The 122150-nt window shown below is 34.1% G+C and overlaps 2 protein-coding genes, 1 long non-coding RNA gene and 1 pseudogene across 6 annotated transcripts; 3 read left to right on the top strand and 1 right to left on the bottom strand.

Moving 5' to 3' along the window:
* The first annotated feature begins 23902 nt into the window (after positions 1 to 23902).
* Positions 23903 to 100059, top strand: LOC113783026 (MADS-box protein SOC1-like). Of its 4 annotated transcripts, XM_027329037.1 has the most exons (9): positions 23903 to 23935; positions 24111 to 24344; positions 30890 to 30956; positions 32047 to 32055; positions 33396 to 33457; positions 33580 to 33679; positions 80893 to 80934; positions 81065 to 81106; positions 81369 to 81760. In XM_027329037.1, exons 2-9 carry the CDS (start codon positions 24163 to 24165, stop codon positions 81471 to 81473), a joined length of 609 nt encoding a protein of 202 aa, XP_027184838.1. In that variant the 5' UTR covers positions 23903 to 23935; positions 24111 to 24162; the 3' UTR covers positions 81474 to 81760. The 4 variants fall into 4 exon arrangements, with proteins under 4 accessions (XP_027184838.1, XP_027184837.1, XP_027184835.1 ...); XM_027329036.1 differs by lacking the exons at positions 23903 to 23935; positions 24111 to 24344; positions 30890 to 30956; ... (1 more) ...; positions 33396 to 33457; positions 33580 to 33679 and adding exons at positions 70567 to 70694; positions 70873 to 71103; positions 79718 to 79799; positions 80523 to 80584; positions 80707 to 80806; XM_027329034.1 differs by lacking the exons at positions 23903 to 23935; positions 24111 to 24344; positions 30890 to 30956; ... (4 more) ...; positions 81065 to 81106; positions 81369 to 81760 and adding exons at positions 94770 to 94943; positions 95113 to 95346; positions 97946 to 98027; ... (3 more) ...; positions 99308 to 99349; positions 99773 to 100059.
* On the top strand, positions 50902 to 52993 carry LOC113783028. The gene is made up of 2 exons (XR_003469879.1): positions 50902 to 52403; positions 52519 to 52993. It is a non-coding gene; the product is annotated as an uncharacterized LOC113783028 (long non-coding RNA).
* On the top strand, positions 84295 to 90321 carry LOC113783027 (annotated as a pseudogene).
* An 8060-nt stretch (positions 100060 to 108119) lies between the features above and the next one.
* On the bottom strand, positions 108120 to 109809 carry LOC113782120 (putative UPF0481 protein At3g02645). The gene is made up of 2 exons (XM_027328031.1): positions 109105 to 109809; positions 108120 to 108992 (listed from the first exon to the last, which is right to left on the bottom strand). Exons 1-2 carry the CDS (start codon positions 109807 to 109809, stop codon positions 108120 to 108122), a joined length of 1578 nt encoding a protein of 525 aa, XP_027183832.1.
* Positions 109810 to 122150: the final 12341 nt, after the last annotated feature.

The following is a 122150-nucleotide window of genomic DNA, read 5'->3' as shown; positions in this document are numbered from 1 at the left end:
AAAAAAAAAAAAAAATGAATGATGATGAAAAAAATGAATGAAAAATCCATTTGAAAACGCTAGTGTAAAGTATCTCAAAAATCTTTTGATTCATTGTTTCTAATACATTTTATCTCAAAAGATAGAAAGAGAAAAGTGTTTATATATTTGAAAGTGTATTCTTTAGATATTTTTATTTTCTCACATGTATTATATTGGAGAAAAAAAATTTCAAACATTTGAATAATAAAGTTTTTATTTAGACAATTATTGTTTTGGATATACTCATTCTTTATTTGCTCATTGGGAGATTTCATGATGAATCCTAAGAAATAAGGCTAAATTGAAATTTTTTGATCTCTTGTTTGAAATTCATGAGTGTATGTCCAATTCTCAAAATTCTTTGCATACACTAGATTTGTGGTCTAAACTATTCAATGAGAGCAGTCGAAAATAAAGAGGGGTCATTCAAATTTGATAGTTTGCAATAGAATATCAACCCCGACACTTTTCTTTTTCATTTTTTGTCCACTTCTATTGAACCTCCAAAGTCAGTCACCTTGGTTGACTAGCTTCAAAGTGAGATAATTTTTACCGTGAAATGTTCACTGTGTCTAACCAGATTCAATTCACATCTGAGTAAAAGCAAAAATGTTCATTATTTCTTATTTGTTTTGAAAATTTGGAATGATACTTTAGGCTTTTCGTTTCTATATCTATACAGATTTTATCAATTGTTCTCCCATTTGAACCTTTCAAAAGTACAATTTCATTTCAAATAAGAGCCTTAGTGATCATAATTTTACACGTCAAAAGGAAATGGATTTTCTCAACGGGCTATTCTTTACTTTGGTTGTCATGAGAAATAAGAATGATGCTTTGGCCATCGTTTCTACCATCTAAACACTTTTATCCTTTGCATCCTCATTTGAGCCTAAATTGGTGGTTCGTTTCAAAAGCACTTATGCACCCCCACACTGGGGAAGGAGATTTCAAAAAGAAAAAAAAAAGAAGAAGAAAGGAGAAAATGCTACAAGTTGGGGGAATTTGACTCTAACATTGATAGTTGGTCTTCAATATCAAAAAGAAAGAGGGGCCATCTACACTCCAAATTAGGGAGTTTTCAATTTTATCATTGACATTGGGATATCAATATTGGTAAAAAAAAAGAAAAATTAATTAATTAAAAAAGAAAAGAAAAAGAGAGAAAAGAAAAATGTGAAAAAATGAAAAAATGATGAAAGAAAAAAAAAAGAAAAGAAAGAAAATACGAAGACATCCAATGCTGCATTCCCCTTAGTGATTGTTGAAGAAAAAAGAGGATTGATAAGAAAAAGGGAGTCAAAAGGGGGTCCCGGATTTTAAATCCAAAACTGGGGCAATTTTTGTGAAAGAAGGCGATCTTAAGTGCGTTGTCCTTGAAAATTCTATTTTTTTTAGCTATCATTGTTAAGCCACATTACAAGCTCATAAAGTCCATTGCTGACTTATCTTTCATGACAATTTGAAGTGAAGATTTCGCCTTTAAGGAATTTACCAATTACTCATGATCATTAGGCCATAACTTGTTTCCATATGTTTAACTATCGTTTCTACCCATACATTACAAGCCCATAGAGCTTATATGTTAACTGAATTTTCTTAAGAAATAAGGGTGATAAGCTATTTGCTTTCACCAAGATGTGATACTGAATGTGTTGGATACAATTTGGGCACAAAAAAAAAAAAAGACAGATCCTGACATACCATCTCCCTGAGTCACCTCAAAATCATGAGTAATACCCATTTGATTGGTCCTAAAAGATGAGCCAACGAGAAGAGGACCCTTTTCCCTCGATATCGATCCCAAAAAGAGGAAGAGATCTTTTGTAATTTGGTTTTGTTTTGAGAGATTTATCATGGAGCTTTCTACATGGCATTTAAAGTTTTTTGTGGAAAAATGCATTTTTTCTATTATACATCAACTCACATTGCATGTTAGTTTTTTAAATTTTGGAAGACACAGTTTTCTTGTTTTGTCCGAATAAATGGAGAATCACTCGAATAAAATTTTAGAATAGACCCAAATTGGGGCAAAATTTTTTGTAATATATCTGTGAGATTTTGTCAAATAGGTTCAAATTGAGGTAAAATTTTTAATACATTTGTAGGGTATGTCCAAGGTCAAGTATATTTCTCAAATCTTGATAAGTCAACACTTTGCATGAATGTTAATTGTTATATCATTACTCAAAAAAAAACAAAAAAAAAAATTTTGAAAATTGAAAAATTCAAGTGCTTTGAAAAATTCTCCTTATGCAGGTGTTTATGGTTGAGATCGAGGAAAAAGTGCAATTCAACTTGCAAATTTGGAGATTAGTCACGAATAAAAATGGAGCAATAATGCTACATTGCAAAGTAGAGGATCGGCTATTTGCTCAAAAGGAGTACATACTTTAGCAGCCAACTTGAAAAAAAAAAAGAGAAAAGAAAAGGGGAATGAGAAAAAAAAAGAGAGAATAGTAAAAAAATGAAAAGGAGAAAAAAAATGAAAAGAAAAAAAAAGAAAAAAACGAAAAAAGAGAGAAAAAGAAAAAAAAAAAAGAGGATTAAAAAAAAAAAGAAAAAGAAAAAGAGTTTTTCCTTCGATTTTGCAAATTTTGCAATTGAACTCTGGGAGCATTTCATTGGAGATTACATTTCTAAGTTGGGGCAACACCTTGTCCTCTTATGCTGAAATGGAAGTGGTAATACATGCCAAAACCGAGATCCCGTCCTTGCACATTTTGACAAAGACTCAGGCAGAAGAAATCAAATGGATTAAGAAGCACAATGAGTTGCTGTCTCTGATTGATGAAAAAGAAGTTGAATGTTTGTCATGGACAATGCTATCATCAAAGGATGGTTCGTTAGTTATGACAAGAAAGACAAATCTCGCTTATTTGAAGTGAGGGATAAGGTTTTGAAGTAAATTCTTCCGATTCAAGAGGAGGTTAAAGAAAAATTTGCTCCAACTTGGCAAGGGCCATTTATTGTTCAAAGAGTGCTATCCGGAGGAACATCCATTCTCACAGAACTGGATGGACAGGTCTTTCCTCTGCCAATCAATCCAGACATGTGTAATAAATTCTTTATCTGATTATGTGATTTTTCTTTTGAAATACCATCTATGGCGGATCAAAGGCGAGCTTTCTTCTTTTCTCTTTGAACATCTCACTCCTAGTTTTCCCCATTGAACCTCTAGAATAATTTAACCCTTCATTTGATAGCCCTCCTAAAGATTGCAAACCCCATCCTGGGGTAAATTTTTATCTCCCATTTGTCAGAAAAAAAAAAGAAAAAGAAAAAAAAGATTCAAAAGCTAAACTGGGGCAATTTTTCAGTTTTAATACCCTCATACTGGAGCAAATATTGATAGAACGTGATCTTAGGGGTTTGAAACCTCTTTGAAGATTTTGCTTTCAAGCCTTAACATTTCTTCCACACCCCACCTGACCCCATCATAAAAATCATAAAGTCTCGACCTCCGCTTTAGTGGTATTTCTAATAAAAATCACTTAATCAAATGGCAATTGATGTCAATACACCTTCACTATTTTTACATGGGAAGGGTTGTCGCGCTGATGCCATCCTTTCTTTAAATACATTTCTGAGTTGATAAATGTCGAAAACCTGAAAGGGTGTCTTCAAAAGAATGAAAAAAAAAAGAGAGAAAAAAGGGATTGAAAAGAAAAAAAAAAGAAAAAAGGGAAGGATGAAAAAGAAAAAAAAGAAGAAGAAGAAAATGAAAACAAAATAAAATAAAAATGTGTGACCTTTGTGAAAATCCGAAAGGTTAAGGTCATCAAGGTGAGATTTTGGAGCACAAGAGAATCATGAACGAAAAGCGGGTTGCTGACACTTGAGATAGTTGCCATTCATTCAAATCTGGTCATTAGAAAAGTTGATTTGTGGTACAAAGTGAGGTATGGCTGACTGATGCTAGAAAATTGAGAAGATTCAAAATAAGCTGCAGCACAACTCTTGAGGAGCAATTTTGACATCGAAAGATCATGCTTACATGGTTCTCAGGGCCAAAAGGAGCACAAGGAATCACATGGTATTGGTATCATATGATCACTCTTTTTGCTTTTTCAAAAGCATGAAAAATGTGGCCTTCGTTAAACATGATTTACACTGGGGCAAATATCAAAAGAAGTGAGCTCCAATTTTGGTAATACATTCTAAATCGGCTTGGTGAAAAAAAAAGAGAGAGTTTTTTAAAGTCGAGAAGATAGTGACATATGTATGTACCTCTCAGATCTCTTGAGGGGAGAGTTGTTATTGGTATTCTTCAAGTTTTAAAATTCGTCACTTTTGATTTTTTTCAAAAAAAAAAAAAAAAAAAAAAAAAAAAAAAAAAAAGAAAAAAAAGGGGTGTTTCTTTCATTCCTTCTAAAGTTTGAAAAAGAAAAAAAAAGAAAAAAAAGATTGCAAATCCACCAACTTGAGCAACATGCATTTTAATCTTTCAGTTTGATAGTATTGGACTTGTGTTTTCATTTCTTTCAGTATTTCATTGAATCCGGGTCTATCCCACCAATCTGTTATTTAAAAAAAAAAAAATCAAAAAATCAAAAAAATCAAAAAATCAAAAAAATCAAAAAATAAAAAAAATTTCAATTAAAAAAAAAATCAAAAAAGTCAGAAGATCAATTTAATTTCCTGTTGGTGAGTCTCAGCGTCCACCGCGCACCCTTCTATCTCCCCTTCTTGACAATTTAATTTCCTGTTGGAGCGTAATCGCGTCCCTCCGCGCATCAATTTAAATTCCTGTTGGTGAGTCTCAGCGTCCACCGCGCACCCTTCTATCTCCCCTTCTTGACAGATCAGAAGAATCAATTTAAATTCCTGTTGGTGAGTCTCAGCGTCCACCGCGCACCCTTCTATCTCCCCTTCTTGACAATTTAATTCCTGTTGGAGCCGCGTCCCTCCGTCAATAAATTCCTGTTGGTGAGTCTCAGCGTCCACCGCGCACCCTTCTATCTCCCCTTCTTGACAATTTAATTTCCTGTTGGAGCGTAATCGCGTCCCTCCGCGCATCAATTTAAATTCCTGTTGGTGAGTCTCAGCGTCCACCGCGCACCCTTCTATCTCCCCTTCTTGACAGATCAGAAGAATCAATTTAAATTCCTGTTGGTGAGTCTCAGCGTCCACCGCGTACCCTTCTATCTCCCCTTCTTGACAAATTTAAATTCCTGTTGGAGCGTAATCGCGTCCCTCCGCGCATCAATTTAAATTCCTGTTGGTGAGTCTCAGCGTCCACCGCGCACCCTTCTATCTCCCCTTCTTGACAATTTAATTTCCTGTTGGAGCGTAATCGCGTCCCTCCGCGCATCAATTTAAATTCCTGTTGGTGAGTCTCAGCGTCCACCGCGCACCCTTCTATCTCCCCTTCTTGACAGATCAGAAGAATCAATTTAAATTCCTGTTGGTGAGTCTCAGCGTCCACCGCGCACCCTTCTATCTCCCCTTCTTGACAATTTAATTTCCTGTTGGAGCGTAATCGCGTCCCTCCGCGCATCAATTTAAATTCCTGTTGGTGAGTCTCAGCGTCCACCGCGCACCCTTCTATCTCCCCTTCTTGACAGATCAGAAGAATCAATTTAAATTCCTGTTGGTGAGTCTCAGCGTCCACCGCGCACCCTTCTATCTCCCCTTCTTGACAATTTAATTTCCTGTTGGAGCGTAATCGCGTCCCTCCGCGCATCAATTTAAATTCCTGTTGGTGAGTCTCAGCGTCCACCGCGCACCCTTCTATCTCCCCTTCTTGACAGATCAGAAGAATCAATTTAAATTTTCTGTTGGAGCGTAATCGCGTCCCTCCGCGCATCTTTTTCTAAAAGACAAATTTAATTTTCTGTTGGAGCGTAACCGCGTCCCTCCGCGCATCTTTTTCTAATTATGACAAGTTACTTTTCTTGACTGTTTTGATTAATAATTGTGCTATCTCATTCATTTTGTGTTTCATGTTTAGAAGTTCTAAGAGTTCAGACTTTTGCGACTTTGCAAAGATCACAGTTGGTCAATGCACTTGTTTCATTGTGGTTCACTTGCATTCGAACTACGTTTGACCTGATTCCCATGGTGGGATACGTAGGCAACTCTACATGGGTTCGGTCACATTTTCTGCAATGTTATTGCATCATTTTGTCCAATAATTTCAGCCAAGTGTTAGCTTGTTTATTTTAGCTCAGGTACAGCTAGAAGAGACAGGTAATCAATTTGGTGTCTACGTCTTTGTCTTGAGTTTCTTTGAAACTCTAGACAAAGAGGGGTAAGCTGTAGACACCAAATTTTTGTCAATTTTTAATATTTTCTCAAGATTTTTCTATTTAATGAATTATTTATTTTCTAGCATTTTAATGTGCATTTTTCTCATTTTTGCAGGTTTGCATTTAAAAAAAAAGGAAAAAAAAGAAAAAGAAAAACAAACAAAAAAAACAACAAAAAAAACAACAAAACAACAAAAAAGAAAATTAAAAAAAATCATCATAATCAGTTTCTCTACCAAAACCCCTATTAACCCATTCCACACTCAATTGCCATGCACCTTTCTTTTCATTGGCAGAAGCCATCATTTTTGGGCAATCCAACACACACATCACTTGGCTAAAGTCCCTCTACAAGTCCCTCTCGGTTCTCTGCTCTCTAGACAGAGAGACAAGAAGAAAAAAAAAGCACTCTATCTCCCTCACTCTCTCGGCTCTCTCTTGGAAGTCAGAGACAAGAAAAAAAACTCCACTCTCACTCCCCAACTCTCTCCCTCTCTCGCAGACCGAAAAGAAGAAGGAAAAAAAAAGAAGAAAAAAACTACTTCCTCAATCTAGTCTCTCGGCTCTCACAAACGGAGGACAAGAAACAAAAACAGAGACAAGGAAAAAAGAAGGGAGGCTCTCGGCTCTCTCTCTTGGCTCTCAACCGAAAAAAGAAAGAAAGGCATCAGAAAAACTTCAGCCAAGGCAATTCCACTTTCATTGAGGTATTTTCCAGTTTTTTTTTTAAGCATATTAGATGCATTGTGATTTTAATTTATCTTGCTTTTGCTGGTTTTTATTGTTGTTGTTGTGTTGCTGAAAATTGGGAAATGGCATGAACTAGATTGAGGAAAAGGAAATGTTTTTTATGCATGCATGTTAACCGTTTGAAAAAATACCAAAATGAAAAGAAAGAATCTTAGGGGACTGTTTTGATTTATTTTAGTCCTTTTATGTTGTTTTCTTGTCAAATAAAATCATAGTTGTATTGTAGAGGTTGTAAGGAGTATTGTAGTATAAATTTTTGTGATTTTTAGTGGTGATTATAGTGATTTTAAAAATGAAAAACTGGGCTGTTTTTTTTGCATTTTGACCACTTTTGGGTCATCTTTTGTAAAAACTAACTGCGGAAATGAAATCTACGCGAAAAATGGAGTGGGGAGGTGTATTTTTGAGAAATTTTGATGACCGGAGAGGTCGCCGGCGGTGGCGGCGGCGCCACCGGCGGCCGCCAGCTGAAACTTCTTCAGCTGGCCGAAGAAGCAGAGAAAGAAACGATTGGGGAAGGAAGAAAAGAAAGGAAAGAAAGAAAGAAGAAAAAAGAAAAGAAATTCGGCTGATGTTTTTTTTTTCTGATGGGCCAAGAGTTAGTTTTGGTTGGTTTTTGGGAATGGGTTTTGTTTTATTTTTTTGGGTTTCGGTTGGGTTAGAAGGTTAGAGCCCATGCAATGTTTTTGTTAGGCTTGAGTGATAAAAAGATGGGCTAGCCTGCTCGTTTGGCTTGGACTTTTGGCTGGGCTTAGGTAGTGTTCGGCCCAAAGAAATAAAATGATGGCCCGATGGCCTTTCCTTGCCCAAATCAGAAACCGAAATTTGCACTTTAGCCCTGATCTCTGGAGTAGTTTCACTTCGGCCCAGAACATTTTAATTTCCTTTCATCTAGGTCCTTAATTTAATTTCACTTTGGTCCCTAAAATTTATCTTTCATTTAATTTTGACCCCTAAACTTTGAAAATATATAATTTTTGTCCCCAAAAGTTTTTCAATTTTTGCAATTCAGTCCCTGATGAATTTTGACTCTCTTTATTATGATTGTTTCTTTTCTTTAATAGCAAATTATGCTACTTTTGAATATACTTAACTTGTAATTTTTAGATTTGCTTAAATTTCTTTACGTCTGACATATTAGTGTGAATTTAGTACTTGTATTATTATTTTCTTTTTCAATTAAATTGGTGCCATGATCCTTTTGTTCATTGTGAGTATAATTAGGACAATTTGACTCCATTTAGTCACCACTTCAAACGGGAGGTACTCCTATTTTATTATTTCAATGTCAATTACGTGCTCTTATGTGTTCCTATGTGTTTATATTTTTATATGCTTTATTTATGTGATTTAAATATTCATTCAAATTTTCTTATATATGTTTTAGTTAATTTTTACAATGATTCAAGAGGCATTTAAATACCTCAAAAATGTAATAGATAGGATAATTAGATTTGTTTTATTATATTTTTCCCTTCTAGATTGTAGTTAGGCGCTCCCCGATGTAATAGATAGGTTGCGTGTTTATGTGGTTTATGTGTTATGTGTTTTATCCGCTTTTCTTAGGATTTTGGCATCTAGATATTATGTTTACGTGTTATGTGCTACGTGCTCTTATGTGTTTATTTGTTTTAATTTATGTTTTATTTGTTTCACTATGAATTGTTAATGCATGACGTCACCACACTAGTCCAACGCTAGTTGTGGTTTCTCCCTCCGCTTACTTGCTAGTCCAACGCTAGTAAGGACTTTTAGAAATGGGCTAGTCCAACGCTAGACCCTTTAGGTCGTCTTGCGCTAGATTCATCTTTGTGTGATATTCACTACATTTTCATGCATATTTTCATTTTTAGGATCTTTTCTTATTTGCATGATATTCCTTATTATATTACCCCCTACCCTCTATAGGTGCTAATCATGTCATTTAGAATTGCATCTCATTTAGACTAGTTCATTTGCTTGTTCATGTTAGGATAATTATTTTTCAAACATGGAAAATGGGTGATTATAACTCTATAGTTTAAATACCCCATTAATCCTTGTATATAAAAATTATGTCACGAGTCTTTGTCTCCCGCACCCTTTATGTTGCATTCCCTTTTCTTTGATCACTTATATATATGTATATAACTTAATTTCTTTTCTTTTATTTTAATTTCATCATTTGCATACTCGTGACACTTTCAAGGAATCATTTTGGCCTTCGCAATTAATGCGATTGGTTCAATTAAACCCTTGAATGAACATTTTGTCCCTTTCGATATTTTTTTTAATTTAGATTTGCATACATATAGGAAACATCCAAATATGATAAAATTAAGGGTTAGATTAGGAAAATTTTGACTAAATCTCGCAACTAGCTTAGACTAGGTTGAAAGGGTGCCTTAGGTTTGAGTCAATTAAACCTTTGCCTTCCCTTTCTTCAACCGTGACTCCCGAACCTATTTTCTCTTGTTTTCAAAGACCTGGAGTTGTCAAAAAGGGTTTTGATTTATTTTATTTTTGTCAAAAAATATTTTTTGGGTGACTTGGTACACCAAAACTCCATACCAAGTGGCGACTCCTATTTTTTTCTTAAAAACCCTTTTAGACTAAATTTTGGACCCAAATTGTCGCATTTTTTTTAAGTCCCATTTTAGGTCCCTTTTAACTTGTTTTAAAATAAGATCACATCTTTTCTAAACCACCTTTATTTTATTTTTCTCGCGAAAAATGGGGCGCGACACCCCTCATGCCCTGGTGGCAGAGTTCTACACAGCTCATGGCTGGAATGTTCCTCGGCTCAAGGAGTGGGTGCCAAACTTTGTGGTGCAGCGGATCACTAGCATTCCTTTCTTCCTTGAACAGGACGATGCCATGGTTTGGGTACCATCACACAACGGTGATTTCTCTGTGGCTTTCGCATGGGAGGATATCCGTCAAAGACGTCATACATCGTGGATTGATCGCTATGTATGGGGGCCGATCGTGCCCTTACGAGTTTCCTTTTTTGCATGGCGTCTAGTGCGCCATTGGATCCCTCTTGACAGTGTGCGCAGAGTAAGGGGGTCACATTATGTTCCAGGTGTAGTTGTTGCCGCCGGGCTCATGAGACTGTCATTCACTTGTTCCTGTACTGCATTGTGATTAGGACGGTGTGGGACCACTTTCTCAAAGTGTTCGGTCTTCTCCCGTTTACCGTGCACAGGGTGCCTGCTATGTTGTCCCATTGGTTCTTCTCTCACTCCAAAGTGTCAAAAACACATGTGCGGGTCCTGGTCCCTTTGTTGGTTCTCTGGTTTATTTGGAAGAGCAGAAACTCAGCAAGATTTGAAGCAGCTTCGGCCAATCCGGCCCAAGTGATCTTCCGGATCGAGTAGTTTTTGGATCAGATGGGTACGTCTCATGCATTCTCTAGGACCTTCTTTGCAGGTGATCGGGACTGTCCATGGGCAAGGTTTGGAGGCCCCTTTAGGCGGGATAAAGATGTTGCCCCCGTTGCTTGGAAAAAGTCACCACCGGGGTGGCTCAAGCTTAACACTGATGCCAGTGTCCTACACGGCAGGGCATCTGGGGGAGGGGTCCTGCGTGACCACTGTGGGAAGGTGTGTTTCGCCTATTATAAGGAGTTCGGAGAGTTAGATATGTTGGAAGCGGAGACGCAATCACTCCTGCATGGTCTCCAGTTATGTGCAGATCGCGAGGTGAGGGCGTTGACGGTAGAGTCAGACTCAAAGGCGCTTGTTCAACTAGTTTGCTCGGATATGGGGTCCAAGTGACCGGTGTATATCGTACTGCGAGAAATCAGACATTTGGTCCAGCGGATGGGTGCATCCCTTCACCATGTCTTTCGTGAGGCCAATTCGGTGGCGGATGCATTGGCTTCTCTGCAATTGGGAGGGTAGCGCGTCTACGTCTCAGACGCGGCCCTGCCTCTCAGGGTCAGAGGAGAGGCTCTTCTGGATCGTCACGGAGTACCTCAGCTTCGTGAGGTGCTCATTTAGGGTTTGATTGGCTATGCCCTCGCTTACTCCAGTCTTTGTTCTATTTTTTATTCTTGTAACTCTCCCGTTTGTGAATAAAATTTAAGGTTGGCTACCCTCCCCCATTGGGGTTTCGCCAAAAAAAAAGGGCCCTAAATGTAATAGTTAGGCTTTTATTTGCATTTATTTGCTTGTGTGTTTACGTGTTTACTCGCTTTCATTAAGGTTTTGCATCTAAAAATTATGCTTATGTGTTATGTGCTTTATGTGCATTATGTGTGTAATTGTTTTAATTATACTTTATATGATTTATTTAGTTATAATAAATGCATGACGTCACCGCACTAGTCCAACGCTAGTTGTGGCTTTTCTTCTCGATTTCTCACTAGCCAATGTTTGTGAAGACTTGTAGAAATGGGTTAGTCCAATACTAGATCCTCCAGGCTGTCTCGCGATAGTATCACATTTTTTGAGTGACATTTATCGCATTTCATACATGTTTTTTATTTTTAGGGTCTTTTCTCATATTGCATGATATTTTCTCTGTATATTATCTCCCTTACCCCTATGTGCGCGAAACATGTCATTTAGACTTGCATTTCATTTAGGAAATAGAAATAGGTTAGTCCATTTGTTTGATTAGGTTAGGAGAGTCACCCTTCAAATATGGAAAATGAACAAGTGTGGCTTCTTAGCCTTAGCACTCTCTTGTCCCTCTCTATAAGAAGGAAAAATTGAAGTCATGAATTTAAGTCTTCTGTGAGAATTCGAAAGTTTATATGTACACTTTGAACTTATTTCATTTAATCTGTTGTTAGAAATAGTATGTGTAACAAATGAATGGTTAAATTAAATCCATAATTGAATTCCTATAAAATTGAAAATTGAGGTTGAATTTTAGATTTAGTAAAATGATGAAATAATGTTAAAGACTAAATTAACCTAGAGTACAGGAATAATAATGAGAATTTAGGAAATATTCTAGAATGATACAGAAAAATTTTACGAATTAAATAAATATATGATGTGCATATCGTAAATTGTGATTAATTGCGAATGTTACTAGACACGTATTATACACTAGAAATTTAACAAGTACATGTCTAATGAGGTTTTCTTAAAGTTAAATGTGTCAAAACCAATGTAAGAAAATTTTCCCGAAAATACGAATGAAGTAGGAGTTCATACATGAAATCATAAAATTTAGGCCTTAGAGAGTAATTAAACTACAACTAAAAGACCAAACTAACCTTAAAAGTCTAGACTAATTACCATGCGGCCATCACACAAATTATCAGAATTTAGAAACCAACCAAGAGAAAGGAATACATTTCATTGAACCGAATGCTAACTGCTAAATTCCAAGTGGTGGGAGGTTAGGATTTAACTGAGATTGGAGCGGTGAGTTGAGACAGCTGCCAGGAAGGGAATGCATCACCAAATTGCTAAATAAGCCGTGACAGATAGAGAGCAGCTTAAAAGAAACAAAAACTGGGCGGTGGCCGAAAGGAAACAATCTGATCTCCTTAATCAATAAGGCCGAGAGAAAACCAGAAGAATATAACTACTTATTACTTTGCTTATTATTACCATGAGATAAACCAGAGAGAGAGCCGAGGGAGTTGAGAAGAAAAGTTGTCTTCCTATCTTGTTTTTCTTCCTAAAGCAGACTCGAGTGAGGAAAAAGAAAGTGCAAGCTCCACTATCAGCTAACTAAGAAACTATACCAACGAAGGCAAAAGGGAACAGGGAGGTCGAGTGAGGAGTTGGAATAGCAATCGAAGCAGTCTGCAACATTTAAACCTATGAGGAAGAGGTAAATGCTATAACCACTTTCTGTTTAGTTGGTTTAATCCATTAAACATGAGCTATATATGTTGAGTTAGCTAAGAAATTAGTTCTGGTGCGAGAAACGTATGCAGAAATTATGAAATTGCAGCAACTAGAAGTTGTAACTGTTTTAATATCTTAGGATGATAACGTTGAGAATCTACCATAACCTTTTGCTTATTTGGCACAAATGAGTATATATACAAGCTGCATGTTAGTTTTAGCAAGGCATAATGAGTTTTAACAGAGGAGAAATCTGATAAAGGAGAAAAAGATGAGAACTGGACAGAAATGGAGGGAACCGAGAGTTGTTGAGTTGTAGCCCATAAACAAAGAAAATTTTCTGTAAAAACCTCTTAGTTATTCAGTACACTTGAATATTAAGGTTGCATGTTGGATTGTAGCTAAGAAAAGCTAAGTTTGGTTGAAGGAAATAGTTGGAAGTTTCTGCTATGCTGGCCGAAGGAGGAAAGATAGAAATGTCCAAGTTTCTTTATATATTTTGGTTCTAAACTCCTACGTTGAAGCTTAGTTCTTTGCATAATATTTTAGTTTCGGCATGCATGTTAGATTTGGGTATGAAATGAAGTAGTTAATGGAGGAATTTCTTGCTAAAAGATTGATTGCTGTCCGAAGCTTTCTATCAAGGCCGAGAGAGAGAGAGAGTTAAACCTTTGATCAGTTTTTCCTTCAAACTCCTCTCTGTAAACTTTCACATCTGATATCTAAAGTTACTCGGTAGTTTAATACTTGTATTTGGCATGATGAGCTGGAGTTAAAACTGAAGGAGTTATGGTAAAAATGTTGCATATTAAACTGCGGCACTGCTGGAAGTTTTAGTTGTCCAATGTCTTAGCTGATGTCAGATTGTTATGCGTGGCTGTTGGGTTGAGTAATCTGTTGAAACTAGATGCTCTTCGTCTTGGTTTATGCTGGACTGAATGTACTTTAAATATTTAGAGCTTTAAGCAAGTGAAAGAATAGCGTTTTTGCCGAAAGCTTGAAGTAACGTTACTAGTTTTGGTTGCTGTCCAAGAAATGGAACAGATTGTGCTTCTGATCGACCCATTTTGGCCTTGAAAACGTGACAACTAGGTATCGATGTTTTCATAAGAAATGTAGGTTTATATTTTAGCTTCGAAACACTATAAAATTTGCCTCAATCCGATAAGTGTAGCTCTAGTTATGATCGAAATACCAGAGGATGGCAAAGCTGCCTTTCTCGTTGCCTTTCATTTTGTTTCCGAATGCACTTGCTAAGATGCTAGCCGTGAGGAACTAGTTTTAACCAGCATTTCTTCTAATTTCCAACCTGTAAGCTTTCATAAATGATAGCTACAATTGTTCTGAGAATTAACGACTATACCTAGTTCCATAAGTAGAGTTAAACTAAGACGATTGAGTGAAAAACTCACGATAGTTATATACGTAAAGTGGCCTCTAATTATTTAATATTGTCTTCACAAATATTTTAAAGGCTATAAAATTTGAGAGGCTAGTGTAGTGAAATAAAATTTAAAGTGCACACAACTTAGACCTTGGCTTGTTAAAAGGAGAACCAATAGAGTATCTATAAGCCATAATTAATATTGGATTAAGAAAGTATATTGGTTTGAACGGTTATACAAGTTTATAAACTTGAAGATAGGTTTGTTTCATGGATTAAAAATAATAAAGTCAATAAGTTTCGAAAATAAAAGAATGAATAAATATGAAGAATGTTAAATTTGTATTTCAAGGTCAAACTTGATTTTAATAGTTTAAATAATAATGTAAGAATGATAAATGATCATCTACAGATTATATAGTTACATTGAAATTATTAACTTGTCCCAGGAAATAGCTGTGAGCCAGGAAACAAACCCGACGCTCGAGAGTAAATTATTTGGATAATTAGTGAGTGTTCCTTGTTTGTTATATTTCCCTTGACTACATGGCTTATTGTGAATATTTGATAATGTGTTAAGTGCTCTCAATGATTGCCAAAAGAGTTTTCTAGGCGAGTGTGTACTTTATCGCACTCGACATAAATGATTGTGACATTTTCAATGATTGAACGATTGAAACGTTACTTGTGCATGAATGTAAGCCTTTTGGCTGAACTGGGCCCTGCCCTTCGTTACCGATCGACTCAAGCCAGAAGCGGACTCGGTCGGGCGATATGGTGACCCTGGGTGAATGTTTGGTATACTCGAGTATTACCTTGAAGTCTGGTGGAGTCTGGCCAACGTCCAGGAGGGGGTGAATGAAATGAATGAACGAATGTCAATGCGAATGAGGGGTTTTACTTACAAAAATGTATTTTCAAATGATTGGAAGAATAAGGGAATGAAAGGAGAATGAATGAATGAACGAATGGCTCCTCGTGAGCACGTATCCTTTTAATGAATGTATTATTGCTTTATACTGTAAATGTTACTTGAATTATTGGTTATCTATGGTTAATGTATTGAGTTCATTGTTTGATTATGTGATTGGAATCTCACTGAACTTTTAGCTCATCCCTTTAGTTTTGTTTTCCTTAGCAGGGGAAGGCAAGCAAGGACGAGAGTTCTGTATAGACTAGTTTAGTTTAGATCTTTGAATTTTGTAATGGTTCTCGCCCTAGCGTTGGCAAGGGCTGGATGTACGAAGAATTGAGAACCTTTGTACTCTTGAATTTGTACTCCCTTTCGAGATAGAAATGCATATAAGTTTCACGTTAAGTTTTGGATTTCGGACTTGCTTTATTTCAATTTTTTTTTGTGGTTTTATTTCGGATTTGCTTGAAGTATGACTGAGTCCCGGCGAGAGTTGGGCAGGCGGTCCGCCGAATCCTTTGGTTCGCCTTAGGGGGAGGTGGGGCTGTCACATCTTCCGTACTCATTATGTTGCATTCCTCTCCTTTAGGTCACGTATATTTATATATTATAATTCTTCTTTTTCTTTGAGTCTCATCTTTGCATATTCGTGACTTCTTCTAAGAATCATTCTTGGGCATCACAATTAATGTGATTTGCACTAGTTAAACTTTGAAGAGATATTTCGAACCTCCCGATATCCATTAGGTCTAGGTTTGCATCCATATAGTAACATTCAAATGTGATAAGTTTTATAGGTTAAATTAAGAAAAATTTCGACTAAATCACGCAACTAGCTTTGGTTAGGTTGAAAGGGTGCCTTAGATCAAATCTTTATCTTCTCTTTCTTCAATCGTGACTCTTGAACTCTTTTTCTTGTTTTTTGAAAACCTGGAGTCGTCTAAAAAGGGTTTTGTTTATTTTTTTATTAAAAAACATATTTTTGGGTGACTTGGTACACCTTAATTTAATACCAAGTGGCGACTCCTATTTTTTTTAAAAACCCTTTTTAGACTATTATTTTGAGTCAAAATCGTCGCACTTTTTACGTTCCATTTTAGGCCCTCTTTTTCTTTTATTTTTCAAAGGCTCATTTTTCCATTCGCTCAAAATTGATCAAAAATTCATTTTTTATAACTCATAATTTTTATTTCAAAAAATGGGCCACAACAGACAGTACTGAGATAAGGTGGGAATGGGGGAGAAAGTGGAAATGGTTAGGGAGAATGGTGGTAGAAGACCGATATGGACATATGTTTTGAGTATTTTGGAGTGTATTTTTTTATAAAATTTAGGATATTTTAACAAGTTCCTATCTAAAGTTGAAAAAAAATTTTTGTTTAAAACAAACATGCATAAAATATGGGTGCCAAACGGATCCTACATTTTTAAATTATGGATATAGACCTAATTAATGCATGATAGTTTCTTTTGTTTACTTCTTTGATCCAAATCATATTTCCCATGTTTCTTTTCTTTCCCTTTCCTATCACATTTAATCCAAACAAGATGAATGGAATCCATTTTCTTCTACTTTTATTTCCTTTTTTTTTCTTCTAGAGTCATCTCCTTTTTTTTTTCTTGCCTTTCCTTCAATTCAAACAATGCCTAGATCAAGACCTCATTAATAACCTTAAATGTACATCTTTATTAGTTTTACCCTAAATCTCAACTTTTGATTTTATCGCTACAAACTAACTTTTGTACAATTGCCACTTTATCTTGATATGCATTTGACTTTGCTTACCATATGGCATACTCAATTTTCCCTTCTCCTTGTCTGAGTGCCATTTTGTCTTGAAAGACTTTCAAACTTTCCTTCATAAGTAAGTATATCGTTCATAAGTCAGCACGGAATCTTGCACACTTTGAAGGGCAGTGCCTATGTAGGTAGACCATTTGTGATTGTATCCTGGCAGATGTAGTGGGGGTATTTTGTGGGAGGTATGCGGGAAGTTTGTTGGGTTTGGATCCTGGTATGCATTCTATTCCAGTATTTCTGGATAAAGGCCTCGGTATTCCCATAGGTTGGTTCATTCGGAGTTCCCAGCCCAGGGGAGTTGTAAGCTAAATACGGATGGCTGCTCACTAGGCAACCCGGGAGTTAGTGGCGGGGGTGGTGTACTCAGGGATTCATCTAGTGCATTATTGTTTGGGTTTTCTATTCCATTTGGGGACCTGACATGTCTCCAAGCTGAGGTCAAATCGCTACTTTTTAGGGTGCAGCAATGTCTTCTTCAGGGCTTGTCACGGATACAGGTAGAGGTGGACTCTCTTGTGTTAGTAAACATCCTGCTAAATAAATCGAGGTGCCCGTGGTTAATTCGGTTGGAGCTAGATACGTTATTGGCAATACAGGGTTTGGAATAGACAGTGGGGCATTGTTATCGCGAGGCAAATCATGGGCGGATGGTTTAGCCAAGGTGGGGGCACAGTCTGAGGATATTGTCATGTATACATCACAGTCGGATTTACCAAGATTGGCAAGGGGGACCTTGGGTGTTTAGATAGATCACAGACCCCCGTCATACGCATTAGAGCTGTTCGCAAATAAAGGCTTTTGTAATTTTGCTTTGTGGTCATTAATAATATAAGGGGGGTGGCGCCCCTCCCCGCATATGGGGTTAGCCGAATAAAAAAAAATCGTTTATTCATTCTTTAGGCACTGTTTGGATTGAAAGAAAAGGAAGGAAATAAAAGAAAAGGACTCTAATGGAAAAGAAAAGAAATGAGAATAGAGAAAACTAAAGTCCATCCATCTTATTTAGATTACAGAGAAAAGGAAAAGAAACTACCATGCATTAGTTACATTTTTATTAATAATTTATAAGTCTAATTTATGAGCACATAATAGGTTTTTTTAGAAAATTTTAAAATTTTTACTAATCTTAGTATCATTTCTCTCTATTTTCAGCCACTTTTGAATGGAAAGTAGGCAGACAAAAAATAAATAAATAAATCTTATCACTCTCTTTTCATCCTTGTCCTTTTTTTTTTCTCTTCAAAAATCAATTCAAATATCAAGAACCTTATCCCTCCATTTTCTTTTGTTTCCTTTCTCTCCCATTCTTTGAAAACAAACAATGCCTAAATCCCAATCTTAAAAAAATGCTGAATTTTCACGATTGAGATTTTGAAAAATATACCAATACATTATCCCCTAAATATAGACCTAACTAACAATACCAATGTGCTACTTCTCAGAGTAGAAAAAATTTGCACCATAGGAAATGCAAATGGTAAAGAAAAGTCACGGTCATAGATGATAAAAATAATTTCAAGAACCTCCCCTGAAGCTTTCGATGATTTCATTGACCTCTTCTAAGATTTGGAAAATGACACTTATCTCCCCTAGCAAAATAAGAGGTCCATTTGCTGACATCACCTAGCATGAAATTACTCATGTACCCCAACACATTATCTGAGATTAGAAACTAAAATTTTAGAATTAAGTAATTATGGCACAAATCAACTAATTAACGGAATTATCTCTTAATAGTATGAACAATAATATGGAAGATACAAAATGGTGCCATTTTGCTACACCAATTGGCGCCATTTTGTGATTGACAGGATTTGACATGACCATATTACAATCGTATACAAGAAAGGCTTGGATAGAACAAAAGAAGCACAAAGAAAAGAAATAGAAAAACAAGTCTATTCTTGAGGATTTTTCCCCCTTGGTTTAGCAACTAAAAAGATGGCCTTTGTATTAGAGTAATTTCGTGGAAGTGGTTCAGAAACGAGGTAGAAGAAAGACAAAATTGGATTTTTTTCTGTGCTAAATCACAAAAGGCATACCCTAAGTCAAGTAAACAATCTCTACTGTTCTCAGTTTAATATTCAAAAGCTATAATGTTAGTTGAAAATCATGAAACTTTTAAGACAATCGTGACTGAAATACACCTTGACTGATAATTATTTGCAACAGATAATTGTTTTTACTAATACACCTTGACTGGAATGTATAAGGGGCATTTGTGAAATAAAATTTCATCTCTCTCCTAAAAGTCATTTTTTTAATCATACTCTTTCATGAATGAACTGATTTTGTTATCAAACCATAAATCTCAAAAGAGGTTAGTGTAATTTTCCAAACCTCAAGAGAGGTTAGTGAAATTATCAGAAATATCGGGAGAGTTTTCTAAATTTATCCCTTGATAATAATATGACCTAGGCCTAGACTGCAGCTAGAAGGGTACATGAGCACGTGACATCGTGTGAACGATGCTGAGTGACACAAATTGTATGGACGGACAATGACATCTTGCTAAGTTGTACGGACAAACATCATCTTCCTGGGGAGGGGCGGCACTAAGTTTACATGCATTCACAGCAAATTAATGCGCAAAAGTTTGACAACCGACTAGGATGTGAATCTCTCCATGTAAAATGTTATCGTTTTCACCCAACAAAAAAAAAAGAGACCAGGACGTGATTCTCAACCTTCCATCCTTAAGTGCACTGTAGATACCCTTTTTAGGTAATATCGTTTAGGTTAGGGCAAAAAACCTGGGCGGCCATTAAACTTTTCTCAAGATCTTGTTTTGGCCATCGAATTATTTTTTGTTAATAATTGACCACTAAACTACTTAATCAGTGAACCCGTGCCCATTTCGTCAATAATGGCTCTTAATTTCTGAAATTAGCATTCCACGTGTCAAACTACAGGGGTAATTTTGTCCGTCAATCCACTGACCGTTTACTTACAATCTCTGAAAATTATAAAAGAGGACGCAGAGATAACAAGGAAAGAGGGATGGAAAACCTTTCTGCAGATTCCGTCAGCCACTTTTGTTCTGACAAAATCAGCGGAAACAATTGTTCCGCTCGACAAACAGAGTTCATAGAGATGTATAGGCCTTAAGGGACTAGGTCCAAGAACCAGAATTAGCCGCTCAACTTGTGGAATCTGAGGGACCAAGAGCTAAAGAGCAGTCTTGAAATTAGAGACAGAGTTGATTAGTTTTTTCAGTCTTCTGATACCCTACTTCACCTCTCTCTTTCTGGAAACGTGCTTTCTCCTTAAGGCTGCCTTCATCTCAGCTTGTGAAGCTAGTACTATTTCCTGGTATTCCATAATTAAATTTTTAAAAAAAACATCGTTGGGTTTTCAGAGGAAAATCAATAATGACAAGCATAAAAGTAGGGCTCTACTCACCAAATCCTTGTACTCCTTCTGCAATTCGTCAAATTCGAGGCTAATATCCTGCAAAATACTATGGAGAGAAAGTAAAAACGAATGCATTAGCTGGGGATTGCATAATTTGAAAAAAAAATTTTGGCAGAATCTTGAACTGTCAACGGGAAAGGGGGAAAAAAGAAAAAGAAAAAAAAGAGCAGATAAGGCTAGTGTGCAAACGAAGGGATTTGATGGTGCATATAGAGGACGAAGGCGAGAATGTCGGTGACGACATGGAAAATGACGGAGCTGTTGAGGGAGTCTGATGCTGTGTCGATGTCGGTAAACTCTGAAGTGTTATCTCTGCGTCCTCTTTTAGCTCCTAAAGTGCAGACCACAAATCTTCTTGCTGGGTTCCAATTTGTCCATGAGGTCTTCACCGTTGCTGTTAATCCGCAGGAGCATCTAGGTATGGGTTTAGGAGAGCGTCTCGACATTCTTTGGCTTCTTCGATTTCTCACACAGAATTTAGGGCTGGAAATTGAGTCCATATTTTTTCCTCCACAAGACCAGACACTTCAGTTGGCTTCCATCGCTTTTTTTCTTTCCAGTTGATGCCATTAATGTAAGTAAACGGTCAGTGGATTGACAGACAAAATTGCCCCTGTGGTTTGCCACGTGGAATGCTAATTTCAGAAATTAAGAGCCATTACTGACGAAATGGGCATGGGTTCACTGATTAAGTAGTTTAGTGGTCAATTATTGACAAAAAATAGTTCGATGGCTAAAACATGATCTTGAGAAAAGTTTAATGGCCGCCCAGGTTTTTTGTCCTTTAGTTTATCCAAGAGAGAAGGAAAACAAGCACTAACTGATTTTTCATGTTCAGGAGCAGTTACAAATTCGTCCTGTTCAAACCAACATTCAGAGAATACTCATCGCACACTTGATTAGGTTGGCCTTGTTTTCATCTTGTTTTAGTAATGGCATAATAGAAATCTCTAGACGTTACTCCTTATCTTTGTTTTTAAACTCGGACCGGACCGACCGGTCCAACCGGTTGAACCGAAAACCGGCCATTTGTCGGGTCCGAGTTAATTCTAAAAATCGAAAAATTAAAAACTCGGTCAAACCAGATCAAAAACAGGGTTTGACCCGGTTGGACCGGAAAAATAAGAATCGAGTCACTTTTTTTTTTTTTTTTTACTTTTTTTGAAAGGTCAAAATATTTTTAATATTATGTTTTGCCCCCTAGGTTGTTAAAAATTATTAATATATCTTAAATATTTCATACTTTATAAATGTTGTCTTAAAGTTTAGTGTTATTTTTCAATTAAGTCCTTAATTTTAATTCTAAACTTATTAATGCTCATTAAATAATATAAATTGCTACTTGATTGTTCTAATTTCTTTATATTTTCTTGTTAAATACATCTGAAACATCAAATATATATGAATATACCTTTATTAATATTAACATGTTATTAGATATTTTACATATAATATTTTAATTTTAAAATAATTTTTATTTATGACGTCATCCGGTTCAATTCCGATCGAACCCGGTTGAACCCATTAACCCCTGACCCCTGAGTTCGACCCAGTCGATACCCGGTCCGGTTCTGAAAACATAGCTCCTTATGAGGCAAAAGAGTAGTGTTGTCTTTGTGGGTCTACCCAACTTTGCTTCTGCTTCTAGTAATTCTATAAGAAAGTTGAACATGTTTTAAAGGAATCAAGGCCTCCTCAGTTGATTGTTTAGTTCAGTCTAATTATTGAAATTCTTGCAACATTGAGCATAAATTCGTACAACTTTGATGTAATGATGAACTAAGTGTAAGAGTTAACAAAATTTGTGTTTATATTATCATTTTATATCAAATATTGTGTGAATTAAACAAAAGTTTAATTGGAGAGACCCCAAATTTATTTTAAAGCTGGTTTAACAAAAGTTGAACAAAGTTCAACTAGATGGAACTAAACAAAAGTTCAACTAAAGAGACCCAAAATTTTGATAAAATTACTTAGCAATGTAAAATACCATGTTGGACCCAAAAAAGATATTTGGTTAAATTAAATATAACTTTGGGATCTGATGCATCCTTATACCACTAATCCAACTTTTACGCGCAAAACTCCCATTTTTTAAAGCACACTCTAAATCACTTTTTCAGTTAGTTTAACACTTCATGCAAGTTTTAAATGACTTAAATATGTGATCTAGCCCTTCATAACAAATCAAAAAAGTAATAATTATATAAAATGAAGGGTTGAGTTCTTTGATCTTCTCATTTCTTGCCAAACCTCAACAGGCATCTTTTGCCTTGCTACTTGAACCCTACAAAAAACAAACATTACAAACACACTTAAAAGCATATAGTAAACATGAAAATACACTAAAATGAAATAAACTAATACAAACAATTTATCACCAATAATGTCATGAGTTTATTTTATGCTTGTTATCATGAGTTTATATGCAAGGATTTCGAGATTGTCATTGTGTGAGTCTAGCATTTTGCTTTTGAAAAACTTAATTTCTTATAAATTGGAGTTTATCATGCCAAACTTTCTTTAAATTCATGGAGTGTATTGTTCTTAGTTTGTTTGTGTAAGTTATGTGATTGGTGTGATTAATGAATGTGAAAATCTTCTTATAATGTTTTGCTTAGTTCTAGTTTTTGCTAGGTATAAGTAATACGTTTTTCTTTCATATTAGTAAAAGAAAGTGATATGATTGTTGATCATGCAAAAACTACTGCAGTGTTTTGTAGTACTTAGTAACTAAGGGTTTTCATAAAAAAATGTCTGTTTTTGTATAAAATAGTACTAGAATTAAGAGTATGCAAAGTAGTGAGAATTTGTGACTTGATCTGAGTAATGACAGACATTCATCTATCAATGTTTGCTTTTGCATCAAAAGATAAGTTCACTACTTGAGTAAAACTTAATAAGAACTACAAAAAGAAGAAATGAATGAAGAGAAAGAAAAGGTGCAATTAATGTGTGAGGGCTTTCATATTAATTGTCCTTGTTTGTATAAATTTTAAGAGGTGGTTACCAGTTTAGCTTTTATATTTATTGATTATGCTAATTATATAGCTAGCATGATTAAATTAGAAATGATGCATGATATTGAGACTTGACCAAATGATGGTACGATAGGTTTTTTTTTTTTTTTTTTTTGTAACCATTATCTTTCTAGAGCAATTTCTATATAAACTTTCAACAATTTCACTGACACTTGAACACTATGAATAACAATATCCTTTTCTAAAGTTCATCAGTTTCCACTTGTCGTTGTACAGATATTTTTTTAACAAAAACAGTAAATTTTATGTTGTACAAATATTATTCTCCATTGTTTCTTTTTTGGGAGGGTCTCTTTCGGGCTCGTCGTACCAAAAGAAGAAAAGGAATAAAGTTTTTGGACCTAGCTAGTCTTTCCTTAATCGCTTATGCGTTGCACAGTATATTCTATTATTGAAATTGAGACTTAAAGGGGAAAAAAGAATATAAAGACTTTGAGGATTATCATTTCTCTGTACATCTTGCCTGAATAATGTATCTTTAGGGTTTCTACTAGTGTCTTTCGTACCCAATATTTTCCAGCTTTTCCCACCTACCATCTTGCAGATCTGAGGCTTCCCAGAAAAGGTTTTGTCTGGTTTTCCATTTTTGGGGTCAATCAATTCCATTCCCACCCGGTTCTTTCTGTTTTTGGAAACTTTTTTTTTGTTCATGAGGTTATATTAGTTTTTTAATTCTTGATTAAATGCATTTTGGTTGTTTGTACTTCGACCCTTCATGGAGTCACTGATTTCTCTTTCAGGGTTGTTGGTGGATTTGATTTTGCACCTTGTTTGTTATCTAAAATCGTAAGAATGGTGAGAGGGAAAACTCAGATTAAGAGGATAGAAAATTCAACTAGTAGACAAGTGACATTCTCAAAGAGGAGAAAGGGACTTCTCAAGAAGGCCTTTGAGCTATCAGTTCTTTGTGATGCGGAAGTTGCACTGATCGTTTTCTCCCCCAGCGGGAAGCTTTTTGAGTTCTCAAGTTCCAGGTACATTAACCATCAACATTTGCACATGATCTGCTCATATTCTCCATCTATCTCTCTTTTTTGTTATTAATTTTTCTCCCTTTGATCAAAATGGTATCATCTTCATCAAATTTTATGTCCGCTTTTACAACGGATTGACCATAGATCATTCCAAGTATTTTCTGAAGTTTTTATCAAAGCCAAGGGATCAGAGATCCCTTATCTTGTTTTATATCCGTTTCTATGAAATCAATTTTTACCAATAAATGCAGCTTTTAATGAGTTTGACTTAAGCTATTTTTCCCCTCTTTGCATCTGTAGTATCTACTTCCACTCCTTTAATGGGATTTAGATATTATTAAGTCCGGAGGCGGAAATACTAGATCCTTAGAAGCACGCAAAAATTAGATAGACAAAATACACATAACGACAGAAACCAATGTCATCAATAGTTGCAATTCTGCAGCATTTTTTTACATGATATTGTAAGCCAAGTTGTCAATTAAAATCAGTAGCATGAGATATTCTCCTAGGGCAAAACTTATGAGACACGGCATTTTCATCCCAACAACCGCTTTTCGTAGTAGTTCTTAGAGTACATCGTGTAAATAGAGTACAAGGGGTTGTACTATAATACTTGTTTTTCTACAACGAAAGTAAAAGTTTTAGTCTATCTGGAATGCAAGTGGAAGTGGTATCATGTCAATAATGAATCCAGTAAGAAGCTGTCGAGCTTTTGTACTTGTTCTTGAAACAGTCCAACCTCGCCAGCCTATATGCATTAGTACTACGAGGAAGTGGACCTTCTTATCTCCTAAAAGTTAGCTTTTTTATTGTTCAAGTTGATTAAGAGTGTGTCTCGTAATGTTTACGATCATGTACAGACACATAATTTGCCCGCAAATGCTGGCATATTAATCAGTGTACAAGAAAGAAGAATTTTTATTTTGGCCTACAGCAAAGAAGATTATTAACATTACTGATGCATTTTAAAGAGATCAGTTAACATAATCTGAGGGCAATGGATGTATGACCATATACCAAGTTATATATATGTTGGTTAGCCAGAATCTAGTGAATAAAGCCAACCGTGGTGATGTATCATTAAACCCTGAAATATTAACTTCATAAAACTATAAAATGATGCCATATCTCGAGAAATTCTAAGTTTCCATCTTAGTTGCTATAAGAGCAGAACAAATAGAAAATTATTTCTTATTTAGATTCTGCGTTGAAACAATGCGAATAGTGTACTTTGATCTCAAGAAGACAACAACAAAATAAATCCTCTTAGACCACTTATATTGGATGTAGGGATAGTAATCTTCTATCATATTGGCCTTTTTTACTTCATTTCTAATGACATTATAGATTCTCAAGCTAAATAAGAATATTACGCATATTTCATCACACTATGAACAACTATGAATAGTAGTGCTTCGAAGCCTATGGACCAAGAAGATGAAATACAAAACTACTTAGGCCAAAGACCTTGGAAGCATATATATTAATTGAACATTGAGTCATCATCCAGGATTTTAGAGTGTATAGTAGATGCCAAAGTGATAAGCCAAATTATAATACCTTATTTATTTCTTACAACCAAACTTTGTAGTCATGACTCAGGATCTCTGGGTCAAAGTGTTGAAAAGTACCAAATTGTGGAATCTAAGAGTTACGGGTTCTCTCAAGTTCACTTTTGTTTGATTCATTAGTACTACATAAAACTAAATACGTGGTAGTGAACCTTTAATTTCAAATATCCATGAATCCTAAAATACATCACCAGTGGTGATCATCACTTCCCAATAATGGCACTATTTCTTAAGTATTGTGCCGCCCATGATATACATCATTTCTCAAAGTTTTCAGGTCATTTCTCAATTTTAACTTAGTGCATATATATATATATATATGTATACATATGCGAGGGCATTTTTGTCCATGAAATATGAGTTGTCCAGCATCACTTGAGAGACACATAGCAATAAGGATACTGAGCAGTATTAATGGTGAAAACAATGGTTCTCTCAAGGTGGAAGATAATCAAATAATTTAGACATCTATGGAAATTATTGGCTTCTTCTATCTTCTTTTTGTGTAGCAAAGGTCACATCACATATGCACATTATGAAACTTTTAGCTTTCTAGCTAGGCCAAATTTGACCATCCTAGTGTAAGCTTAACGTTGACACATTTGAAGCACGTGGTGGAATGATGAGACTCCCCCGAACATTCAAGATTTAGAGAATGCATTCTTGTTATTGGATTCATGGTTTAGAGCAATGCATAGCATCTTAGAATGTCAAGGGGGGTAGTAATACTCATATTTTGAAGCTTTGCATCCTAAATTCCTTAATTAACATGTTATGTTATATTTAACTTTAAGTTCCAATGAATTGCATAATTTCGATGAAGACGACGATATGGCAGCATCATTTGACGTAATTCAGGATCCAAGACTTTTCTATAATTAGTTGCCATTGGCTTAATTTTTCTACAAAAAGGACCTATTTCATGGTTTTATTATTGGCTCGCTTTCAACTTTGAGAAGGAAATAACGGTTATTTTATAGTTAAAAGACTAACTTGATGGAAGAAAATTTTACAGGACGCAATTTTTTGACAAATATTTAACCTTTCAGAAGGGAAATGGCTGGAATTTAGAGGCATAAATGAACTGCAAACCCTTATTTTGAATCAAGGAAAAAGGTATTAATCACTAATTCATATTTGGTTCCCCAATATTGGTCTAATCCAGTTCTTTAAATGTTATATATGATAAATTTGGGCATCTTGCTTCGAATATTGAATATAGGAGTAAATATTGAATACTTGATTACATACGTAGGGAGTGTTTTTTGAAATTTCTATAAGTTTTGAAGGGTTAAAGATTTCTCATTGACTCATAATTTAAAGCAATTTGATGTAAATTATATATAACAACAGTTACTTCGAATCTTTTTTTTTTTTCGCTTGAAGTTCATACCAACACTAATTTGGACATATTAGGTCAACATGATGGTCATGTGTTAAGGACTAGTGCCTTCCTGTGCTACAGTACCAGAGTTGGCATACTTTGAGCTAAGTCTCCTTATAGGATGTGTCCAATCTCTGTCAATAATAGAATTTTTAGTTGTTTTACACTATAACTTTACACAACATGGAAATATCTCACCTATAAAACAACACACAGAAATACCTCATTCATGTACTGCATAACGTGGAAGGCCTTTATCTCACGCAACTTTGAGTTACTTATGCCTAGTTTAGAGCGTAGGAAAGAAAAGAAGTAAGGAAAAAAGGGGGGAAAAAAAAGAAAAGACAAAGAATTACTTTTTTTTTTCGTATACTGTTCCGGCGTAGCAGAGGATAAAGGCAAGGAGCAAAATTATTAATACATGTAATTCACACATTTACTCTCAAATTTAAACTTATAGGTTCTTGTACTGATGATAAATGTGACAATTTCTGGGTTTTCAGCTAATGGCCTTTTCTTAATTTTTTTTCTATTTCTCTTTACTTTGATGAGAAGTTTGGGTAAATAACCTCATCCATCCTTCAAGTTTAACTCGTGACTCTATTTTGTCTCTCGAGTTTAAATAGAACCTATTATATTTCTGAAATTATATATTGGGTTTTGAAAGGTGCCTAAGTAAAATTCTATCCAAAATCAACTTAATAGATGCCAATCAAGTGAGAGACTTGCTATATCTCCAAAGGCATTGATAAAAATTATAAAAGCCTAAACCTATACCTTCAGACTAAGTAAATAAAAGGGAAAGGCACTTGCCATCTATAGCATTATCAGGGCAAAATTTTACACTCAACTTCATTGTTTCTAATTTTGTATATATGTGTGCATACAAACACAGACATATATACATATATGTATATATGTATATCTATGTGTGTGTATGTATATATATATACACACACACATATATATATGCATGTATGTATGTATATGTATATATATATATACATGCATTTGTATGTGTGTGTATGTATATATGTATACATACAAATATACATAGATACATAGATACATATATATATATATATATATATATAAGTAGAGAGAGAGAGAGAGATAGAGAAAGAGAGAGGGAGATCAAAAGATCAAATGGCAGGAGCTAGAGATCAGATGGAGAGGGAAGATGAGTGAAATGATTTGCAAGAATGGTTTTAAGTTTTTCGATTGACGTGAGCGAATGATTAAGGGTCTCGATTATCAAATTTTGCCCCAATAATGCAAGAGGTGGCAGGATTCATTCCCTTCCATATACTTGGTTTATTGTGATCAACTTAGGGTTCCAAATCTAGATTTCTAACTTTTTCCATTTGTTGCCCATAGAGAACTCGTGTTTCTTTCGAGATTATTGTCCATCATGCCAATTTGGGCGAAGTGTGTTTTATGGGCCTTTTGAGACCTAATTCATAAGGCAAAAGACACAGTAGGTTCTTTATGAACTTGAGTGATGAAATAAGAAGATGAGCCAATGGTGAAGGAAGGATGAAATCATTTACCCTATAAATTAAATTTTCTTTTAGGTTTAACCATTCCATTTCTCTCTCTCTTTCCCATGCATTGATATATTTTTTTGTTTTTTCTTCTCTCCATCTCATTTCATCCCAAACGAATGTAAAGACTTCGAGACCCGTTTATCTTGCAATGGGGTATTGAGAGTTGAGACAATTGGGTTCTACGGCATGGGCATATCTACATATTGTCAATGTGCCGCTACTAGGCTAAAAAAATGAATAATAAATATGATATTTTAAAAAAAAAAGTTTGATTTCACATTAGTAATTTGTTAACGTGGCCGTACTGATCAAAGAAAAATTATTAATTTAGATATTAAATTTTAGAAGAATTTATCTATCTTCTATTCACTAATTCGCAGAAGGTCAATATGTACGTGTGTTTAATGACAAGAACTTTTAATAAAATAACATGTATAAGCCATATGTTTAATAACCACAACAACTAAAACCATTGTTTTAAGGGGTTATAAGGTAACAAAAAACTCTAGTGATTTAACGAGTTCATTAGACACTGGTGAATTTTATTTGTGAACCTTTAAGAAATTTATTTGGCTCTGCCACTGTAAATATAGGGTGGCTGTTTTTGCTTTACTGGTTTCAACTACTCACTTGGTATTAATGAAGAAATCTACTGCCAAATGTCAACCTAAGGACTGAAATAGAGGACTAGTTAGCCTTACCTGTAAGGTATGTGCATTTGAGGGAGACGGGCAGAAGTAAGTTTCTTGAGAAAAGTTCATAGATCTCTCAGAGAATTGATAACAAGAAAAATAAACAAAATCTGGGGATGAAAAAATCTCGTTTAGAATCTCTAGATCCATTAGAGGACTGACACAATATCCGGAATCAGGATGAGAAATTTTATTTTAAAATTATTTCCCTGAATAATGGACCGTTGATTAATTTAATTGCATTAGTGTGATTTTTAACCAAATTTGCTCCTTCCATCAATAGCATATTTCCTGTTACCTGTTGTCCAGTTAAACAGCAATACAAACTGGAAGAGGAATGAGTTTCCATGCTTAAGAACATGTTAGTTTTTAACACTGTTCAGCAGAATTTGCCAGTTGAAATCCTCTATTCAGATGGTGAAGGATCCTCTCAGCTTAAATTAAATGAAAGACTAGATCTGATTCACCTCCCCAATTTAGTTGAGCTTAACATCATAGATACTCAGCTTTAATTCTCTGTTATGTTAAAAAAAATGTAAGATTCGAATAAAACTGCATCAAGTGAAATATAATATATACTTTAATAAATTTTCACTAAATTAGAACATATATTTATTCGTGCAATTTTGTATAATGTGGTTTTTATTTTTAATAATGAAGTAAGAAGGCTTGATAAATGTCTTTACTGCACTTTGTCTAGGTGGGTTGTGATTTTCACATAGAGTTTTGTAGATGTTTCAATACATTCAACAAAGCTACTAATATATCGTATTATTTTCAACTTTGAATAAGCTATGAATAGTAAGATAACACATTGAAATAACTTGAAATTTAAACTAAAAACCATAATTAGATCATTTTAAGTAATCCTATGGAAGCCTTAAAAGGTAAAATGAATGTAAATACACATGTATTGGTGTTAAGGAAAAATTTGTGATACCTTGAAGGCACCAAAAACATGAGTGACAAATTTTGTTATGCTAGTAATATGTTTTGTTAAGTAACTATAGTAAGTTTTCTCCTAGTTATGATGAAATTAGGTTTTTTGGATGATAAGTGGGTACATCTTGTCATTCACAACGAGACTTGCCAGTTGCACACCGCAACTTCCTATCGTTTGAACAAAATTTGACATTCATTTCTTGTTAGGCACCATAACATTTTCCCCGTGTTAAGTATATGTGCATGCACATTTAGATCTTGAATTCATAAGCTTTGGGTCTTGCCGAATGGAAACTGAATCAAACCATTGATTGCCCTTTTGTCATTACATAAATTTCTGTTGACGTAATTTAGTATTTGCAACTTGTACCTTTGACCTCATGGTGGTTCCTTCAAATGATTTTAGTGCCACAAGTACAACAGAGCGCTACCGGAAGTGTATCAAGAATCTCCGTCCAAGCAAGCAAATGGATGTAGAACATTTACAGTCAGAAACTGATCTGCATACTCCGGTAAATCTTGTTTCATTATGAGTTGCTACTGCAGTTGCTAGTAAACCTATAGCTGTAACTGTTTTTCCCTTGCGTTGTTTCCTAGAGAATGATCATCCAAGCAGTAGCAGCTGTGTCTTTTTATGCTTCTGGATTTAAGTCGATCGGTATCTTTAATTATGTTCATGGAAAATGTTTCGTATTGGGAAACATCTTCTTCATTTTTTACCCCCTCGACTGGATATATGTTCTTTTTGCATGTCCTTTTCACTAAAGAGTTAATTTCTTGTGTGGCTGTGCTTTATGTGTTTACCATTTGTGTGATTTTTCTCTTGTTTTGTTTTTAGTGAAGAATGTCATCTAGTTGAGTTTTATGCACCATTTTCACAAGTGGAATTACCTTTTGAATTATTTGAATAGCGGGTATTAAGGTTCAATTGTGTCCTGGTACCAAATATTAGTTGTATGAAAGCCTATGAATTGCCAAAAACTTGATAATGTTCTACTCTACGCTTTAAATTTTAATTTAATTCCCTCGTTCACTGCATATATATAGGTCATGGCTCGTAATACAAGAGAGCTGGAATCGATCCCACGAGGATCACTTCCAACTGCTAAGTTTCTTAACTCACTCTATTATCTAAACTAATCAAGAATTTTAACTAAATAAAATAACCATAATGCTAAAACAATGCAAGGAAAATTAACAACTTGAAGAAACTTAACTAAACACAAATGTCCTAGGATATATAATCCACTAAATGTACCTAATTATGGATGAAATAGTCAATTATCACTAATGTTCTTGTCTTGCTAAGGATACACTTTATTCAAATCGTCGGAACTTGCTCTCGCTAATGAATCGAATTTAGCCAACATTATAGTTTCCCAACTCTCGTCATGAAATCTAAAGTGAAGACTTAATTTAGTTCTAGAAATACCAAAAACATCCACTTAAATGCACCACTACTTTCGTGTGCCTACTCCTTATATTCTACCTATTCCATTTTGATTATTGTCAACTATTCTCATAGATTAAAACAACTATCAAGACTTGTAAATGGTGATCAAGGATTCACAAGTGTTAAAGCAAGAATAGATGAACTAACAAGTACAAAATATAGTAATAATCACTTTATTCAATCATAATCAAGGCTCAAATAGGTTTATCTATCCCTAGAACAAGAAGATTTAACTAAACATAGTAAATTTAACAACAAAGTTCATATCTTCAATGTAACTAAGCATCAATGAAACAATAAAGAAAGTGAAGAGAAAGAAATACTTATTCAAGTAAAGAAACAAGATCTTCAAGTTTCATCATCTTCATTGCCATAAAAAATACATTATTATATCAAGAGTTCTTAAAGTTCTTCAAAGGAAATAAGAACTTGATCTAAAAGTACACTAAAAACTAAGCTAGAGAGGAAAGAGAAGGAAAATTCTACTTTTTGCCAAGAGCTAATATTCTCTCTCAATAATGTGTTTCTTCCTTGTTAAGAGTCAAGAAAAGAAGCTCTTAGATTCCCCATAAGTTGATACAAGTTATCCCTTTTTGTCTTGTCAATGATGGAGAAAGAAACAAAAGTCATGCAAGTTAGCAACTTGCAACTTACCCACTTAACGCCTGGGTGCGGTTGGGGTGGCGCTGTACTCCAGGCGCAGGGGATTAGTCGGGCCGCCTTCGGGTCTTGACCCGGACACCCCTGTGTTGACAAAAAAAAAAAAAAAAAGCAACTTGCAACTTGCAGCCGTCATGAATCCCACGAGTCCCAGAGATTATGCAAAACATGTGATTCTTTGCTAAATGGATATTCTGCCTATAATCCCTTGCAGAATCCACAGAGTAACCCTCGAGATTTTCTCTCTCTCTTTCTTTTCTTAAAGAAATATCCTTAAATCGCATCACCTACTTTAGACATTGTTGTGACTTTTTCAAGTTTCTAATTCTTGCTTTGTTAGATCACCATTTTGCTTCCAATTGAGTTTGATCATTTTACCTACAAAAATAAAGAGATTTTGCAAGTAAAATGACAAAATCACAACTAATTCATCTATCAATTTAAAATGCAAATTAAAGACAAAAATGAAAATCTTATACCAATTAATCTTACAAATAGACTCAAAAACAATAGGAAACACATTCAAAAAGATCACAAATTTAGCCATTATCACGTTCAAAGTCCAAAATAAGCATTTTCTTGGCATTCACCTTCTTGATTTCTCGGAATGGCAGTCAAGATCCTTCTGAACTATTATTGAATAGCCGTAATGTCTTACATTCACTTGATTTCTTGATTCTGAGAATCTCATTCAAGATCATGGATCAGTGCCAACTGATTCTTTGCCTTAAAGATCTTGCCCACGGATTTATTCTGCTAAATCTTTTGATCCTTGCTGAGCATACTCTTATTTGTGCAGCATTTTGAAGAAGAGGTTGCAATCCTGAGGAAAAAAATTGAGCTTCTTGAAGAAACTAAACGGTGGTGTCCTAACATTGGCACATTTGTTCAAGTTTTAAGCAGAACTCATCCTTATCGTATAACAACATGGATTTCTTACAGTTTTTGGTGATTTAAAACATAATAATTTTTGTATGTAGCAGAAAGTTCTTGGGAGATGGTTTAGATTCCTCCTCCATTGATGAGTTGGAACAAATAGAACATCAGTTGGAGAAAAGTTTAAGAATCATTAGGTCAAGAAAGGTACGTTTTGCGATAGACATCTCTACAATTACATGATCAGAATGTAGAATTTGATGGTCAAAATCGAAGTTCAATTCTTTTGCAGATCCTATTCTCTTGCGAGGAAATAAATCAGCTGAAAGAAGAGGTAAAATACGCATTTGAAGCTTCAGGAGTTGCTTATTCTTTCATTCACATTTTAGTCCGAAATAAAGTTTATGCATTTCATGTTAATTGGCATGGCTAATATTCTTTGCATATCTTGTCAAATTCAGGAGAAAATTCTTAGGAGGGAAAATGCGGAATTACGGGAAAAGGTAAGTCACTCTTGTTACTCATAACGTTATTAATTTATATATACCTAGAATGACCACAAATAAAAAGTCTATTCCAACTTTATGATGTTGGATAGGTATGGACGCTGGAAGTCAGTATATCGATTCAATTTTTTTTTTTTTTTAACAAAATAACCAAATTCTTTGAAAGGAACTCCAATGTAAGGGAAAACTTGAAAAAAAAAAAGTATTAGATAAGGTCTGAAACTACAAACATTTATTTCAAATTCACATATTGTATAAGTTCTAATGTTAACAATAATGTAATCAATGTTGAGGATTTAAGCTGATGGGCTATAAGATTTATCACCCCCCAGAAGTATTACTACCATTAATGTTTAGTTTGCATATGCCAAAGCTATTTATTGGTAATTTATATTTTTTTGAAAAATGAATTTGCAGTACGAAGAGCGACAGTTGGAACTATCGATTGGTCAACAATTCTTATCACTAGAACAAGGAAAAGAGGTAGAAACGCAGCTGTTTATCGGACTTCCTGATAGTTAAAATGTCAAAAAAAAAAAAGAAAAAAATAAACAATATATCAATCTACGTGACTTTGTATAATTTGTTTTCTTTACTTCTTTTGTTGTATAGATCCAACTTTCAGGTATTTTTAGGGACATATATAATGCTTGGATAATGAGCAGTAGGAAGTATCTAATATCGTCCTTTTTGATTATTAAATCCTATTGGCCTACTGCCTTATTATGCCGTCTTATTTTATAGAATTACCGTTAAAATGATGCAAAAGGTTGGATGCATATTTTACTGGCATTAGATGTTGATAGGGTCACTGGCAGATAAAAAGAAAAAGGGCGATAAGATAAATTGCTTTATATTTACTTAAGATGTCAAAATTATATCCTTCTAAAAATTAGATTTTACCCATAAGCCTTTTACAAATATGCAAGGGTACCTCAAATATATATTTAAAAAAAAAACAGGGATGAACATTTGTATCTAAAACCTGTAATTTTTGGTATCATTCTTAACTTTTAGGCATTGTTTGTTTTGAGGGGATGAGACAGAAAGGAAATGAAGCGATAAAGTTTTTGATATTTGATTGAATTTTGAGAAGGGAGAGAAAGGGAAAGAAAGGGATCATTCTCGTTATTTTTTATGAGCCTCTTTTCCATCCAAACCTGCACAAAAATGAAGTGAAAAGAAATTAAGATGAATGAGAATTTAAAATTTTCCTAGAATACCTATATGTTTATAAATTATATTTGAAAATTATGGATAGAAATGTAACAAATGCATGATAGCTTCTTTACTTTCCTTTCCTTCCTTAATCCAAATAATATTTTCAATATTTCCATTTTTTTTCTTTCGTATCTAATCCAAACAAGATGGATAGAATCCACTTCACTTTACTCTTCTTTCATTTCTTTTCTATTAGAGTTCACTCCTTTCCTTTTCTTCCCTTTCCTTCAATCTAAATGGTGCCTTAGATCAAGAACTTTTCAACAACCTCAAATGTACATCCTTATTAATTTTACCCCCAAAACTCAACTTTTGATTTTACCACTACAGACTAACCATCATACAATTGCTACTTTGTTTTGAAATACATTTATCTTTTCTCAGTATATGTGACGTGCGCGGGGTATACATATAATATTAAGCTCATCCCAATCAAGTTTTACATTTATAAATTCCTAAATACCCCACACGCGATTTATCGCAAGTATACGAATCGTGAGCGAGTATAGGGTATTAAGGGTCGATCCCACAGGGAAGAATGCAATTACCGATGTTTTCAAACTCCTTTATTATTTAGACTATCATAAATATAGAAGTAATAAAAATAACACTAGAAAGCTCCTAGAGATATGAAATTCCTTACTGCTCTTGCAAATGAGATTACCGGTTAAGTGAATACTATTATCTTGGCTAGTTATGGCGTAATTTCCTATTGTATGTGAAACCTACTCTCGTAGTGAATCAACTATACTTGTAATTAAGTCATACCTACTCTCGTGGTTATAAATTAATTACAAGTTCATTTCTTCTATGAAATTACATGAAACAAGTCACTAAAACCACAAAGATGCACCTCTACTTTCGTGAGTGTACTCCCTAGGTTTATCACTTCTTTGCACTAGTGTTAAATTCCAATTTTCATTGCAAATTTAATACCTTTAGATAATCACAATTAATGGCCAGTTAATTATGATTAGAAAATCAAAAGTGATAAATAACTTGCTCAAAATAATATCACCAAATAACCAAGTAAAGATCATAAACAAGATGTAGAAAGTTCATCCATACTCTAGGCATAAACTTTAACTAAACATGATAAAAACAAACACCAAACTTGTATTTTAGTTAAACATGAATTCAAATACAAAAGAGAAAGTGATAGGAGAGAAGTCACCCTTGTCACTTGAGCTGCAAACTCTCCATCTTTGCTCCTCCAATCTTCCTCCAAATCTAACTACAAATACAAGAAGGATAAACTACTCTACCTATACTATACTAATGAACTAAGAAAAACTAGTGAATACTACATTTTTGGTGAGTTTTCCTAGCCTTGCAAAGTTATTTTGAATCCTGCAAGTCCATGGCTATATATAGATGAATGCAGTCAGGAAATGAGGCTTGAAACATCCCTTTTACAGCTGCTAATTGGTTGTCATACGTTCATCCATAGCTGTAAATTGTTGAAGGAGAAAACAGGTTGTACCAGCAGCTATTTCTGACCAGAATCTGGCTACTTCAACTGCTATTTTCTCTATGATGACGGCTGAATTAGCTCTTGCACAAAACATAGCAGTTGTAGTCCATTGAAATAGCTGTCCAATGCCTCAAGAATCATCCAATTTGGAGCTGTCTAGACCGAGATATGATAAAAATACCACTGACTGGTCAATTCCGCGTTTTCAGCTCTCAGCAGCAGACTTTGACTTCTGTATTTTGACATTTTGACTAGGAAAACAGCCGAATTGGACTTTGATGTCTTCACACCAAATGTAGATATATCTCTTAGCTTCAAAATGGTACCAAGATCACCTTGATCCGATCTGTGTAACTCCAGATATAGTCAAAATACGAAAATGTGTCTGAATTGTCAAAGCTGACTTTTTCTTGATTCAAATTGCATTTTTCCTTTTACACTTCATATTTTATTTTCACCATTTTAATCCATCTTCAATCATCCAAATATTTTCTCAATGCACTTCATTTGATGATTGAATCATTAAACCTACAAAATATGAAGTTTTTACCATAAAAATCAATAGAAATGCAATTTTCATACTTTAACCACAAAATGCATATTTTCACTAGAATCTTAGTTAATTATTTATAAAACTAAATAAAACACACCAAAACTAATTAATAAAGCACACTAAAAATACGTAAAATATACTCTTATCAAATACCCCCACACTTGAACCATTGCTTGTCCTCAAGCAATAAGAAATACAAACCAACAATAATCCAAAATTTGAAAATAAACATATGTAGCATTTCAACTTCATTTCCTCAAAACAGAGTAAATAACCATTATGTAATTATTCAATTAAATTCAAGTACTCATAATATCAAGTAAAGGAGAGCCAATTATACCACCATTATAACAAATTCAAGTCAATTTCTCATCCTTAACCAATTTCATACGCAAGTAACTCATATGGCCAATAATATGCTTTCTAAACCCATGATCATCTTCTTATTTAACTTAAGGAGGGATTTATTTATATAATATAGCTAAATATTACTTAAGTTGTGAAAGTATCTTTTTACGCGAGGATCGACATTTTTAGATGAAGATCACCGGTTACTCAACACTTCACATACTCAAGTTGCTTTGCATACTCTTAATTCAAGTACCGTTTTACGCGAAAGTCGACATTTTTAGATGAAGACACCCGGTTACTAAGTACAAGAATCATTGGAGTAGAATAAATCTTTTTTTTTTCTTCTTTTTTTTTTCATTTATTTATTTTTTTTTTAAAGTAAAGATAATAACATTCCCTCGAAAGCATAATCATGAGAAGAGTATTGCAATTATTGACCATATTTATCACTTAACTTATAAAATCCAATAAAGAGAAGAAATTTCATCAAATATGCAAAAAAAATATAGGCATAATTTTCTCCACTTTAAAAGATATACTTTCCTACAAATGCAAAAATTATAATCACATAATAGTCATTTCCAAGTTAAATGAGAAAAGAAGTTTCCAAATCACATATATTTATCTCAAATGTAGAAGGAATTTGAACTACTAATGGTATGAAACTTGTTACCCCTTGGATAAAATCGAAAAAATTTAAAAATTGTTGAGGCAAGTTTGCAATTTTGGACAAGATTTTAGAAAAATTTTGAATTTTAACACAAGCCCAATATTTGCAACTAATAATTCAATCACATACAATGTATATAATCTCAATTCTCCCCCCACACTTAACATACACATTGTCCTCAATGTGTAAAAAGGAAAATCAAGATAAAGAAAAGTAATACTCCCCTATTGTTGCGATTGAATATGAAGCTTCAAAATCCATTGTCCGTGTATCTCCAACGCTTCATGAGTTTCATTGGATAACCATTAGTGATGTAATCCTAAAAAAAAAATGAGAAGCAAAAGTGATAACAAAGGTTTAATAAACAAAATGATGATCCGTAACTTCAATCCTTTGTTTTCGTGATGTACCTAAAAAAAATACACAATAAGCAACTCAAGGTACAAGAAAATATATATGAGGAAAAGAAGAAAAAAGAGAATCAAGGAATCTGCATTTTTTTTTTGCTCCGAAAACGCGACTCATCAAAACGCGCCACCAAGCCGCGTTTTATGAAGTCGCGTTTCTTCACATATCTTGCAGGATCGAAAACGCGACTATGCTTAAAAACGCGACTTGGAGTCGCGTATTTTAAGTCGCGTTTTCAATTTTTGATCAGGCTGGAAAACGCGAATTGGTAGAAAACGCGACTTCCTGTCGCGTTTTGAGGCGCGTTTTCTTCAGTATAGGCGCAGAATCGAAAACGCGATTCTAAGGCGCGTTTTCAGCCCAAATGCGTTTTCTTCTGCGAAATTTTTGCAGAAAGCCAACTTTGAAAAATTACAAATGATACCCCAATCACTCAAAATGCATCATAAATCATTTGTTTGTAAAATTTATCAATATGCACACATGTAAAATGATCAAAATATGCATTTTAACCCCTTCTAACAAATCAAAAACAACAATTACTCAAATTGAGGGGTTGAGTTCCTTGATCAAATTTCGCTTTTTTCACCTCATTTGGTCACTTTTGCTTCCATTTCCAATACCTACAAATGAAAAATAACAAAATAACTCAAACATATACTTTAAACATAAAATCACCCCAAAATAACATAAACTTAAACAAACATTGGGTTGCCTCCCAATAAGCGCTTCTTTAAAGTCAATAGCTTGACTATTTCACCTCATTTTTTCAAGGAGGCTTTGTTAGCGAATAATCCACCATTTTTGGTCGTGGTGGATCATTAAATGGTGACTTTATAGCAAAAGTCACATGATCTAATGATAGGAGAAATGGAATTGACTTACCTATCCCAAGTGTTTCATAAATATTACCTTGAATATGCACCACTTGAGAACTTACCAACGGAAATGTCATGAGAGTATCCTGGGCAGCAATACCCTTAGAACCTACACTTTCAATGCACTCCTCAAGAGGGGTGAAAAATGAGTCATTAAAACTCACCTCTTGAGCCTCAAAGTTAGTTCCAAAGATATTATCTTGTGAAATGGACATTTGCTCATTGAAACACAATTGAGATTCATCATTTTCATCAACATGCAATCCATTTTCACATACAACATTCTTACCATTCATGCTAGGATCATTTTGCAATTTATTAGAAGAAATAACCTCACACAATGCATTCAATTGCTCATTTATTCTGCCAAAGTGAGAAGTTAATTCATCTATTCTTTCCTCAATCCTATCAAAACGGTTGGAAGTTGCATTAGCTAATTTTTCTAAAGCTAACTCCCAAGATGGCTTAGAATCATTAGCTACCATTTCAATTGCCAACTCCCAAGATGGTTTTGATTCATATTGGACACATTCAGGTTGGTAATCATAAAAATATGAAGAATTACTATAAGTACATTGATTATTCCAACCATAAGCAGGAGAATTGCTCAAATTAGCACTATATCGATCAAAACAAGGATTGTAATGCTCTAATTCATCATAATAATCCATATTTTGTGCTTGTCTACATGTATTAGAAGCATGATAATCTCCACACAAGTCACAAATCACATGATAAGAATTAAAAACATTTGCATTCCTCCTTTGTTCAATTTCCTGCACAATTTTGTCCATTTGAACTTGTAGCATCATAACATCAAATTTAGCCTTTAAGCACCTTATACCATCTTCAAAAAACATACCTTCAGTAATTTCTTGGTTACCTCTGTTGAAGGAGCTTTGCACTAGGTAACCATCCATTGCCAATCTTTCATTTCTCAAGCTTTGTCCTCCCAGTTCACCTACCCTCCTCATTATCTAAAATTACTTTTAAACAATCTCAAAAGTAAGATTAGTTAAGAAGGATAGATTCCAAGACACAAACTAAAACAGAAAAAAAAATAATAATAATAAAAATTGACTCAAAAAAATGACATAAAACACACAAGATACAACAAAAACAACAAAAATAAGAAAAATTGTCTAAATTAATAAAGTTGCTCTTCACACCGATATTGCCAAATCTTCCCCGGCAACGGCGCCAAAAACTTGACGTGCGCGGGGTATACATATAATATTAAGCTCATCCCAATCAAGTTTTACATTTATAAATTCCTAAATACCCCACACGCGATTTATCGCAAGTATACGAATCGTGAGCGAGTATAGGGTATTAAGGGTCGATCCCACAGGGAAGAATGCAATTACCGATGTTTTCAAACTCCTTTATTATTTAGACTATCATAAATATAGAAGTAATAAAAATAACACTAGAAAGCTCCTAGAGATATGAAATTCCTTACTGCTCTTGCAAATGAGATTACCGGTTAAGTGAATACTATTATCTTGGCTAGTTATGGCGTAATTTCCTATTGTATGTGAAACCTACTCTCGTAGTGAATCAACTATACTTGTAATTAAGTCATACCTACTCTCGTGGTTATAAATTAATTACAAGTTCATTTCTTCTATGAAATTACATGAAACAAGTCACTAAAACCACAAAGATGCACCTCTACTTTCGTGAGTGTACTCCCTAGGTTTATCACTTCTTTGCACTAGTGTTAAATTCCAATTTTCATTGCAAATTTAATACCTTTAGATAATCACAATTAATGGCCAGTTAATTATGATTAGAAAATCAAAAGTGATAAATAACTTGCTCAAAATAATATCACCAAATAACCAAGTAAAGATCATAAACAAGATGTAGAAAGTTCATCCATACTCTAGGCATAAACTTTAACTAAACATGATAAAAACAAACACCAAACTTGTATTTTAGTTAAACATGAATTCAAATACAAAAGAGAAAGTGATAGGAGAGAAGTCACCCTTGTCACTTGAGCTGCAAACTCTCCATCTTTGCTCCTCCAATCTTCCTCCAAATCTAACTACAAATACAAGAAGGATAAACTACTCTACCTATACTATACTAATGAACTAAGAAAAACTAGTGAATACTACATTTTTGGTGAGTTTTCCTAGCCTTGCAAAGTTATTTTGAATCCTGCAAGTCCATGGCTATATATAGATGAATGCAGTCAGGAAATGAGGCTTGAAACATCCCTTTTACAGCTGCTAATTGGTTGTCATACGTTCATCCATAGCTGTAAATTGTTGAAGGAGAAAACAGGTTGTACCAGCAGCTATTTCTGACCAGAATCTGGCTACTTCAACTGCTATTTTCTCTATGATGACGGCTGAATTAGCTCTTGTACAAAACATAGCAGTTGTAGTCCATTGAAATAGCTGTCCAATGCCTCAAGAATCATCCAATTTGGAGCTGTCTAGACCGAGATATGATAAAAATACCACTGACTGGTCAATTCCGCGTTTTCAGCTCTCAGCAGCAGACTTTGACTTCTGTATTTTGACATTTTGACTAGGAAAACAGCCGAATTGGACTTTGATGTCTTCACACCAAATGTAGATATATCTCTTAGCTTCAAAATGGTACCAAGATCACCTTGATCCGATCTGTGTAGCTCCAGATATAGTCAAAATACGAAAATGTGTCTGAATTGTCAAAGCTGACTTTTTCTTGATTCAAATTGCATTTTTCCTTTTACACTTCATATTTTATTTTCACCATTTTAATCCATCTTCAATCATCCAAATATTTTCTCAATGCACTTCATTTGATGATTGAATCATTAAACCTACAAAATATGAAGTTTTTACCATAAAAATCAATAGAAATGCAATTTTCATACTTTAACCACAAAATGCATATTTTCACTAGAATCTTAGTTAATTATTTATAAAACTAAATAAAACACACCAAAACTAATTAATAAAGCACACTAAAAATACGTAAAATATACTCTTATCAAATACCCCCACACTTGAACCATTGCTTGTCCTCAAGCAATAAGAAATACAAACCAACAATAATCCAAAATTTGAAAATAAACATATGTAGCATTTCAACTTCATTTCCTCAAAACAGAGTAAATAACCATTATGTAATTATTCAATTAAATTCAAGTACTCATAATATCAAGTAAAGGAGAGCCAATTATACCACCATTATAACAAATTCAAGTCAATTTCTCATCCTTAACCAATTTCATACGCAAGTAACTCATATGGCCAATAATATGCTTTCTAAACCCATGATCATCTTCTTATTTAACTTAAGGAGGGATTTATTTATATAATATAGCTAAATATTACTTAAGTTGTGAAAGTATCTTTTTACGCGAGGATCGACATTTTTAGATGAAGATCACCGGTTACTCAACACTTCACATACTCAAGTTGCTTTGCATACTCTTAATTCAAGTACCGTTTTACGCGAAAGTCGACATTTTTAGATGAAGACACCCGGTTACTAAGTACAAGAATCATTGGAGTAGAATAAATCTTTTTTTTTTCTTCTTTTTTTTTTCATTTATTTATTTTTTTTTTAAAGTAAAGATAATAACATTCCCTCGAAAGCATAATCATGAGAAGAGTATTGCAATTATTGACCATATTTATCACTTAACTTATAAAATCCAATAAAGAGAAGAAATTTCATCAAATATGCAAAAAAAATATAGGCATAATTTTCTCCACTTTAAAAGATATACTTTCCTACAAATGCAAAAATTATAATCACATAATAGTCATTTCCAAGTTAAATGAGAAAAGAAGTTTCCAAATCACATATATTTATCTCAAATGTAGAAGGAATTTGAACTACTAATGGTATGAAACTTGTTACCCCTTGGATAAAATCGAAAAAATTTAAAAATTGTTGAGGCAAGTTTGCAATTTTGGACAAGATTTTAGAAAAATTTTGAATTTTAACACAAGCCCAATATTTGCAACTAATAATTCAATCACATACAATGTATATAATCTCAATTCTCCCCCCACACTTAACATACACATTGTCCTCAATGTGTAAAAAGGAAAATCAAGATAAAGAAAAGTAATACTCCCCTATTGTTGCGATTGAATATGAAGCTTCAAAATCCATTGTCCGTGTATCTCCAACGCTTCATGAGTTTCATTGGATAACCATTAGTGATGTAATCCTAAAAAAAAAATGAGAAGCAAAAGTGATAACAAAGGTTTAATAAACAAAATGATGATCCGTAACTTCAATCCTTTGTTTTCGTGATGTACCTAAAAAAAATACACAATAAGCAACTCAAGGTACAAGAAAATATATATGAGGAAAAGAAGAAAAAAGAGAATCAAGGAATCTGCATTTTTTTTTTTGCTCCGAAAACGCGACTCATCAAAACGCGCCACCAAGCCGCGTTTTATGAAGTCGCGTTTCTTCACATATCTTGCAGGATCGAAAACGCGACTATGCTTAAAAACGCGACTTGGAGTCGCGTATTTTAAGTCGCGTTTTCAATTTTTGATCAGGCTGGAAAACGCGAATTGGTAGAAAACGCGACTTCCTGTCGCGTTTTGAGGCGCGTTTTCTTCAGTATAGGCGCAGAATCGAAAACGCGATTATGGAAAACGCGATTCTAAGGCGCGTTTTCAGCCCAAATGCGTTTTCTTCTGCGAAATTTTTGCAGAAAGCCAACTTTGAAAAATTACAAATGATACCCCAATCACTCAAAATGCATCATAAATCATTTGTTTGTAAAATTTATCAATATGCACACATGTAAAATGATCAAAATATGCATTTTAACCCCTTCTAACAAATCAAAAACAACAATTACTCAAATTGAGGGGTTGAGTTCCTTGATCAAATTTCGCTTTTTTCACCTCATTTGGTCACTTTTGCTTCCATTTCCAATACCTACAAATGAAAAATAACAAAATAACTCAAACATATACTTTAAACATAAAATCACCCCAAAATAACATAAACTTAAACAAACATTGGGTTGCCTCCCAATAAGCGCTTCTTTAAAGTCAATAGCTTGACTATTTCACCTCATTTTTCAAGGAGGCTTAGTTAAAGAATAATCCACCATTTTTGGTCGTGGTGGATCATTAAATGGTGACTTTATAGCAAAAGTCACATGATCTAATGATAGGAGAAATGGAATTGACTTACCTATCCCAAGTGTTTCATAAATATTACCTTGAATATGCACCACTTGAGAACTTACCAACGGAAATGTCATGAGAGTATCTTGGGCAGCAATACCCTTAGAACCTACACTTTCAATGCACTCCTCAAGAGGGGTGAAAAATGAGTCATTAAAACTCACCTCTTGAGCCTCAAAGTTAGTTCCAAAGATATTATCTTGTGAAATGGACATTTGCTCATTGAAACACAATTGAGATTCATCATTTTCATCAACATGCAATCCATTTTCACATACAACATTCTTACCATTCATGCTAGGATCATTTTGCAATTTATTAGAAGAAATAACCTCACACAATGCATTCAATTGCTCATTTATTCTGCCAAAGTGAGAAGTTAATTCATCTATTCTTTCCTCAATCCTATCAAAACGGTTGGAAGTTGCATTAGCTAATTTTTCTAAAGCTAACTCCCAAGATGGCTTAGAATCATTAGCTACCATTTCAATTGCCAACTCCCAAGATGGTTTTGATTCATATTGGACACATTCAGGTTGGTAATCATAAAAATATGAAGAATTACTATAAGTACATTGATTATTCCAACCATAAGCAGGAGAATTGCTCAAATTAGCACTATATCGATCAAAACAAGGATTGTAATGCTCTAATTCATCATAATAATCCATATTTTGTGCTTGTCTACATGTATTAGAAGCATGATAATCTCCACACAAGTCACAAATCACATGATAAGAATTAAAAACATTTGCATTCCTCCTTTGTTCAATTTCCTGCACAATTTTGTCCATTTGAACTTGTAGCATCATAACATCAAATTTAGCCTTTAAGCACCTTATACCATCTTCAAAAAACATACCTTCAGTAATTTCTTGGTTACCTCTGTTAAAGGAGCTTTGCACTAGATAACCATCCATTGCCAATCGTTCATTTCTCAAGCTTTGTCCTCCCAGTTCACCTACCCTCCTCATTATCTAAAATTACTTTTAAACAATCTCAAAAGTAAGATTAGTTAAGAAGGATAGATTCCAAGACACAAACTAAAACAGAAAAAAAAAATAATAATAATAATAAAAGTTGACTAAAAAAAAATGACATAAAACACACAAGATACAACAAAAATAACAAAAATAAGAAAAATTATCTAAATTAATAAAGTTGCTCTTCACACCGATATTGCCAAATCTTCCCCGGCAACGGCGCCAAAAACTTGACGTGCGCGGGGTATACATATAATATTAAGCTCATCCCAATCAAGTTTTACATTTATAAATTCCTAAATACCCCACACGCGATTTATCGCAAGTATACGAATCGTGAGCGAGTATAGGGTATTAAGGGTCGATCCCACAGGGAAGAATGCAATTACCGATGTTTTCAAACTCCTTTATTATTTAGACTATCATAAATATAGAAGTAATAAAAATAACACTAGAAAGCTCCTAGAGATATGAAATTCCTTACTGCTCTTGCAAATGAGATTACCGGTTAAGTGAATACTATTATCTTGGCTAGTTATGGCGTAATTTCCTATTGTATGTGAAACCTACTCTCGTAGTGAATCAACTATACTTGTAATTAAGTCATACCTACTCTCGTGGTTATAAATTAATTACAAGTTCATTTCTTCTATGAAATTACATGAAACAAGTCACTAAAACCACAAAGATGCACCTCTACTTTCGTGAGTGTACTCCCTAGGTTTATCACTTCTTTGCACTAGTGTTAAATTCCAATTTTCATTGCAAATTTAATACCTTTAGATAATCACAATTAATGGCCAGTTAATTATGATTAGAAAATCAAAAGTGATAAATAACTTGCTCAAAATAATATCACCAAATAACCAAGTAAAGATCATAAACAAGATGTAGAAAGTTCATCCATACTCTAGGCATAAACTTTAACTAAACATGATAAAAACAAACACCAAACTTGTATTTTAGTTAAACATGAATTCAAATACAAAAGAGAAAGTGATAGGAGAGAAGTCACCCTTGTCACTTGAGCTGCAAACTCTCCATCTTTGCTCCTCCAATCTTCCTCCAAATCTAACTACAAATACAAGAAGGATAAACTACTCTACCTATACTATACTAATGAACTAAGAAAAACTAGTGAATACTACATTTTTGGTGAGTTTTCCTAGCCTTGCAAAGTTATTTTGAATCCTGCAAGTCCATGGCTATATATAGATGAATGCAGTCAGGAAATGAGGCTTGAAACATCCCTTTTACAGCTGCTAATTGGTTGTCATACGTTCATCCATAGCTGTAAATTGTTGAAGGAGAAAACAGGTTGTACCAGCAGCTATTTCTGACCAGAATCTGGCTACTTCAACTGCTATTTTCTCTATGATGACGGCTGAATTAGCTCTTGTACAAAACATAGCAGTTGTAGTCCATTGAAATAGCTGTCCAATGCCTCAAGAATCATCCAATTTGGAGCTGTCTAGACCGAGATATGATAAAAATACCACTGACTGGTCAATTCCGCGTTTTCAGCTCTCAGCAGCAGACTTTGACTTCTGTATTTTGACATTTTGACTAGGAAAACAGCCGAATTGGACTTTGATGTCTTCACACCAAATGTAGATATATCTCTTAGCTTCAAAATGGTACCAAGATCACCTTGATCCGATCTGTGTAGCTCCAGATATAGTCAAAATACGAAAATGTGTCTGAATTGTCAAAGCTGACTTTTTCTTGATTCAAATTGCATTTTTCCTTTTACACTTCATATTTTATTTTCACCATTTTAATCCATCTTCAATCATCCAAATATTTTCTCAATGCACTTCATTTGATGATTGAATCATTAAACCTACAAAATATGAAGTTTTTACCATAAAAATCAATAGAAATGCAATTTTCATACTTTAACCACAAAATGCATATTTTCACTAGAATCTTAGTTAATTATTTATAAAACTAAATAAAACACACCAAAACTAATTAATAAAGCACACTAAAAATACGTAAAATATACTCTTATCAATATGTCATACTCAATTCTCCTTTATTCCTTCTCGAAGTGCCACATTGTCTTGAAAGATATTCAACTTTCCTTAGGGAGTATGTGGCAAGTTCCATTCTCATTTGTTCATCCTCAAGGTCCTAATATATTAAAAAAGAAGAACACAATAAATGATTTGCAAATATTTTCAGGATCAATATTTTTAAAAAAAATGCCAATACATTATTCCACAAAAATAAAAAATCAAAGGAAGGACAGGTCCCAACTAGCCATACCAATCGAGGATAATGAGACACTTCTCATAGTAGAAAAATTCGTTACCACAAAAAATGCAAATGACAAAGAAAAGTCAGAGTCATTAACAAGTGGTAAGAGCCGACTGCAGCCAGAAGCGTACACAAGCACGTGACGCCGTACGCACGAACAGTGACATCTTGCCAAAATTGTACGGGCAAAATCATCAAACTCGGTTGGTAATGGAACGTCGTTTAGTTTTATCCCAAGAAAGAAAGAAAACACGCGCTTTACTGATTATTCTGTGGTTGAGATTTGAGACTTATGAGATAAAAAAAAAAAAGAAAAAGACTACAAAGATATTGAAGAATATCATTTCTCTGTACATCTTGCCTAAAAAATCTCTCTTTAGGGTTTCTACTAGTGTCTTGCCTACCCAATATTTTCCAGCTTCTGTCATCTCCCATCTTGCAGATCTGAGACTTCCCAGAAAAGATATTGTCTGGTTTTCCATTTTTTGGGGTCAATCAGTGCCACTCCCTCCGGGTTCTTGCCGTTTTTTGGAAACTTTTTTGTTCATGTGTTTATTTTAGATTTTTCTTGATCAAGTGTTTTTTGTTGTTTGCACTTTAACCCTTTATGGAATCATTGATTTGTCTTTCAGGGTCGTCGGTGGATTTAATTTTGCACCTCGTTTCGTATCTACAATTGTAAGAATGTTGAGAGGGAAAACTCAGATTAAGAGGATAGAAAGTGCAACAAGCAGACAAGTGACATTGTCAAAGAGGAGAAGGGGAGTTCTCAAGAAGGCCTTTGAGCTATCTCAGCTCTTTGTGATGCAGAAGTTGCACTGATCGGGGGTAGCATCATGAACTCTCAAGTTCCAGGTACATTTACCATCAACAATCGCAACTGATCTGCTCATAATCTCTATCTGTCTCTCTTCAGCAAACGGTATCATATTAATCAGATTTTTTGTCCACTTTTACAACGGATTGGCCATTAATCATTCCAAGCATGTTCTCAAGCTTTTGTCAGGGCTAAGGGATCAGGGATCCCTTATCTGGTTTTATGTCCGTTCTTATGAAATCAATTTTTACCAATAAGTGCAATTTTTTAATGAGTTTGACTGAAGGGGTTTAGATATTATTTCGTCCGGAGGTGCAAATAATAGATCCTTGGAACTTGGAAGCACAGCAAATCTTAGATAGACAAAGATACACACAATTTGAGGAAGTACCAATGTCATCAACAGTGCTAATTCTGCAACACTTTTTTTTTTTTTTGGAGATGATGTTTTATGCCAAGTTGTCAACTTAAAGAAAATAAAAATCAGTAGCAAATGTTATGAGACGCAGCATTTCATCCCAACAAGCAGTAACCTTGCGTAGTAGTTCTTAGATCACATTGTGTACATAGACTATGAGGGGCTATACTGAATACAAGTGGAAATGGTACCATGTCTATAATGAAGCCGGTAAGTAGTTGTTGTGCTTTTGTACTTGTTCTTTGAAAATGTCCAATCACACCAGCCTATATGCATTAGTACTACGAGGAACCTTCTCAATTCCCTCCGAACTTTCAAGATTGAGAGAATGCATCCTTGTTATTGGAGTCATGGAGAACGTCTAATCATGGAGAACGTCTAAGCAGGATAGGAGTACTCCTATTTTGAAGCTTTGCTTACCTAAATCTCCTAAATTAACCTGTTATGCTAAGTTAAGTTCCAATGAGATGTATAATTTCGGTGGAGACAATATGGCAGTACCATTTGACACAATTGAGGATCCAAGGCTTTTCTGTAACTTACTTTTATTAGCTGTGTTGGTACAAATTTTACTTGGATTGGCTTACTTTCAACTTTAAGAAGGAAATAACGGAAAATTTTATTGTTAAAAACCTAACTTGATGAAAGAAAAATTTTTTATGACACCAATTTGACAAATATTTTCAGAAGGATAAGGTTGGAAGTTGAAGGTATAAATGAATTGCAAACATCATAAATGAACCCTCGTTTTGAATCAAGAAAAAATGTTTAATCACTAAATCATATTTGGTTCTCCAATATTGCTCTGATTGAATTTTAATTTTTGTATATGATGAATTTGGGTGTTTTATAAATAGAAATAAATATTGAGTACAGTTTTTGAAGATTTAAAGATTTCTCATTGACTCGTAGTTTAAAACAATTTGATGTAATTACATATGTCAACAATTATTTGGAATCCTTTTTTTTAATTGAAATTCATACCAACAATAATTCGGACTCGAAATTCCTTCCTAAAATTCCTAAATCAACATGATGGTAATGTATTAAGGACTGGCTCCTTTCTGTGCTAAACTATAAAAGTTGTGATACTTTGAGCAAAGTCTCCCTATAGGAAGTATTCAATCTCTGTCAATCTCTTATTCTTTGCAAAAATTTATTTGTCAATCACTTATTCTTTGCAAAAATTTATTTTGTCACACATTTTCTGTCAAATACAAACTTATTAGGTCTTGTATTAGTGATAAATATGACACTTTATGGGTTTTAAATTAATGGCCTGTTCTCATCTTCTTTTCATGTCTCTTTACTTTTATGGGAAGGGTGGATAGATAACCTCATTCAACAGTTTAACTCATGACCCTATTTTGTCTCTTTAGTTTAAATAGAACCTATTGTGTTTTTCGAATTGCCTCTTGGGTCTTAAAAAAGGTGCCTGAGCAAAATTCTTTCCAAATTGGCTTGATAGATGCCAGTCAAGTGAGAGACGTGAAAGTTCTCCAAGGGCAATAGATAAAAATTATTAAAGCCTAAACCTGCACCCTTGGTTAATCACAACAGATTAAGTAAATAAAAGGGAAAGGGTCTAACACATAATGCATTATTAGGACAAAATTTGGTAATCAACTTCATTCTTTCTAAATTTGCACATATATATGTACACATATTCACACACATATACTACACAAACAAATACACCTACATATACATACACATATATACATATAAATACATACATACATATATATATGTGTGTGTTTGTGTGTGTGTTGAGAGAGAGAGAGAGAGAGAGAGAGAGCACAAATAGAAAGAGCTAGAGATCGTATCAGATGGAAAGTGTAGATGGGTGAAATTACTTGCAGGTGTGGTTTTAAGTTTTTCGATTGACTTGAAGATAGAGGCACGTTAGATTTATTAGTGGCCTGGTCTATTTCGATGTATTTGTCAGTAATTATACCTATTTGCTCTCTCTTTTCCTCTCTCATTATTGAATCTATAGCTCTGGCCATTTGCTGTCTGTTTCTCTCTCTCTCTCTCTCCCTCGTCCTCTCTTTCTCTCGATGTGATTTAGGAAAAAAAAAAATTGGTCATCAAATTTTGCCTCGATAATGCAAAAGGTGGATGGATTCTTTCCATCCTATGTACTTGGTCTATTGTGATCAACTTAGGGTTGCAGATCTTGACTTCTAACTCTTTCGATCTATAACCCATGGAGAACTCGTGTTTCTATTGTGATATTATGTTAGAAGAAATGTTTTCTAGAAGCCTTTTGAAACCTAATTCATAAGTTGAAGGACTTAATAAGTTCTTTATACATGCAATGGACAAAATAAGATGATGAGTTAATGGTGAATGACGGAAAAGGTCATTTGCCGTAGAAAATTCTCTCAGATTATTGATAACAAGAAAAGAAACAAAATCTGGGGATGAAAATAGCTAGTTTGAAGTCTCTAGATCCATGAACGGATATAATATCAGAAATCAGGATGAGAAACTTTATTTTAAAATTCTTCACTGAGTAATATTGCGTGCAATGATTTAATTGCGTTAGTGCCACAAGTACAGCTACCAGAAGATTATCAGGAATATATGTCCAAGCGAAAAAATGGCTCTACAAGCACATGTCAGAAACTGATCAGCATATTCCGGTAAAGCTTTTTCCATTGTTTTGCCTTGCCATTGTTTCATATACATGCAAGCAGTAGCAACAGCATCTTTTTTGCTTCTGTGATTAAGTGAGTATATTTAAATATGTTCATGGAGAAAGTTTTGTGTTTAGAAAATTCTTCTTTTTCTTTTTTTTTTTTTATCTTTTCCTTTCCCTTGACTGGATATACGTGCTTTTGGCATCTCCTCTCCACTAAAGAGTTAATTTCTTGTGCTGTTGTGCTATATCTGTTTACCATTTGTGACGTTTATCTTGTTTTGTTTTTAGGGATGAATGGTATCTAGTTGAGTTTTATGCTCCATTTTCACATGCGAAGTAACCTTTTGCATTTTCTTTGAATAGCGGGTATTAAGTGTTTAACTGTGTGCTGGTATCAAATATTAGTTACATGAGCCTATGAATTGCGTTCAAAATCCAAAATAAGCATTTTCATGGCATTCACTTTCTTGATTTCTCGGAATGGCAGCCAAGATCCTTTGAACAGGGTATTGAATAGCTGTAATGTCTTACATTCACTTGATTCTTGATTCTGGGAATCTCATTCAAGATCATGGGTCAGTGCCAACTGATTCTTTGACTTAAAGAATCTTGTCTTCGAATTTATTCTGCTACATCTTTTGATTCGTGCTGAGCTTCTTTTTTTTTTTTTTTTTTTTTTTTTGGGTGCAGAATTTTGAAGAAGAGATTGCAATTCTGAGAAAAAAGAAAGTTGAGCTTCATAAAGAAACTAAAGTTTTAAGTTTTAAGCACAACTCATTCCTTATCGTACAACAACACGAATTTCGTACAGTTTTTGGAGATGAAAAACAGCATAATTTTGTATGTTGCAGAAAGTTCTTGGGAGATGGTTTAGATTCCTCCTCTGTTGATGAACTGCAACAGATAGGTGGTCAACTGGAGAAAAGTTTAAGCATCATTAGGTCAAGAAAGTTACGTGTTGCAATAGGCATCTCTAAAATGATTTGATCAGAATGTAGAATTTGATGGTCAAAATCGAATGTTCAATTCTCCTGCGGAGCCAATTATTTTGGGAGCGCATTCATTAGCTGAAAAAAGAGGTAAAATACGCATTTGAAAATTCAGAAGTTGCTTATTCATTCGTTTGCATTTTCATAAAGAATAAAGTTTGTGCATTTCATGTGAATTGGCATGGTTAATCTTCTTAATTTGCATGCCATCCCAAAATTCAGGAGAAAATTCTCCTAAATGAAAATATGGAATTGCGAGAAAAGGTAGAGATTACTATTGTTACTCATAACATTATTAATTTATATATATATATACCCTAGAATGATCCAAAAAAAAAAAAAAATCTATTCCAACTTTATGATGTTGGATAGGGACGGATAATCGAAGTTACTAAATTCATTCTTCATCTTTCAACAAAACACCCAAATTCTTTATAGGGAAGGGAACTCCGACGTAAGGGAAAACTCGGAAACAAAAATAAATGTATTAGGTAAGGCCTAAACCTATGAACCTCTATTTCAAATTCACATTTTGTACAATTTTTAATGGTAGCAATAAAGTAATAAATGAACCAAATGTTGAGGATTTAAGGTGAAGGGCTATGAGATTTAATTTAGCACCTCCCAAAAGTGTTACTACCATTAATGTTTAGTTTGTGTATGGCAAACCTATTTGTTGAGCAATTTATATTTTTGTGGAGAAAATGAATTTGCAATATGAAGAGTGATGAGTGGAACTAAAAATTAGTCAATAACCCTTGTCACTGAGATAAGTAAAGGAGGTAGAAATGCAACTGTTTATCGGACCTCCTATAGTTAAATTGTCCCAAAAAAAGATGAACAATTTATCAATCTACATGATTTTGTATAACTTGTTTTTCTTCTTTTATGGTTTATCTCACTTTTCTTTATACTACTGTAAAAGGCATGTTATTTCAAGCTGCGCCGAACTTACTAATTATGAGGCAAAAGCAGCTTCTACATTGATGGATGAAATATATATTGAAAATGCTACTTGTATTGCATTTGGTGATGTGTATATTACGTACAAATTGTATGTTCTAGTCCTTCCTATTTTCAGGTAGTTTTGGTCCAATTTTCTGGTAATTTTAGGGATGAAACAATTAAAGTTGTGTATGACTACGTGTTTTTTGATTATTAAAGCCTACCGCCTTTTTATGCCGTCAAATCTTATTTTATAGAATTACCATTAAAATGATCAAAATATAGTAGCGTTAAAATTTGTGCTTTTTTCTTCATCATAGAATAAGGGACGCAATGTTTTATAAAGAAAAAAATTGAATGAATAAATAATTACAAGATTAGGACGGACATTGGTAGAGGTTTTAAAGGCCACGTGTTATATTTTGTCTTCTTCTCCTTTTATAATTCCTTAAATTTAAAAATTGTCTCACAATTAAGTAGTCAAATCTTCTCTACTAACTACTGTCATATTCCGGGTCATTAGCCACTCCAAAGAATAAAAAAGAAACAATGTTATTTTTTTGAGTTTCTAATTTATAGAAGACAGGATCCGGAAAAGTTACAAACATGCGAGTCTATGCATATTTCTCTGGCATTAGATGATACAAAAGGGTGTATGCATATTTCTCTGGCATTAGATGTTAATAGGGTCACTGGCAGATAAAAAGGAGAAGGGCGATAAAATAAACTGCCTTATATTTCCTTAAGATGTCAAAATTATATCCTTCTAAAAATTAGATTTTACCCTCTAAGCCTTTGACAAATATGCAAGAGGGTTAGTCCCTAAACCAGGAAAATAATAAGAAAATTAATAAGCATGAACAAGAAAAGTAGGGAAGTGGGTCGCAGTCAGACTGTCATTAATAATAGATCAGACGGTATAACTAGCCATGAGATCTATGAATATAAATAGAATATAAACAAGTAAATAAATGTGAATATCATGTGGCTTCACCGACCATTCATAACACAATATATGTTTAAATAAAGTTTATTGAATAAGAATGGAGGAACACTAACAAGGATTGAAGCTTGATCTTCACTTGATCAAAGCTTGACTCCAAAGTACAGCCTAAACTAGTTTGTATTTTAGAGAGAGGAGAGTATATAAAATATAAAATATATATATATATATATATATATATATATATATAATCAAGTTAAAGATAAGATTTAAGAAGTAAAAAGGGAGATTTGAACCTAAAATGCGTGATTCCAGAGTATCAACCGTAACTTTAAGGAGACTTCCTCAACAACCACAAATGTTCATCTTTGTTAGCCTTACCCCCAAATCTCAACTTTTGATTTTATCACTATAGACTAACCTTTGTTCAATTGCCGCTTTAGCTTAAATGCACTTGACTTTTCTTAGTATATGGCATACTCAGTTCTCCTTTATTCCTTCTCTATGTGCCACTTTAAATAAAAGACATTCAAGCTCTCCTTAGCAAGTACGTGACAATTCAATTCTCATTTATTCATTCTCTAATTTCCAATGTATAAAAAAGCAGAGGGTAAAAAATTTGGATGGCTCTCTAATTATTAAGTTGGTCAACTTTTAATCCTCTAACTATTAAGTGCATACTTTTGCTTCCCCAAACTTGTAAAAGGGTATATTCCCTACCCTTGATGTATGTTAACATTACTTGGCACTCCTAAAGTTTTAAAATAACCACTAGCCACCTATAAAACCATACCTTTTGTAGCAATCTCGCTCTTGTGTCATTAAAATACTCTTGCAATAATCGTTTAACAATATATATATATATTTCTTCCGGTTCCACTCTTTTATATTGTCTTATATTGAATTTTCTACAAATTTGATTATAATATAAGATTTACATGTTTTGCTTAAAATTTTTATCTTCCATAATGTTTTGCCTAAAACTTGTTAAAGTTGTAAGGATAGTTTTGCCAATTCTGCTATGATAGTGATCGATGGTCCTATCTCCACTGATATGGGAATTAAGTGATATTTCTAATATTTCAAGAATAGCAAGTGATATCATCATAAATCTTAGAAGAGATTTTTTAAATTATTTCTAACAAAATGGGTGGAGAGTATATTTTTTTTATAAGCTTGAGGGACAAAAATATGTGTTTAATAGTTAGATGGCTAAAAATTGAACAATGACTCTGTTTGGATTCTTCATTTTTTGAAAAATAAGTTTTTCATATATAATATTACAATAATACATAAATAAAAATAACTCTAGAAACACTAAATCCATACAATATATCAAAAAAACTCTAAATATACAAAATAAAAAATAAAAAATATGCAAATAGTTTACACCATCTTCTTCTTTCATCTATCATCACCACCCCCTCATTCCTCTTTCTTCTCCCTCCATCTTCCTGCTCCCTCTCTTTCCTTTCCTCCCCTTTCCTCCTCCCTTCACCTTCCCTTTCCTCTCCCATTTCTTACCACGCCCATCGAGGCCATGTATTAAAGGAGGGGAGGGGTGGGGTGGGGTGTGATGGAAAAGGAGAGAGGAGAGGAGGGTAAGGGAAGGGAAGGAGGGGAGAGAAGGAAAAGGAAGAGGGAGGAGGAGGAAGAAAGAGAGGGAGGAGGAAAGAGGTTTAGAGAGGAGGAGGGAGGATCGGTGGTGGTGATGAGTAGTAGTGTTAATTTTTTAAAAACTATTCTAAATATTTTTTAAATTTTAAAAATACTCCAAAATATATTCCAAAAGCATCTATAGTAAAAATTTTTTATATAAATTATTATATAAAATATTTCAAAAACACTTCAAAAAATAATTAATTCAAAAGGAGAAGGACATTCAGATTTTTTGCCAATTGCAGAACACGGTAAATGACTTTCGAATATTTTCACAGTTAAGATTTTAAAAAACATACCAATACATTATCCCAAATAAAAAGGAAATCAAAGGAAACATTGGTCCCAACTAACCATACCAAAATCGAGGACAATGAGATCTTCTCAATGTAGAAAAATTCGTACCACAGAAAATGCAAATGGCAAAGGAAAGTCACAGTCATTAATAATACGATGAGCCAGACCGACTGCGGCCAGAAGAGTACATGAGCAAGTTGACGCTGTCTCAACGTTGCTGAGCTGCCGCCTAGTTATTGGTAGGAGGCTGACAAAAACTGTACGGACGGACAATGAAATCTTCGGACGTTGTACGGACAAACCTCATCAAACTCTGTTCACTCTTGGTAACTAGGAAGTGCTTTAACTTTTGGGACAATTGATGCCGATTTCCCGCTGCAAATTAATCTGCCAAAGTGTTGACAAGGATGTGAGCTCAACCTCCCATCTTAAATCACTGTAGATTCCCTTTTAAGGTAATGGAATGTAGTCTAGTTTATCCCAAGAAAGAAAGAAAACGCACGCATTGATTTTTGTTTTTTTTTTTATTGGACACGATCAATTTTAATCTATATCTACTCATACTCTATATTAGAAAATTTTTGCCAAACACGATAGATTCTAATATATACTTACTCCTAATCTACACTAGGGGAGAGGAGGATCCAAGAGGGTCAAGGGGAGAGCTTGAGGGGAACCACCACTGATTCAGACGGGTACCTATACATCCGTTGGCAAAATTTTTTCAAGAAATCTTGGATTAGAATACAAATCAAGGAATTTGACTTCTTGACTTACATCTAAGTAGAACCTTAAAACTCTCTTAGTAGCCAACTACTCTAGGAGTAATTGGTTGCACTTACTGATTACTCATACAGCGTGCTTGGATTGAATATTTTTTACACAAACTATTTTTAGAGTTTATGGTAACAAATCCCATAGCAAATCTAAAAACACACGTTCAAATACACTAAAAAAATAAAAAATAAAATGAATCTTAAACTTGTTTCTTCTTTCACACACCAGTATCATCCACCAATACCGACAGCAATTGTCGGCATCCACCCTACTCTCTTTTTTTTTTTTCAATTTTTCTCTTTCTCCCTCCCTTCCTTTCTTACTCCGGCTTTCCCCCCACCTCTCTTTTCCATTCTTTCCCTCTCCCTTTTTCCTCCCTTCTCCCCTTCTCTAATTATGCCAAGGAGGACCAGTGCAACTAAAAAGGGGAGAGATTGTAGGAGGAGAGAAGGAAAAGGAGGGAAAGAAGGAAAGATAGAGGGGGATGACGAAGGAGAAGCAAGGGGAAGAGGAGGGAAAGAGCAGAGGGGGAGGCTGGTGGTGGCAATAGATGAAGGGAGGGACAATGGTGGGTAATAGTGAATGATGAAATTTTTAAAATTTTTTAAACAACCTCAATAAAATTTTAAATTTTAAAAATAACCAAAAGTACATTTTGAAAAACACAAAATTCACACGAACTATTCTACTCTAATTCTTTTTTACATGTACTGCTATAGTAAAAATTTTAAATAATAACTCCAAAAACACTTATTCCATACGGAACCCATGTTCATGAGCAGCTAGTTACCTTTCGATTCACTAGCATTATTTGACTATTCATTACACGTTGTTAAATTGCATAAATATCTTGACTAGGATGGCCGTGTTTTTATCTTCTTTTGATAATGGCATAATGGATATATCTAGACTCTACTCCATTGTGAGGCAAATGAGTAACAATTGGGTTTGTTTGGATTGCTTCATATTTCCCCAATTTTATTTGCTTACATCATCTTTACAATTTTCAATACACCTTTTTATCTTCCCAATATCTTTTTATCTCATATACATCACATAACAAAAAGTGCTACAGTAAAAATATCCCAAATAATCCCAAATAACTTACAATCCAAACAATCTTTATAATGTCTCTAGGGGGCTACCCTACCTTGCTTCTAGTTCCAGTAATTCTATGAAAAATTTTAAAACGTTTTAATGGGATGAGAGGCCACCCTAGTTGATTTTGTTCATGAGCAGCTAGTTACCTTTCGATTCACCAGCATTATTTGACTATTCATTACACATTGTTAAATTGCATGATATCTTGATTAGGTTAGCCTTTTTTTTAGGGATAATATCAGAAACCTCCCCTGATATTTCTCTTAATATCACCTGGTACCCCTAAGATTTTAAAAAAAAAATCACTTCCCTTACTTTTGTTATTTGTATAACAAAATTTTTAAAAGCCCTAAACTGCCTTTTCACTTGCTAAATAAAAAATATTTCTAAACCATTTTGTTCACTTCAAGAAAACCATCACTTTAAAAAAATCTCCTGAAGTACTACCACATCATAATGCTATGCCCCATAAAAATATAAATTTGAAAAATAAAAAAAGATATTTAAAAAGAAATACACTTGTTCCACTTTAACTCCATATGCTTAAAATCTATTTCTTATGAAATTTACATTTTTTTCAACATCTTTTCAATCCTTGCCTAAACTATTAAATTGTACCAATCATTATAAAAATTAACTCAAAATAAACAAATTAATCATACCCCACTTCATCACAATCACAAAAAATAAAAAATAAACAAATTTTAATTTATTATAGTTTACAAATAAAATATTGCATAGTCATCCAAAAAATGAGTAAGAGAGAATGATGGAAAAAAGGGAAAGAGAAGAAAGTGACTTTTTTTTAAAAAATTTTAAACTTCATTTATTTGATATGTGAATTATGTGTCAAGTGAGGGTTAATATAGTCTTTTTACAATTATTAGGGAAGATAAGTGATATTTCAAAAACCTCAGGGGTGCCAAGTGATATTAAGAGAAACCTCAAAGCAGGTTTCTAATATTATCCCTTGTTTTTACCTTCTTTCAATAATGTCATAATGGATCTATCTAGACTTTACTCCTTTATGAGGTAAAAGAGTGATAATGTCACTAGGGGGCTACCCTACTTTGCTTCTAGTTCCAGTAATTCTATAGAAAATCGCCAATTTAGTTCTCAAACTATTTCACTAAAGCCGATTGGTCCCTTAACATTTTATCACATGCATTAAGTCCTTTAACTAAAATTCTTGTGCCAATTGAGGACCTATACGGTGTCGCCACCCAAAACATATATTTTTGTACCCAAACCAACAGCGAGGCAGGGGCTTTTTTGGAAGTAAAAAATACGATTTTCTACGGGAAGCAAGACATCAACCATTTTGGGACCAAATTGGGGAAAACCTTTGAAGCAAAATAGGTGAGCAAAATTAGGGCTTTTTTCTGACGCAAACTGCCACCAATCGAATAAGATAAGATGAAGGAAACAGAGTGGAATGAAGAAACTGGTTTACGGACGGCACAGTGGAGCAAGGAAAAGCTCGAGGATGAAAACTCCGACGGATTGGCAGTGAGGATTTCCGGTAAGTCTTGGCCTACTTATAAGTGTTTGAAGTTAATATTTTTCCTAACAAGTTGAAGTTTGCATCTGAAATAAGTGGTTGGTTGTTGAATTATAGTTGTCAGATTTTTCCTTTTCTAATTTCAATGATAAGGTTTTGGTACATATGAGATGTGGGGTATGGCATGATATGTGTAGTGGCCTCCCTTATTACTTTAGTTTCGGTGGTCCCTTTGCTGTGAAAATAACACTATGTTGTTGTTCTCATGCTACTTAATTGGGTTACAAGATAGTGACCGAGCATGTGGATGCCTAATTAAAATTTTTTTTTGTCTTTTGTACCAAAAAAAAACACAGGACATGAGCTAGACTGTTTTACACTAAAAATGTATTACGGTGAGGTATATTTTGGACCACCACAAGAAAAGTATGTGGGGGGTAGTATGGAATCCTTTGAAGGTGTTATAGTGAATGTAGTTAACATGTCACATCTCCATGGCTTCTGCACTTTTGTCGGATGTGAAGAAAATGTCAAATTGCTTTATAGAGTTCCTTGTGGAGATTGTATCTTCAAACTTCGCAATATAGAAAGTGAGGATGATGTTATAGACACGGCCTCTATTGGGAAACAAACTGGTGTGGTTGAGGTATACTTGGTGCAGGAATTTCACATTAGATTTATTGATAGTAAAGTGGGCAGCTCAAATGTGGATATTGGAGAGGCTGGTATATCAAACGAAGATTCTTTTTATGTTGACATCACGTTTGAGGAGTCTACCACATTTGAAGAAATCAATGTGCCAATTGAATTAATAGAGGAAGAAGATGGCTGTTGTGTTGAAGAAGATGCACAATCAGATTCTACAGAAAATGAAAACTTGGTCGATAATGATTATGACTTTAGGGATGATGAAGATGATGTCATTTTCAAAAAATCTGTTGTCGGTGCTGATAAAGAGCTTGAAAAAGCGAAGGAGATAACAGAAACAGTTGCTACTGAAGGCAAGAATGAATGCAGAAAAAATGAACAAAAAAAGCCGGTTGTTGGAGGAGCATTAGGCAGCAAAATAGGAATGATACAACTGGTGACTTCAAGTTATACGATGGAGAAAATATTGAAGTGCATGAAGAATCAGAGTCAATCAATTCTGAAGAGTTAAATAGCAATAGTGAAGCCTCGGATGAATATAATTCAAAGAGGAAAAAGCCAAGGTATGTGAGGTTTAGACCTGAGCATGATATGGTGGATCCAAAATTCTTTGTTGGGCTGTTATTTGATGATAAACAGATATTTAAACGAGCTATTGATTATTATGGAGGCAAATGGGGTAAACATTTTAGGTAGAATGCGGGCTAAATGCAATAGTGTAAATTGTGGCTGGTTCATTTATGCTTCAAAAAGGTTGATAGTGATGCTTTTATTATTAGAACCATGGGACCATCTTGCAATTGTGGTAGGTGACAGGTTGTCGATGCCTGTGCAATAATAATAATGATAATCCTAGTTGCCAGTAAAAGCAGTTTCAAGTCAATTCTAGTACTGGAGTAAGGACTCTGGATGTGCAATGGGTTATTAGATTTACCCTGACTCCGAAGAGTTTGCTAAATCCGATATACCAGAATTTATTCACGAGAACTTGTTAATTTATATATAGGGAAAGTAGGGTCGTATCCTCAGGGATTGGAGATATTTGTCTCTTTTGAAATTCAAATTGACAATGGGGGATTTTTTGAAAATTGACAATAAGCTAACTAATCAAATATTACAATTAAATAAAAATTAAATAGCAAACTGTAAAACTCAAATTGTATTGGACAGCTCTAGTCAAGAAATAACTTTAGCAATGGTTCACCTAATTGATCATCGATGCAAAGATAATTCCAATTATTAATTAATAAATAAGTTATAACTGTCAAACAAACGATGATAGTCAACTCCTTCTTACTATGTCGATGACTGAGGTACGCCCGTCAATCACTACTCTAATCGAGAAATAATCTTAGGTACACCCATAAGATTTAATTCCCCAATTACCTTACGTATTAGAGGAGCCCTATTCTAACCAAATAACACACTACCAGGATTATTTTAGATTAGTCTGCGTATTCCCCTGACACAAACCGAATCATGTCAATTGCCACTATTTTAAAGCAATTAAACAATTACGGATTTAACGTTCTAATTGACATTTAGGTTGCTAAATTAATTCAACGTCCGAGCCCAGAATACTCAATTAATAAAACAACCATAAGCACTACAATCAGAGAATATGCAAATACCAGTAAATAAGAGGAATAAATAAAATTAATTTGATCTCACAATTTTTAGATGAACCAAAGCCTCCATTATTCCTTGACTAGAAAAAGAAATTTAGTTTATCTCTGTGGAGAAAATCCCACGCAAAATCATAGAAACAATTGGCGCGTACATTGTCTTCAAATTGAGATGATTGAATCCGATGGAATAAGAACAAGGAAAAACTACCAAGTCCAAAGAATGACAAATATTCCTCCTAATTGCCTGCGGCATACGATGGACTAATAGAAAAACAAGAGAAAACAAAAGACTGGCCAAAAAGGCTGAGCGGTCGATCTTCGCTATTGCGGCCGACCCCGCCAAGGTAATAAGATACCTAATGACTATTAATTAATAACCCATTCGACTTCTCACTTGGACAACTGAAACTAGAATTCTAATTGAAAAAGGTAACTCCAAGAATAATGTCAATTGTTTTCTAAATAAAATATCTAAGAAAATATGGTAATTTCCTAATCTTCCGCCAATAATCCACATAGACTCCATCTTGAATTGAAAAACTCTTGAAAAATAACCTCTTTTATCACTTTTTGCTCCACCTTCCTACAATTAGCACCAAATACCAAATATAAGTAGAATCCACTAATTAACGAAATATTTGGTACAATAAAAGAGGGAAATAACCATAAAATTAATGACAAAAATGCAACCTATCAGTAGGACTTTTCACCACAAGTGTGCCAATTCGGGTTTCCTAAGTAGACACTATATGGACTTTCTTAGATTAAACAAGAGGGTGAGTGTCACAGAATTTAAGGAGAAGGTGCACTTAGAGCTAAATGTGAACATCACAAGAGACCAAGTGAGTAAGACCTTTATGAAGGCCAAGCTTTTGATCTATGGCAGTTACAAACAACAATACATAAAGCTGTGGGACTACTGCGAAGAGCTGCTAGCTTGCAATCCTGGCTCAACAGTGCACATGGAGACAATGGTTGATGATATAAGTGGTAAGGAAAGATTTCAAATGATATACATATGCTTTGAAGCATTGAAAAAAGGCTTCAGGGCCGGTTGTCGACAATTGATTGGTGTAGATGGTTGCCACTTGAGGGGTCCAGATCCGAGAGTATTGTTAACTGCTATTGGGATTGATACCAACGACTAAATCTACCCCATTGCATACACAGTAGTGGAAATTGAGAATAAGAGCTCATGGAAGTGGTTCATGGAGTTGTTGAAATATGACTTGTGCATTCATGAACAAAAAACATGGACCTTCTTCAGTGATAGACAAAAGGTATTTACAATCTTGTTGTTTTTTGGGTTACCTAGGCTGCCATTAATGAAAATATAACATGTCTTTTTTAAAAAAGAAAATTGATGGTTACACCCCTTCCAGGGATTGGGGTCTGCCATTCATGAAGTCACTCCGGGTGTGAAGCATCGCCATTGTGTGAGGCATCTACACAATAATATGAAGAAGTCGTATCTAGGTGAATCAATAAAAGTAAGATTTTGGGCTTGTGCAAGATCATCATACATGCACAAATTTGAGAGTGAGATGGATGCTTTAAAAGAGTATGACCACAATGCTCATAAGTGGCTGGTGGACAATACAAACCCAACACAATGGTCAAGATCACATTTTAGAGAAACAACTAAGTGTGATATCCTACTGAATAACCTTTGTTAGAGTTTCAATTCTGTGATCTTGGAAGCTAGAGAGAAACCAATCCTAGGTATGGTGGAGACCATTAGAGTTTACCTCATGGATAGGATGCGGATAAAAAGAGAATGGATGAAGAAGAGAACTGATGTAATATGTCCAAAGATTCAAAAAAAAAGCTTGAAAAGACCAAAATTGAGGCTGCTACCAATATTGCTAGACACTCAGACAACAAGAGATTCGAAGTGCAGCATATCTATGGTGGAACCTATGTTGTTGATCTCGATAGACGCACATGCACGTGTAGAAAGTGGGAGCTCATGGGATTACCCTATTGCCATGCAGTTTGTTGCATTCCAATAATAAATGGCACACCAGAGGACTACGTGCACAACTGCTACTCGAGAGAGACATATTTGGCTGCGTACGAGCCAGCAATTGCTCCATTACCGAGACCTAATGCTTGGAGGGATTCTGGTAAGATCCCGATCCTACCACCCAAGAAGTTGAGACTTCCTGATAGGCCAAAAAAAGTAAGAAGGAGGGAACCAGATGAACCTCGAAAAAGTAGTAATGGAGTGACTAAGCTGTCAAGAGTGGGAATTACTAAACTAAGCTGCTCAAAATGTCATAAAAAAGGACATACAATAAGGAAATGTCCATTGGTTATACCAACCGAGCATTTAGTTTGCCATGGCACTAGAAGGGGGCCTTCTCTCAACAGTAACAAATGTAGCAAATGTCAAGGGTATGGTCACAATCGAAGAACATGTCCAACTAGTCATCCCAAGAGCCACTTTGATGTTGTAGGGACTGACTTAGACCATAGCCAGGTTGGTATACGTCCTCTTCTACATATTTTTCAACACTACTATTCTGCCAAAATTCATATAACCTTTGCTGTTTTCTCTAACTTTTAAATTTTTTCCATATCAACAAGTACAACCAAGGGGTGAACAACCTGTTGCTGGAGAACAACAACCTGGTGAAGGCTGTCAAGTGAACACACAAGCTGCTGTTCATAAAGAAAATGGTTAATTAATTTGAGGACATATGGCTAGTCATAATTGAGTTATATTTCATTTAATTTAAGGACATACTTAACTTAAATTCAATAGTTTTTTCATTTCTTACTTTGTAGTTTCAAGTGCACAACAACAACTAGTACTTTCCACTGAATTTGCTGAACGAAAGAAGAAAATCAAATGCTACTTCTGTCGAGCTCCAGGGCATAACAAAAAGACATGTCCTTCTATACAAGCACAAGGTTGGAGAATAAGGAAGGCGAAAATAGATGCTTATGGTCCGTATGTTGAATCAGTTGGGAAAAAGCGAAGAACCAAGCAAAAAGTAGGTTTTTTAGCATCGAAATGAACTTAACATTTGCTCCGTAAGTCATTCCATTGACCAATACTTGTTGATCATATGCAGGCTCATAGACTTATAGATGAACCGGATGATGCCAATGATCCGGGAATAACACAACTTGACTAGCCATGGATTTGCGATGAAGAAGCTCTACTTAGTGATAAGAGTTTATTTTACGTATTTTTAAGTGCATTTTATTAGTTAATTTTGAGTTGATTATTTAGTTTTATAAATAAAATAAAGAGGTTTTTGGTAAAATTATATATTTTTGGTAAAAGTGGATAATATTGCATTTCTATTGATTTTAATGGTAAAAAACTTCATTTTTATGCAGGAATGATGATTCAATCACAAAGGATGTCAAATGAGGTAAAAAAATAGAGATTTGGTGATGAATTCAAGTGGCAACAAGAAGAATGAAGTGAAAAACGTTCAAGTGAGAAATGCAATACAATCAGTTTTGACACTCTTCAGTATTTTGACCATATCTGGGAGCTACACTTATCGGATTGAGGTGATCTTTATACCATTTTAAAGCTAAGAAAGAGACCTACAATTCGTATGAAGACATCGAAATCCATTTCTGCCATCTTCATGGCAAAACGTTGGAATACAGAAGCTGCATTCTGTGGTCGGAAGTTAAAACAGAGGTTTGAACAGTGACAGTATTTCGATCATATCTCAGGCTACAAATGCTCCGATTTGGATGATTCTTGAAGCATTGGAAAGCTAACTCAAAGGGCTACAACTTTTGTGTTTTGCACAAAAGCTAGTTTGGCCTTTATCATGAGAAAATCGCAGTTGAAATAAGGCTAGAGTGAAAACGCGAGTAGACAAAACGCGAGTTTATACCGCGTTTTGTGTAGGCGCGTTTTATAGCCGAAATTCTGCAAATTTGACTCAGTCAATTCTCTTGTGTGCATACCACTTTCCAGCTATAAGATGCAAGGGAATTCGGTGCACATGCTTCTGCAATAAAAGAGAAGACCAAATGAGTGTGGACAAAAGGAAACATCATATCTTTGACTTCTTTTTTACAAAATCTGAGTGGAGGAAATTATGAAGTGAGAGGAATGGAATTTCTACCAACTTTTATGCAGAAATACAGGAGAGAAGCCTGGATGACCATACGTAGCTAGTTTTCCTTCTTGCAACAAGTTTTCTCTCTAGTTAAGAGTTCTTAGAGAAGCATTTAGAGTTTTCACTTGTAATCATATTGTGCAAGAACATAGCAGGAATTGGAGAGCTTCACCTTCAATTGGCTAAGCTTTCTTTTATCTTTCTTATACTTGTACTTTATGATGTTTTGCATTAATAAACTTGTGAATTTGATTGTTAAATCATTCATGAGTAGCTAAACTCCTTCATCTAGGGAGTAGATGAAACTTATGGCTAAATAATACTAATTGAATGTGATTTACACTTGTTATATCTTGAGTTAACTTGTCTACTTGTGTAGCTGTGATTTCTTGTTATTGATTGATCACCAATAGCATGTTTATAGTGTTATTATTCAATGAGAATTGGTAATAACAATTGAAACACATGAGTAGTGCTTGAGTTGTATGTTCATGAAAATAGAGATACACTTAGGTGGATTATTGAGCATTTCATGAAATAAAATGGAGTAGTAGTAGTATTTCACCATGAAAATAGGGAAATCTATATTGCTCTAAGCCATTTCATCATGAAAATGAGACTTGGTAATCTTGGAAATAAATCTCTGGTTAAGCAAGAATAATAGCAAGAAGTAAATCCATTCATTTGTGTAGTTTATGCCATAAGTGGAATCTACATTCCTAGAATCTTCATTAAGTGAAATTTCTCTATTTGCATTCAGCATTTGTTAAACTAGATTTGTATATCAGATTTGTAGATTACAGCATTAGACTTTCTCTGCTCAAAAATTAATTGTAAGTCTAAATAATAGAGAGAACAGGGGCTTAGTAATTGTTTAAATTGCTCCTCGTGGGATCGACCCGATACGCATCTTGTACTAAAATTGCGACCTGTATACTTGCAGTCCAACGGGTGTAAAATCGGAATTAAACTTGCATTGATAGTAAAAATCCCGTCACTTAGTTTCACTATTGCTGGACCTGTCTCTAAAAGGATAAAATTGTAACTAGCTACTGGCGGTTGTCCAAGATGATAGAGCATGACTGAATTTCGTGGTGCTGCTGTTCTTTGGGTCAACCCACATTTTGTATAGCTTTTGTTAACATGGTTAAACCCAGAATTGTGTTTAACTTTTGTTAAATTAAGTTACAATTGACTTCTTCAGTGAATGAGTACTTTTGTTACTGGCTGGAAATGTAGTTGACCACATGTATTCATGCTTTTAGTTTTATATATTGTGTATGTATTAAAATGGTAGTTTGGTTGGTAGGTGAGATTGTTCATTTTTAAGGTGAAACTTCGTCGAAATTTTTTTAAATTTTAACACAATATAATGTTATGATGTCCAACCTGGCCTTATATACCATATAAATTATCATGTCCAGGAACAAGAATAAACAAATGCATCTTTACAAACAAGAACATTACATTGTATACCAACTTGGCCTTACACAAGTTTGCACCTGCACAGCTTTCCAGCAACATGCCTAATCAGCTTAAACCTACTAAAGGCTATTTTTTCCAGCAATTATACTATTTTTAATGCAACATTTTGAGTCCCAGTTCCACGGGTTTTCTTCTTGCATTGTGAACCCATACTGCCATTAATAAGATGCAGCCTCTTACCAGTGCCAACATCAACATCTGGGCTTTTTTTTCAATTTTTGAATTTCTATCCTCATTTCCTTGTTGTCTCCTTCGGCTTTCCTTAGTTCCCTTAACAATTTAGATATTGTGATCTTTGTATACTCCGACAAGGGCGGATCGTACCATAAAAAAATTTGCAAGAATGAGATGTCTGCATTCAAAATTAATCCATCATTAGTAATAAAACTTAAATAAATACACCCCAACCATTATGAAAATTATTAAAATTTAAGCATTTGGCTGGTCTCATAACATCGTAATTTCTACATCTATGGAACCTTCTTGATGGATTTGCTGCAGTCCAAGAAGACACTATTCTGCAGGATTCTTGGCAATGGCACTTCACGATTTCCTCTCCATTGTAGTATTCAGCTTTTCCTCGACTAAATCCTCCAACATGTGAAATTCCATATGCCTCCTTCCTTGAAGATCGATTTGTAGCTGAGCTTGACAATCCCGCATCCAAATTTCTCTATCTGTTATGCACTTCAAAGGATGAACTTGAAGACATTTTAGTTGTAACCTTGAATTGGGAATAGGTGGAAGAACCCTAATTTCTTCCTGTATTCTCTCGCTACTCTTTTGCTCCCAATTTGATCCCAAAATGGTTGATATCTTACTTCCCATAGAAAATCGTATATTTTACTTCCAAAAAAGCCCCGCCTCGCCGTTGGTTTGGGTACAGAAACATATGTTTTGGGTGGCGACACCGTATAGGTCCTCAATTGGCACAAGAATTTTAGTTAAAGGACTTAATGCATGTGATAAAATGTTAAGGGACCAAATCGGCTTTAGTGCAATAGTTTGAGGACTAAATTGGTGATTAAGAGAGAATGATGGAAAAAAGGGAAAGAGAAGAAAGTGGCTTTTTTTAAACATTTTTAAACTTCATTTATTTGATATGTGAATTATGTGTCAAGTGAGGGTTAATATAGTCTTTTTATAATTATTAAGGGAGATAAGTGATATTTCAAAAACCTCAGGGGTGCCAAGTGATATTAAGAGAAACCTCAAGAGAGGTTTCTAATATTATCCCTTGTTTTTACCTACTTTCAATAATGTCATAATGGATCTATCTAGACTCTACTCCTTTATGAGGCAAAAGACTAATAATGTCTCTAGGGGGCTACCCTACTTTGCTTCTAGTTCCAATAATTCTATAGAAAATTTTAACACGTTTTCATGGGATCAGAGGCCATCCTAGTTGATTTTGTTCAGTTGGTTCTAATTATTGTAAATCTTAAATGCTTAGTGCAAATTAATACAACTTTGATTTAATGATGAATTATTAATTGTACGAGTTAACAAAATTCATGTTTATATCAAACTTTTATCATTTTATATCAAATGCTATATGATTCATAAAATTAGATGAACTGAGCAACAGTTCAACTAGAGAGTCCCGAATTTGTTTTAAAGCTGGTTGTCGCAAAAATTTTGGCACATTTTTGGCTGAACTGTACTTATTACCTAGCCCTAGTGCTCAATGAACAAAAAGACCCAGTAACCTGCTCCGTTTGGCCTTGAAGTAATTCATATACCAACAAAAATTACTACACCAACAAAGGAAAAAGAATAATCAGTAATCAATTTGTGAAAAGAGCAATTAACAAGAATTCGGTAAAAGGAAGTTAATATAAGAAGAGGGCCAAATGCCTCGAGATTTGCCAGAAAACTTACATAGGAAAATGCTAAAAATTTACCTTTGACTTATGAAGATCACAGGCAGCCTCGGGTCTTTGCTTTATCTGTCGATCCACGAATGTACAGCATGAAAACTTACATTCACTTTGATATGTACTGGTTCCCTCGGCATCTGTAACTAAAATAACTAAAATTGGATACCAAAATTATCTCAAATAATATTTCGCTTGCATCACAAACACATTTCCCAACCTACCTTTTTATATTCCCAACTACTTTTTATCTCACATACATCACATCACAAAAAGTGCTACAGTAATTATTCCAAAATAATATTTCAAATAATACACTATCCAAACAAACCAAATATTATCTCAAATAATATTTCACTTGCATCATAAACACATTTCTCAACTCACCTTTTTATATTCCCAACCACCTTTTTATCTCACATACATCACATCACAAAAAGTGCTACAGTAATTATTCCAAATAATATTTCAAATAATACCCTATCCAAACAAACCCTTGGTTCCCAAGAATTTCCACTTGCTGTTGTACAAATATTTTATTTTAACAAAAACGGTAAATTTTATGTTGTACAGTTATTATTCTCCATTGTTCCTTTTTTGGATGGGTCTATTTCGTCGTCCTTGTACCAAAAGAAGAAAAGGGATAAAGTTTTTGGACCTTGCTGGTCCTTTTTTAATCAATTATGTTTTGCATAGATTCTGTGGTTGAAATTGAGACTTAAGAGGGGGCCAGGGGGGGGGGGGGGGGGGGGGGGGGGGGGGGGTGTTAAAAAGAGACTATGGACTTTGCGGAATATCATTTCTCTGTACATCTTGCCTGAAAAATCTCTCTTTAGGGTTTCTACTAGTGTCTTACCTACCCAATTTTTTCCTGTTTTTCTCACCTACGATCTTGCAGATCCGAGGCTTTCCAGAAAAGGTTTTGTCTGATTTCCCATTTTTGGGATCAATCAATTCCATTCCCTCCTGTTTCTTTCTGTTTTTGGAAACTTTTTTTTTTGTTCATGGGGTTATATTAGATTTTTAATTCCTGATTAAATGTTTTTCTGGGTTGTTTGCACTTCGATTCTTTATGGAATCATTGATTTCCCTTTCAGGGTTGTTGGCGGATTTAATTTTGGACCTTTCTTATCTAAAATTTTAAGAATGGCGAGAGGGAAAACTCAGATTAAGAGGATAGAAGATGCAACAACTAGACAAGTGACATTCTCAAAGAGGAGAAAGGGACTTCTCAAGAAGGCCTATGAGCTATCAGTTCTTTGTGATGCGGAAGTTGCACTGATCATTTTCTCTCCCAGCGGGAAGCTTTATGAGTTCTCAAGTTCCAGGTACATTAACCATCAACATTTGCACATGATCTGCTCATATTCTCTATCTATCTCTCTTTTTCGTTATTAATTTTCCTCCCCTTCATCAAAATGGTGTCATCTTCATCAAATTTTATGTTCATTTTTGCAACGGATTGACCACTAATCATTCCAAGTATGTTCTCAAGCTTTTATCAGAGCTAAGGGATCCCTTATCTTGTTTTATATCCATACCTATGAAACCCAACTTTTACCAATAAGTGCAGTTTCTAGTGAGTTTGAGTAAAGGCATTTTCCCCCTCTTAGCATCCTACTTTGCTCCTTTAACGGGATTTAGATATTATTTGGTCCAGAGGCGGAAACACTAGATCCTTAAAAGCTCGCAAAAATTAGATCGACAAGATACAAACAATCTGAGGAAGAGTGGGAGAAACAAATGCATCAATAGTTGTAATTCTGCAGCACTTCTTTTTTTTTTCTTGATGATTTTATCTGTCAAGTTGTCAACTTAAAGAAAATAAAAATCAGTAGCATGAGATATTCTCCTAGAGCAAAACTTATGAGACACAGCATTTGTCTCCTAGAGCAAAACAACCCGTAGCTTTTCGTGGTAGCTCTTGAAGTGCTTTATTTAAATAGACTATAAGGGGTTGTACTGTCATACTTGTCTTTCTACAACCAAAATAAAAGGTTTAGTCTATCTGTAACACAAGCGGAAATGGTACCATGTCTCTAATGAAGCGAGAAGGTGTTGTGCTTTTGTACTGGTTCTTTGAAAATGTCCAACCCCACCAGCCTATATGCATTATTACCATGAGGATCTCATTTCCTAAAAGTTAGCTTTATCTCTTTTCTTCAAGTTAATTAAGGGTTTGTCTCCTAGTGTTTATAATCAAGTAGACACATGATTAGCCTGCAAATGCTGGCATATTAATCAGCGTACAAGAAAGAAGATTTTTTTAATTTTGGCTACAGCAAAGATGATTATTAACATTACTATACTGAAGCATTTCAAAGGGATCAGTCAACATAATCTGAGGGCAAGGGATATATGACCATAGACCAAGTTATATATGTTGGTTAGAAGGAAACTAATAATTATAGTCAACCGTGGTGATGTGTTATTGAACCCTGAAATATTAACTTAACACGATTCAAATGCATGAGCTTCCTCTTTCATAAAACTACAAAAGGACGCCAAATCTCCTCTTTCATAAAACTACAAAAAGGACGCCAAATCTCCAGCAATTCTAAGTTTCCATCTTAGCTACTATAAGAGTAGAACAAATAGGTGATTATTTCTTATTTAGCTTCCTCGTTGAAACAATGCGAATAGTGTACTTTGATCTCAAGGAGGCCAACAACAAAATAAATCCTCTTAAACTACCTATATTGGATGTAGGGATAGTAATCTTCTCACATTTTGGCTTCTTTGACTTCATTTCTAATGACATTGTAGATTCTCAAACAAAACAAGAATAGTATGCAGATTTCATCACACTATGAGCAACCATAAATAGTAGTGCTTCGAAGCAAAAGGGACAAGAAAATGGAGCAAAAAGTTACTGTAGGCCAAAGAGCTAAGGAAACATGTATATTAACTGAAGATTGAGCCATCATCGAGGATTTTAGAGAGTATAGTAGATGCCAATACGATAACCAAATTATAATACCTTATTTATTTCTTACAACCAAACTTTGTAGTCATGCCTCGGGATCTCTGGGGCAAAGTGTTGAAAGGTACCAGATTGTGGAATCTAAGAGTTGCAGGTTCTTATAACTAATTTGTCTAAATATATATTTATTAGCACTACATACAACTAATTGTTGCATGTTTAACTAGTCAAAGTTGAAATATGTTCATTAACCTCTAGTATTACAAATACGTGGTAGTGGATATTTAATTTCAAATATCCATGAATCCTGAAATACATCACCAATGGTGATCTTCACTTCTAAATAGTAGCGCACTATTTCTTAAATTTTTGAGGTCATTTCTCAATTTTAACCTAGTGCAGTTAAGTCCCAAAAAACAACTCATTTCAGCATTATACGTTTTTAGGTTGAAACTACCAATAAAAAGGTATATGTATGACAAGATTTTGTCCATGAATATGAAGTTATCCAGCATCACTTGAGAGACAAATAGGGATACTGTGCAGCATTAATGGTGAAAACAAGGGTTCTTTCAACGCGGAAGACAATCTATTAATTTAGACATCTATGGAAATAATTGGCTTATTCTATCTTCTTTTTGTGTCGTAAAGGTTACATCACATATGCACATTATGAAACTTTTATCTTTTAGCTTTCAAATTTGGCCATCCTATTGTAAGCTTAGCATTGGCTCGTTTGAAGCACATGGTGGAATGATGAGACTCCTCCGAACTTTCATGAATTTTAGAGAATGCATTCTTGTTATTAGATTCACGGTTTAGAGCAATACGTTGCATCTTAGAATGTCCAAGTAGGATAGTAATACTCATATTTTGAAGCTTTGCTTTCCTAAATTCTTAAACTAACATGTCATGCTAAACTTTTAAGTTCCAATGAGATGTATACTTTTAGTGTAGACGATATGCCAGTATCATTTGATGTAATTGAGGATCCAAGACTTTTCTATAATTAGTAGCCATTGGCTTAATTTTCTCTACAAGAGGGACGTATTTCATGGTTTAATTATCTGTGTTGGTACAAATTTCACTTGGGTTGCCTCACTCTCATCTTTAAGAAGGAAATAACGGTTATTTTATTGCTAAAAGACTAACTTGTTGAAAGAAACTTTTTGAAGGACACAATTTGACAAATATTTAACCTTTCAGAAGGGAAATGGCTGGAAGTTAGAGGCATTAATGAACCGCAAACCCTATTTTGAATCAAGAAAAAAGGTATTAATCACTAAGTCAAATTTGGTTCCCCAATATTGCTCCAATCCAGTTTTTGAATTTTTATATATGATGAATTTGGGCATCCTTCATATTGGAATAAATATTGAGTACTCGACTACGTAGGGAGTGTTTTTTGAAATTTCTATAAGTTCTGAAGATTTAAAGATTTCTCATTGACTCAGAGTTTAAAGCAATTTGATGTAAATTATATATACCAACAGTTATTTGGAATCCCTTTTTTTTTTCAAACTTGAAGTCCATACCAACAGCAATTTGGACATGGAATTCCTCAGTAAAATATTAGGTCAGCATGATGGTCATGCGTTAAGGACTAGTGCCTCTCTATGCTATAGTACAAGAGTTGGGATACTTTGAGCTAAGTATCCTTTTAGGAAGTGTCCAGTCTCTTCCAATAATAGAATTTTTAGTTGTTTTACACTATAACTTTACACAACATGGAAATACCTCACCCATAAAACAACACACAGAAATACCTCATTCATATATCTGCATAATGTGGATGACCTTTATCTCACGAAACTTTGAGTTACTATTGCCGACTTGAGGGCGTAGGAAAGAAAAGAACACAAAAGAAGGAAAAAAAGGGGAAGAAAAGGGAAAGAATTACTTGTTTTCGTATATTGTTTGGGCGTAGTAGAGGATAAAGGCAAAGAGCAAAATTATTAATACATGTAATTCGAACATTTACTCTCAAATTTAAACTTATTGGGTCTTGTACTGATGATAAATGTGACAATTTCTGGATTTTGAACTAATGGCCTCTTCTCACTTTTTTTTCTCATTTCTCTTTACTTTTATGACAAGTTTGGGTAAATAACCTCATCCATCCTTCAAGTTTATCTCATGACTCTATTTTGTCTCTCTAGTTTAAATAGAACCTATTTTTGTTCTTCAAATTACATATTGAGTTTTGAAACGTGCCTAAGTAAATAGATACCAATCAACTAGATCTCCAAGGGCATAGATAAAAAATTATAAAAGCCTAAACGTATGCCCTTAATTTGATCACAACAAACTAAGTAAATAAGAGGGAAAGGCACTTGCCATCTATCGCATTACCAGGACAAAATTTGACAATAAACTTCATTTTTTCTAAGTTTGTATATATATGTGTGTGCGCACGCGCGCATACTCACATTTACATGCACACACACATATATATATGTATGTATATGTAAAGAGAGAGAGTCATATCAAATGGCAAGAGCAAGAGATCAGATGGAGAGGGAAGATAGGTGAAATTACTTGCAAATATGGTTTTAAGCTTTTCAATTGACTTGAGGGTAATGATTGAGGCTCTCATCAGATTTATCAGTCTTCTGGTCTATTTCAGTGTACCTGCCAATCATTGAACCTATGTACTCTCTCTTTTTCTCTCTCACTATTGAGTCTATAACTTAACTCTGGTCATTTGCTCCTTCTTCTTCTTCTTTTTATTCTTCTTCTTCTTCTTTTTCTTCTTCTCTCTCTCTCTCTCTCTCTCTCAACATTATTTAGCAAAAATAAAGTTGGTTATCAAAGTTTGCCCTAATAATGCAAGAGGTGGCTGGATTCTTTCCCTCCCATTTACTTGGTCTATTGTGGTCAATTTACGGTTCCAAATCTAGACGTCTAACTTTTTCCATATGTTGCCCATGGAGAACTCGTGTGTTTCTTCCGTGATTATCGTCCATTACATCAATTTGGACGGAGTGTTTTCTACGGACCTTTTGAAACTTAATTCATAAGGCAAAGAACATAATAGGCTGTTTATAAACTTGAGCGATGAAATAAGATGATGAGTTAATAGTGAGGGATAAACAAAATCATTTACCCTAGAAAGTTTTCTTTAAGGTTTAACCATTCTCTCTCTCTCCCTCTCTCTCTCTCCTTTTGGTTATATACATAGATATATTTTTTTCTTTTGTTTTCTCTTCTCTCCATCTCATATCATCCCAAACGAATGTAATGACTTTGAGAGACGTATATCTTGCAACGGCATATTGAGAGTTGAGATGACTGGATTCTACATTATGGGCCAATCTACATATTGTCAATGGGCACAAATGCCCCTACTGGGCTAAAAAATGAATAATAAATATGATATTTTCAAAAAAGTTTGTTTTACATTAGTAATTTGTTGATGTGTTGTAACTGATCATAGAAAGCTATTAAATTTTAGAACAATTTATCTTTTTTCTTTTAACTAATTTGCAGAAGGTCAATATGTATATGTGTTTATTGATAAGAACTTTTAATAAAATAACATGTATAAGCCGTATGTTTAATAACCACAAGAACTAAAACCATTGTTTTGAGGGGTTATAAGGTAAGAAAAAACTTTAGTAATTTAATGAGTTCATTAGACACTAGTGAATTCCTTTTATTTGTGCCCTTTTAGTGAATTTTTCTAACTCCGCCATTGTAAATATGGGGTGCTTGTCTTTGCTTTATAGGTTTCAACTACTCGCTTGGTCTTAATGAAAAAATCTACTGCCAAATGTCAACCTAAGGGCTCAAATATAGGACATATTAGCCTTATTTGTGAGATACTAGAGGTACCTGAATTGTGCGAAGCACAGCTTGGGCCCCCTAGGAATTAGTCGAACATATAACATCAAATTATTTTGGCACATGATGAATGAATAGAAATATAGAAGAAAAATTGAGCATCAAAACCATTAAAATTGACAAATGTTATTTGAACTCTCATTTTTATTAATCACACTTTTATTATTATTTTTATCATATAGTTTTTATTTATTGTAGGAACACAATTAACAAAATATGGAGTATAAACAAAATTTCCCTCAAAATTTGTTGTGAAGAGAAATTCCATCTATAAAGTCAACCCCCTATTTATTGTGATTTGAATAAAGATTTTTGAACCACTATTATGATGATACCCAAAAAAGAGAGAGAATTAATACACTATAAGTGCATTGATGTATTAATAGTAGTATAGTTTTAGTTGTAGCTAATCCAAAAGCAGTCATAATGCTTCCAGTACTTAATAATGAGAAAAAGTTTAGAAAGCCACTAAGACATGGCACAAGTTTCAACATCAATATCGCTTACTATAAACATTCACATTTTTCTTTCTTTTGATAGAAGAAGTTAGTTCATCTATTTAAATCCCGCCTAAAGGTAACAACATTATCTTGCAGCTCTAGAATATAAATAGCAAGGTTAGATAAAAATATGAATTGTTACATTTCCAAATCTACATATACAAATTAGAACTAAACCATTTTTTTATTGCAAAAACATCTTCCTAATCAAAATTGAATTTTCCAACAATTTTTTGTCAAGTCACACTCTAGGCTGAAAGCCTCAATTGTGACTTCCATCACCAACTACAATCCTTGTATGTACAAAAATTAACAAACACTAATTGGAAAAACAAAAAATAAAAAACAAACAAATTAGCAAACAATCCTTATATCACCAACTATAGCACTTGACTAATTAAAAAAAATAAAAATTAACATTAGTTTAAATATATACAAAATCTTGTTGGATCCTTTAATTAAATTGAATAGACCATAAAGTAATTACAAAAGAGGGTGGGGGAAAGAAAGAAAAAGAGAAAAACAGAGGTAGAGGAACGCCTAGCTAGATTTATCTTGGTGGAAGCATCACATGATATATCTTTTCTCCTAAAAAAATACATAAAATTGTAGATAATTACAAAATTTAACCAAAAAACAAAGAAAAGGAAAAAATGTCAAGTAAGAAATCAAATCCTAGGAGAAGAAAAGAAAAGGATGAATTTTTGTTTTATTCTTCATAGAAAATGATCATTGGTATAAAATGCATTCCAAGATCTTTTTACATATTTTAACATTTCACCTTTTATCCATGAAGAAATACCAAATAACAACGTCATCCTATAAATTTAACAAACAAATGCCAGTTGGCTATAACATTGTGACTGAAGAATAGAGCAAACATGAGAGAATAGAGATGAAGAAAAAAAAAAGAAAGAAATGAAAATGTAAAATAGGATAAAAAAAAAAAAGACTTCTCTTTGCTAAGTAGCTAATCATCTCGACGGAAAAAAAAAAAAGAACATAGCAACAATCTTAGTTAGATTAGTTTTAAAAAATAAAAAATAAAAAAGGTGAAGGATGACAACAGTTGCTGCAAGAAGAAGAAGAAGAGATAGAGTTGATTTTCTAAAGGAGAAAAAATATTTTAATCCTTTTGGCCCAATTGAATCAAAAAAGGGAAGGAAAATTTAGCTAAAATGGCCAAGATTCCACTTGTCAAAAATATATGCAATACATGTGTCAAAAGGATGGACTGCTACAGTAACTTGGCTTTCTTCTTATATATATAAGAAGAGATAAGATAGATTTACATTTGAGGGAGACGACAAGAAGTAAGTTTCTTGAGAAAAGTTCATAGATCTCTCGGAGAATTGATAAACAAGAAAATAAACAAAACCTAGGGATGAAAAAATCTAGTTCAAAGTCTCTAGATACATCAGAGAACTGACACAGTATCAGGAACCAGGATGAGAAACGTTATTTTAAAATTATTCCGTGAATAATAGTGCGTTGATAAATTTAATTGCACTAGTGTGATTTTTAACTCATTTGGCTCCTTCTATTATTAGCATATTTCTTGTTACTAGTTGTCCAGTTAAACGACAGCAGAAAGTAGAAGAAGAATGAGTTTCCATGCTTAAGAACATGTTAATTTTTAAGTGCATGGTTGTACCTTTACTTTTCATATAAATAGAATTTGCAAGTTGAAATCCTCTATTCAGATTTTTTTTTTGTTAAAATATTATTTTTATTGAAATCCTCTATTCAGATGGTGAAGGATACTCTCAATTTAAACTAAATGACAGACTAGATTTGATTCACCTCCCCTATTTAGTTGAATTTAACATCATAGATACTCAGTTTTAATTCTCTGTAATCTTCAAAAAATGTAATATTCAAATAAAATAGCATCAAGTGAAATCTAATATTATACTTTAATAGTTTTTTCACTAAATTGGATCACATTTTTTTCATGCAATTGCATATAATGTGGTTTTTTATTTTTAATAAGAAAGTCAGAAGGGTTGATTAATGTCTTTACTGCACTTTGTTTAGGCGGGTTTTGATTTTCACATAGAACCTTTTAGAAGTTCCAATACATTCAACAAAGCTACTAAAATATAGTATTATTTTAAACTTTAACTAAGCTAGAAATAGTAAGATAACACTTCGAAATAACGTGAAATTTTAACTAAAAACCATAATTAGCTCATTTGAAGAAATCCTAAGGAAGCCTTAAAAGGTAAAATGAATGTAAATACATATGTATTGGTATTAAGGATAAATTTGTGATGCCTTGAAGACACTGAAAACATGAGTGGCAAATTTTGTTATGTTAGTGATAAGTTTTGTTAAGTAACTTTTTTCCCAGTTATGATGAAATTAGTTTTTTGGATGATAAGTGGGTACATCTTGTCATTCACAGGAAGACTTGAGAGCTGCACATCCCAAGTACCAATCGTTTAAACAAAATTTGACATTCATTTCTTGTTAGGCAGCACAGCATTTTCCCCGCGTTAAATATATGCACATACGCATTTGGATATTGAATTTCGAAGGATATGGGTCTTGCCGAATGGAAACTGAATCAAATCATTGATTGCCTTTTTGTCATTAAATAAATTTCTGTTGACATAATTTAGTATTTGCAACTTGTGCCTTTGACCTCATGGTGGTTCCCTCAAATGATTTTAGTTCCAGAAGTACAATAGAGCGCTACCAGAAGAGTATCAAGAATCGACCTACAAGCAAACAAATGGATCTAGAACGTTTACAGGTCAGAAACTGATCAGCATATTCCGGTAAATCTTGTTTCATATGAGTTGCTGCTGCAGTTGTTAGTAAAACTATGGCTGCAACTGTTTTTCCCTTGCCGTTGTTTCCTAGAGACTGATCATCCAAGAAGTAGCAGCTGTGTCTTTTTATGCTTCTGGGTTTAAGTTGGTATCTTTAAATATGTTCAGGGAATATGTTTCGTATTCAGAAACATCTTCTTTGACTGGATTTAAGTGCTTTTTGCATGTCCTCTTCACTAAAGAGTTAATTTCTGGTGTAGCTGTGCTTTATGTGTTTTCCATTTGTGTGATGTTTGTCTTGTTTTGTTTTTAGCGAAGAATGCATCTAGTTGAGTTTTATGCACCATTTTCACTGGTGAAATTACCTTTTGAATTTTTTGAACAGGGGGTATTAAGATTCGATTGCGTCCTGGTACCAAATATTAGTTGTATGAAAGCCCCTATGAAATGCGTTCAAAGTCCAAAATAAGCATTTTCTTGGTATTCACTTTCTTGATTTCTCGGAATGGCAGTCAAGATCCTTCTGTACTAATATTGAATAGCCGTAATGTCTTACATTCACTTGATTTCTTGATTCTGAGAATCTCATTCAAGATCATGGATCAGTGCCAAGTGCCAACTGATTCTTTGCCTTAAAGATCTTGTCCACGAATTTATTCTGCTAAATCTTTTGATCCGTGCTGAGCTTACTCTTATTTGTGCAGCATTTTGAAGAAGAGGTTGCAATCCTGAGGAAAAAAATTGAGCTTCTTGAAGAAACTACACGGTGGTTGTCCTAACATCGACACCTTGTTTAAGTTTTAAGCAGAGCTCATCCTTATCGTATAACAACATGAATTTCTTACCTTTTTGGGTGATTAAAAACAACATAAATTTTGTATGTAGCAGAAAGCTCTTGGGAGATGGTTTAGATTCCTCCTCTATTGGTGAGTTGCAACAGGTAGAACGTCAGTTGGAGAAAAGTTTAAGCATCATTAGGTCAAGAAAGGTACGTTTTGCAATAGGCATCTCTACAATGGTGTGATCAGAATGTAGAATTTAATGGTCAAAATCGAATGTTCAATTCTTCTGCAGATCCTATTGTTTTGCGAGCGAATAAATCAGCTGAAAGAAGAGGTAAAATACGCATTTGAAGCTTCAGGAGTTGCTTATTCTTTCATTCACATTTGGGTCAAAAACAAAGTTTATTCATTTCATGCTAATTGGCATGGTGTCAATATTCTTTGCATATCTGTGTCAAATTCAGGGGAAAATTCTCAGAAAGAAAAATGCGGAATTACGAGAAAAGGTAAGTCACTCTTGTTACTCATGACGTTGTTAAGGAAGGGAAAACTTGAAAAAAAAAAAAAAAAAAAAGGGTATTAGATAAGGTCTGAAGCTACAAACCTTTATTTCAAATTCACATATTGTATAAGTTTTAATGGTAACAATAATGTAATCAAAAGTTGAGGATTTAAGCTCTGTATTACTACCATTAATGTTTAGTTTGCATATGCCAAAGCTATTTATTGGTAATTTATTTATTTATTTTTCGAAAAATGAATTTGCAGTATGAAGAGCGACAATTGGAACTATCGATTGGTCAACAATTCTCATCACTGGAACAAGTAAAAGAGGTAGAAACGCAGCTGTTTATCGGACTTCCTAATCGTTAAAACTGTCAAAAAAAAAAAGAAGCAAAAATAAACAATTTATCAATCTACTTGATTTTGTATAATTTGTTTTCTTTACTTCTTTTGTAGTTTATCTTACTTTTCTTTTAGTAAAAGACATGTTATTTCATGCTGTGCTGAACTTATTATGAGGCAAAAGCCACTTCTTTATTGATGGACGATGCATTGAATAAGCTACTTGTATTGCAATTGGTCATTCCTCTTCTATGTGTTGGTCCAATCTTCAGACAATGTTTGGGACACAATGCTTGGAAGATGAGAACAGAGTTGTGTATGGCTACATGCTTTTTGATTATAAAATCCTATTAGCCTACTGCCTTATTATGCCGTTCAAAGCTAATTTTATAGAATTACCTTTAAAATTATCAAAATATAGTAGCATTAAATTTTGCCCTTTTTTCTTCGTCATAGAATAAGGGAAGCAGTGTTTTATAAAGAAAAAAATTAATAAAAAAAAATACAAGATTAGGACGGAAATCCATAGAAGTTTTAAGGGCCACGTGTTATATTTTGTCTTCTTCTCATTTTTTAATTTCTTAAATTTAAAAATCATCCCACGATTAAGTAGTTAAATCTCCTCTAGTAAATACTCCAATGAATGAGAAAAGAAACAATTTTATATTTTTCAGTTTCCAATTACAAGACAGTATCCGAAAAGTTACAACATGCAAAATGCTTTTATGATACAAAAGATTGGGTGCGCATTTCACTGGCAATAGATGTTAATAGGGTCACTGGCTGATAAAAGAATACGGGCGATGAAATAAACTGCGCTATATTTACTTAAGATGTCAAAATTATATCCTTCTAAAAATTAGATTTTACCCATAAGCCCTTTATAAATATTGAAGGGTACCTCATATATATTTTTAAAAAGCGCTTTACAAATATTCAAGGGTACCTCATAGATATTTAAAAAAATTATCAAGAAAAAGATGGGATTTAATAAGAGGATTTGTATCTAAAACCTATAATTCTTGGATATCAATATTAACTTTTAATATTAAATTATTTGTTTTGAGGAGATAAGAGAGGAAGGAAAGGAAATGGTGCAATGAAGTTTTTGATACTTGATTGAATTTTGAATAGGGAGGGTAAAGGATAGGGAGGTAAAGGGATAATATCTAGTTATTTTTTATTAGCCTGTCTTACATCCAAAAGTGCACGAAAATGGAGGAAAAAGAAAATAAGATGAATGAAAATTTTAAAATGTTCTAAAATACCTATGTGTTTACAAATTAGATTCTTAAATTATAAATAAAAATGCAACAAATGCTAATAGTTTCTTTCCTTTCCATACCTTCCGTAATCCAAACAATATTTTCAATGTTTCCATTCTTTTCCTTCGGTATTTAATTCAAACAAGATTGATGGAGTCCACTTTCATTTCTTGTCTACTAGAGTTCACTCCTTTTCTTTTCTTCCCTTTCCTTCAATCTAAATGGAGTCTTGGATCAAATCCTTCTCAACAACCTCAAATGTATATTTTATTAGCTTTACCTCCAAATCTCAACTTTTGATTTTATCACTACAGATTAACCTTCACATGTTGCTACTTTATTATGAAATACATTTAACTTTTCTTATTATATGGCATACTCAATTTTCCTTTATTCCTTCTCTAGGTGCCACATTGTCTTGAAAGACATTCAACTCTCCGTTGTGAGTATGTGGCAAGTTCAATTCTCATTTATTCAGTCTAAAGCAATGTCGTTAAACTTGCCCTGAATAATGAGTCGGCCAAACTACTGAATCAAGAGTCAATTGGTCGGATTGGTTGATCCATTCTAAAAATAGCTGATGTCAGCATAATGTCATAATTATTTTTATATTTTTATAAGTTTCAGAAATTTTAAAATTAAATTCTTGATTATATTCGACCAACCATACAAAACGTACCAAAACACATGTCTAAATTAAAGCACATCATACCCAATTCAATATATTTTTGTTGGGAAAATGGCGTTATAATGCAAGTTAGAATCACTGGTGATAAATTGATAAAATGATAAAGATGAAAATTTCTTGATTTAGAGAAACAATTAGAAAAATGAATAATTTTGATGTTTATACTAAGTGGGTAGCGTTTTCTTATTCCTATTAATAAATGAAAATTTTACAATTTAGGTAGTTCAAATTGTGTTTGGAGAAAACAGGAAGAAAAAAGTTTGAGAACTAGGTCAAGTAGTCAAACCGGATCACTGGTTTAACTAATTTTTGACGATTTTGACTGATTTTTAACAAAAATGATTTTGTACTATTATCCACCTCAAAAGAAGATCGATTCATGAACAGACGGACTGATCTGATCCAGGTCTAACAACACTGTTCTATAGGTCCCAATATATAGAAAAGCGTAACATAATAAATGACTTGCAAATATTTTCACGGTCAAGATTTTTAAAAATATACCAATACATTATCCCAGCAAAAAAAAAAAAAAAATCAAAGGAAAGGCAGGTCCCAGCTAACCATACCAAACACAGGACGATGAGACACTTCTCATAGTAGAAAAATTCGTACCACAGAAAATGCAAATGGCAAAAAAAAAGTCAGAGTCATTAACAAGTGGTAATAGCCAGACTGCAGCCAGACGCGTACACGAGCACGTGACGCCGTATTAACGACGCTGAGCTGGCGCCTAGTTATTGGTCGGAGGCTGACACAAAAGACATGGACGGACAGTGACATCTTGCCAAAATTGTCCGCACAAAATCATCTGGTAATGAAACGTCGTTTAGTTTTATCCCAAGAAAGAAAGAAAACACACGCTTTACTGATTATTCTGTGGTTGAGATTTGAGACTTAAAGAGAAGAAATAGAAAAAGACTGTAAAGATTTTGAAGACTATCATTTCTCTGTACATCTTGCCCGAAAAATCTCTTTTTAGGGTTTCTACTAGTGTCTTGCCTACCCAATATTTTCCAGCTTCTGTCATCTCCCATCCTGCAGATCTGAGTTTTCCCAGAAAAGGATTTGTCTGGTTTTCCATTTTTTGAGGTCAATCAGTACCACTCCATCCGGATTCTTTCCTTTTTTGGGAAACTTTTTTGTTCATGTGGTTATTTTAGATTTTTCTTGATCAAGTGTTTTTTGTTGTTTGCACTTTGACCCTTTATCGAATCATTGATTTCTCTTTCAGGGTTGTCGGTGGATTTAATTTTGCGCCTCGTTTCTTATCTAAAATTGTCAGAATGTTGAGAGGGAAAACTCAGATTGAGAGGATAGAAAGTGCAACAAGTAGACAAGTGACATTGTCAAAGAGGAGAAGGGGAGTTCTCAAGAAGGCCTTTGAGCTATCTCTGTTCTTTGTGATGCAGAGGTTGCACTGGTCATTTTGTCCCCCAGCGAGGAGCTTCATGAGCTCTCAAGTTGCAGGTACATTAACCATCAAAATTCGCTCCTGATCTGCACATAATCTCTGTCGCTCTTTTCGTGATTAATTTTCTTCTCCTTTATCAAAATGGTATCACATTCATCAGATTTTATGTCCACTTTTACAACGGATTGACCATTAGTCATTCCAAGTGTGTTCTCAAGCTTTTATCGGAGCTAAAGGATCAGGGATCCCTTATTTTGTTTTATATCCGTTCCTATGAAATCAATTTTTACCAATAACTGCAGTTTTTAATGAGTTTGACTGAAGGCATTTTACAAGTGGTTTAGATATTGTTTGGTCCGGAGGTGGAAATAACAGATCCTTGGAAGCACAGCAAAACTTAGATAGACAAAGATACACACAATTTGAGGAAGTACCAATTCTGCAACACTTTTTTTTTTTGGAGATGATGTTTTATGCCAAGTTGTCAACTTAAAGAAAATAAAAATCAGTAGCAAATGTTATGAGACGCAGCATTTCATCCCAACAAGCAGTAACCTTGCGTAGTAGTTCTTAGATCACATTGTGTACATAGACTATGAGGGGCTATACTGAATACAAGTGGAAATGGTACCATGTCTATAATGAAGCCGGTAAGTAGTTGTTGTGCTTTTGTACTTGTTCTTTGAAAATGTCCAATCACACCAGCCTATATGCATTAGTACTACGAGGAAGTGGACCTTCTCAATTCCCTCCGAACTTTCAAGATTGAGAGAATGCATCCTTGTTATTGGAGTCATGGAGAACGTCTAAGCAGGATAGGAGTACTCCTATTTTGAAGCTTTGCTTACCTAAATCTCCTAAATTAACCTGTTATGCTATGCTAAGTTCCAATGAGATGTATAATTTCGGTGGAGACAATATGGCAGTACCATTTGACGCAATTGAGGATCCAAGGCTTTTCTATAACTTACTTTTATTAGCTGTGTTGGTACAAATTTTACTTGGATTGGCTTACTTTCAACTTTAAGAAGGAAATAACGGAATATTTTATTGTTAAAAACCTAACTTGATGAAAGAAAAATTTTTTATGACACCAATTTGACAAATATTTTCAGAAGGATAAGGTTGGAAGTTGAAGGTATAAATGAATTGCAAACATCATAAATGAACCCTCGTTTTGAATCAAGAAAAAAGGTATTAATCACTTAATCATATTTGGTTCTCCAATATTGCTCTGATCGAATTTTAATTTTTGTATATGATGAATTTGGGTGTTTTATAAATAGAAATAAATATTGAGTACAGTTTTTGAAGATTTAAAGATTTCTCATTGACTCATAGTTTAAAACAATTTGATGTAAATACATATGTCAACAATTATTTGGAATCCTTTTTTTAATTGAAATTCATACCAACAGTTATTCGGACACGAAATTCCTTCCTAAAATTCCTAAATCAACATGATGGTAATGTATTAAGGACTAGCTCCTCTCTGTGCTAAACTATAAGAGTTGTGATACTTTGAGCAAAGTCTCCTTATAGGAATATTCAATATCTCTCAACCTCTTATTCTTTGCAAATATTTATTTTGTCACACATTTTCTGTCAAATACAAACTTATTGGGTCTTGTATTAATGATAAATATGCCACTTTATGGGTTTAAATTAATGGCCTGTTCTCACCTTCTTTTCATTTCTCTTTACTTTTATGAGAAGGGTGGATAGATAACCTCATTCACCTGTTTAACTCATGACCCTATATTGTCTCTTTAGTTTAAATAGAACCTATTGTGTTTTTCGAATTGCCTATTGGGTCTTAAAAAGGTGCCTGATCAAAATTCTATCCAAGTTGACTTAATAGATGCCAATCAAGTGAGGGACGTGACAGTTCTCCAAGGGCAATAGATAAAAATTATTAAAAGTCTAAACCTACACCCTTGGTTGATCACAACAGACAAAATAAATAAGAGGGAAAGGGTCTGACACATGATGCATTATTAGGACAAAATTTGGTAATCAACTTCATTCTTTCTAAACTTGTATACATATACATATGTGTATACATATTCTCATACATGCACATATATATACATACCTATATATACATATACATATATATATATATATGTGTGTGTGTGTTGAGAGAGAGAGAGAGAGATAGCACAAATAGAAAGAGCTAGAGATCGTATCAGATGGAAAGTGTAGATGGGTTAAATTACATGTAGGTGTGGTTTTAAGTTTTTCGATTGACTTGAAATAAAGGCACTCGTTAGATTTATTAGCCTCTTAGTTTATTTCGATGTACTTGTCAATAATTATACCTATATGCTCTCTCTTTTGCCATCTCTTTTCCTTTCTCATTATTGAATCTACAGCTCTGACCATTTGCTCTCTCTCTCTCTCTCTCTTTCTCTGAATGTGATTTAGAAAAAGAAATTGGTTATCAAATTTTGCCCCAGTAATGCAAGAGGTGAATGGATTCTTCTCATCCTATATACTTGGTCTGTTGTGATCAACTTAGAGTTACAGATCTAGACTTCCAACTCTTTCCATCTATTGCTCATGGAGAACTCATGTTTCTTTAGTGATATTATGTCGATTTAGACGAAGTGTTTTCTAGAGGCCTTTTGAAACCTAATTCATAAGTTGAAGGACTTAATAAGTTCTTTATACACGCAATGGACGAAATAAGGTGATGAGTTAATGTGAGGGAAGAATGAGGTCATTTGCCCACCTCATTTGCCCTAGAAAGTTCTATCAGATTATTGATAACAAGAAAAGAAACAAAATCCGAGGAGGAAAAATGAAGGTCTCTAGATCCATGAACTGATATAATATCAGAAATCAGGATGAGAAACTTTATTTTAAAATGATTCACTGAATAATATCGCGTGCAATGATTTAATTGCATTAGTGCCACAAGTACTATAGAGCGCTACCAGAAGAATATCAAGAATCTATGTCCGAGCCAAAAAATGGCTCTACAACAGTCATAGGTCAGAAACTGATCAGCATATTCGGGTAAATCTTTTTCCATATATGATTTGCTGCTGCAGTTGCCAGTGGATATGGCTGTAACTGTTTCCCTTGCCATTGTTTCATAGACATGCAAGCAGTAACAACAGTATCCTTTTTGCTTCTGTGATTAAGTGAGTATATTTAAATATGTTCATGAAGAAAGTTTCGTGTTTAGAAAATTTTTCTTTTTTTTTTTAATCTTTTCCTTTCCCGTATACGTCCTTTTTGCACCTCCTCTCCACTAAAGAGTTAATTTCTTGTGTTGGTGTGCTATATCTGTTTACCATTTGTGACGTACGTTTGTTGTGTTTTGTTTTTAGGAATGAATGGTATCTATTTGAGTTTTATGCAGCATTTTCACATGTGAAATTACCTTTTGAATTTTCTTTGAATAGTGTTCGACTGTGTCCTGGTACCAAATATTAGTTGCATGAGCCTATGAATTGCGTCCAAAGTCCAAAATAAGCAGTTTCATGGCATTCACTTTCTTGATTTCTCGGAATGGCAGCCAAGATCCTTTGAACTGGTATTGAATAGCCGTAATGTCTTACATTCACTTGATTGTTGATTCTGGGAATCTCATTCAAGATCATGGGTCACTGCCAACTGATTCTTTGACTTAATGAATCTTGTCTTCGAATTTATTCTGCTACATCTTTTGATTCGTGCATGCTGAGCTTCTTTTTTTTTTTTCCAGAATTTTGAAGAAGAGATTGCAATTCTGAGAATAAAAACAGGTGAGTTCTTGAAGAAACTAAACGGTTGTTGTCCTAACATTGACACGTTTGAGCTTTAAGCACAACTCATTCTTATCGTATAACAACATGATATTAAAAACAGCATAATTTTTGTATGTTGCAGAAGGTTCTTGGGAGATGGTTTAGATTCCTCCTCTGTTGATGAATTGCAACAGATAGAAGGTCAGTTGGAGAAAAGTTTAAGCATCATTAGGTCAAGAAAGGTACATTTTGCAATAGGCATCTCTAAATTAATGATTTGATCAGAATGTAGAATTTGATGGTCAAAATCGAATGTCCAATTCTCCTGCAGAGCCTATTGTTTTGAGAGCGCATTCATCAGTTGAAACAAGAGGTAAAATATGCATTTGAAAATCCAGGAGTTGCTTATTCTTTCGTTTGCACTTTGATCAAGAACAAGGTTTATGAATTTCATGTTAATTGGCATTGTTAATCTTCTTAATTTGCATGCCTTCTCAAAATTCAGGAGAAATTTCTCAAGAAGGAAAATACGGAATTGCAGGAAAAGGTAGATTACTATTATTACTCATAACGTTATTGATTTATAAAAGTACCCTAGAATGATCAAAAATGAAGAGTCTATTCCGACTTTATGATGTTGAATAGGTACGGATAATGGAGGTTGGTAAATTCATTCTTCTTCTTTCAACAAAAGACACAAATTCTTCAAAAGGAACTCCAACGTAAGGCAAAACTTGGAAACAAAATGTGTTAGGGGAGGTCTAAACCCTACAAACCTCTATTTCAAATTTAAATTCTGTACAGTTCTTAATGCATGGTAACACTAAATTAATAAATGAACCAAATGTTGAGGATTTGAGATGAAGGGCTATGAGATTTAGCACCTCCCAAAAGCATTGCTGTCATTAATGTTTAGTTTGTATATGCCAACCCTAGTTGTTGAGTAATTTATATTTTTTGAGAAAATGAATTTGCAATATGAAGAGCGATGATTGAAACTAACGATTAGTGAATAATCCTTGTCACTGAGATAAGTAAAATTGTCCCAAAATAAAGGAAAAATGAACAATTTATCAATCTGCATGATTTCGTATAATTTGTTTTTCTTCTTTTATACTCCCTCCCTTTTTTTATAACTGACGTTTAAGAAATTTGCTCTTAAGTACTTTTATCTGTCGTTTTATTATCCCCATGCAGCATTAATTATTTTTTCACAATTTTACCCTTTTATCTCTCTTTTCATAATTGGTGGGAGTTAGTTTGCATTGCTTTTGGCCTAGTAAAACAGCACCATTTAATACTCTAGTGAGAGAAAACATGGGTGAATTGGACAATTAATGAGGGTACAAAAGGAAAGTAGTGTATAGATTTAAACAATGAAAAACTTTTCTTAATTGGTGTGCAAAACCTTAAACGTCAGTTATAAAAAAAGGGAGGGAATAGTTTATCTTACTTTTCTTTTTTATAATTATGAGGCAAAAGCAGCTCCTACATTGATGGATGAAATATTGAATAAGCTGCATTTATTGCAATTGGTGATGTGTATATTGCGTAAAAATTGTATATTCTAGTCATTCCTGTTCTATGTTTTGGTCCAATTTTCAGGTAATTTTGGGGAAATAACGCTTGGAAGATGAGAAGTATCTATTATCGGATGAGACAAAAAAGTTGTGTATGGCTAAGTGTTTTTTGATCATTAAAGCCTATGGGCCTACTGCGTTATTTTATGGAATTACCATTAAAATGATCAAAATGTGGCAGCGTTAAAATTTGTGTGCTTTTTTTTTTTTTCCATCATACAATGAAGGGCGCAATGTTTTATAAAGAAAAATAAATAAATGAATACATAAATACAAGTTTAGGAGGGACATTGGTAGAGGTTTCAAGGGCCACGTGTAATATTCCGTCTTCTTCTCGTTTTATGATTTTTTAAATTTAAAAATTCTACCAAAATTAAGTAGTAAATCTTCTGTAGTAGCTAGCCACTGCCATATTCCCCGTCATTAGCCTCTCCAAAGAATGAGAAAAGAAACGATATTATATTTTCCACTTTCCAATTTATAGAAGAGAGGATATGGAATGCCAGTGGACTAGTGCGGTTAGGGTTTGTTACAGTTCAATCTCGTTGTTGTATTTTTTATATTATTCGATACACAATTGGATTATATTATTTTTTTTAGGCAAAAGTGGTATACATTAATATACAATATTTGACATATATTTTATACAACACTATGATACATTTGTATATCAAAAATTTAAATATATATAACAATCAGACAATATCGCACAAAGCACAATTGTACCGAGTTTTTATCCCATGCATGCAAAATACTTTTATGTAACAAAAGGTTGGATGCATATTTCACCCGATAAAAGATGTCAAAATTACATCCTTATAAAAGTTAGATTTTACCCACTAAACCTTTTACAAATATGAAAGGGTACCTCGACTTTTGTTTTTTGGTACCTCAAATATTAACAAGTTAAAGATATGATTTAAGAAACGGGAAGAGGAATTTGATTTTAAAATGATTACAAATTCTCCTTTTGATTTCTTTTCTGTGTGCCACTTTATCTCGAAAGACATTCAAACTTTTCGTGATAAATATGTGGCAAGCTCAATTCTCATTTATTCATTCTCTAATTCTCCATATATATATATATATATAAAAGAAGCAGAACATGATAAATGACTTTCGAATATTTATTTTCACTGTTAAGACTTTAAAAAGTGCTAGTATACCACCAATACATTATCCCAGAACAAAAAAAAAAGAAAAAGAAGAAGAAATCAAAGGAATGATAGGTCCCAACCAACCATACCCAATCGGGGACAACGAGATACTCTCATAGAAGAAAAATTCGTACCACAGAAAAGGCAAAGGGTAAAGGACAGTCACAGTCATCAATAATAGTATGATTCTGACAAACAAAACTTAATAATAGTAACAGCCCAGACTCCGGCCAGAAGGGTACATGAGCACGTGACGCTGTCTGAAGTATGCTGAGCTAGCGCCTATTTATGGTCGAAATTGTACGGTCGGACAATGACATCTTACTAGTGTTGTACGGACATAACGTCATCAAACTCTGTTGCGTGGGTTCAGCTTTTGAGATGACTGATGCCAACCCTAAAACGATGGATTTTTGCCCGCTGCATATCAATCTGCCAAAGTGTTGACTGTTGACAACCGACAAGGATGTGAATCTCAACCTGCCATCTTAAATCCACCGTAGATTCCTTTTTAAGGTAATGGAATGTCGTTTAATTTTTCCCAAGAAAGAAAGGAAGGAAGAAAGAAAACACACAATCACTGATTATTATTTATTCATGCTGGTTCACCACCATTATTTGACTCTATTCATTACACGTTTGTTGAACTGCATAAATATCTTGATTAGGATGGCCTTGTTTTCATCAATTGCATGGATATCTTGATTAGGATGGCCTTGTTTTCATCTTCTTTTAATGATGGCATAATGGAAATCTCTAGACTCTACTCCCTTTGTAAGGCAAAAATAGGGGTTATATTTCTAAGGGCTACCCTAATTTGCTTCTAGGTCCGGTAATTTTATAGAAAAGTTTTACACGTTTTAATGGGATCAAAGGCCTACCTAATTGATTTTGTTCAATTCGGTCTAATTAATTATTGTAAATTTTATGCGTAAATTCATGCAAACTTGACGTAATGGTGAATTAATTGTACGATGATCTCCCTTGCAAATTATATATCAACACCATCTTGTACTAGTTTTTCATTTTCAAACATTTTTCTCATTGCAATAATCTGCGCACCTGAATAGACTGTTTTCATCGCATAATTTGATATCAATTCATTGACAACTCATCACTTTATGATTCTCATAATCATAATTTAACAGACAGGAGGGAGATTATTGTTTGTGATGGTGGTGAATCTAATCCAAGAGAGAGTGATTTAAGGGAGACAATGTTGGCATATTAAATCAAGACTCAAAAATATAAATTTTTTATATCATTATTTAGTAATGTTTTACTCACAGAAGATGGTGCTCTCGTACCAGTTGCTTAGCTCTTCATCAATTGGGATTTCCAAACTTTCGTAGAGTTTCAATGTAGCATGTGCCATGTGATATTTTCTTTGAAAAAAAAAATAGTAATGTTTTACTCAAGTTAGGATTGTAATAATTTTATTGGTGTCAAGTTATAGTAGTTTTATTATTTAGAAATTAATATTTTATTAGAAAATCTTTTATGGTGTAAAACTTATTTCTGAAGTAGTCTATAAATAGAGAGTTTTATTATTGTTATCAGTTGAGAAGAGTGAAATTTGATAGGCTAATTATTATGGTGTGTAATTAATTTATTATTGTTGATATTTATTCCTCTTCTCCCACAGATACTTGTATGTGTGTAAATTGTATCACCATATATATTGGTTCCATTAAATTTATCTCCTACAGCTTTTCGGTGAAATTTTTTGAGTTCTACATCTGTGAGTTAACAAAATTCATGTTTATATCGAACTTTTATCATTTTACATCAAATGCTATGTGAATTATATAACTAGAAGAATTGAATACAATACATCAAATACTATGTGAATTATATAACTAGAAGAACTGAATACAAAAGTTCAACTGGAGAGTCTCGAATTTGTTTTAAAGCTAATTGTCACATCAATTTTGGAGCATTTTTGGCTGAATTGTACTTTTTTTTTTTTGCAACGATAACATTCGTATAACATAATCTATCATATTCTATAGGAGAAAAGAGCCTAAAAAGGTTGTGTAAGAGGTTAGTAAATATATAAATCTGACTAGACCAAACGGACATTTTAGCACCTCTTTTGAATTTTTTTCACTGCAGGTGAGGTTTAAATCCCCGACCTACAATTCAAAAAGGAATTTAGTTCTTTTTTGGTGGCAAAGCTAGTGGTTTGGCTACACTGTACTTATTACCTAACTCTAGTGCTCAATGAACAAAAAGACCTAGTAGCTTGTTCCATCCAGCCTTGAAGTAATTAATATACCAACAAAAATTAATATACCAGCAAAGGAAAAAGAATAATCAGTTATCAGTTCGTGAAAAGAGCGATTAACAACATCAGACTCGGAGAAAGGAATTAATAAAAGAGGAGAGCCAAATGCCTTGAGATTTATCAAAAAATTTACATAGAAAAATGCTAAAAAATCATGGGTAAAATACATTTTGTCCCCGTGATTTAGTGATTTTTTACATAATTTTCTTGTGCTTTTAAATGCTATATATTTCTTCCTTGTAGTTTGGACTAAAAATTTTAAAACGACGGAAATGATCCCCTATAACGGAATCAAAAAAAATATCGAGATTACTCTTGTTTAAAAACTAAAATATCTTCTGAAGTGATCAAAATATATAAATATAATATGCATGAAACTTTTAACTCCTTATAATTTTGTATTTTATCACATAACTCTTTTGCGGTTTAGTATTTTACCACGTAACCTTCTTATAGTTTTCAAAATATATACATAACTCATATGTGATTAATAAATAATTTTTAACTTTATATAAACATACTTTTGACATTTTAATTGATTTTGATATTGCATATAAATTTTATTATTTTAATACTTTAATTTAAATAATCATAAGGAGGTTATATATGACTTTTAAAATTACAGAATATTATGTGAAAAAACGCCAAACTACGTCGGGTGTAAAGGCAGCCTTGGGTTCTTTTCTTTATCTCTCGATCCACAAATGCACAGCTTGAAAATTTGCGCTCACTTTGATATGTAATGGTCCCCCCTCGGCATCTTTGCTAAAATAGCTAAAAATGCTTCCCACGGCTTTCCACTTGCCGTTGTACAAATATATTTTCTCCGTCATTTCTTTTCTAGGAGTCCCTTTCGTGCTTCTCATACCAAAAGAAGAAAATGGGGATAACGTTTTGGGACCCTGCTGGTTTTTCCTTAATCACTTACGTTTTGCATATATTCTATGGTTGAAATTGAGACTTAAGGGGAAAAAAGGACTACAGATACATTGAGGAATATCTCTTTAGGGTATATGTTATGCATCTGTTCCAACAAGTGGTAATGTAATTATTCGGCAAAAAATTATTTAGAATAATATTATAATACGGTATATATAAGATGAAAAAATAATTAAAAATTATATTTATGATATAAGGAGAATAATATTTATAAATTTTTAAATTATATTGTCCAAACGGAGCCATCATTTCTCTCCAAAGTTACTATAAAGACTACAAACACTTTGAGGAATATCATTTCTCTGTACATCTTGCCTGTACATCTTGCCTGAAAAATCTCTCTTTAGGGTTTCTACTAGTGTCTTTGCTACCCATTATTTTCCAGCTTTTTTCACCTACCATCTTGCAGATCTGAGACTTCCCAGAAAAGGTTTTTTCTGTTTTTCCATTTTTGGGGTCAATCAATTTCATTCCCTCCTGGATCTTTCTGTTTTTGGAAACCTTTTTTGTTCATGGGGTTATATTAGATTTTTAATTCTTGATTAATTTCTTTTTTTGCACTTTGACCTTTATGGAAGCATTATTGATTTCTCTTTCAGGGTTGTCGGTGGATTTAATTTTGGACCTCGTCTCTTATCTAAAATTGTAAGAATGGTGAGGGGGAAAACTCAGATTAAGAGGATAGAAAATGCAGCAAGTAGACAAGTGACATTCTCAAAGAGGAGAAGGGGACTTCTCAAGAAGGCCTTTGAACTATCAGTTCTTTGTGATGCAGAAGTTGCACTGATCATTTTCTCCCCCAGCGGGAAGCTTTATGAGTTCTCAAGTTCCAGGTACATCAACCATTTTAACATTTGCACAGGATCTGCTCACAATCTCTGTCTACTTCTCTTATTTGTTATTAATTTTCTTCCCTTTCATCAAAATGATATCATCTTCATCAAATATTGTGTCCACTTTTACAACGGATTGACCATTAATCATTCCAAGTATGTTCTCAAGCTTTTATCAGAGCTAAGGGATCAGGGATCCCTTATCTTGATTTATGTCCGTTCCTATTAAATCACCAATAAGTGCAGTTTTTAATGAGTTTGACTGAAGGTGTTTTACAACGGATTTAGTTATTATTTGGTCCGGAGGCAGAAATACTAGATCCTTAGAAGCACGCAAAAATTAGTTAGACAAGATACACAGAATTTGAGGAAGTACGGGAGAAACCAAGGTCATCAATGGTGGTAATTCTGCAGCTTTATTTTCATAATATGTATGTCAAGCTGTCAACTGAAAGAAAATAAAAATCAGTAGCATGAGTTCTTTCCTGGTGTTATATAGAATCAGAGCAAGTTTCCCAGAGCAAGTGTTATGAGACACAGAATTTCATCCCTACAAGCAATAACTTTTCGTGGTAATTCTTAAAATGCATTATGTAAATAGACTATAAGGGGTTGTATCGTCATATTTACTTGTTTTTCTACAACCAAAATAAAAGGTTTATTATATCTGGAATGCAAGTGGAAATGGTAGCATGTCTATAATGAGACCAGGAAGTTGGTGTTGTGCTTTTGTACTTGTTATTGAAGATGGCCAACCACTCCGGCCTATATGCATTAGTACTACGAGGAAGTGGTCCTTCTCATCTCCTAAAAATTAGCATTATCTCTTTTCTTTTAGTTAATTAAGAGTTCGTCTTCTAATGTTTACAATCAAATACAAACACATAATTTGCCTGCAAATACTGGCATATTAATCAGTGTATAGGAAAGAAGAATCTAGTGAGTATAGTTATATATGTTGCTTAGCAGGAATCTAGTGAATATAGCCAACCGTGGTGATGTATTATTAAACCCTGAAATATTAGCTTAACACTATTCAAATGCATGAGTTTCCTCTTTTATACAACTGTAAAAGGATGCCAAATCTCGAGCAATTTTAAGTTTCCATCTTAGTTGCTATAAGAGTAGAACAAATAGGTGATTATTCCCCAAAAATTTCAAATGTTTAGCTTCTTTGTTGAAGCAATGCGAACGGTGTACTTTGGTCTCAAAGAAGCCAACAACAAAAATAAATCCTCTTAACCTACTTATACTGCTTTCAGGATTAGTACCAAATTGTGGAATCTAAGAGTTACTGGTTCTTATTCAAGTTTCACCTTTGTACGATTCATTTGTCTGACTACATGTTTATTACTAGATACAACTAATTGTTGCATGTTTAACTACTCAAAGTTGAAATATATTCATTAACAAATAGTGTTACAAATATGGTAGTGGACCTTTAATTTCAATTATCCATGAATCCTAAACTGCATCACCAATGGCGATCACCACTTCTATATAATGACACTGTAACTTTTATGTAATGTATAGCCAGTGATATTCATCATTTCTCAATTTTAACTTAGTGCAGTTACATCCTAACAAGCAACTCATTTTAGCATTATTGGTTTATAAATTGGAACTACGTACCAAAAAAAAAAAATTCATACATAATACGATATATATATGCGAGGGCGCTTTTTGTCATGAAATATGAAGTAATCCTGCTTCACCTGAGAGATACATAGCAATAAGGATACTGTGCAGCATTAATGGTGAGAACAAGGGTTCTCTCAACGTGGAAGATAATCAAATAATTTAGATATTTATGGAAATATTTGGCTTCTTCGATCTTCTTGTTGTGTAGTAAAGGTCACATCACATGTGCACATTATGAAAGTTTTAGCTTTTTAGCAAGGTAAAATTTGGCCATCCTTAGTGTAAGATTAATGTTGGCACACTTGAAGCACGGGGTGGAGTGATGAAACTCCCCCTGAACATTCAAGATTGAGAGAATGCACTCTTGTTATTGGAGTCATGGAGAATGTCTAAGTAGGATTAGTAATACTCACATTTTGAAGCTTTGCTTTCCTAAATCTCCTAAATTAACCTGTGATGCCAAGTATAACTTTAATGAATTGCAAACATAATAGAGGCACTCGTTACATTTATTAGTCACCTGGTCTATTTTGACGTATTTGCCAGTAATTAAACCTATCTGCTCTCTCTTTTTCTCTCTCGAGATTGAGTGGCTTATTTTGTTATGCTAGTGTTTAGTTTTGTTAGGTACAGTAAATTTTTTCCTAGTTATGATGAAATTAGGTTTTTTTTTTTTTTGGGTGATAAGTGTGTTCATGTTGTCATTCACAACAAAACTTGCTATCTTTTTAACAAAACTTAATATTCATTTCTTGTTAGGCACCATAGCATTTCCCCTGCGTTAAGTATATGCACATACAGATTTGGATCCTGAATTTCATAGGATTTGGGTCTTGCCAAATGGAAACTGAATCAAACTATCGATTGCCTGCTTGTTATTGCATAAATTTCTTCTTAAACAATTTATTACTGCAACTTGTACCTTTGATCTCATGGTGGTTCCCTCGAATGCTTTTAGTGCCACAAGTACAATAGAGCGCTACCAGAAGAATATCAGGAATCTATGTCCGAGCGAAAAAATGGCTCTACAACATTCACAGGTCAGAATCTTTTCCATATATGATTTGCTGCTGCAGTTGCAAGTGGATATGGCTGTAACTGTTTTCCCTTGCCATTGTTTCATAAAGAATGATCATGCAAGCAGTAGCAACTGTATCTTTTTTGCTTCTGTGGTTAAGTGAGTATATTTAAATATGTTCATGGAGGAGGTTTTGTGTTTAGAAAATTCTTCCTTTTTTTTTTTTTTATCTTGTCCTTTGCCTTGACTGGATATATGTGCTTTTTGCATCTGCTCTTCACTAAAGGGTTTATTTCTTGTGCGGTTGTGCTATATCCGTTTACCATCTGTGACGTTTATCTTGTTTTGTTTTTAGGATGAATGGTATCTAGTTGAGTTTTCTGCACCATTTTCACATGTGAAATTACCTTTTGAATTTTCTTTGAATAGCGGGAATTAAGTGTTCAACTGTGTGCTGGTAGCAAATATTAGCTGCGTGAGCCTATGAATTGCATTCGAAGTCCAAAATAAGCATTTTCTTGGCATTCACTTTCTTGATTTCTCGGAATGGCAGTCGAGATCCTTTTGAACTATGATTGAACAGCAGTAACGTCTTACATTCACTTCATTAATTTCCTGATTCTGGGAATCTCATTCAAGATCATGATCAGTGGCAACTGATTCTTTGACTTAATGAATCTTCTCTACAAATTTATTCTGCTACATCTTTTGATTCGTGCTGAGCTTATTTTCATTTGTGCAGAATTTTGAAGAAGAGGTTGCAATTCTGAGAAAAAAACTTGAGATTCTTGAAGAAACTAAACGGTTGTTGTCCTAACGTTGACACATTTGTTCAAGTTTTAAGCACAATTCATCCTACCCGGATAACAACATGAATTTCTTGCAGTTTTTGGTGATTGAAAGCAACATAATTTTTGTATGTTGCAGAAAGTTGTTGGGAGATGGCTTGGATACCTCCTCTTTTGATGAGCTGCAACAGATAGAAGGTCAATTGGAGAGAAGTTTAAACATCATTAGGTCAAGAAAGGTACGTATTTTGCAACAAGAATCTCTAAAATGATGTGATCAGAGTGTAAAATTTGGTGGTTAATTAAAATAGAATATTCAATTCTCCTGCAGAGCCTATTGTTTTGGGAGCAAATTGATCACTTGAAAGAAGAGGTAAAATACGCTTTTGAGGATTCAGGAGTTGCTTATTCTTTGATTGCCATTTTGGGTCAAGAAGAACAAAGTTTATGCATTACATGTTAATTGGCCTGGCATGGTTAATTAATAATCTTTGTATGTCTCCTCAAAATTCAGGAGAAAATCCTCAGGAAGGAAAATGCGGAATTGCGAGAAAAGGTAGATTACTCTTGTTACTTACTCATTAATTTTTATAAATATATACCCTAGAATGACCTGAAATGAAAAATCCGTTTCTACTTTTCGATGTTGGATAGGTATGGGATAATGGAAGTTATTAAATTCATTCTGATTTTTTCAACCAAATAACCAAATTCTTTTAAAAGAACTCGTACATAAGGGAAAAGTTAGGAACGAAAAAAAGAGTATTAGGCCGTAAGATCTAAATCCACGAGCCTCCATTTCAAATTCACATAATAAAATTGTACAAATTTTAATGGTAACGATAAAGTCATAAATGCATTGACGATTTATTTAACACCTCTTAAAGGTATTACTATTATATATTAATGTTTTAGTTTGTGTAGGTCTTTTTTATTGACTAACTAACTTATATATTTCTTTGAAAAGATAAATTTGCAGTATGACCAGCAACGATTGGGACCATCGATTAGTAGACAGCCCTTATCACTGAGACAAGTAAAGGAGATAGAAACACGACTGTTTATTGGACTTCCTGAAAGTTCAAACTATCCCTAGAAAGAAAGAAAGAAAGAAAAAAATGAACAATTTACCAGTCGATCGAGGTGATTTTCGCACGATTTGTTTTTCTTTACTTCTTGTACAGTTTATCTTTTATTTTTCTTCTTCTAAAAGGCATGTTATTTAAAGCAGTTTCTATATTGATGGATGAAATATTGAATAATTAAAGCTACTTGTATTGCAATTGATGATGTGTATATTATTATGTTAATATTATTGTATATAGCAGTCATTCCTATTCTCAGGCAATTTTAGGGAAATAAATAATGCTTGGAAGAAGAGAAGTACTACACTATCTATCTATTGTCGGATACAAGACAACAAAGTTGAGTGATTGGCTATGTGCTTTTCGATTATTAAAGCCTATTGGGTTTTTGTGCCATCAAGCTTATTTTACTGAATTAAGCATTAAAATCATCAAAATATATATAGTAGCGTTAAAATTTGTGCTCTTTTCTTGATCATAGTCATAGAATATGGGACACAATATTTTATATAGTAAAATAAATAAATAAGGGTGCAATTATGTCCCGGAAGTTGTATTTTGCTAAAAAAAAAATAATGCGAATTCATTCGGTTATATATGCATTATATGAAGAATCTTTTTCATTATTTGTAGTTCTGTTTTCTGACCATCTTTTTATTTCACATTAAACAAATATTGATACACTAAATAATACCATAAAAAAAAAATTTTTGTTTTGTTTTCAAATAGTCTATAACGCCAACATAAAAGTACATAATTAATTTTCTAGCTATATGAATCCACTGGCACCATTACTTGTGGGAATCAATCAATTAAATAGGACAAATTACATCTAACATGTCTTAATTAACTTGGATTTTAAGTGCGTATATGCGATTGTCAAAAAAATAACAAGCAATAATCTCTCATAATTCTACGTTACAAATCAGGCAAAGCCAACCCACCAAAAACAGCAAACTTTATGGATTTTCGTGAACAGCCCAGAATTGTGAAATTGAGAAGCCCAGATATTACATTCTCATCATCCTCAACATTCTTACATTCAGGCTGTTGCTTGCCCCCTGGCTTTTCATTGTCTGATTCTGCCCGTTGTTGGGCTAAGAAATACAGAGTAAAACCATAATGTTGAGACAAAAGGTCAGGTTGATTTTGAATTTTCCTCTATGGCACAAACCATATGAAGAGCTAATGGGTGATTTTAGACACTTGGATTCTATCTATTTTGTATCCGACCCGCCTTGAACAATTTTTTTGTAATTGGGTTGCTTACAAATTTATATCCTAGGTAGCGTGTTTAAACGAAGAGAATTAATGAGTCAATGAATATTTGGATTTTACACATTTCGATATTTAAATCTCTTCCAATTAATTTTGCTTTGGATTTATCCCTCTTCTAACTACTTTGATCTCTTTTAACAAATTTAAATTATTTTGCTTATCCATATATAGTAAGTTTTGTTTGGTGTGATTTTTGAACTATTACATTGGTAAATTCATCTTCTTTAGATACTAAAAATTCATTCACAAGAAAATGGGTTGCTGCACCAAGGTTGTTGCCTTATTGGGTAATAAGAAACTATAACAGTGTGGAGATTTTGTTTTCCAGTTTTCATTTTTTGCCTCTTATCATTATTCTTCTTCAAAAAATAAAAATAAAGGTACTTTTTAATTGGTTAAAACTGTTTATCATGAGCAAGATTGGAAAGTAAGTTAATTTTGAAATTTTTGAAAAAATGCCAATGTTTTTATGCAATCCAAATTAAGAAATGTGACGGATTGCTTTATCTTTTCTCTAATGTGAAGCCCATATAGGGTTTTAAAGGGGTCGGATTCGGGTAGTTGTGAAGTAATTAACCCTTTCTTGCAGGGATAAGGTCTAAATTTCCATAATTGCAGTGACCTCTGTAGGCTAATAAACCAAGCTAGTTTATTGATTAGTTGCATGTGTTTTAATTCGATTGATTTCTAGTTCTTTGGCAGTTGAATTTTTCTTGTGCTTAAGTTTTCATGTTAAATTAGTAAATTGGAATTATGGTATGATTGGTTTAAGGTCCAGTTTGGGATTGCGATAACTTATAAAAAATTACTTCCTATACAAATATTTTTAGTAAAAATATTTTTAAATTATCAAAAATTTGACTCCTTAAATTACGGCAATTAGTTACCAAATACCATAAAAATACTTTTTAGTGCTTACGATCTATCACTTTTTTTTTTATAAACCCACCGCAGCTTCAAACCTATGTTTTCAGAACCGGACCGGATAGCGACTCGGCCGAAGTCAGGGGTCAATGGGTTCGACCGGGGGTCGATAGGGGTCGAACCGAATGACGTCATAAATAAAAATTATTTAAAAATTAAAATATTATATATATAATATCTAATAATATATTGATATTAATAAAGGTATATTCATATATATTTGATGTTTCAAATATATTTAACAAGAAAATACAAAGAAATTAGAACAATCAAGTAGCAATTTATATTATTTAATAAATATTAACAAGTTTAGAATTAAAATTATGAATTTAATTGAAAAATAACATCAAATTTTAGGACAATATTTATAAAGTATCAAATATTTGAGGTATATCAATAAGTTTTAACAATTTAGGGGGTCAAAACATAATATTAAAAAGTTTGAATTTTTTTTTTAAAAAATTTACTGTTGAACAGGGAAAAACCGATTTTTGCCCGGTCAAACCCGATTTTTGACCGGCTTTGACCGGATTTTAAATTTCCGGTTTTTTAATATGGCTCGGACCGGCTACCTGGCCGGTTTCCGGTTCGACCGGCCGGTCCGGTCCGAGTTTCAAAACAGAGCTTCAAACCGAGCTAAATCTTGACTGCGTATGCTGATTATGAGATGAGGCCTAGTAGACTAGACAAACTGTGTACGCAGCAATTGTGAAAGCGAGGTTTTGTGGAGTGAAGCAAAGCTATTATTGCCTCGAAACAAAAAGTCTTTGCCCTCATTTTCTTTTGTTCATTTTCAACCACTTTCTCCCTTCATTTTTCGTGTGCCTTGAAATTTTTATTTGCTCAAGATTATGTGGGTTTAAAAATTTCCCAACAATCTCTCTATAGTCTCTAATGCCACCCTGATCCCCCTTCAATGGCTTAAAACCTTAATGACAGTTTCCAAACGAAATAGAGAATTTTTCTAATGATATCCAATAGATACTCATTTATACACACAAATTGTATTTAATTATCACATAAGTACGTAAAATCACAATTATTTTACCTGTGCATTTAAATACTTTTTGAAATTTACTACATTTTTCTAAATAAAACTAACGCCTGAGGCCTTCTTAGTACCTGTTAGCCAAATCGTAAAAAATATTAGGATTCTAAATTCAGAATCGATTCCTATTAAAACTTTTTTTTTAATTAATTAATAGAGAAATCTCTCTACGATTTGCAAGGTTTTAAATTTGCAATTAAGTAGGTCAACTTTTGAAACACGTGTAAATTAAATATTTCATTGTTGTATATAGTTTACACTCCTAATCTCAATTACAGCTACCCTAACCAATTGGTTTATTCTATATCTAGGCTCACATGTCACACTTGGCGGTATTGTTTATATATATCTCTCATTGTCATCTTAAAAGTTGGAAATGGAAACAGAGAGACGGCTCTGATATTCCATATTAATTGCAATTTGATACCTTAAAGTTTATATGAGATATACAATCAATTTTATAAACCAAGCCTAAAGGTACGTGGGTCCATTTTGTGTTTGTCATGATCAGTTGCACAATTTTCTCTTGTTGCATAATTGCACCTCTAGATAATGCTGAAATTTCTCTTCATCGAAGTTACTCGATCTCACTGAATTTTGTTTTGGAAGACTCAATTATTTCCCTTATACATTGAGTAGGTCTACCTGGTTCCATTCATAAAAGCCATCCATCATAATGAGCATACTTAGCAAAACCAATTGCTAATAAGTCTTCCTAGCTAATTATTTCTTCAAATATTGCTCATGAAGATGTTCTTTCACCTTTACCTTGTGGTTGATCTCGACGATCAGCTGGAAATATGGAGTAGCCTAGAGAATGCCTTGGCTCTTCCTTCGAATTCTCTCCATCTCTTTTGTATATGAGTTAGTGTCTAATTTTTCCATAATTGAAATGATCTCTCTCTATTTTGTGGTCAAAGATTTGGCTGCTCATGTACTAAACTAACAGTTTGATTTTAGCCAGCCATATTTCCATTGCAACATATCAAGTTGCAGTGCAATCTTTCACAGTCATATATACCTGTATAGTCAGCATATATGGGGTTCTAACACCTTGCATGTTTCAGAAATTCAATTTTTGTCATACACTAGATATATCATAAGGGTAGGATCAATCGATCATTATTGAAATTTAGGAGACTTACTTAACACTTTTCCAAACTTAAATCACTAATACAAAGCAAAATTGGCTAGTTTTCAAGCGAGACAAACATCTGACATTACTACTGACACACCTAGCAAGAAATGGTATGAGGGTAAGAAGTATTGCTCCACAAAATCTTCGATGGTGGGACTGGGGCTACTACAGTTATGTATTTCTTTAATTGCTCAACATTAATGTAAGCATTTTGCTGACACTTATACCCAGTTGATGTTTCTCAATCAAGAGTTGGTGCAAATCTAAGCTCCGTATATAGAAACCCTGCACGGTCAATTAAGTCCGTCACACCAAACCTAATCTTACCTGCCCGTCCAGTAGTTTACAAACTGCGTGCAGGAATGGCTGTTTAGTGTCCTATTTGATCTGGTTATTGTGAATGTTACAAATTTTTACGTACAATTACATTATACTATTGTCTCGAATACATGTAAAATTTTATTCATCGTACGTCAACTTTTTCATAAATACAACAGTAGAATATGATTATACATTAAGCAATGTAGTAATTACAATAATATCCCATACTTGCCCCAAATTCGTAGCTTACTGATATAGCGAAGAAATTTGCATGGTGTCAAGAGTCCAGCTTCCGGGTCCAGGCTTAAAAACGAAGCATCCTACAAAGGAAGGTGCTGTTCTGCTGCAGTCTCCGCAATACTCCCAAACCATGGCTGGCAACGGCATTCGTAGATACCACAAAACGTTTGGACAAAAAGCAGCAGCACCACAAACACAGGCCAAATTCACTTTACAAAATTCACCAAAGCAAGAGCCCATTTCTTTATCCAGTTACGGGCCTTGATTACTGGGTGATTATCGTAATCTTGATTCATATATTTGCCAAAAACATCGATGAATTCGGACTTCTTACCTAGCTTTTCCGTGGATATCTTCATTGACTTGAATAGCTTGACTACATCTTCATCTTTCAATCGCATTTCTATGACCTTGGCATCTTTCAGCAGCTGCACATCTTTAACATTTCTCATAACAGCGCATATGATCTCTAACGTCTGATGATGGCCCTCATAAACTCCACATAAGATGCTTCAAATGCGACCAAATTTCTCAATATGACTTCTGAAAACGAATCCAGTGGCATGATTGGGAGGCAAATTTTTTTGTTAGTTTTGTCAAAATCAATGTTACCAAAACCACATCCGACCGGAAGGGCTTGAATGGTTATGTTTGGAATATCGTAAGTTCTGAAACAGAATTAACTTCATCGAACACAGTTTCCAGCTTCTTATGATCAGTGAAGCTCATTGCCTTCATAACACTTTGTACACTCTTGTCCAACCATTCTGGCACATTGAGACCTCCAGCTTTTGTAGCTGCGATTGCGGAGAGTATTTCCCCGATTGCCTGGATGAAAAACTCTCTGGCTTGCTTCCAAGCATATACCAAAGATTCCCCTGTCTGCTGCAATATGTCAGATCCTGTGGATTCAGGGCTTATTTCCCCGATCAATCCTGGGTGTTTATTACCATGTTGTGACATTGCAGCAAGCTTCCTGCCCACAACCAAACTATACATAAAATGCAGCAAACGTTGTGGAGGACCACAAATCTTTCTCATAAGTTCCCTGTCGTCATTGGACAATTTCACTAACGAAAGTCTGCTGATGGAATTATAAACCATGTCGAATAGAATGTCCACCACCTTAAAGAACCCCTTATCAGGATTGCGATGCTGTATCACTGATTTGGTTTTCCAGCATCATTAAATCAGGTATCATCAAACTGAATTCCTCATGTACCTTCCTTCGACGTTTATTGTGGCTCTCCAGATCTTGGAGGAGCAGAAGCAAGCATATGGAGTCAACAATCACAATCAGCATCAAGGTCTCCTTATCGAAATCATGACTTGGAGCTAAGCCACACGCTAACCAACCACTGGCCTTAATTGTTTGTATATTAATTACTAATTTATTGTTTATGTCCTGTCTGTGTGATTTGGAGATGTGCTGATGTACATCAGGGGCGGAGCCACATTGAACCCCTCAATTTTTAAAAGCCTATAGAATAACTTAGACAAAGTTTAGAGTGTGTATAATTGCCCTATTTTTGCCCTCCATAAATTTTTGAAATATTCTATCTAATTCCACCATTGCCTCATGTAACTATTAAATTTTTTTTTTTATAGTTACCCTCTCTATTTCTAGGATAGCAATAGAGAGAGTTGGTGAGCCTTCTATCTACTCAAGTAGTTTCTTGTGATGATTCCATTAGGTACTTGATTGCGATGAATAGCAAAATAGATTCTTCGCCAAAATAGAACTTGAATTCTTATGAAGCCATCTGTATGTAAGAAAATTATTGGATGCAATAAAAGAAAAAGGAAGATATTCCAAGAGTTGAAAATCCTACGTGCAAAAGCTCGATTGATTGCAAAAGAATATAGTCATATATAATATGTTGATTTCAATAATGCGTGTTTACTTATTGTTAAGCATAATTCTATTCATGTTTTGCTTGTTTTAGTTGTCGTGTGTGACTTGTAATAAAAACAACTTGATGTTAAGACAACTTTCTTACGTGGTGAATTTAAAGAACGAATTTATATGAAATAGTCTCAAGGATCTGAAATTAAAGAAAACAAAAGACCATGTTTGCTTGTTGAATACCCTATAATGAATTCATGATATGGCGCTTTACCTTTTTATTAGTCTCATGTTTCTTTTACTGCTCTTTTCTGGAGGAAATGAGTATTGGAATGGATTAGTGATTTATTGCAGACTAGCATACTACTTAATGTTTCCTGAGACTTGCCTCAAGTCTTGAGGTGTCAATAGTTCAGTACTTCAGCATTAGGAGACAGGACCCTCTGATGCTTGAACCCGTGAACCATTTCAGCTGTACATGGCTTTGGGGCACTTTTTATAGCTTTACAGGTTATTGATGATGGAAACTATTGTTTGCTATTGGTATTTGGGGCAGGCAATTGAGCAAATATTGTGTATTATCATTTTGTGAAGAGTGCTGTGAAATTCTGCAATTCTGGAAGTGGGACTTGACAGCACGTTTGAGCCTACTTGAGTTGAGTTCAAGTTCTCGAACGCGACATCGAGCTCGATCTAGAGCATCATCTTTACTACTCATTTGACTTCGAGTTTGATCTCGACTTGCACTTTTTAAGTGTCATGTTTGAGCTCGAGTATAGTACTACTCGAGCTCAACTGTAACTCGATGTCACCCCTGCCAATAATTGCACGCAGTTTTTACTCTATACTTATCAATAGTACACTAATCTCCCTTGAATAGCTTAAAGCCTTAAACTAATTTGTCAAAAAAAAAAGCCTTAAATTAATGCTGGACCCGAGCTTAAAGTTTTGCGGGTCATGTTTTAGATAAACAGCATGAGTTCGGCAACTTGTATTATTTCATCATATCAAGTTCGTCTCTAATGTTTACACTTCTCCCCTAGTATTCACCAATCACCATATCAGGATTGTAACAAGTTATAATGTCTCACCAATTCGCAATTTTACTCCACTAGATACGCCATTATTGTAGCCTACCAATCTTATCAAAACTGAAATTTTAGAGATTAAATTAACCCTTTCTTAAACTTACATTATAGGAACAAATAACAACAGGGCACAATTATACTAGTAATGCATTATTAGCCGATTCCACAAGCAAAATTTAGGTGGTCGTGGACTTAAAAGGCAAGTATGGCTGTGTATTTGTTCGGTTGCATATAGTTGCTGGAAGAATTTTGTCCACTTGTACAGGTTGATGTTTTGACAAGAGAAATGATGCAAATGTTAACACACCAACACCCATGCAATCGCACCAAACATAGCCGTACCTTCTCCATCCAGCATTTAACTATAATAATGAAGAAATTTGCGTGGTTTCAAGAGTTCAGCTTTGGGTTCCAGGCTTAGAAATGAAGAATCCTGCAAAGGAAGATCTGCAGTCTCCCGGGTAGTCCCGAACCACGGCCAGCGACGACAGTCGTAAATATCACATAACGTTTGCAGGAAAAGCAGCAGCACCACAAACACAGGCCAAATTCTCTTCACAAAATTCAAGAAAGTGAGAGCCCATTTCTTTATCCAGTTACAGGCCTTCACTATTGGGACATTGTCATAATCTTCGTTCGTGTACCTGCCGAAAGCATCAATAAAACTGGACTTATTACCTAGCTTTTCCATGGTTTTTTTGATCGACTTGAATAGCTTGACTACATCTTCATCTTTCAATTGCGTTTCGATGACCTTGGCATCCTTGAGCAGCTGCACATCTTTTTCAGTTTTTATGATAGCACACATCAGATCCATATGGTCTCTGACTTCTGATTGCGGCCCTTGTCTGGCATCCTTATATGCTGCTTCAAACGCCAGCAAATTTCTCAATATGACTTCCAAATTTGCATGCAGAGTCATCATTGGGAGGTATACTACCTTCTTAATTTTGTCAAAAACAATGTTGCCGAAACCACATCCAACTGGAAGGGCATGAAATGTTATCTTAGGAATATTGTAGAGTTCTGAAACAGAATGAACTTTATCCAAAGCACTGGCCTGCTTCATCTCACTGGAACTCACAGCCTTACCGATACCTTGTATAGTCTTGTCGAACCATGTTGGCACTCTGAGACCTCCATCTTTATAAGCCGCAGTTAAAGAGTTTATTTCCTCAATTGCCCGGATGAAGAACTCACCGGCTTGCCCCCCAGCCGGATTCAGCTTCCGCTGCAGAGTTTATTTCCACAGTTGATTGCATCGAGGATGCCAGTGATTGGCTGGTAATGGAGTCCGTTTCCTCGGTTGATCCTGGGACGAATTTACGAGATTCTACTATTACAGCTAACTTCCTGCCCACAGCGAACTTATACATAAAATGCAGCAAATGTTTTGGAGGACCCCAAACCTCTCTCATATAATCCCTGTCATCGTCGGCCAATTTCACTGGAGATAGTTTGCTGACGAATTCGTAGAAAATATCAAACAGACTAGTCAGCTGAGTGAACTCCTCTGCCAGAGTCTCATCCCGTAACACTAGATCAATCAGAGTAATCGGGATTTGATTCTCGAGCATCATCAAACTGGGTTCCACCTCCTCCTCCTCCCCTGGCTGTCCCTTATAATTCTCTAGAACATCAAGAGCATGAAGCAAGCATATGGAGTCCACAATCACAATCAGTATTAAGGTTTCCTTGTCGAAATCAAGGTAGCTGCCATAACATGATTGGATTCTCTCTTCAAATGGCCATGGAAGGCTCTTAAGAAGTTCCATGATTCTCTGGAGTTCAATGTTATGGATACTGAGTGCTGCACGCTTTATCCAGAGCATCTTCTCCTGAAGTTCGGGACGGCAGTGATGGAATGGTCCGAGGCCTAAACTCTGGGGAATATAAGCCTCAGGCTTGGTGTCTTTCAAAATTTTGGAAAGTTGAAAAATGCTTGGACCACTTGGTATAGTTTCTAGGGGAGTTTTGTAAGTAAGTATCATGTAGTTTCTCCAGTTATTTTCACTCTCTTTTGAAGCGAAAAATGCACTGGACAACATTTTTGCTGATTGCTATAGGTTTGAGACAAACTCAGTTAGCAGTCTTGTGCTTTTATAATGGTGATGGAACGTGGAAGGATTATGGTCCTGCAAGTTTTTGTGAAAATCAATGATGGAGCTCCAATTACAATTTCCTAATAAAAAAATATTAGGACTAACATGATTCAAAATTGGCGGCTTAGGAAACCAAAAATGATTCACACCGGTCTTAATTAATTGTTTCTGCAGTGATTACTAATTTATTGTTTGTATAATGTTATGCTCTATCTTGGTGATTTTGAAATTAATGTGCATGATTAAACTTTTCTAAAAGTTGTTACATTATTTATTTAGGATTATGCAGTCTTCTTCAAGAGATCTGGTTGCCATGAAATTATACATTTGAAAATCACAAATGGAACAATCCTTTGTGAAGGCATAAATTTTGTGGTGGGTGTAACAGTCCTCCCATTGTCTGATCCTTGACTTAATTCAATAGCAAACACAAAAAAGATAAAAAGCATAAAGTTGAGACAAATAGTTAGGTCAATCCTAAAATTTTGTCCATGACAAAAAACCAAATTAGGAGTTTAAAACTCTCAACCTGAGGATGCTAATGTATCTTAAATAGATGAAAATTTTGGTAACTTTGTCTCATCAGTCCCTAAACTTTTCTAAAATCTATTGGCTTTTGGATTGTGACTTTTCTTTTAAAAGAAAAAACTCTAAACACATTTTCTGGTCATCTGCTTAGTTCACATGAATCATTTTTTACATTTTTTTTTTTTTTGTTTACAAAAACACCAAAGAGTTGCAATCCAAACAGGAAGCATCAAAAAGTATTCAGAAAAAATACATCAACAAATAGAGAGCCAAAGGAAACTAATACTCAACAATACTGTTAATTTATCTTCCTGAGATTCCAAAGCTGGGCAGCCTGGGATATCTTCCTGAGGATCGGTGGGACCCGCTCTCCTCAGGGTTAGGGGACTAGTCGGGTGTAGGTCCGGATACCCCTAACTGAAAAAAAAATAAAAATAATACTGTTAATTTATTCTAAAAAGTGGGAATATGTTACACCATTGACTTGAGGGTTGATTTCTGGTCTGAGTCAATGACTTGGAGCTGGCTAAGTCATATACTAACCAACCACAGGCCTTAATTGTTTATGTAGTAATTACTAATTTATTGGTTGTGATCTGTCTAGGTGATTTCGAGATCTGCATGATTAATATTTTTTTAAAAAAAAAAATTATTTATATTATTAATTTGTTTAGGATAATGCTTTCTTTTTAATAAGATTTGGTTCCTATTGAAGTGATGAAGTATACAACTTGAAAATTACAAATGGAACAATAATGCTTTTTCGAAGACACCAATCTTTTTTTTTTCTTTTTCCCTGTGGTGGGGTACTTTGGTTGGTTGTCTGACACCTGAGTTAATTTAATTTTACAAAAATAAACAAAAAAGCATAAAATTGAGACAAACAGGTACTTCATGACAAAAACCATATTATGACATTAACACTCTCAAACTGAGTATGTTAATTTATCTTAAATAGATGAGAATTCTGGAATTTGATTTTTCGTAAGTCGACCCTAAACTTTTCTGAAAAACAAAGCATCGAAGAGCAAGGAAATACATGATGAACAAAAACAGAGCCAGAGGGACTAATAATCAACAAACACTTTTAATTTATGGGTTAATTTAATTTTGTACATTCAAAGGGGTTCAAAATCTCAATTTGCTCCGTTAAACCAGAAAAATCTCACTACCAAAGTAGCAAAATATGTCAATTTGGTCCCTTCAACTAAAAAATCCCTCATTTGGGTCTTCCAAAGTAGCAAAAAAGCTCGATTTGATCTTTTAACCAAAAAATTCTCAACTTGGTCCAAGATGATCAATTAAGCCAATTTTAGTAAAAGCATTAAAAATTGGTTTTGTAAAAGAATTTAACAGGGAAAAGAAGGAAAATAAACTAGTTTTAGTAATTGTTCTACAAGAAATATTGTGAACTTAATTTTCCGATGACGAAGGGCAATCTTATAGTTTGTTCCTTAAAATAGTAAACCATGTCAATTTGGTCCGTTAAATTTACTGAGGAAGTCTAATGTCGGTCCTCTAAAGTAGCACAAACTCTCAATTTCATCCCTCAAATTCAAAAAGATATCAATTTGGTCCTCCAATTTGAGAATATAGTTCCAAATTAATTTTCCAAACCTATTATTATATTGCATATTTAATAAGTACGAAGAAATAAAACTATTAAAGACAAAAACTCAGAATGATTATTTAATCATTCTACTAAAGTTTCCCTATTTTAATTATTTCAATGAAAAAAATTCCATTCTTTTGGTAAGATGGACTAGTGCAGTATTTATCCTTTATAAAACATCTAAGGGCCTATTTGGCAAAGGAGTTTTTGGCCAAGTTTGTCTCTTACAAGTTTTTTAACAATTTTAATTACAATAATCTCAAAAAAATTCTCAAAATTTTTAAATTACACCCTTCAAAATATCCAAAACATACAAAAAATTTTCCATTCCTCCTTTCTTCTTCCACCTCAACCCACCACCACCTTCTCCGCCAACCAAGACCGGCCAGCATCGGTTCCCGCGCCGGCCCCTTTTCTTTTTCCTTTCTTTCTCTTCTCCCTCTCCTCCTCCCCTCCCTTCCTCTCCCCCCCCCCTCTCCTCCCCTCTCCCCCGCCACAACTCTCCCCCTCCCTTCCCCGCCACCCTATAGATCACGCCGGGGGGAGGGTAGCCGGGAAGGGGGAAGGGGAGGAGAGAGGGAGAGGGAGGGAGAGGAGAGAGGGAGAGAGAAAATTGCAAAAAAATAATAATTTGTTTCTAGTGTTGCTTGTTCGAGGGGGAAGAGGAGGAGAGGGGGAGAAGGGAGGAAAGGGGAAGAGGGAGAAGAGGGGGAGAGAGCAAAAAGCAAAAAAAAAGAGGTGGCGGGGGAGGGAGAGGGGAGAGGGAAGCGAAAAGAAGAAGAGAGGAAAGAAAACAAAAAAAGAAAGAAAGAAAAAGAAAAAAAAGTTTTCCATTTTAAAATTTTTTTCTACAATTTCTACAATAAATTACAATAAAATTTTAGACAAACATCCAAAAAAAATCATTTATCAAACGGGACCTAATTTTGCTCCACAGAAGAATCAAAAGTAATCAGCAAAAGATTGCAATTTATCATCCCGCAAAACTTCATATTGAATATCTAAAATAACTTGGTTTATTTTCTTTCTTTTGCAGTTAATATCCTTCTACAAACAACCAATTTTTTATTGCTTTAATGAAGGGATAATTTTACAAACCTCCCCAAGGTTTGTGACAATTGCAGGCAATTCTTTTAAATTTTAAAAATTACATCTATTTCTCTGTTTTTCACTGTTTAAGTAACATTGTAGATCTAAAAGACAAATTTTTCTTTAAAATCCTAAACTACCCTTATTGTTATGATTAAAAAAAGAAAAAGAAAAAACGAGAGAGAGAGAGAGAGAGAGAGAAGAATGGTTATCTTTGTCTACTTTATGAATTTATCCTTGCTTGCTATACCTGCTACGTTTTGCTACAAAACCCATCACCCTATGAAACCAATCAGGCAATCACTCAAACTCTATGCCAAAATATCCAAGCAACTCAACAGTTCCAGCGGTTTCTGTGGTTCCAAAATGCCTCTCTATTACCTACAGGCTTCGACTGCAATTAAGCATTGAATCAACTAAAACCAACATAATGAACACCCAAAAGCTTGCCTACAATATAATACCAACCTTTCATGAACCAGTAACACTTTATCCATCAATACCATGCCCCAAACTCCAACCATCCCTGCCATCTTCCTAACACATAATAATCCAGGTCACCATCACAAATATTAATACCGTCTAGTGTGGTGAAGAATATAATCCACTATACTTCATGACAGTCTAGTAACAGAAGTTAAAATCTATGAAATTCAGTCTTTCTAGGAAAACCATCACCTACAATTACAAATAAAGAAAAGAAATCCAAATGCTATCATTGATATCCGAGAAAATTTTTCCCACAACAAACAAAATAACAAAATTCCTCATTCGATCGCTCTTCCTACTCCCATCACCCTTTCTTGGGTAATATATAAAAAAACTCCTTGTGATTTATCGAATGTTTAATTTAATTCTCTTTACTTTGAAAACTTAACTATAACTCCCTGTAGTTTCGACTAAATTGAAAATTGAATAACAGTACATGAGAGTTACACGTCTGGTGAGAGTTTGACTTGCAATAAATAATATTTAATACCTGCACTTATCGAAAACGCCCCTATATCGAGATTAAAAGCTGAAGAAAGATAGAGGAAGGGTTCTAAATTCTTATCCCGTTTTTCTCCAAATACTTCTCCTCTCTCGGATCAAAGCTAAAAGAGTAAGGGATTAGGAGTGAAATTGGTGATTTCAGAATCTAACTTGGTATGAGATGTCTTCTAAAATGTCTTCCTTAAGTTATTGAAGCGGCAGTAGAAGTAAGGATTTGAGATATCAGTACAAGTTATATAATTATAAAAGGAATGCTAAGGTGAAAATCATTGAACCGAAAGAATGCTAAGGGATTTGAGATATCAGTACAAGTATGAGGATGAACTGGCAAGTGATGTCCTATTTTGCTAGAATCCTCCACTGATTCTTGAAAGAATTTGGGAAATTTTGAATTTAGGGTTTTTTCTTACTTCTCTCTACTTCTCTCCATTCTTCGAATTACAAGTCCAAGAATGAAGAAAAATTCTCCTGATGTATTCATTATACAGGGACAATATAGGTATTTTACATATAACCATTAAATTCAAATTGCATGCTTTCTGTCCAATTCTCAATTTAATTAAAACCACAGGAGTCATACTGTGGGTTTCGAAATCAGAGGGAATAAAATTGAACATTCGGCAAATCATATGGAGTTTTTTGATATTTTATTATTTTTTGTGTTAATCACTGCCATTATATTCATCTTCTACCTTGTTTGACAAGAAACCACTCACTCATTTTGTGATTTGGGAATTTCAATTTGCTAATATTTGCCAAAAATTGAAAAATAAAAGGGGAAAAAAAAGGAAAGGTTCTAATAATAACAATGAAAGAAAGCAGGTAATAAGGAACAGACACCAGAGAAATGGAAGAGGACGGCTATAGTTGGAGCCATTGGTTGAGATTGGAGAAGAGCGACTAGTTCCTAGTTTGTTTTGTTTGTTTCATGAGTTAACCAAAGGGCATTGATGTCCTTTTATTGCACCAATGAAGGTTCCTAGAACTACGTAAATCTTAAGAAAAACTCAATAAAACTCAATAGTCCAGGTGATTGGGAGAAAAAGTGTAAGTGAAAGATTTCGAATTCAAACCCTCTTACTTACACTTAAAAGAAAATCCCTTAACTACTCAAATTTAAAGGACAATATGAATTGCACATTGCACAACTTCTAGGTATATAAAGCATTGAGTAGTATATAAACGGTCTCATCGAACAGGATAAGAATTTTTATTTTGGAGAAAAAGAAGCATCTCCAGACTGTTAAATCCTCACTAATAAGAGCTTTCAGATTAAAATCGAGATGTTATTGTGCAACCCTTTTGCAAGTAATATATGTAATTTTTCAAATATATAATGTTATACAACTAATCTAACGGATCCAAATTGCTCGTTATCGTAACATTAAACTCCAAGATGGATCCAAATGTTTTTCTATCATGGAGCATTTTCTCATCATTCGGTTGATTTGGACAATGAAATGGTGAAATCCATCCTTCATTGCGTGCTATGTGATGTCGCCCTCCAGACTCCAGTCTCCAGTCTCCATCCCTAAACTATTGAATTTCACCATAGACATGCCCTTAATTTGTTCAAACAATTAATTCCCTCGGCAAAGACAGCGTGGGAAACTTCACCCCAGACATCAAGGTTTCCTGTTTATCTTGCCCTCTTCTAAGCTTGCTTCTCTTTTTCAAGAATTCAAGCAACAAAAAGAAATTAAGCACCATGCTGATGCTTATCTCCAATCCGCCTTTCCCCATTATCTCTTTCTTATGTTCTTGATTAGAGGACCAAGGTTCAAATGCACAAACAGATGAAACGACTACAAGTATCCCTGTGTAAAACCGAACTCCCAACCAATACTGTCAAATATCTGCTACTATCTTCATCAAGCAGTTTATATTGATCTACGTATCAAAATCATGTCAATAATAGTCATTCTTTACTAATTCGGGCAACCTGATGCAAAGATATATGATCAATAAACTAAAGCTAAAGGTATGTGGTCCAATTTTGTGTTTGTCATCATCAACTGCACAACTTGCTCTTGTACCTCCTGCTGTTGAATAATTGCACCTCTAAATAATGCTTAATTTTCTTTGCATCAAAGTTACTCTCACTACTTTTTGTTTTGGAAGACTCAATTATTTCCCCTTTACATTGATTAGGTCTAACTTGGCTCCATTCGTAAAAGCCACCCATCATAATGAGCATACTACTTAATTATTTCCTCAAAAGATGTTCTTTCACCTTTCAACATTGGAACATATTCCCGTTGCTGCATATCAAGCATGAGCTTAATGTTTCACAGTTATGCCTGAAAAGTCAGCATATTCGGGTTCTAACACCTTGCATGTTTCAGAAAATTACCATTTTATCATACACTAGATATATCATAAGGGTAGGATCAACTGATCATTATTTTAGGAGATTGACTTGACACTTTTCCAAACATAGATCACTAATACAAAGCAAAATTAGCTAGTCTCCAAGCGAGACAAACATCAAACATAACAACTGACACACATACCAATAAATAATAAGGGGGTAAGAAGTATTAATCCACAAATAGCAGTGGTACACTAGGCAAAAGCTTGGGTGGTGGGACGGGGGCTAAGACAGTGATGTATTTCTGCCGTTGCTGAAGATTAATATAAGCATTTTGCTTACACTTGCATACGTTGATGTTTTTCTATCAAGGGTTGGTACCTAACTAAGCACCCCATTAAGCCTGCACGGTTCCTTGAATCCATCACGCCAAGCCTAATCTTACCTGCCCTACCCAATAGTTTACAAATTGGGCGCAGGAATGGTTGTTTAGTGTCCTATTTTATCCGGTTATTGTGAGTGTTATGATTTTTGGTGTACAATTACATTATGTTGTTGTATCGAATATATGTAAACTTTTGTTGACATACATCCACTTTTCATAAACACAACAGTATAATGTGATTATACGCTAAACAATGTAGCAATTACAATAATCGCATAGAACCGTATGAAAGCACCACCATAATTGACGCAAATTTGTAGCTAAATGGAATATCGAGGAAGTTTGCAGGGTGTCGAGAGTCCAGTTTGCAAGTCCACGCTTAAAAATGAAGCATCCTGCAAAGGAAGGTGCTGTTCTGCTGCAGTCTCTGCTATAATCCCAAACCATGGCTGGTGACGGCATTCGTAGATACCACAAAACGTTTGGACAAAAAGCAGCAGCACCACAAACACAGGCCAAATTCGCCAAAGCAAGAACCCATTTCTTTATCCAGTTACAGGCCTTGACTGCTGGGTGATTATCGTAATCTTGATTCGTATATTTGCCAAAAGCATCGATGAATATGGACTTCTTACCTAGCTTTTCCATGGATGTCTTCATTGACTTGAATAGCTTGACTATATCTTCATCTTTCAATTGCGTTTCTATGACCTTGGCATCCTTCAGCAACTGCACATCTTTTACATTTCTTACAATAGCACACATTAGACCCATATGATCTCTAACTTCTGATGATGGTCACCTTGTAAACTCCACATATGATGCTTCAAACGCGACCAAATTTCTCAATATGACTTCTGAAAACTAATTCAGAGTCATGATTGGGAGGTAGACTTTTTTGTTAGTTTTGTCAAAATCAATGTTACCGAAACCACATCCGACTGGAAGGGCATGAATGGTTATGTTAGGAATATCGTGAAGTTCTGAAACAGAATGAACTTCATCGAATACAGTTTCCGGCTTCTTATGATCAGTGAAGCTCACAGCCTTCACAACACCTTGTACAGTCTTGTCCAACCATTCTGGCACTTAGAGACCTCCAGCTTTTGCAGCTGCGGTTGCAGAGTTTATTTCCCCAATTGCCTGGATGAAAAACTCTCTGGCTTGCTTCCCAGCGTGTATCAGAGATTCCCCTGTCTGCTGCAATAAGTTAGATCCTGTAGATTCAGGGCTTATTTCCCCGATCAATCCTGGGAGTTTATTACCATGTTGTGACATTGCAGCAAGCTTCCTGCCCACAACCAAATTATACATAAAACGCTGCAAATGTTGTGGAGGACCTCAGATCTTTCTCATATGTTCCCTGTCATCGTTGGTCAATTTCACTGGCGAAAATCTGCTAATGGAATTATAAGCAATGTCGAATAGAATGTTCACCACCTTAAAGAACCCCTTTTTCAGGATTACAATGCTGTAACACTGGTAGAATCATAGCGATTGGGATTTGGTTCTCCAGCATCATTAAATCAGGTATCATCAAACTAAATTCCTCCTGCACCTTCTTTGGACTTTCCTTGTAGCTCTCCAGATCTTGGAGGAGCTGAAGCAAGCATATGGAGTCAACAATCACAATCAGCATCAAGGTCTCCTCACAAAAATCAAGGTAGTTGCCATAACATGAGTAGATTCTCTCTTCAAAAGGCCTTTGGAAAACTTTTCAGAAATTTCACGATTTCGTCCACTTTGACATTGCGAGCAGCGAGTACTAAACGCTTTAACACCATCGACGACTCAGGTAAGTCGGGACGACAATGATGAATCGGTCCGAAGCCTAAACCTCGAGGAGTATAAGCCTCAGGTTTGGTGTCTTTCAGAATTTTGGAAATTTCTGAAATGCTTGGACTACTTGGCATTTCTTCAAGGGGAGTTTTGTAAGTTAGTGCCATGTACTTTCTCCAGTTCTTCTCACTCTCTTTCGAAGGGAAGAATCTACTGGACAACATCTTTGCCATGGTTCTGTACCTTGAAGCAAACTGATCATTGCCAGTCTTGCACTTCTCATAATGATGACGGAAAATGGAAGGATTTCATACGGTCCTGGAAGTCTTTCCTGAAATCTTCTTAATCCAGCCCATATGCATCAATAATGGAGTGCCGATGACAATTTTGTAATCAAAAGTATTTGGATGAACATGATTCAAAGATGGCGGCTTAATAACAAAAAATGATTCACATTGGTCAGTTGCTTTCTTTTGCATTTCATAGATTCCATACTCAATGACTTGGAGCTGGCTAAGTCATATACTACTAACCAACCACTGGCCTTAATTGTTTATGTTGTAGTAATTACTAATTTATTGGTTGTGATCTGTCTAGGTGATTTCGAGATCTGCATGATTAATATTTTTTTAAAAAAAAAAGTTGTTTATATCATTTGTTTAGGATAATGCTTTCTTTTTAATAAGATTTGGTTCCTATTGAAGTGATGGAGTATACAACTTGAAAATTACAAATGGAACAATGCTTTTTCGAAGACACCAATCTTTTTTTTTTCTTTTTTGCTATGGTGGGGTACTTTGGTTGGTGTAACAATCCCTCCATTGTCAAATACTTGAGTTAATTTAATTTTAAAAAAATAAAAAGCATAAAATTGGAACAAACAGGTACTTAATCATAAAATGTTCTTCATGACAAAAACTATTTTAGGAGTTTAACACTCTCAACCTGAGTATGTTAATTTATCTTAAATAGATGAGAATTCTGGAATTTGATTTTTCGTAAGTCGACCCTAAACTTTTCTGAAAAACAAAGCATCGAAGAGCAAGGAAATACTTTTGATTTATGGGTTAATTTAATTTGTTCATTCAAAGGGGTTCAAAATCTCAATTTGCTCCGTTAAACCAGAAAAATCTCACTACCAAAGTAGCAAAATATGTCAATTTGGTCCCTTAAACTAAAAAATCCCTCATTTGGGTCTTCCAAAGTAGCAAAAAAGCTCGATTTGATCCTTTAACCAAAAAATTCTCAACTTGGTCCAAGATGATCAATTAAGCCAATTTTAGTAAAAGCATTAAAAATTGGTTTTGTAAAATAATTTAATCGGCAAAAGAAGGAAAATAAACTAGTTTTATTAATTGTTCAACAAGAAATATTGTGAACTTAATTTTCCGATGACGAAGGGCAATCTTTTGTTGGTTACTTTTGATTCTGTCAAGCAGCAATTTAGGTTAGAGGTTTTGTAAAGGAAAAAAGTTACAGAGTCTCTACAAAAGAAGGTTATCTTTTGGGAAAAATACGTGGAACTTCATTGTGATTTGCAAGAAAGTCAAGCCACCTTCTATGGTTCGAAAATATCCACAGTAACTCCAATTCTTATTTTCCTTCTTCTATCGCATTTTGTAATCAAACATCGAGATGTCTTTGCTAGAACTATCAATTATTGTGCATCATTCGAAACCACAAGAGGGTCTTATGCATATTTTTGAACCATAGGGAAGTGGATTGACTTTTGCAAACCACATGGAGGTTTCACTTATATTATCCTAATTTTTTTAAATTGAAATAAGCAAAGCAAGAAAACTTTACTAGAATAATAAAATAATCATTCTTAGTTTTTATCTTTAATAGTTTGATGTCTCTGTCTTTATTTATAATAGGTTTGGAACTAAAACTATTTTCTTAAATTGAAGATCCAAAATGAGATTGTTTTGTTTTTTAAATTTGAGGGAGAAATTGAGGCTTTGTACTATTTTGGAGGACCAAAGTGAGGCTTCCTCAATTTGAGGGACCAAATGAATATAGTTTACCACTTTAAGGAACAAACTGAGAATTATTCATTTTGAGGACCAAAATCGGATTTTTGATCAACTTGGAGGACCAGAAATTGACCCTTAAGTAATTGATTGGTAGAACAAGTTCCCACTTGTTAGAATAAATAAGGATTAATTTCATTTTGGTCCTCCATAAAAATTTCAATTTTGTCCCTTATATTAAAAAGCTCTCAATTTGGTCCTTTGAAATACCCAAACATCTCAATTTCATCCCTCAAACAAAAAACCTCAATTTGATCCTCTTATTGAAAAAAATTATTCCAAATTGATCATCCTATAATATTAAAGGTATTAGAGGCTTGCTGATTATATGAAAAATTAAACTACAAGATAGGAAGTTGTTTTAATAGTTCTACAAGTCTAATAAGCATTTTGCAACCTAGTGTTTTGCTGACAATGATGCAATCTTTTGCAGGTTATTTATGATATAATATTGAACAATTTAGAGATTAAAAAAGTGTGCAAAAAATTAATTCAATAAAAGAAGGCACTTTTCATTGAATTTGGTAAAATTGGAAAAACTTTTTAATAGTGTAATAAATCTTTCTTAGTTTTGTTTATTACCACTTGATTCTTCGAGAGTTATTGAACCACTAATGTAATAATGGAGAACCAAGGTGGTACTTTCTCAATTTGGAAGACCAAATTGAGAATTTTTTTTATTTAAGAGACCATATTGAGATTTTGTGCTACTTTACTAAAATGAAACTTTTCTAGTTAGAGGTATCAAATTGAGACGTTTTGCTACTTTGGAGGACCAAATCAAGATCCTTTTAGCTAGAGAGAACAAATTGAGATATTTAACCACTTTAGAGGCCAAAATGATATTAACCCCATCTATAAGAACTTTTCTTCTTCTCTTTCAATACAATTACATCAATCCTACTCAGGCCATAGCTGTTAAATCCTCATTAAGAAGAGCTTCAAGACTTACGTCGAAATGTTATTGTCTTAAACCCTTCTACAAGTAATATGTAATTTTCCAATATATAATATCTACACTAATCAAATGGACAAATTGCTCAAATATAGTGACATAAACTCCAAAATGTGTTACTAATTCAAATGGATCCAAATGTTTTATATTGTGGAACAGTTTTATCATTTCTGTTGATTTGGAAAAATGTACTGGTGAATTCCATCCTCCAATTTTGTGCAGTATACATACCTCTATTCAAACATTGATTCTCTCGTCAAAGACAGCGTGGAAAACTTTCTCCCTGGACATCCAGTTTCTGTTATCTTGCCCTCTTCCTGAGCTTGTTTCTCTTGTGCTCATCTCCAATCTGTCATTTCCCATTTTCTCTTCCTTCTTTTCTTGAAAAATCGACAATGACTTAAAGTCCATTGGGACGTTGTAAATTAAGTGATCGTGAGATTCTCAGTTGAATTACAAACTTTTCTTTTGAACCAAAAAGAAGTAATGGAATAATTATTCTAGTATTTTTTATGACGTAATGTATGTGAAATAAAATAATAATTAGAAATATAGAAAGATGAATTAAAAAATACGTTTATGATGTAAATAAAATAATATTT

Source organism: Coffea eugenioides, chromosome 9, assembly GCF_003713205.1.
Source record: "Coffea eugenioides isolate CCC68of chromosome 9, Ceug_1.0, whole genome shotgun sequence".
Taxonomy (NCBI): domain Eukaryota; kingdom Viridiplantae; phylum Streptophyta; class Magnoliopsida; order Gentianales; family Rubiaceae; genus Coffea; species Coffea eugenioides.
This window is presented reverse-complemented; position numbering and strand designations above follow the sequence as displayed.

Coding starts and splice junctions, on each gene's coding strand:
- LOC113782120 (XM_027328031.1), bottom strand. CDS start 109,809: ATGTTGTCCAGTGCATTTTTCGCTTCAAAAGAGAGTGAAAATAACTGG. Junction 108,993..109,104: donor CTGTGGGCAGGAAGTTAGCT/GTAATAGTAGAA, acceptor TAAACTCTGCAG/CGGAAGCTGAATCCGGCTGG.
- LOC113783026 (XM_027329033.1), top strand. CDS start 95,165: ATGGTGAGGGGGAAAACTCAGATTAAGAGGATAGAAAATGCAGCAAGT. Junction 99,033..99,124: donor ACATCATTAGGTCAAGAAAG/GTACGTATTTTG, acceptor ATTCTCCTGCAG/AGCCTATTGTTTTGGGAGCA. Junction 99,167..99,307: donor TTGATCACTTGAAAGAAGAG/GTAAAATACGCT, acceptor CTCAAAATTCAG/GAGAAAATCCTCAGGAAGGA.